General features: G+C 42.8%; 1 protein-coding gene across 1 annotated transcript; it reads right to left on the reverse strand.

The window, feature by feature from the left end:
• Positions 1-8,919: 8,919 nt before the first annotated feature.
• LOC147616361 (phosphatidylinositol-3-phosphatase myotubularin-1-like) lies at positions 8,920-98,364 on the reverse strand. Its single transcript, XM_086777417.1, has 19 exons — positions 97,912-98,364; positions 97,570-97,638; positions 73,734-73,808; positions 73,562-73,633; positions 73,373-73,442; positions 73,243-73,292; positions 72,102-72,397; positions 71,906-71,979; positions 71,761-71,824; positions 33,883-33,945; positions 32,881-32,980; positions 32,690-32,803; positions 32,425-32,594; positions 29,761-29,845; positions 10,754-10,984; positions 10,596-10,655; positions 10,429-10,493; positions 9,936-10,248; positions 8,920-9,745 (listed from the first exon to the last, which is right to left on the reverse strand). Exons 1-19 carry the CDS (start codon positions 97,960-97,962, stop codon positions 9,164-9,166), a joined length of 2,604 nt encoding a protein of 867 aa, XP_086633543.1. The 5' UTR covers positions 97,963-98,364; the 3' UTR covers positions 8,920-9,163.
• Positions 98,365-144,179: the final 45,815 nt, after the last annotated feature.

Genomic DNA, 144,179 nt, shown 5'->3' on the forward strand with positions numbered 1-144,179 from the left:
CCCTTGTGTTGATAAACAAGTGGTAAGACCTCTCCTAAATCAATGTTCACATTAGTGTATGTATTTATGCATCATGATGAAGTGGAAGGTGGAAACAAGAAGCATATTGAGAAGCACATAAATAAGCTATTGAAACATGGGTGGCAGCCTTGTGTTAGTCTATGTGGCAGAGCTGGACTAAGGAAGCTAGCATGATTGGAAGGAGACATGTACGCATGAAGCGTGTCTACCATGAGAAAGGATTGGAGAAGCATGAAGATGCAACCAATGAAGCCAATGTAATGAAGAATGGTACATCCAAATCCAACTTGAAGATTGTCTTTTGCAAGAAGATGGTTTCATCAAAGTGAAGGAGCAACAAGGGTGGTGTACGAAACCACTATGGAAGAGATGATACCAAAGATGTTACTAAGGTTGAGGGGAATTTTGGAAGTTCCTCACTTGATAAGCAACTCTTCTAGTTGAGGAGTGAAGAATGTTTACTAGAATTGGGAATGAACCACATTTCTCTATAGCTCATCACTTTTGTAAAAGCCTAATCTATAAAGGCTACCTACCTTGTCATCTATCATATGGTTGAGAGGGGGTCATTTTGTTCTTGTATGTCCAATGCTCACTTTGCTCCATGTTTGGCATTGTCCCATGGTGGCATTGAGAGGGGGTGTTGAAATATATGATGTACAAGTGATAAAGGGTGAGAGAAAGAGGTAATGTAGGTGTGAACACACCCCAAATAAAGTGGACATGTGGGTAGAAAAGGGATCGAGGGTTGGCCCAACCCTAGTCCTTTTGGTAAATCCTATATAAAGGGCAGGAGGCTTCACTTTTTGTAACACAATCAAGACATTCATAGTGTGAAGGTCAAGCCAACTTTGGAGTGGCTGAAATAGAAGGTAATATAGAAGCTTTCTATACATCTTGTGTTCTTGCTCTCTCTTATATATGTTGCTCTATCTTGCCATCAACTATTGCTTCCGTTGTGCATACTCTCTATTATTTTGACATAATCAAGTTGCCCTATCTAAGACACATGGGGGTACATCAATCCTATATGCTAAGAGACCTAGTACAATATTGTAAGTTTCATTTTCAAAAGTCAAACCATGCTCTAATACTCAATGTGTGAGACCCTACCCCTCAATAACTCTATAAATCTACAAGGGAAGACTACTATGAGGGTAGACTATCCTACTTGAGGCCTCCATGTATCAATATCCTAACGTTTGGCTATCTGGTAGCTTCTCACATAACTAAACAAGAATAGACATTATAGTGGGAAATGAACATTATTCCTCCAAGTAAGTGTCTTCTTCATAATTCCCACAAGTAGGACCCATCAATGGCTCCCCGAGGCTTAACATGATATCCTAACTCCTCGATTATGAAGGTGATCAATTCTACCAAGATCTCCTAATCCTCTAAATCTAAACTAATCCCCATTATTTCCAAATATCTAAGTTAAAAACAGATTGCGGCTTATGTTTGGAAAGCACCTATAATCTCGAGTCCACCTGACCCCACCCACTTTTTAGTGTTTGATCTATATGACTGATCAAATCCATAGACTCAACCTAGCCCCTCCTAATTAGATGGGTCGAGCCTATTGCCTTGCCACTAGGCCTATGGAGCCATAATTAAAATTCCCTTTTATGTTACGAACACAGCTGTATATAAAGTTCACTCAGCCACTCCATAGAAAGAATTTCTTTACTTTAATGAAATGTAAACAAAGCCTTAATTGTCTAATACTACTTAACTCCAAAATAAATGTCTTGAATGTATCATCATAAAAACATTGTAGATCACTGCAAAAACCATCAAAGTATCTCCTTGACTCCATGATCATGATCTTTAGACCAAGAAGGTATGCACTATTGAGCCCAAACACTCTTGGACTACTTTGCTGACTAGAGGAGCCCAACAAGTCTCACATCTGACTCTAACACGTATGAAAAACATCCAAAGGATCCACTTTTAATAGCCATGTCACTCCTAGAAGCATGAACACACTAAGCATTCATGTCACGAGCCACATATGACTAATGTGTATGTCTAAGCCACCAAACCTCCCCTACCCATTACACACGGGAGTCATTTCCTGTCCCTTACACCAATCATGTCAGGAGCGCACCCACATTCAATTAAGATGGGTCAAGGTCTGAGACAATCGTCTTCGTGATGCAACTCATCAATCAGATAACGTTCGTAGCACAAACCTATGTGGTACCTTCATACGCTTCCACAGAAAAGAAAATTCCAAAATGAATACAATGTTAAACAATATAAGACATGATTCAGGCAATTATGCATCACATGTGACCGAGGCTGCAACCCATCACAAGTTCGATGAGACATTCTCTGTAATTACGATTGAAAATCCCCTAGTCGCATAAGCCTGGCAAGGTCTTCTCAATTTCACGGGCTAGTTTAGCCTTTGGATTTGTCCAAGTTTTGTTAATCATAGATTTTTTAGTGTAAGATCTCCAAGAATCTTCATCTATTTAGGATCCCCAACCCCATCTACTTTTTAATCATTCTAGGATCTTTATAAGAATTATTTCCTCTAGTCAAACTACTCTTTTGCTTAATTTCAAGGACTAATCTTTAGTGTAAGGTATACATATATATTTTATGACTTCATTCCTCAATTTTTAAATCATTCTAGGATCTTTATAAGAAATTTTTCCTCTAATCAAACTACTCTTTAACCCTCTTGCTCAATTTTAAGGGCTAATCCTTAGTCTAAGGTATACACATATTTCTCATGACTTCATTTCTCAATTTCTAGAATAAAGATCTACGTAAAGTTCTAAGCTCATTATTTTATCCTAAGTTTGAGGATAGAGTTACATGCTCTAAAATCTACTACGAAGAAGTAGCTCAAAGGTAGGCAAACTCCTGTGTAATCCCATGACCCCAATTACATGTTTAGAGGGAGGGATGTGTACGACTCCACTGCGGTTCCATTCCTAGGGAGTGATGTGTTGATTTCTTGTTGGTCTGATTGTTATAAATTTCAAATTAGCAAGGGCCAATCCTCGAGACGCCGAGAGTACTAGGCCGTGATGAAAAGAGAGGTCTAAAGTACCTGAGCTGATGTGTGGACCTAAAGGAACTTGTCCTGAGCATTTTGTTGTGCATAAAATGATGGTAATGAGGATGATTATGTGGAAGATGAGCATGATGATGAATATGCTATTAAGTTTATGCTATAAATATTTCTTATTAAAATAAAAGTAATTAAAGAAAGGCATTGTTTTAAAGAGGAGTATGTGCATACTTGTTTTCGAAAGATATGGGTGTCTGAAGGAAAAAGAGAGGGTGGTGGGTGGGTGGGTGAGTATCTACAACCGGATCCATAGCTTGAGTGGCTAGGTGGACGGTTAGATGGGGCTAGGATCAACCGATGGATTTGGGAACATTAGGAAAGGAAAAATATGGGAAGCCCAGTGGGACTGAGTTTCGAGATTGAGCTACGTGTAAGTTAAAATCTTGAGAAACTTTAGAAGAATCCCCTGCATTTACCAATGGAAGGATTTTCTAGTTGAGCCTCCAAGAGCCGCTGAGATAGCCTTCCACTATACATTTAGATTGAAAGGATTGTTGAAATTTGAGCATAATGATGAGCTATGGTGGATCAAAAACTAGAATCAACATAATTAACAAAGTGATTAGCAAGTGATTAAGACGTAATTAGTGAATAATTAGCAAATAGATTAATGTAGGCATGGATACTCAAAAACCAGCAAATTCTCATTAGGGCTATGCCTCAATTTATAGAGTTTACATCAAGCATCAAATCCCATTGATTTCTCCATGATTCACTCCCTGAATATCTCCACCTTTTGCCTGATTCTCTCCACCTCTTCTCTTTTCCCTGAATATCTCCCAGAATATCTCCACACTCCTAAATTCCCTCATGCTACCCATCATTCTCTCCCAGTAGATTCTTCTAACCTTTTGACAGGTTCTTTCACAATTACATCTCCTCTTTTACAGCCTCTATCCAAGAGCTTGTTCCCACACACACCCTATTCACTTGTATATTTCAACACCTCCCCTCAAGTGAATAATCCTAGCACACCTAGACCCTGTATCAAGTTTCCCTCTTACTTGATAGCCCGCGACCAGTGCCTCAAGTCCCTAAACTCCATAGTCCTTGACACTCTCTCTCTCTATGTGTCCAAGGCTACTATAAGTGCCCACGACCTTGACTAAAGTGCTCACACATACATCTACCACGTAGCCTACATCATCGGTGGCTCAGAGGTGGTTTTCTTTATTGGGGCAGGTTACATTGGGTTCTGGGGTCTCTCTCTCTCTCTCTCTCTCAGAAATTTTCACATGGCTCCTCACTCTTTGGAGCCTCACATCTTCTCTTGTCTTCAGTCTTCTGTGGCAGCTTCTCTTCTCGTGTCCATGTCTTCCTTCAGATCTTCTTCTCGGTGTGGATCCTCTTCTTGGAAAGAGATATTCTTCTTCTTTCATGGCTGGGGCCATGAGCTCGTCCGTCAGGTCATTTTGCTCCATGTGAGCAACATGTTTCAATGTTTTGCTGACAGTTCCTTTGGGTTTTTGATGTTTATATTTTGTCATTATGCAATGCAAATCCAAAATTATGCGGGAGGTCTTACCTCTTGCCTTATTCTGGACAAGGGCAGTGTCTGTTCCCATTTTTACACTGATGCAATGTGCCAAATACATAATGCGTATAGCATTCATTCTCATGTACATTCCAAATGCAACTCTGGCTGTGAATAATCTTTAATTTGAGTGAGATTTACAGGCATTAACCAAGGGTTAAATACAAAATGATGATTTTCACAAATTTATCAGCACAATTTTTACATTAAATCAAGGGTAACCAATTTGTACGGGATGGTTGGAGTATCAAACCAACTCCAATTTGTAATCTGAAGTTATAGGGATCTGTATCAGATACCTAATGGTTAATTCGAACCCTCAATTGCACCAAAAGTACAGTGATTAGCACTGATTAATCACTGATTAGCAAATTAATGCTCTGTTTTGTGTGCAGAAAACAGAGTATGCGGGGAGTCCAGATCTGGTGCCTTCCACTTCAAATGAGCTCAAATGCTTTCAAAGGCATCAATAGCAATGAGTCTAGTAGAGGATTAAGCCAAGAAACACAAGATTTGACCAAATAATGAAAGCTTAATCTCTGTTTTACCAAAGTCACCTGCAGATTTGATAAAGAGCTTTGATCTCAATGTAGACTTAATGAAATTGAATTCTGTCTTCACCAGCTTGTAGAGCATGCTTAATTACCCCTTGGGCTAAGAGGAATTAGAAACATTTGAACTGAGCTTGAAGAAATCTCCATTCTGCTTCAGAAAAACGGCGCCCATTCATCTGCGAAAATCAGCGCTGATTCGTGGCGGTTTGCTGCGTTTTTTGCATAGGCTTGAAGCCAAGGATGTTAGCTAGCTAGTGGTAAAAGCTTTTTCCCTAATTTGATGTGTGCAAGATGCTAGAGCTCCTCCACTGGCTGGGGGTGAAGGGGAAGGTGAAAAACTCACTAAAAATTGATTTTTTTTGCTAATTACCTACTAATCCTAATTAATTAACTAATGGGCTCATAAACCTGGTTGATTCTAGGCATGGCTCTGATACCATGTTGAAATTTGAGCATAATGATGAGCTATGGTGGATCAAACACTAGAATCAACATAATTAACAAAGTGATTAGCAAGTGATTAAGACGTAATTAGTGAATAATTAGCAAATAGATTAATGTAGGCATGGATACTCAAAAACCAGCAAATTCTCATTAGGGCTATGCCTCAATTTATAGAGTTTACATCAACCATCAAATCCCATTGATTTCTCCATGATTCACTCCCTGAATATCTCCACTTTTTGCCTGATTCTCTCCACCTCTTCTCTTTTCCCTGAATATCTCCCAGAATATCTCCGCACTCCTAAATTCCCTCATGCTACCCATTATTCTCTCCTAGTAGATTCTTCTAACCTTTTCACAGGTTCTTTCACAATTACATCTCCTCTTTTACAGCCTCTATCCAAGAGCTTGTTCCCACACACACCCTATTCACTTGTATATTTCAACAAGGATGAGGCAGAGGTCTTACATCCACCACGAGATCAATGATAACTTGATTGTAGCCTACGAATCTATCTAAGAAGCTGAAAGCTTTCTTTCTTGTGACCCTCTCCAACACGTGTTTTTCGTATGATGACAACGAATAGTGGTCATTAGCACCATTAACGTCTTTGAAGTTGGCACACACTCTGAATTTCCTATATGTTCATAATTGGTGTTATCAATATACTCAATTTTGTAAGCAAATGTTGCATAAATGAGCTTTTGAATCTCATCTTTGACCATATGTTCATGGAGTATAATCTTTGTTTGTAAAACCTTCTATGATAGGGATAGTGTGTTTTACAACTCCAAGAGGGTTTCCTTTCCATGATAGAGGGATAGTGTGTTTTACCACTTCAAGAGCGATTCCGTTCATGTCTGTGTATTTCCACGCATATCTTGGAACTTTCTTAGCAATACTCAAAACCATCCTTCCTCAAATTATTGCATCAAAGCACATCCTATGACTGCATTCAAAGCATCCATGAACACATGGAAAGGCTTAGACCAATCCAACATATGAAGAATTGGGGCCACCATTAACATAAGCTTTAATTGTTCAAAGGCTTTTGTCACATTCCATTGTCCATACAAATACCATATTCTATTTCATAAGAGCATGAAGTGGATGCACCACATCAGCCAGGTACCAAAGAAACTGGCTATGATAACGGATTTATCCAAGGAACCGGCAAAGTTGTTTTGCATTGCTTGGGTTACTTAATGATCTAATGACCTCCACTTTCTATGGATCTAATGCGAGGCCATCTTTTGACACCAAATGTCTGAGAAGAATTTTGACACAATATGTTAGATAATAATTTTTTTCTAATAATAAATGGCCATGCCTTTTCAAAGTTACTTTTTTAAAATTGAAGTCTTGTCAACTCTCTTTGGCATATTCAACACCTTCAAATAGAAGAGATGATGGCATCTAGAATTATCAACCTTTGATAAATCTTTTTTTCATTCAAAATTTTATTTGATCACATAGACATTTGAACAGTGCTTTTGTAAAAAGAATTATAGACAATTGTTAGCATAGTTGAGGGGCGCCAATGGGCCATCAAGTCATCATCTCCTTTTATGTGGTGGATAGGTCTGATTATCCCAACATTAATATCATTAGGCAATGCACCATTCTGAGCTGAAAAGTTTTAGATCGTCATTACTCCTCTACTAACAAATTTGTAAAATTCCATAGGCAGCCCTTTGATACCATCCTCAAATATTTGAGAAAAATAGTGTTCCTTTGTGTTTAAGAGCATTGCTCACATTAGCTAGTTCAGTATGAGCAGAGGAATCCCCTTGGTTTTGGCTCTCTCTTCTAGAGCAAACAAGAACTTATATTTAGCTTCCCTTCTTTTGTTCCCCATTTCTTGAACCTGCTTTCTAGTAGATATGAGAATTTGTTTGGTATGTTCAACAACGCAGTTCTAGCTATAAACTAGGTAGGTGTCTATGCTGAAATACTTATCCCGAGTAGGGGTTATGGCTAGTTGCACAAAGAGGATTTGTAAAAATGTTGGATCTATGTGGAACTAGGAAGAACAGACCTTGTTGCTTGCTCTGTCCTAAGCTTTGGAACTAGTCCATATGACTTTCAACCATATTAAAGTCACCCGAATAGAAGTCCCAAAATCAAGGTGGGAATTGAGAGGCCCACAAGCGTAGACATATGTGGGAGACAAAAGACCCACACGAGGGAATCAAGAGAGCCAGAGATCCATCTATCTTCTGGATCTTCAAGGAGACTTCGATATGAGTCTTTTTACCTAGGATGGATTCCTAGAAATTCCACCTTTGTGTAATCGTTTCTAATAATGATGAGTCTTTGAGATAAGACATCTCCATCGATTTTGACTTTCTGAAGGACAACAACAAGAGCAACATTCTTTTGGAAAAGCGACTTGGTCTTGGTAAGGACCTCAGGTCTTAGAAAATAGGTGAGTTTTTGGGTGTTGTAAGACAACATGGTAATGGATTTAATAACTTGGGTTTATGAAGCTTCCTAGGTTTAGCCTTCCTTTAGCAACAGCCGGGGGAGGAGAGTTTCTCCCAACCTTCGAAAATCTTTTTTTAAGATGGGCTAGATCATCTAATCCATTATTTTGTTGTGGAAGATCATGTTCAAGCGTGTATCTTAGATTATTAAAGGAGAATATAAAAGTTCATACTACATATTAAAGGAGATTAAGAGTGTAACTTAGATTAAGGAAACTTATATTGCCTATAAATCTCTTCTTGTGCTGATATGACCATATAGATATGACATCACTATGGCATCTTGCTCTCGCCAACATCTGTTTGGTCAAGTCAAATGAATAAATTTATGCTATTGGTTATTACAACGTTTATCATTGTGCTAAAAATAAGATCTCAAAATTTAGTGGATTTTTTTTGAAACGATATAATTATATATATATATATATATTAACAAAAGTCTCTAAAAGCCACAAAACTGGCTTTTTTTCTACAAGACTAATGTTAATCGTATATAATTATTAACTTCATATGCTATTTCATGTCTTCATATTTCATGGGTATTTTCTTCAAGTGGTAGGACGAAGGCAAAATTGCATGGAGTGTTAGGCTCATTCACTATTCTCAGCAGCTTTGCATGGCTGGTGGCTTCAGGAAAGATTTGCTGATTCTCTGGCTTTCGTTGGGAGAGCAACCTTTTAAGCAAAGTAGTCTATTCTCAGCTTGGTTTCCTGCCCAGCATTCAAGTTGATGTTGAGCAGACTGAATTTTCAGCAAGCTTGGTATTTAGCTTGATTTTGGGAGGCCCAGACAATTTTCATCAAGTGATATAGTTTTCACATTGTGTGTATCCAAGCACAAAGCTTGAACATGTTTGATATGGAAATCATCGACGGAGCTGATTTGCATGAAAGAACAAATGCTTAGATATACTCTCCTGCTGGTCCATGTTTGCCATTACTGCTAGACAAGAAAATGGCCATTTGTAAGCCACCTTCTGTAAAGGTGCAGAGAGGGAAAAGACCGGTTGCTGTGGGGAGGACACATAAACAAAGATTACTTTATTTCAGGTAACCTAGGTGGGGAACAAGAGCCGTGCCTGACATCTTCTTCTATGTTGAAATAGCAATCAAGTATGGATAGATGCTCTAATGCATCAAAATTGGCTCTAAAGCCCAAAAATGCACTACCCATACGGGCACAACCATTCGAGGGCCATTTACACCCGTCCTCGCTCTCCAAATCACAGGTATCTCCACACGTTCTTCTGAATAAATCTGCAGACAAATCAGCATCGTTCGCAACAGAGACAGACACTGCAAGGTCTTCTAGGTTTGCCCTAGACAAGGCAGCATCCATGACACTAGACTTTTCCTCCTTTCTGCTGGAGACCATGTTTGGTCCACCAGGTTCATCATCATCAGAGGAGCTTACATGAAGGACCATATCAGGATCTGAAAAGCGGACTTTACATCCAATTGCTTGCAAGGCGCGCTTGATAGCAACATTCTCCTTTTGAAGACGTGTTGATGATGCAACCGCAGCCATGGATGCCTCTTTCTCTACACGCAATTCTTCACTCATCCGCTTCAGCCTTGAAGTCAATTCCCGGACCTTGCTTTCGGCTCTCTCCTTCGCCTTCACATCAACAAGCAGAAAAAAGAAGTTTTCCGTTACCCCCAAGTCACTGGCCACTGCCACCTCCTGAGCAGCAGAATTCCCACCGCCACATCATCCATAAAATTGGAATACAGCCAAATCCTTTGTTTATTAGACGATGGATTCATAATGCATGATGTTGCAAACCACAGAAGAGATGAAAAAGAACCTTTTTTATCCCAGAAAAGGACCGCACCAAAATGCGGCACTGATTTTCCTGCTCGCCACCCTGCACCCAACTGCTAGAGAAGCTTCCTTCTGCACTAGCCTCAGATGGACAGGCCCATCGCAAAAAAAAGTTGGGCCAAAGCATCGGAGCAAGAGCTGCAGCAGGAGGAAGCAAAGCTCCATCTTGATGTTCCCGGTCATAGAAAATGTTGAAGTGCTCATGCTCCCTTCCTTTTGAAGAACGCTGCTTTTCTAGATACACCCACATGCAGCCACAAGAATCTGCAATCCCAGCTTGAAACCTCTCCTTCTCACTGAAACACCATAAAGAGTTCATAGAATAAGCAGAAAAGGAGCTGACTGAAACTCACTAAAGCATATCAACCAGCAGTAGCATTTGATGCATGTGAGATTCTACACACTGGGAAAATACACACACATGCATGCACATGCATGCACATGCATACACATACACGTAACACTTGGTAAATTACCTGTTACACAGGAAATTGCCAAACCGGCATGACAGTACACAGTCCAACACCTCCACAAGAAACACCTGCAAACAGGCCATTGTGAGCATGTTCTCAAACTTACTATGTACTATCATTATGAAGAACACACTATTTTGGACACTCCAATAAACAGTGTGAAATATTACCGAAGAGAACTCAAATGCACGTGGATACAACCGCAATAATTGTGCCACACAGTCTACCCACTGTAATAGAAAATAAGTGCCATAAATCTCCCACATTTCAACATACAATGAATACACACTAATATGCTGCAGTTTACATGACAAACTTCAAATAACACCTGCAAAAATATCGGGGAGTAATTGTTTGAAGCTGCTGCTGGGGTGTGACTAGCCAAGGAAGAGGTAAATGAAGGGCCTTGCGTAACTCGCACTGGTGATGTCGCACCCAAGTTTCCAGAACTCTGTCGTAGACTTTCTGATGAGAGAAGATTGATGTTGTTGTATGTAGGCATGCCCAATCGATCCGCAAATGGATGCCCAAAGGCAAGCCAGTCTTTTTCAATCAGTGCCTACAAAACACTAAAACCATTAGATGTTACAGATACTACTGAAGCAAAGCCTTTGCAGCTAAGGAAGACATTATACAAGGAACTAAAAAACATACCCAAGCCATGTCCGACCATTCTTTCTTTTAAAAAATGTGGTCACATAAGATAGGGTACTACTGTCAAGCATGTCTCTATGCACAAGGAAAGCATGGTATGCAAGATTACCCACATATTATACATATGGTCCCCTATTGTATATTGCTGAGATTAAGTAGGCATAAACATGTGTGCACAAAACATTTGCCTTGCAAAGGTTTACTCTAAGGTCTTTGTCTTGGCATATGACATCTGAATGTTGTTGTGCAACCCTTTAAAAAAAGAAAGTTTGTCCCCACCAGTGTAGAGCCAATTCCTCCAAAAAAAAGAAGCAAAATTAGGCACTTCATTTACGTAGAGTCCAAAGAATGTAGAAAAGAGTGGGCATTCCTCTTATATATACCTAGCTTGACATCATTGCTTAGGTCATGGGAGAGCTCTTGGTGAGCCTATATAAACATGTACTTCTATTGATTGATAATAAGAACTTTGTGATTGCTTTTTGGAATACTTGTGTCAAGCTCATCCCTATGCTTGTCTCATGAGTCTTCACTTAAGCATGTGTAGAGTGATCAACATCTTGATGAAGTTCGTTCTTGGTGATTAGCAGTGTTCATAGTCACCAAAAAATGTGTTTTGGTCTGGCGAAACTTGCGAAACGTTTTGTGACAAAACGTTTCTACAAAACCTCAAAACCTTGCACAAAACGTTTTGTTCACTTTTAAAAAGTCAATTTTTTTTCGTTTATATATATATTTCCAAAACCTGCGGTTTTGTAGGCGAAGGACGAAACCTTTCGAAAAAAAACCTTCAAAACTCGAAACGTTTCAAAACTCAGAAACATTTCTGGTGACTATGATTGTGTTGCTTACTCATAGAGTGTGGTTCTTTCTTATGTTTGATTCAAGCTCCTTGAGAGCTTAGTGCATCTAAATTTTAAGTTAATGCTTCTTGCACAGCATTTCTCTTCTGCCTGTTTTTCATGCTTCAGCAGCTCCAGGTTAATTTTGTGCTCTTCATCGGCAACTCATCCACCGTTTCTGGCATTTTCTTTACCAAAGGACTCCATGGCAGCCACTCTTTCCACCCCAGACGAGGCCTCCCTCAACCCTCCTTTTTTGAAAGCAAACCTCGTGCTCCTTGCCAGCTTGGTGGCTTCACTACAAGCCACAACTTTGATCAGCATGTTCATCAGTACCATGCCTGCCAGAGGCCAGATTCGCGACCTCCACCTCGTTGGCAAGCAGGGGCGTATCATGGATATCCAGCTCCTCGGCAACAGGTACATCCGGATTTGAGTTCGACCCCTGAGTTTTTTGAGAAAAAGAAGATGCTTTTTATCATGCTATCTTGTGAAGTTGTGGTGTGCCTGAATGCTAGAGATTGGTTATGAAACCTAGTGTAGCCAGGTACACGAACACAGAAAGCACAGATTGTCGGCATGTGAGAAAGCCTGGTTGCTATTTTTGGAGCCAAAAAATGTGAGTATGGGGCACCGGTGGAAAGTTGCTTTATTGTTACAACTGGAGTATTTCTATAGCAGTCTTGGGCTATACTTCGGAGAGCTCATTGACGAAGTGTGTGTGTGTGAAATTGGCCCGCCAAAAAACTGAGGCGCGCCCATTTCTCCTTGCTAGTTTGTCAACCTATGCACGCTTTTATCTTAATACTGAGGGGTTGCAGCTAGCCTATCTCTCATCGCCAGTACTTGCTTTTGCTTCAGTAGTCTCTCCAAATTCTTACGGATTGGATACATACTTGCCAAGCACACACTTTAAGCTTTTGAGAGCTTGGTTTTGAGTCGATTCTAAGGCAGATCCACATGGATACTCTAGAAAATTAGCAATCTCAAGCACAAGAATAGGAGGTTCCTCGGGGATCTCAATAGCCCTACTCTATAGTTTATCAAATGCAAGGGGGTGAGCCATCTAGTGAGCCTTCGGTCAGAGTTTTGGTGTCTGACATCTCCTCCCTTCCTAAGGTCATTCAGCTACCTAGGATAGGGGGGGGATGGATTGATAAGAGAGTGGAGTTCTCGGGGCTCCCGAACCAGTGCTTCATTTGCAGGCAGGTCGGGCATCTGGCCAAAGCCTGCCCTCACAGGAGACCCCGACCCTCACCACAGCAGCAGGCTACTGGTGGCCCGCCCACGGATGCGGCTCGGCAGGCTACCTCCGGGACACCTGCTCAGGCCACAGAGACCTCGGAGTGGCAGCCTGGACGGGGGCGCCGCCGAGGGAGACAGCCACAGTAGCACGCCCAAAGACCGCTGTAGCAGCAGCCACAGTCTCAGCCTCACTGGGTTCCCATGAGGAACAGCTTTGCTCCCCTCCAGAAGGAGACCCCTACGGCGACTGAGGACCAGGAGATGCCAGCACCCCCTCCTTCACCCCTCCCACCGCCTCGCCTCCACCTTCGCCTCCTCCCGCCCCCGCTCCGGTTTCGGCAGCGGCTCCCTCTCCACCCCCCTCGCCCCCCCCCCCTCCTCCCCCCTCGCCCGCCTCACCTCCCCGGGAGGCCCTGGCAGTTCCCTGGCGTTCACCTGCAGTCCGGAGGGCGCTGAGCACCGACCTCGCTCGACCACCTCAAAGGAGACCTACCATGCCGATTCGGGCTTCACGGATATCATCTATCCGCAGTCGGCTGAGTCGCCTCGGCATTAGACAGCGCTCGGAGGCTTTTGATTACGCCTTCACACGGCTTTTTGGAGCAGAGGGCCCCCATGAGCCAGCACCCATCCGAGTTCATGTAGTGATACCTCCGGCCCGCGGGGAGGAGGCACTTGATTCAGCGGTGGCCTTCTCGTTCCCTCTATGTGGCCCTTGCAACCGGGAGTGGACTCTAGAGCTCGCTCTTAGCACTTTGAAGACTCAGGCAGTTGAGTTTTCTCATCATGTGAGCGATCAGGAGGTGACAGATGTGATAGGCCGACTATGGGAGTTGGCTCATTTTTTCTTGGATCCCGGGAGTGTGGATGCCTCAGGGATTCGTCATTTGGTCGTTCGCATAGTAGCAGACTTAGCACGCGACCCTGGATATGTATGTATACACGAGGTTGCTCTGTTAGAGCGGGAGGCAGTCGCCATGGGCCACAGCCACCACTGGCGCCTGATCCGTGATTCTTGCAGTACTCCGGGTGGGCAGATTCGCAGCCGCTCGGATGGGGACTACTCTCCATCCAAGCCGCTTGCGAAGGCCCGCCGCACGGCTGAGACAACATCCACCTCAGCAGGTCATCCATGAGGATCATCTCATGGAATGTACAGGGCCTTGGCGGAGCACATTTTATACGCTATCGTGGTTGCTTGAGGCAGGAGCTTCAGAGATGCCTGGTTGGTGGCAGCATTGATATTTTGATGATGCAGGAGCACCACTTGGGTGAGAGCAGGATCCGGAGATATGGTTCGGTGATGCCTAGTAGATGGGACACCTTTTGGTCTGCAGGGTTTGGTCCTTTGGGTGGACAAGGAGGAGTATGCATGGTCATTGCAGATGTATGGCGGCAGGCCATTGTGGATCGAGGGATCATTGTGCCTGGTAGAGCACAGTATGTCATTCTGAGGATGCATGATGAGCTATTGGGCGTGCTCAACGTCTATGCGCCCAATCATGCTAGTGCCAGAGCAGAGTTCTGGACCCAGGTTACGGATGCATTGCCAGAGGCCGCACATTGGTGCGTCGCGGGAGACTTCAACATGCTTGAGGACCCGGCCGATAGGGTGGGAGGCAGTCATGTTACAGTGCACGGCGCGGAGCTTGCAGCTTGGGACCGGTTTTGCATGTCACTGAGGATCACTGATGCATGGTAGCATGGGGCCTTCTCCCGCTCTCAGGACAGTCTTAGTTTCTCTCGGTCGGATCGCCGGGCAGGGAGGGACTAATCTATCACGGATTGATCGCTTTTATGTGGGCAACTGGTTAGGGGAGCGAGGGGGCTCCGTCGGCATTCTTGCTGGCACCTCATTTTCAGATCATGCGCCAGTTATCTTGACATTGGAGGAGAGGACACGGAGCCCAGCTTGCAGTTGAGGATCCCAGAGAGGGTACTTACAGATCCCAGTCTCGCTGAGGACATTGAGAGGATCTGGCATGATAGTCAGTGCTCTGACCAGGATGCAGCAGGCCAGTGTGCCCAGGGACTCATCGAGCTTAGCTCTTTTTTGCACGCTCAAGCTTTGACACGGCTGGGAGAGATTCGCGAGCGGGAGCATCGGCTGAGACGCAGCCTTGCTTCGCTACAGCGCCTTCAGGAGCAGCAGCCTGCATGTGAGTGGGTGGCGTCACAGCTGAGCCAGGCATGCCAGGAGGTTAGAGAGGCAAAGGAGCAGAGACATGAGTTTTACTATCGTCATCAGGCCTCTCAGTGGACGCAGCTTGCTGATAGAGTGACTGGGGAGTTTTTTGAGATCACTGGACCCCGCCATGCTAGAGCAGGAGTCCGTCAGCTTGGTAGACCGGATGGATCGGTAGCTACCGAGCCCAGGGAGATCAGAGCCATTGCCACTGCATTCTATAGAGACCTGCTTTCAGCCAAGCCAGCCACTGAGGATCGAGATGCTTGCAGACAGACTGTGTGGGCCCATGTGCAGAGGAGGGTCACAGATCGTATGCGTACAGTTCTTGGTGCGCCTCTTTCAGAGATTGAGCTTGCCGAGGCCTTGAGGGTCCTGCCGCGACATAGTTGCCCAGGGGAGGACGGACTGATGCCGGCCTTTTTTATGCGCTATTGGGACCTTTTGGGGCCAGGCCTCCGCAGGGGCTTTCAGTATGTTTTGGACACTGAGGTGATGCCTCAGAGCTTTTCAGAGGGCTTGATCTTTCTTATCCCCAAGGGGGAGGGAGTATCAGATGATATTCGGCATTGGAGGCCTATTACGATCCTCAATGCTGTCTACAAGGTCTTAGCAAAGGCCTTGAGTTTGAGGATCCAACCCTTCCTGGGGGAGTTGATTCATGCTACCCAGACAGGATTCGTCAAGGAGCACAATATCCTTGACAACATCTTTACTTTTTGGGAGGCGACGCCCCGAGCTAGATTTCTTGGCGAGAACTTGGTCGTGATGCTTCTCGATTTTGAGAAGGCATACGATAGAGTTGATTGGGGTTTCTTAGAGGGCACTATGCTTCGCCTGGGCTTTGAGCCAAGATGGATCAGAGGGGTGGCGGCTCTGTATTCCACAGCTCGTAGCCAGGTGTTGATTGCAGGAGGACAGGGGCCGAGTTTTGAGCTGACCAGATCAGTACGTCAGGGGTGTCCCCTCGCCCCTTTTCTTTTTCTCTTCTTTGCGGAGGCTATGAGCATGTATTTGACGGCAGAGGAGGTTGGTTTGAGAGGACTCCAGCTCCCAGTCCGGGGGAGGACCTGCTCGATGCTGAGTTTGCAGACGCCACGGGCTTATTTTTGCATGGCCAAGAGGCCAATCTTCTTCGGGCAGAGCAGTCGCTCCAGGTTTTTAGTGCAGCTTCGGGAGCATTGATCAATTGGTGCAAGACAGTGGCCTTTTGGATCAGTAGTGCTCCCACTCCGGCATGGAGCCCGGACCCCGGTTTTAGATGGATTCCTCCTGGCACAGCAGTGCGGTATTTGGGATGCCAGATTGTACTAGATTTGTCACCTGAGCAGCAGATTGCCCCGCTTCTTCTCGAGATTCGGAAGAAGCTTTTGTATTGGAGTACAGCTCGACTATCCTTGGCTGGGAGGGTGGTGGTGGCAAATCAGGTGCTGTTAGCGACCATGTGGTACATTATGTCTTGCTGGATCTTCTCGAGCTCTTGCATCAGCCAGGTACAGAGGCTGATCAGGAACTTTCTTTGGTCTGGGCGGGACGGTCAGCCAGCCCGGGCAAAGGTTGCATGGGCAGTTATTACACTTCCGCTGGCTCAGGGAGGCTTGGGCATTATAGATCCAGTCGATCAGAGTAGAGCCTTATTGGGGAAGCTTATTGTTCGGGGGCTGCTTCCAGGCGCTGAGCCTTGGAAAGAGCTTCTCTTGCAGCGGCTGCAGGCTCGGGCTCCCCCAGCAGGGGGCACTTGGGCACCAGAGATTCGCTGGATCTTCATTGGGATGAGGAGGACAGGCCTCAATAGAGGATGGGAGGACAGGTTTGCCTTGAGCATCCTGAGAGCTTGGGAGCTGCTGAGACCGGGGCTCTCTCAGCGACCTCCTTCTTGTGTTGAGGAGTGGGCCAGACAGCCGCTCATCTAGAGCCTAGCGGTTCGCACAGAGCAGGGTCATATGCTGGGTTCTCGGCCTCGTCTAGCTAAGGGACCTTTAGCGGCAGGCCCACAACGTAGTTTTGGAGACTGGCAGGCCTTCTGCAGTCTCCCAGAGGAGATCCAGGTGGAAAGGCTGAGTCACTTCAGAGGGGGGTTGATTATGAGGGATGATATTCAGGAGGCACTCACAGAGGAGTGGTTCACGCCTTTCGAGCTAGTGGCCCCACGGTGGATGGGAGCCTTTACACAGTTGGAGATCCTGATTGCTGTCAGAGCTTGCACTGAGGATGGCAGATGCCTCTACTATGAGATTCAGGATGAGGGCAGACTTCAGAGAGTGGAGGTGGAGTCGCCTTTGGTTGCAGAGTGCACCTTTCAGAGGATACGGGTAGTGGCCGCCGCTTCTCGGAAGTGGCATATTGACCCCGACCCTGCAGATGTGCTCCCAAATTGGCGCATATGGGCATATGCAGCGCGCCCCTTGGCCCGACTACAGTGGGACCCTAGGGAGTACGAGTGGCATGATCCTTATGCATCCTTGGAGGCCACCGAGATCACCTTTTTCCAGTATACTGTTCGGCTGGGGCGGCACATTTTGACGGCGAGGAGGACGGTCAGCTGCAACGGGGCATTGGCGGCTACAGGGACTCTCCCAGGAGTTCCTGGAGGATTTTTGGACTCGGCTCTAGGCTAGTCGACAGGCCCGCAGGATCTCGATTTTCCAGTGGTTGGCTGGTCGCCCACAGGGGCTCAGCAGTTGGCACCTGGCCTGTTTACAGCGGTCTTCCAGCGGCCTGAGTCCGATGCGGCCACCCTATGGAGACACAGAGACATTGCCTTTGGGATTTCCCTCAGGCGCAGCAGATTTGGCTACGGATGCTGCGTATTCTGGCCCCCCTCTCTCCAGAGGGTATGTTTACGTGGGGTGCCATTGCTTGGTCGACTTCGTCAGGGCCTGCTATGGGCTATGAGATGGAGCAGGACAGTCAGGCCATCAGATTCATTAGGGGCCAGCCTCGACTGGTTCCGGCACCAGATTTCTCGTCCGCCAGCTGGACACAGGAGAGGGATTTACGATGGGAGCTCCTCAGCAGCCTCACCATCTGGTTCACCTGGAGGGCCCGGTGTTTCACGGCCTTCGAGGGGAGACTGGAGCCACCAGCAGAGACTGTACGGGGGATTTGGCAGGAGTTGATCCACACCCTGCGAGGACAGTATGACCGCATCCGGGGCGACTCGGATGAGGCGATCTTGCGGCACCATGCCTTTCACACCACCTGGCGCAGCGGCCCCTTCTATACCTTACACACGGGATCCCCCCGTTGGCATTATAGGCCACCTGTTTGGCTTTCCCCCCCCCCCCCCCCCCCCCCCCCCCCCCATTGTATGATTTAGCCCCTCAGTCCTTTGTACTGATACTTGTATTTTGCAGCACCTAGGGAGAGTCTCCCGGGCTGCCTTGCTGTATTCACTGCTCTGTTTCTCTTATGAGTAGGAGAGATCTTTTGTAGCCCTACGGGCGTTTTTATATAACTAATGAAAGGATCTTTTCTCGGGAAAAAAAAAAGAAAAAAGCTTGCAGACTCCAATGGCTGCAAGCACAAGCCTTTTTACATTCCTGTTAAAGGGAGAAGACCTGCCTCTTCGCATGTGCTGCGTTGGCGCCCATTAACTGCCTCAGTTTGCTCCGCCTATCTTGCTGTGTGCGCTGGTGACTCTCCTCCTCACACCCTTGACTACTCCCTGTCGAGCATTTACATCTACACTTCTTCACTTCTGTCAGCTCATCTACACTTCTTCACTTCTCTCACTCCTCGCTAGTTGGACAGTTCTCTGGCAGCGGGTTCCCCACTTGACAGACAAAGATGCAGTTGCTTCTGATGCGGGAGGGGCTTTGGGAGGTCATCTCCAAGGAAGAAAAAGGCCCCGAAACTTTGGGCCCTAAACTAAAGTTGTGGCAACAACACAACCAAAGGGCCATCACAATCATAGGCCTCTGACTTGCAGACTCAGTTGCATGTTCTATTGCTGAGGACGCTTTTGCTTCATGGACTTCTTCTTATTCTTCTGCCACGAGGTTTGCATGCACCTTCTCTTGCTCTTTGGCCATCTTCTTGAGCCATCGGTCCTTTGTGTCCGAGCTTCTTGTAGAAGCTGCATCAGATAGTTCGTTTGCCTTTCCCCTTAGTACATGACTCGGTTGAAGGAAATCTCAGATTGCTCTTTGCCACAGTCTTCATCTATTGGGATTGCAATCCTCTCATCATGAGTCATGACTCATTTCCAAAGCTTGCCTTAGTACTGCCACATAGGGAAGAATTGTCTATATTAAGAACTATGCAAATTGCAAAGATGAAACGAGAGAAGAGAGAGGGATGTTGCTGTAAAAACAGTGTTTTCTTTACATGTATCAATGTGTACATAGATCCTAGCCAACATGGCCTCCAAAAGGAAACAGCTAAGCCTATGACCTATCCCAGGGATCAGATGATTAATGATTGTACTAGGCCTTGCTATTTATGGTCAATGCCTAAAAAGGTGCTAAACATGGCCAACATAGGGGATTAAGCATGTCCACATGTTATGCATGCGACATCCCTCCTAAACTTGAAGATGGGAATCCAACTGATCTTGGATGATTGACATCATCCCTTTACTGCGTGTGGACTCCATCCTTGGCAGGTTCCACTGGGATATTTGATGTGAAGAACCACTTGGCTGCTTTTTCCTATCTGCCAAATCAACCACCCTTGTACTGTACGTTTTACGAATCTGCACCGATTGAGCACCTCAAGGACTTCTTCCAGCCTCTGATACAAATGTAACATAAGGAACCTTACAAACAAGGATTATACTTTATACTTGATGTGAAGAACCACTTGGCTGCTTTTTCCTATCTGAACCAAATCAGCCACCCTTTGTAATCTGCACCGATTGAGCACCTCAAGGACTTCTTCCAGGCTCTGATACCAATGTAACATGAGGACCCTTACAAACAAGGATTATACTTATGGGCTAACTAAGGGTTTGCACCATCTGATATTCACAAAGTGCTGAAGATATTCAAGGGCCAGGACAGCCAAGGGAAGCCTAAGCAAACGGTGAACTTGAAGGTCAAGAGTCAGGTACTACAGGCTGCAGATTTGCAGCCAAGTTGGACCTACAGAAATCAGTCTTTTTTCTCATCATTCAATAAAGTAAATACACCAATCCTTGGTGGGGACCCTTCAGAGAGCATTTGGGACCCAATCGGGTGTGCCTTGTCTTTGTTGTTGTTCTTCTTCTTCTTCTTCTTCTTCTCTCTTCTCTCTTGCATTCTTATCTCCGCTACATTGTGCAATCGTCAGGAACCAAGGTGCTGAATATTCATTATCAAAGTATAATCCTATCTGTAACCTTACAAATGTTACAGTCGAAAAGAAGTGTCTGTTGTGCAGGCTCTAATGGACAGGGAGAGTGGGCAGGCGACCTGGTCTAGTGCAAATCGGCGAGGTACTTTAGGTGATGGCATGGCAGCTGAGACGGCGATGGCGATGGATGAACTAGGCATGGCGGCGACGGCGACAGAGAGCTGGGCACGGCATCAAACAGTGATGGCAAAGCTGAGACGGCAAAACGGAGACGTGACAAAGGAGCTGATGTTGGGGTAAAGGCGTTATGCCCACCCTTATAGTGTGTACAAGCCCATAAGTTATAGTACATAGTACACTTAGTACTTTTAATGTACTAAGTGCACTATGTGTACTAGTGCAATATACATGTGTGATAGGGGAGTCACACACTCATATCATGAGTTGACTTATCCCCACAACTCTCTCTCTCTCCCTGTTCTCTCTGTGTATGTCTCCCACACATGAACTCTAACTCTAACCCTAATTCTTATCTCTCCCATTCAACTGGTATCAGAGCCATTCTGCTGGTCGTACCCTATGCTAGTCGTACCCTGTGACTGCTATCAGCTGGCTTAAGCAGTGCTGCTCTCCCAGGCGCAGGTGAAGAAGAAGGCGAATGCAGGGGTGTCAGCGCTGGGCAGCATACGTCCATACAACAGCAGGCGGATAAGCGCATCTGGAGTCGGCTGCAACATGAGTCCAGTGGGCGGCAACAAGAAGCTGGGCAGCAATACGTGAGCTGTAGCGCTGACAGTAGGTGGCGTTGGGCGTTCAACTCGCTACTAGGCGGAGGTTGGGCGAAGGCGGCGAAAACACAGCAACGAGCACTGGCGACGTGTCGGCTGGCTACCGGTCGGAGGCTGTGACGTTTGGATGCTGCGTCAACAAACGTCACGTGCGCTAGCGAGAAGGCCAGCGGAGCGTCTCAAGGAGTACCTGCGACTACTGCGAGCGCTGCTGTCTCGTAGACTTTGCCACCTTCACATCGGCGTCGAAGGTGCCAAGCATGGAGTCATAAGCGCCCAGCTCAACAGCAGTAGCGGCCTCGTGTGAACGCCATGGTTAAGCTTCCCTCGCAAGTAATTCTTGTGTCGGATCACCTCCTCCCATCCAACATTTCAGGCGCAGAAGCCACTCTCCGCAGAGAAGGAAGACCTCCTTTTGTTTGAAGAGCTTCAAGAAGATTGATCCTCGTATTCCCTCGTTTCTGCAGCACACTTTGGCACAGAAAAGGGTCTCATCAGAGAACTGTAGAGATTCGCACGGGCTGCTGCAAAGGAGTCCTTCATCTGCACTAATTCTGCAGCAGCATCAGCAAACCCCCCTTTTCCTGCAACAAAAACAAAAAAATCAGAAAATTACAAGGTATTTTGCTTCAATTCTTTTTGGGACTTGCAATTGAGCAGGTACAATTATCAATTGAGCAGGTACAGGTGCCGAATTGCTCAATTTTGAGCGAAATTGGCAAAATTGGGTGACATTGGTTACAATGAGGATCAATTTGCAGGAAATTGGATGTCGAAATTTGGGGCTTTTGATGTAATTGTGCAATTAAGCACTCATACATGCTGTATGATGTGAAAAATCGCACATTTGGGCAAAATTGCAGCAAATTGCAGTGCAAATCAAGGGGCTTTTGTGCCGATTGGATTGATTTGCATGTAGGCAATCACATTTGATGCTGTGGATAATGTGCTGATGCCTTACAAGCACTCAATGTGCCTATAAATCAAAGGGCTTTCATTATTTGGATGTATATGTGGCCAGGGGGAAGCACCGTGAAGACTTTGGATGCCTTCATGTGCGTCAATGTACCATGTATGATCAGAAATTGATCTTAAATCAAGGGGCTTTTCAAGTTCGTATGTTTGTTGAGCTTGGCAAAGCAGCAGGCAAGACATTTATGCTTTGAATCCTCAAAAATCAGCTTGCAATCAAGGGGCTTTTGCCCAATTTCTGTTCGGGACTGTTGTATGCAGTGTTCGGGACTGTAAAAGTCTGATTTTCACTCATTTGGACAGCCAGGAGAGCATTTATTGCTATTGTACCTGCTGGTACAGATTTGGCACAGCTTTGTGCAAGTTTTGGCATGGCTGTACACTGATTTGAGTGAGGAAAAGGCTCGATTTCAGCTGCTGTACTTGCCAGTACAGGTTTGGTACATCATTGGTGAGCACTTAGTACTGCTGTACAGAACTTTGGAAGTGCAACAGAGCACATTTAAGGTGCTGTCCAAAATCTGCAGCAACCAAATTTTAGTGATTTCATCACATAAAGTGGAAGAAAAGTTGCATTTGTGCTTCCGCAGTGGGAGATAAAGCTTGGGAGAATAACTGTGAGCACTTTGTGTGCTTTTGGTGCAGTGTTTGCACATTTTGCAGGGAGTCAGGCATTGACAGGTTGCATTTTGCTATGGCAACCACAGGTGAGAGCTCTTCATTGCTTCACATCAAGAAGCTTGAAGGCTCGCATAATTATGATATTTGGCAAACCCAATGCTACAATGTGTTGCTCCAGAAAAAGCAGCACAAGCCTATCAAAGAAAGGGGTGTAATGCCCGCTTCTCTTACTGCTGAAGAGTGGGAAGATATGGATGAGCTGGCAAGATCTACTATCATGTTGTCTGTGTCAGACTCATTACTTTTCAGCATTCGTGAAGAGAAGACAGCTTGGAGAATGTGGCAGAGATTGCAGGACTTGTATGCCCAACAAAGTGCCTCAAGCAAAGTGTATTGGTTGAAGAAACTCATAGGTCTTCAGATGAAGGAAGGGGCGTCTATGACAGCCCATCTAAATCAGTTTAATGGTATTGTCAGCCAGGTCATTAATCAAAAGTTGGCAATGGACGATGAGTTCAAAGCCACTTTTCTGTTATGCACTTTGCCAGAGAGTTGGGACACATTCAGGACAGCCACTAGCAATTCGCATGCTATGCTGTCATATGCAGATGTTGAGGGTGCTCTTCTTCAAGAAGAGATGAACAGGAAAAACAACTCTATTGGAAAGTCCAATGCAATGAATGCACGTGGGAGATCCCAGCAAAGGGAAAAAAGCCAAGAAAGGGGAAGGAGCAAGTCTCGCTCCAAAAAGGATTTGGAATGCCATTATTGTGGCAAGAAGGGACACATTAAAAAGCAATGCTACAAATGGAAAAATGATCAAAAGGAAAAGGGAAAAGGCAAAGACAAAGAGAAAGATGAAGCCAAAGATGTAAAGCCAAAGGGCAAAAGTGGAGTCAAGATTGAAGAAATCAATGTGTCACATGCAGGTGACAGGGAGGATGAGGTCCTATTCACGTCTTCACTTGATGCCCATTCACTTCTTCCAGGTGGTCATGGTATGCACTCATGGATCATTGATTCAGGTGCCTCCTTTCATGTCACAGGTTGCAGAGACTTGTTTGTCAGGTATACTGCTGGCAATGGAGGAGTGGTTTATTTGGGTGATAACCATGCATGCAAGATTCTTGGCAGAGGTGATGTGAGGCTTGTGTTTTCAGATGGCTCACAACTTATCCTCCATGATGTCAGGCATGTGCCTGAGATCAAGAAGAATCTGCTTTCTACTGGACAGCTTGATGATGCTGATTATGTTACCACATTTGGTCGTGGAAAGTGGAAGATTAGTAAGGGCTCACTAGTTGTTGCCAGAGGCTCTAAGGTGGACACTCTTTATTTCATGCATGCAGGTGTTTGTCACCATGCTAATGTAAATGGTGATAGGGGAGTCACACACTCATATCATGAGTTGACTTATCCCCACAAGTCTCTCTCTCTCCCTGTTCTCTCTGTGTATGTCTCCCACACATGAACTCTAACTCTAACCCTAATTCTTATCTCTCCCATTCAGCTGAAACCGCACTAAAAATGACCCCTTACCACATAAGCCCAAGAGAGGGCTGAGCGCCGCCTGTTGAGAATGCAGCACCGCCCACTGGCTAGGCGGCAGTAGTTCTCCCTGCAGTAGTGCCACCCGTCAGGTGTGGTTCACTCCACACCAGCCACCAAGGGAGGATGAGCGGAGAGTGGGTGGGAAGCAGGGCTGGAAATCTGCACACAGTCGAGTCTGGAAATCTGCAGCGCACAGTCGGAAGGCAGCAACTTGCGAGCACTTCAACGGGTACCTCCAGAAGAAACAAGCTCTGATACCAAATGTTAGAAAGCCACAGCCACACAGAGGGTTAGGGTTTCATCTGGCACCCACACGGAGATGAAGATAGACACAGTACATAGATGTTGAGAGTGAGAATCAGTGGAGGTGATGGAGTCAACCTTGCACATATGTCATATATCGATATGATAGAGAGACTAAAAAGGAGAATGTAGAAACCAGGCTATTGATGCAAGAACTGTAAAATAATTTCAATGCCAGGAAGGATGCAGAAGAGGAATGAGCAGCCATAGTGAACGACACAATGAGACTGCCCAATATTGGCGAGACAGGTTCGATTCCCTACAATTGACCTACAATGTAGCTGCCAATGAGCTTTCCTCTTCTCTTTAGAGTTTTGAGAAGCAGCCTTGGACCTTGATTGAAACCCAACATAGAAATGATGTCTTGGAACGGGCCTACGCAGACACTGCTAAAGAATTTGAGGAGATTTGATAGCAGCTGGTAGAATCGGATAGAGTGTCCTTTCACACTAGATATCCAGGGGGAAAACCACAAGATGTTGGGGACCCACCTCACCCGAGAGGAGTTACCTTGGACCAGGCATGCACACTCCAACGTGCCAAGCGCCCCAGGCCCCGGACGGCAGCCACATTGCACTCATCAGCTCCAGATCTATCAAATGCGCCAATGCCATCGAGCTACCTTTCCATGAGACGTAGCTAAGGAAGACCTCTTGGCCATACTCAGTAGCCCCATGCTTGATATATCGGAGAGTGGTATACCATCTATTGGGGGGCTGTTGCTCCTCTAATGTTTCATATTCCTTGTATTCCATGATGAGATTTCCATGGACATTTTTGTATCACTGCAGTGAGATTGTTCTATTTTATGTTATTTTCTGTTCCATGATGAGATATGCCATGGACATTATTGTATCACTTTGGTCTCATAGGCCCATTGGGTCTTTAGTAGACACTAAAGATGCTTAATCTCTCTCTTTTTTTTTCGTGAAATGGTGTTTTATATTATACGTAAAAATGTACATCAACCACATGGCTCACAGAGAACCTATGGCCCCCAAAAAAACCCCCACAAAAGATCCTCTAAAGGATCATGACCATGCAAACCTGTACACTAATAAGAAAGCCTCCTAGCCAAATAAGCATCCCAGATAAAAGCATCAAAGATGAGCCAGCCGAGCCGCCGTAGACCATAACGAAATAACATCTGCATCCAGTAGCTGAGCTGAGAGATTAATCTCTCTCTCTCTCTCTCTCTCTCTCTCTCTCTCTCTCTCTCTCGGGAGAGCAAAAGATCATGAAGATCTACACGCGGACACCTATTGTCTCCCATTCTTGCCAATCTTTTTATCAGAGCACTCTGTGAAGGCTTCCCATCCTCTTGGACTACCAACACCAGTGTCCCCATCCACAAAGCAGGAGACCCTACGGACCCAGGTAACTACAGGACTATCATGATTGGTCATGAAATGGCCAAAATCTATGGGGCAGTACTAGAGGACATGATAAGCTCGATGGCAAAGAGGATGGGAAACAGAGTATCAAGCGAGGCAAGCTTCACGAGAAACTTCTCCACGCTGTACCATATCTTTACTTTACAGGCTATCATAGAGGAGGCAAGGTCCTCAAAGAGACATGTGTATTGCTGCTTTGTGGATTTCAGAAAAGCGTTCGACTCCGTCCCTCGATCCCGTCTGATAGGACGCTCGCAAGAGCTCCAATTCTCATATGAAATGATATGGGGTGTGATGGCACTATATGAGGCAATACTTGGCCGAGTACATGCACCCGGTGGACCTCGGGAGATATATGTAGCACTATTGGGGTTAAGCAGGGCTGCCCACTCTCACCTACACTCTTTGGCCTATACATTGATGAGATCGCAGTATTTGTGGATAGTTTCAAAGGCAGAGGTTCATCATTGGCTCAGACAGTAGTGCCCATATTAGTATATGGTGACGACATTGTCTTGATCTCAGATTCAGCCGAGGGATATAGAAACAGTTAAATGCATTGGACAGATTTTGCAGGGAGAGAGACCTTACGGTCAATTTGGGCAAAACCAAGGTTATGGTCTTCAACACATCTTATGTAGTCGCCTCACGATTTTCTTTCATATACAGTGATGCCCAAGTGGAGATTGTGCAAAAGTATGTGTATCTAGGTATATGCCCCAGCGATTGAGATGGGCTGGACTGCCCTCCTCCTCAGCGACACGGCCACCACCATTACCGACACATGCATGGTACTTTGAGGTAGTCGAGTGGTTTCATGCACATAACATACAGATGGATTGTCTCCCCCCGTTCAGTATAGCTTGGATTTCCCCTACCTTGATATCTCGCGACAGGAGATCAACCGGATCATCCGGTTAGATCTACTCGGGTACACATACATCAGTCTCCGTCAGAGATTGGTAAGAAGTGTGAGTTCTACACAGATCACTTCTTGAGACTCTTCGAGGATGGATTCTTTGAGATCCTGGGATACATACAGATACACACATCACATGCTATGCGTATCACAATCGGCCAGCTCAGGGTATCCTCCCACCGCCTCAAAGTAGAGACTGGTAGAGTTGAGGATATCCCACATGAGGAGAGGACATGCACAATACGCACCACAGGAGCAGTACCCATTATATGTTTAGTTTCTCGACTTACTACGAGATACTGGGGAGATTCACTGCTTCTTCCGAGAGGGATTCGGACCACTCACACGGGTGATACAGTTTGAGGATCAGAGGTGCTTGCGCATGTACTTGATGGAGCCCAGACAACACAAGGATGTAGTGTTGAGGCAGCATGCTGAGAGACAGCCCCGACTCTGACAAGATACCTCACAGAGAGCAATCACATATTTCTTTGTGGTACACACATCCACATTGGAATCCACTGCCTACAACAGTTCCTCTACTACAACATTCTCCACGCCCCAAAGCAGTTCTTAGCAAGAGAGCTCGATCCATTTTGTAAGCCAGACGTCCCCGACCCACAGCATCAGGTCCCTCTACCACATAGAGACAGATTCGTGAGGTTCTCTGCCCGACATGACACGCTCCCACACAGAGGCATGACATTCACTCCACCATCAGATCGGTTCTGGCTGAGGCAGGTATCGTCATTAGCTGATCACAGCATATCTCACTCTACACAAGATCATCTGTTGATCACATGTCCTGTCAGATGTTTTCATTTTACTTTTTCTTTCAGTTTTCCATGGCTCAGTATATCCATGGTACCATTGTATTACTTCTGGTCTCATAGGCCCTTGGCAGGTGGAGGTGGTGACATCATACGTGTACCTAGGGGTTACCTTCTCTGCAGCAGCCACACGCTTCACCATGGGTTCAGCAGCCAGAGCTAGATTGACACGGGGATATGCAGCATTGGCTATGCTAGAGAGACAGTGCCACCAGGCGCATTTTCAGGAGTCTCGGACGAAGGGGTGGCCATTTGACACATTAGTCACACAAGCATTGATGTATGGAGCAGCGGTATGGGCGCCAGGCCTTGCTACCCATTGGTGGACACAAATAGAGAGACCACAGGCCCTCATGATGGCACGCATGATACGCAGCAAACCGTCAGTACCTCATGACATTATCCGAACAGAGTTTGCTGCGCCCCCTATGATGGTAGAGGCCATATTCCATACTATATGCCTGCTAGACAGACTCAGAGAGATGCCACAGGACAGATTGTCATACAGAGCTTTTGAGGCATCTAGACAGCTGGCTGAGGCAGGAGACAGAGGATCATGGTATGCACAGGTCACACATTGGTTCTCACAGCATGGCCTAGACATGGATCATCTACCACCATTCCAGTATGACAGGGATGCACCACATATCCGTCTCTCTCATAGTGAGAGGAACAGAGTATTGAGACAGGATCTGTGGGGCAGCTCTATACACGAGAGACATGGATATCGCCTACACAGCCTCTTCCACCGAAGATGCTATACTACAGAGATCACTTCATGAGTATCACCGATGATGGATTTATAGAGAGACCTAGATACATGGAGGGCTTTTTACCACACGGCTCCCGAGTGGCTATTGGTCAGCTTAGAGTTTCATCACACCGATTGGAGATTGAGACTGGCAGAGCAGCACGGATCCCCCGAGAGGAGAGGGTATGCAGATTGTGCAGAGAGGAGGTGGAGAGTGAGGAGCATTATGTATGCAGATGCAGAGCATATACAGCCATCAGAGAGGATATCCCATTTTATTCAGAGAGCCACATTCCCTACGCCAGATCTTTGAGGCAGCAGACCAGCGCATATTGGGGAGATTCATTCTAGACATACAGCGCCACAGAGAGACATCATTACAAGCTCAGACAGCTCCAGAGGGGGGACGACAGACACAGATTACTACATTTTTTCAGAGATCCATCCCACTCCCAGCCCCTACACGGCAAGGAATTACTCTCCAAAGAGCAGAGACACTCAGAGCCCGCAAGAGACAGAGGACACCTGGCTTTCGGACACCACGCCTATACCAGAGACAGATGACAGAGATCAGAGCTCAGTTTCACAGAGAGGGTGCGGAGCGACTGGCTCGCTTCAGAGCACACCCAGGCATGTTCTTCAGGGAGCTTTGGACACCCCCTTCATTGATGTATACCATTTTATACCCCCAGTATGGTACAGGATGGAGCTAGCTAGGTTGCATATCATGATTGTATACTCCATGCATATAGCTTTGCATTCTCCTAGTAGTAGAGCTCCATCCCCTTCACTCATTGTACTTATTGCACACCCAGATTCAGCTTTTTAGTTCAGTACTTTTTCATTTTGTTGGGATGACAGAGGATACCCCATACAGGTACACCGATTTGTCTCATAGGCCGAGTTCGGTCTTTTGGAAGACGTTAATAAAATCTTTCTTTCTTTCTTTCTTTCTTTCTTTCTCTCTCTCTCTCTCACACACACGCACACGCACACGCACACAAACCTGAAAGCCACGAAAGGTACGGTAGTAAGGATCAAGCATAAGCTCTGACAAAGCAACAATCTGAGTCGTTCTGTCCCAGCCATCACTGAAACCAATGAGATCACAGTAAGACCACTTCTAGATTTCAATACAATATTGAACACCACCCCACAAGAAAGGGCATGGAAATCATAAATACAACCAAAGATTCTTTCGATTAATTTCAAATACAGTCACTATTTAATTGACATGTTTTTCAGAGCAGGAATTATAGCACACAGTGTAACTGGCTGTTCCAAATGCAAAAGTTTGATAAATGCCTAACCTAGATATCAGCCATGACAAACATTATCAAGATTGCTAATCCAATAAACAGCATAGCTGCATATTCAGGAAGTTGAATTGGGAACAGAAACTCCAAATCTCAAATTGCATGCTCCAAGAACATGGTTTTTGTATAAAAAGAACAAAGCACGCTAATGTCAGTATTTGTTTAAAACCAAGACTATCACCCTCTTTAGGCCACCATTCAATGAATAGACGCCCCAATTTTCATTTATGAACTTCTTTGGCCATCTCTAAATGACTCCTCCAATTTCGTTATTGAAGAGGTCCTCGCTACTTTTTTAAGCCTCTGAAATGCTACTACCTGCTGTGATATTCTGTAAATGTTAAGGTGAAAAATAGCCCTACACATCTCTGGTCCTTGTAGTGAGCGTCAAAGTGGCAATAGCAACATACAATAGATAAGACATCTTAGATGGCATAATCTACACAAACCTGCCTCTAATCTTGAATAAAGCAAGGGCATCAAGGACGTAGACAAGCCAACATGCTTCATGTCAACTGCAGATTTGAGCAGAAGATTCAAACAAATTTTTTTTTGAAGAATGATACTTCAAATTGTGTGTCACAGAAAAGATATGTTTGATGACAGTAAAGCATGTTTGTGCACTTCTCATCGCAAGCTCTGTTTTTCGTTATCTTAGAGAGCTTTCATATGCATGTTGTGCTGCCATGCTCTTGCAGCAAGTTGGTATTGAACCCAAGACCTCTGGCTTGAGGCTCCAATCATCATCTACCATTCCAGACTGCCCCATGCTCTTCGTTTCTACACCTCCCTACTATTCAAGCTGCTCTGCACAGAAATTGAGCTGTTCACCTACTTCTGAGGCGTCTTTGTTTTTACACCTCCCTGCTGCTGTGCACAGAGTTTGAGCTGTTCCCCTGCTTCTGAGGCATCTTTGTGCACCTCTCATTTCAAGCTCTGGCTTTATCTTAGAAAGGTCTCGTATGCATGCTGTGCCTGCCCCATGCTCTTCACTTCTCCACCTCCCTGCTATTCCTACTTCCTATCGTGCTACTTTGCACGGAGTTTGTGCCAAGCTCTGGCTTTCCTTACCATACAAAGCTCTTGTATGCATGCTGTGCCTTCCCCATGCTCTTTGCTTCTCCACCTCCCTGTTCTTCCTACTAATTCCTTCTGCTCTGCACGGAATTTCAGCTGTTCCCCAGTTCTACCTCTGTTTCTTTTTGCTCGCATTTCCTCCCCACCCTTTGAAGGAATTATGATAAATCTGATGGGTAGGGAGGGTGACCTGTGTAATCCTGGGCCACACCTGAAACATGTACGTTTCCATCTATATTGGCCCAAGTGATGACCCAACCATCAACCTTTGCAGAAGGGAGATGGTCTTTTCAGTTACCTGAAGAAGGTATCAGTTTTGGCAAGCCATACATTGTTGGTTGACACAAAGCTCCAGTTAACTCCTCCTTGTCTAGTTGAATGCTTCGCATGCATCTCTATACGTTTAAAAATGCCTTGAGAACCAATCTACCTGTTGAAAATACTTAGACAAGACATGTATTTATACTGCTCATTGAATATATTGGTTAATGTGTGTATGTGGGCCCCACAAGATAAAAAAAGTGTAGCCATGGTAAAAAAAAGTGGGTTGTTGGAGAAATATTAGCAAGGGCAAGGTTTATGCTTCAAGCCTGAAAGTTTGAAGCAGCTCCTGTAGGCTATCCCTATACTACTGTGATGAAGACTTCGATAAAATCTCTCTACCATTGCCGCCTTAAGCGCATAATACACTATACGAGCAGGACACTAGGCAGTTCTGAAGAGCTGCTGCTAGGGTTTATACATTAAAGCAAGGTATGTGTAGGTTAAACAAAACACAAACAAAGAACTGCAACTGTAAAATGGGGGCTGTACAAAATGGAAAGCCTGCACCTACAATTGGATGCATAGTTGCATGTTTCAGTATATGTAAGGCCTACCTATCTGAAGTGCAAGAGGCTAACAAAGGGAAAACAAAGATTAGCGAGGGAAGCTAAGGGAAAACAGAGATTAGCAAGGGAAGCTTTTAGAAAAGTTTCCTGCCTTTTCACATGTGCTGCCCCACCTGCCTTCCCCTGGGTGTGCCCTTCCCTGCCTACTGCTCATTCACCTCCATCTGTAGCTTGTACAGTACCCCAGCCAAAAGGTTTCCACCTGTCTGATACACTTGCATACGAAATGTGCTCTCTTCTTGTATAGTGTTAGAATTGTTGAAGTTCAAATGTTCTCCGTGCACATAAGATGTGTATAGTCTTTAGAGAAAGCCAACTGAAAAATAATAAAGTCCATGAAGATGCTCTTTTAGTAAGTCAAGCTTTACAAGTGTTTGAAGCAAAAACCTGCAGTGAACCAGCACAGAAGCTCCTTCAAGAGCAATGCGAGCAGCAACCCAGGCCGCACCAGCAAGCACATTATGAACATGCACTAACCAGCCACTGTCACCAAGAGCTGCAACAGCTGCAGACATGTTGCTAAGGTTACCACCTCCCCATGCAAGTCCCCCACTTCTCTGCCAAGAGCACTGCATGTCGTCAGCTCAAACGCAACATAATACCCATTGCTCTTCATCACAAGGTAACCATATAAGTCAGTCAAGAGCTTTACCAACAAAGAGGACGACCCATCTGATGAAGCAGCACCATGTGTGTCCAAGTAATCTCTCAGCCGTGAGAGACTATCACGCATAGCATGAATATTCTCAATTCCTAAAAAAACCACCTGCAAATAATTTCCAATTTAGTCACTTTTGGTAGCATATGGCCTTCTCTGTAGGACCTCTGCACAGAAAAATTAACCTCAGACTGAAAGTAGTTGGAGGATGACTCTGATCCACCACCCATTGCTCCATTAGCTAGTGCATTTTTTCTTGGTCTTGCATCAGCTATGTATAACTTTCTGCATCAACACCATACAATATTACATAGTCTGTAAGCAAGACAATGACTGCTAAAAACTCAAAAGCTTTCCATGGTCGTTTACACACTGCCTTAAAGAATAAACAGCAGCACGAGAAATATGACAATCTGGGATATATCAGTCCAAAGAATGGTTATTCCTACTGCACAACTTACAAGCAGGGCTGGCCTCAAAAAAGGATAGCTCTGCTGGAGAGCCGAGGACAGAGGGACCTACATCGGAAACCCTAACCCTAGTTAACCTTATTAATTCACAAGCATCTTGATTGGCAACGCTTGTCATCATAGTTAGTATTACCCTTGTAGGGGTGTTCGTATTAAATGCACAAGACGTGAGACGCGGTTGTGCAGCCCCCGTTACGAAGGGAAGCCATATCGGCCCGTATCTGAAACACCACCACCTTGTCCACAGGAAATCACACACACGTGACATATTTAACTGCATGATGGCTGCCTGTAGAAAAAATGTTGCCCTTTAAATGCTTGCTAGGGCAGCCAAAAGAGGTGCGCGCACACTTCAAGAAGGGCTGCCAAGAATGGGCGCCCAAATTGGAGCAACATCAGGTGCAACCCACGTGTACACTCTGCGAAGGCTGCCAAGAAAGGGCACTGAAATTGGAGCAAAATTGGGTGCAAAATGCAGGCCTTTTAGATGGACATCCAAGCAACAACCAGACCATCGAAATCCATGAATATAAATTTCCCCTCAACTCTTCCAGACACTCCAATTTTCCCCTTTTGCTATGCAACTTCTTCTGTGATTCATGAGTTCTTATTAAGCAATTTCTTCTGCATTCTTGAATTTCTTATCTTTCAAAATAACACTGAAAGACATCACTTTAAATGTTTTATGGAACACTCATCGTAAGTAAAAGTGCGTACCTGCGTTCTTCACAGTTTGTTAAGGGAACACAAAGAGCCTCCACAAGTCTTTCATCTGCATTGCTACAAACCACCAAAAAAATTTACATTTGTAAAGCATTGCAAGAAAGTCCTCACTGCATTTCTTGATTTTCAACTTCCCAAAAATACAATTCACAACTTTCTTATTGAAGCTCTTTAAACCTTCAAATCATCACACGAGTATCAAAGATATGTGGCACTGTGAGATGCACTGAAAAAGAGAAACTCAAGAGACATATCAGGAGATGAGAGGAGTCAGGATCAAGGTAAAGCACTCATCACGTCCTTTTTCAGAGTGCAAATTAACATGGAGGCAAGGAGATGGATAATAACAATATACCATAGAGTCTACCACAGGGCACCCCTTACCGTGACATCCAACACCTAGCTACCTCCACATGACTGCATTACAATGCTATACAAGCCACATAAGACTTGGCAAGAGAAGCCTTTCTGGCACACATTATGACTCATGTACAAAGCCAACACCCTTGGGTTATCACATGAGATGCCCAGATGACTAAATGAAAATAACCCTTATTATGGGGGAGATAAGATATAGATGCCTTTTAGTAGGAATTTACAAGATAATGTCTGATTTTGCTCCTGTACAACAGTGAACTGAGGATAAAAATTGCATACTGCAATTGTCGAAAACAAAGAATGCAGAAAGGTTCTCAAAAAGTAGAAACTCTCATCATCAAGTTCAAAACAGCAATAACATGCCTTGAAATTTTTAGGAAGACGATTGATTTGGAAAAACTAAAAAAAACATGTAATATGAGCCTCAAACGCACCAGCAAGAATTTGATGTCTCAAAGCATAAATATTAAAAGTGCCAAATGATAAGGTACATGGTTTGCTGAGGAACCCAATGGCGGCATATAAAATATCACCCATTGATTTGTCTCATCTAGTGCTTGCTTAGTGATTTTCTACAAATTTTGCTCACTATTTATTTGAAATTATGATGTACTCAAACTTTTCCTAGGTTATTAATTTTCTTAGTATTTTTATATCATGTATCATCATACATCCACCGTTTCCTAGCCGTTTCCGTTTCCTAGTTTTGAGCCGTTGCCCGTTTCTAGAGGCCGACCGCTGCCGTTGAAATTTCCGTTTCATGCAACTATGCTTACCGTCCACACACCATACTCACGCGGCCCTTGTGTCCCTGGTGGTACTCCTGTGTTTCACATCATTGGGTATTTGGCCTACAATCCTCACTCACAAACGTTACCCATTTACACTATCTCAGAAGTGGTGATGTATCATCAATCGGAGATTAGGAAACCGTGAAATGGAAATGGAAATGGCAACTCTAAGGAAACGAGTTTTTGCCTTTCCGAGCTAGCACAAAGACATTTCCTGTTACTATGCCAGTAAGGTACCCATTGGACGCCTAGGGTCACCAGAATATATAATGGTTGGGTGGTTAAACTAAGTATGCCATGCTAGGGTTTTGCTTCGATCTTGGGATCTTCACGTTTTTGCATGTAGGCTGTTTAGTGAGGATTAGGGTTTCTTGTGAAGGGGGCCCAACATCTGCCTTTCCACAGGACGTCATGCATGAAGGTCACTATTACCCACTGACGAGGGTCATCTAGCACAGCAAGACGAACGTCCGCTAGTTAGAACAGATCCGGCAATGCTTGAACCCCCAATAGGATCGCGAGTCGGACAGTGCAATCCCACACACACACACGTAGAGAAGTACATAGACACACTGCTGAAAGAAACTATGCACATGCAGTAAAAGATGGTCACACAGTTAAAGAAGATACAGCAGGACTATATTCTTATCTATAAAACAAGACTACAAAAGGCTGTTGTCCACAGAGCTTTATCAAGGGCTAACACGAACTGGTGTGTGTTGCATTATAAGCGAATACAACTAAGGTGTGAGTGTGTGAGGATCTGCTTCTCTAACAGCCAGGGCCCAAGTCCGCGCACGTCGTTTATAAAGCCGTGCATGTCGGTTACATCTAATATCCTAACGGCTTAATGACTAGTCACTACAAGGTAGTGAGCACATGGGCGGAGGAAGAAAAAGCAAAGGCGATTCCCCCGCGAGTGAAATGGGAATAGCCTAAACCGTGAAAATGGGGTTGTGGGAGAGTGATGAGGGCTTTATTATGGGCAAAGCAGTTGAGTGCTGCACCCCAAATGGTGAGAGTCCAGTAGCCGAAAGTACAACTGGCTTATGCTCCAACCCGAGTAGCATGGGACATGCGAAATCCCATGTGAATCAGCAAGGACTGTGCTGACCAGGCCGAAGGCCTGTTATCGTGGTAGCAAGAGAGGCCAAGGTGACAATGATTGAGAGGTTGTCACTGTGCGGCATTCCTAGTCGTACGAGAAGACGGGTCAATTGGCCAGGCCATATGCTCGTGGAGCTTATCACGGAGTATAGCTCACATCCAAACATCTGATTGAGGAACAGGGCCCGCTCAGTTCGGAATGCGGTCCCGTCCACAATTTGTACCCGATGGTACCCACTTTTGAGGTCAATCTTTGAAAACACCTTAGCTCCATTCAAACTCTCTAATATGTAGTCAATCTGAGGCATAGGGAACTTGCTCTTGTTCATCAGCTTAGTGAGCACCTAATGATCTACACAAAGTTGGGAGGATCCGTTCTTCTTTTTCACAAAAAGGATCCGTTCTTCTTTTTCACAAAAAGGATCGGAGCTGCAAATGGAGACACTAGAGCATATTAAATCAGATTGTAACAACTCGTGGAGTGAATGGTCCAACTCTGTCACCATGGCCTTGCTAAGGCGATATGGAAACTTGCTCGAGGGTTCAGAACCTGGAAGGAGTTCAATTTTGTGGTCCTCCGGTCTAGATGGAGGAAGCTTAGAAGCATATTGTCCCAAAGAAAAATCTTCCCGAACCGGTCATGCAGGGCCTTAAGCACTGGTAACCGTCTTGGTGGTCTGAACATAGATCACCGCACACTGTGCACCTTTCCAAATCTATCGTTTAGCCTGGATATGGCTAATGACCGAAAAGTTAGCTATCCCTGGTTCACACTCAATGACCAAGGGAGCCTTTGACACATTTCGGGTAATCCGGAACGTGTGCTACTCCCAGTCAACTCTGGGGTAAATTTGTGAAACCATTGGATCCTGAGATGATGTTTGCACCTTCAAATTTAGCACGACCAGCTTCAAACTTTATACTCATTGTCATACCTGTGCTAAATCCCTCCACTTTCTTATCTATCGAGGTCAACGAGAACTCGGCATGCCGAGCGTGACCACATCCTTTGTACTGCCCGCTGTCAAACAGGACAACGACTCACTAGCCACTTATGTAGCCGAATGTTTTGAGCAATTCAATTCGCTCATACTCTTGGTCATGGTTGCCCTTTTGCTTACCTTCGAGCTCCTAGCCGACAATGGCGCTAATTGTAGGAGTGGGAGCTAGAGGACTATAGCGACAACCTTGGGGAGTCGATGTGGGAGGCTGGATCACCATGGAAGTTGTCAAGGCTGGGGAGGTGGTCTATGCAAGGGTCTTCTCAAGACATGCATGTTGGTCATGTCTACTCCTGGCTAGTTCAAGTGTGAACCCAGCTTACTCACGGGCACTTTTTCCCTGTGACTCGACACAAGCTTTTTCCCCATGTGAACACACTTATGTGTGTTGGGCACTTTGCCCTAGGCCTTTTAGTACTCACTTGTACTTTCATTTCATATCATTATTGAGTACATCTTTTCCAACACACTCACGTTTCTCTGTGCTTGAGGTTGTGTGTGTGTGTGTGTGTGTGTGTGTGTGTGTGTGTGTGTAGGCTAGCTTCCCTCCTACCCAACATTGGTATCAGAGCTTGGTTAGGGTTAGGGTTAGGGTTACACATCAGAGCTAGGGTTTGCCCTCATTGCTCAGCTTTGGCCTATTGCACACAGACGAGAAAGACTCCTCTTGAAGTTGCTGACCTGCATCAACTCTCTAGCGCAAGTATACTTGCTGTGCAACTGCTGACTTGTTCTGCACATCGCCTACCTTTGAAGCCTGTTGATTGAACCTGAGTCGACTGTACCTGCTATGCGCCGCCTCTTTGAAGCCCGTCGACTATACCTGCTGCCCGTTGACTGTACCTATTGCCTATCGACTGTACCAATGCCGCCGCCCAACTGTACCTAGTGAGTCTGTGTCGACCTGCTGTCTTGTGCTGTTGCTGCCACATGCGTTATTGTTGCCACGTGTCACTCACGACGGCAGTCACATTCTCGACCTTGCGGGCTGCCGACTGTACTTTTTGCTGACGCCACCCGTCGAGCATACCTTCGAAGCTTCGATTGTACCTTCGAAGCTACGCCTTCCTTGGGATTTGTACTGCGCCACCCTGCCCTCGCTTGCTATGCACTACCTGCTGTGCGCCCCCCTTCGAGCAGTGGGGTTTTTTTGCACAACACCGCCCGCCATACTACCTTGTGCCATGCCCTAAGTACAAATCTGCAAAATTTGGGACATTTGACATCTTTTGAAAATTTCAGCCCTTATAGATTTCAGGTTTGTGGGATTTGCAAATTTTGACCTAAAATTGCTAAAAATTAGCAAATTAGTTGCATTAATTTTGGGGCTTTTCACCATTGAGCGTGCAATTGCAACATTGGCACTATTTTGCAGAAATTGGCACTATTTGGGCATTGCAGGCACATTTGGTTGGCATTGGAGCATTTCCCCCAAATTTTTGGGTATTACAGGCACATTTGGTTGGCATTGGAGCATTTCTCCCAAATTTTGGGTATTACAGGCACATTTGGTTGGCATTGGAGCATTTCCCCCAAATTTTTGGGTATTACAGGCACATTTGGTTGGCATTGGGGCATTCCCCCCAATTTTTGGGCATTGCAGCACTTGGTACAAGTGACAATCGCATTAGCAGATTTACAGGTGCAGATCCGGTTCAGATGTGGTCTAATTGGTTGCCTAAAAATTAGGGCTTTTCTACATTGAGCCCATTTTTGGAGCATTCGACCAATTTACATTTGATCTGCTGCCAGGATTTGAGCACTTGCAGTTCTTACAGGTGTCAGGTGATTGTGTTTTTCACGACACATGTATACATTTGCAGTTTGCTGCAATATATGTATGCCATTGTGGACACTTTGACAGATTTGCATCATCGTGCAGTACACTTGCAGATTTGGGACATGCATATGTATTTCTCCTAGTGAAGGAGTTCCCTTTAAGTCCATTGGTTATCCTGCTATTTATCTCCCGCATTCTTACGGTTTTGCTGGACATTGCATACTCCTGGTGACTTGTGACAGATTTGCTGTCCTATCATGGCCAACAGTAATAATGACCTCTTTGGAATGCTATCTCAAGAGGACAAGCTCAATGGGGACAACTACCCTATGTGGGCTTATATGATGCGTCATGTTTTGGTTGCCAAAAATGTATGGTTGTATGTGGATGGCACTGAGGAGCGTCCTCTTGCACCTGCTCCAGCGGAAGGTGAAGTGATTCCCGCTCATCCTCCTTCAGGTCCACCTCGTCTTCCTCCTACTCAGGAGGAGCGTACTTGGATGCTAGGGATGCTCATGCCCATGCATTGATTGCTCTCTCGTGCCGTAGGCATATCATTCCACACATTCGATCTTGCACTACTTCAAAGGGTGCTTGGGATACCTTGGCGGCATTGTATTCAGGTCGCAATGAGGCTCGTGTAGCTTACCTTCGGGACAAGCTTGAGACTGACCGCATGCTTGAAGGTGACTCTATCGATCAGTACCTTACGCATGTGAAGGACCTACGAGAGCAGCTCATTAACATTGATGAGGTTTTGACAGATAGCTATCTTGTTCAGACAGTTTTGCGCAACTTGCCTAACTCTTATCAGACATTTGGCACCACTTTGCGGTTGTTGGCTGGCAATGCACCTAATGCGGTCACTTTTGACAACCTTGTGACTCTCTTGCTCAGTGAAGAGCAATCTCGTTCCAATAGGAACAACATGATGTCTGTTGAGTCAGCAATGGCTGCTCCTTTTTGTTGGAATATATCTGGGCCTAAACCTAGCCCATCGAATCCTTCCAAGACAGAGGACAAGCTTGAAAAGAAAAAGCGTTGTAACTATTGCAAGAAAACAGGGCACACCATAGAGGAATGCAGGAAGCGTATTGAGAGTGAAAAAAAGAAGAAGCTGGCATCTTCTTCCACAAGTGCAGATCAGGCCAATTACACATGTGTCAGCCTTGACACTTACATCTTCACTGCCTGCAGAGATGTCTTCTAATGCCATTGCTTTTGATGACTATGCTTTATAGTCTGTACTCCATGGTATGCATTGTCTAGCAGATGCATTTCAAGGGGGGATTCTACTTGCCCACATGCAGTTGGTGATGCCTCATGGTCACTTATGCTTGTTGACCCTTATGCTGGTCTATGCTAGACACTTTCTCTTATGTGATGTCTACAGGAGATGCCTTTTATGCTGTTTTCCCTTGCAACGGGATTGTTTCTACAATGTTGACATTGTCACTTTCTCACATGCGATGTTTACTGGGAGTGCCTTTTACACACTTGACCAGTGTTGGCTTGCTCTCATGATTTTGACATGTCACATGTATATTATTCATTGTGGGATTATGTATATTATTCATTGTGGGATTATGCATCTTCACATTTGCCATACATGCCACTGATCATGGCATCACTGAGAGTTTACCTATCCTCTCATAGCATTGGCTGATGCCCGCCTCGAGCCCCCACTTTTTCTCCCCATTTTCAGCTTTTCCCATTGCTGATTTTTCCTCATCGGATCCTCCATTGATGAGTTTCACTTTTGCAGCTTACATTGCATGTCTCACAGGCATGACTTCTGGATCCCGTTGCCTTTACACATGCGTATATCTGCTACCTCTTCTTATGCTTATCACTGGTGCAGTTACAGAGCATTGATGTGGATTACATGCAGTTCAGCTTGGCATTTGGTACTTGCCTTCAGGGGGATATTATGCGATGCCTCTTGATTTGATGCAGTTGATGTCCACATGATCTTTGCCATGCATTTCTGGTGATGCATTTATGTACTACTGTGCTCTAGCATTAGCACTATGACATTGGGGATTCTCCTTTTTCCCGTCATATAGTGCTTGCTTTTTCCATTGGCACTGCAGTTCACTCTTACTGTGGAGCATAGTGCAGGGCAGCATTCACAGCTTTATCACCCTGCTGCTACCCGTTCACACCATTCACTTGAGGGGGGTTTGTTGGTCATGTCCACTCCCAGCTAGTTTAAGTGTGAACCCAACTTACTCAGGAGCACTTTTTCCCTGTGACTGGACACACAGGTTTTTTCCCCGTGTGAACACACTTATATGTGTTGGGCACTTTGCCCTAGGCCTTTAAGTACTCACTTGTACTTTCATTTCATATCATTATTGAGTACATCTTTTCCAACACTCACGTTTCTCTGTGCTTGAGGTTGTGTGTGTGTGTGTGCATGTGTGTGTGTGCAGGCTAGCTTCCCTCCTACCCAACAATGCCTTCGAAGTTTGTCCTTTTGTATCGCAAAAGAAACATTGCCCTGTTCACGACCCTGTGTTTTTCTCTTGACAGTATGCAAGTGTGCACGGGGACATGGTGGACAGTGTGAATGGCATCAGTTTGGGAGTTAAAAAGGACTCAAGGTTTCAACAAGGTTCTTTTTATATAACCCCATGTGGAAAAGGGGACAAAGGTTTAAGGGGTTTAAAACCTTCAAAAATAAAATAACTCCCCTTTTATGGAGGGATTGTGGTCCATATGCTATTTTTGGGACGCATGCTTTTTGCAGAGAGTTGGACCTCTCATACACGCCGGCTTCCTCCTTTGCACAGAGGCGGCTGTTGGACAGAGGAGCACATATGGGCTGGTTCTCCTTTGCAAGGACAACAGGCTCTGCAGGCTTTTGACGGGTTGCAGAAGGGAAGGTGTTAGGTGGCTGTTGGACTAGTTGCAGGCGGACTGAACAGCCGCTACAGGTACAAGTGTTAGCATGCCATGCTCTTTGTTTTAGCTTTTCTTATACAGACATTGTATCAAATCCACCAATTGTTGTAACCTTTTTGGTCTCATAGGTCATTTTGGCCTTTTGAGGACGTTAATATATTATTTCATTTCTCTCTCTTTCTCTTGGCAAACGAGTGGCTGCAGGCAGCGTTGGACACAGTAGTGCACGCTTTTCTCCACGCACAAGGGGAACTGTAGGCGGCTACTGGATAGAACAGTACATGCTTTTCTCCATGCGCAAAGGGGATTGCAGGAGAACTGAATGGGCATACCCCCCGACATGATGTGGGGGATTTACAGATTATATGAGCAAGTGTTTGGACGAGTTAGATGCCCAGGGGGACTATCAGATATGATTGCCAGCACCATTGGTGTGAAGCAGGGCTGCCCTCTCTCCCCGACACTCTTTGGCTTATACATCGACGAGGTACCAGACTACATCATACACGGAGGAGGCTCTGGGATGAATGGGAGAGAGAAGAATTAGGGTTAGAGTTCATTCATGTGGGAGACATACACAGAGAGAATGAAACCGGCCTCTGATAAAGAACCAGAGTGCGGTAAGAGCTAACACCCGTCCACTTGTAGTCTAGATGAAAAACCAAACACAGATTGGAGCTAGAGTGCCCAAATCTGAATACACAACGACACCTGTTGGCCCCAAAGCTTGGCGCCCCTTGCGGTATTTCTTTATTCCATTAAAATAATATGTATGGCTGAGTACAACATAAAAACCAGCCAAGAGTTTACACCTGTAGTCCAATCTGACTGCCCACAAATCCTTCTCAGCACAGAGGATCTATGCACACAGATCTGTGTCTTCAAACAACACACTGTGCCTCCCTCTGATCAGCCAAGTTCACAAAGCAGGCCAGCCATGGGCATACATCTGGCATAACTCATAAGCATGATACATATTCTCAGCTCAACATACATGTGCTGTTCAATCTCTGTCTTAATCCCTTGTCAATCTGCTATTCTCCTCCTCTCACAAGGAGCCAGATAATACATACCTGTAGCAGACATCAAGCAATAGAAAGAGAGATGGATGAACAGAGTCAAGGCTTACCAAGTTCAGCTCGTGAAACAACTCTGGAGGAAGCAACAGCACCAATCTGTGCCTGCAGGCACTTGAACCCACAATCCTGCTTCACACATGTGCTTGCACTTGCCTGTATCTTCCTCCTGATGCTCACTCTTATGCTGTCCTTGAAAATACAGATCTGAAAATCAGCACTGTACTTGATTGTACCGCCTCGGGATGCGTGCCAGGCGTTGTACTTGCAAAAACAGCCTGCTGTCCACTTCTGTACCAGCCTGAATCAGCCTGCACAAGTCTGTCCAGCACCTGTGAACTCTTCTGCAGCAACTGTACCTTCTGTACCTGGCTGCCCGTACACTGTACGGCAGCCGTACAGTGTGTACTTGCTGGAAAACACAATACACAGCCTGAACAGAGCTTCTGCGCAGCCACCAGCAGCAGCTCTGTGCGCCGCCAGCAACAGAGGAGAGAGAGAGAGAGAGAGAGAGTGTCCTGCTCTGGCCGTACAGTGCTGTACGGCTGGATCCACTCTGAAAAACAGCAGCCAAACTGTTGTACAGCAGTCGCCTCCTCCTCCTTCAGCTTTTCCACGCTAGGAATCACAAGCGCATGAGAGAAGCTCCACTTTTGCTACACGACTCCCCAAAAAGGGAGGAGAGAGAGTGAAGAGAGAGAAAACTCCTTTTCCAAGTTAATCCCTAGGGCCCCAACTTAATAAGTTCCCTAGGGCCACTAAGGCCTAGGGGCAACTTTCAATAAACATTCAAACTTAATGTTTTAATGTTCCCCCTTCACACCTAGGGTTGTCCACACATCTTAAACACTGTCCGGGCACCCCCCATGTGAATCATAGAATATTCTGACTCTGCAACCACCATGCCCACACTTGTCCTGCTCCATTTTCACAGGGCCATGACATACCCCCCTCTTGAAAGATGGCAAGCGTCCTCGATTGCATTCTGGTGATGCATCAAAATATCCAAAGTGAAATATACAATATGGCAAGATCAGCGTCCCAATCTCTCTGAGCCATACGCATGTATCATCATTCACTGCAAACCAATGGCATAGTAATAGTCCAAGTTGTATACCACTGTGAACCATACATATCCACAAAAATTTCCATGTGACTAGTACACATATATCATAGAAGTCCCATAAACAGATGTACTGTCAGCCTCAGTACCTTCGGATGAGATAAAATCTGCACCAAGCGACCTCTAGATGTCATCTGAGCCTGTCTGTATCAAGGGAGTGGAGGTGCTACCCCCCTCTTGAGCATCAGGTAATGCTCCAGACCCATGCTCTGCTGAACCTGAATGAGCCACAATAAGAGTCGGCTCTAACTCAAAGGCATCGAGATAAAGCTGCAAAACCTGAGGTGAATCTGTTAAGTCACCTTCCTCCATCCACTTCGCATCCATCGGTGAATAGTTCTTGAACTTCACAAGATAGCGACGGGAAACTTTACCTCGTACCTTCCTTTCTTTATGTGCCAGTATCTGCTCTGGAATCAGAACCTCATGAAGTTCCTCAACTTCCGGCTGAGCCTCATCTGATACATCCTCAGGCACATCCCCACGGAAAGGTCTAAGAAGACTCACGTGAAAAGCATTGTGAATCCTCCAGTGATCTGGTAACTTCAAACGATAGGTTACCTCACCAATCTTTTCCAAAACCTGAAAAGGCCCATAATATCGCATACTCAACTTAGGGAATAAGCGCTCTTTACCCTTCATCTTCTTGAGTCTAGCCTTTTCAAAACGCAAAAGAACCCAATCACCCAATGCAAACTGTAAATCACGTCTGTGACGGTCTGCGGCTTTCTTTTGCTTCTGCTGAGTTTTCTGGAGGGCCAACTTAACTCTCCGATAAGCTTCATCCAAGCTCTCCACATACTGATCAGCCTCAAAGATCTTATCCTTTGTATGCAAAATGGGTGGAACCTTCTTCCCTCCTTCTACAATCTCAAAAGGCGCCTTGCCTGTCGAGCTATGTACAGTGTTGTTATATGCAAACTCCACCAAAGGAAGATACTTTTCCCATTGTTGCTTGTGCTCTGACACATAACACTTAAGAAGATCCAACACTGTAGAGTTAGCCTCTTCTGACTGACCATCTGTCTGTGGATGAAATGACGATGAAAACTTGAGAGTTGTACCCATGTTGTCAAACAACCCTCTCCAAAACAAACTCGTCATCCGTGGATCACGGTCACTAATGATAGACGTAGGCAAGCCATGATACTTGAAGATGTTCGCCATGAACAACTTCACCATATGATCCACTTTAATTGTCTTCCTCACGGGAATGAAATGAGCCTGCTTACTGAACCTGCATATGATTGTCCAGATACCATCATTTCCCGTTTGTGTCCGTGGAAGATCAAATACAAAATCCATGGCAATGCTCTCCCAAGGTCTATCCGGAATAGGTAAAGGCTGTAATAACCCTGGTGTCTTCTGACGGTCAAACTTTACCTTCTGACATACGATGCATTGCCTCACAAAGGCATCAACATCTCTTCTCAAGGTTGGCCAATAAAAGAAAGTCTCCACTGCTTTGACCGTGGCGTCAATACCTCTATGACCTGCATACGGTGGAGCATGACTTTCAATCATAACCTTGAGTCGCAATGGCCTGGTAACACACAGTCTGCCATGCATCAATAAAAACCCATCTCTGAGAGTGTAATGCTCATGCCGGTGACCCTCAGACATCTGATCATACAACCTTTCAAAGTCCTCATCATGGGCATACTGCTCTTTCATTTCATCAAGCTCATGATGATAAGCAAGTGAAACTGCAGAGACCTGTGGCTTGCGTGACAAAGCATCTGCCACTACATTCTTTTTGCCTTCCACGTGCACAATCTGGAAGTGAAACATGGACAAAAAGTTTGCCCAACGCATATGCTTCTCTGAAAGCTTAGTCTGCGTGAGGAAATAACGCAAGGTCTGATGATCTGTCTGTACAGTGAAATCAGCCCCAAGCAAGTAGTGTTTCCATGTAGAAAGAGCGTGAATTACAGCCAACATCTCTTTCTCATACACCTGTAAATGCTTCTCGGCATCTTGCAAAACTCTACTCTCATAGGCTATCACATGTCCCTCTTGCATGAGAACTGCACCAATGCTACTTCCACATGCATCACACTGGACAACAAAAGCCTTTCGGAGGTCCGGTAACACCAATACTGGGTCCGAAGTAAGCTTTTCTTTGAGCTTTTTGAATGCTGTAATTTCCCGATCAGCCCATCTAAACGGAGTTGCTTTCTTCGTCAAAGCATGAAGAGGTGAAGCAATTTCAGCAAAGTGCCGTATGTAACGCCTGTAATAGGAACACAATCCTAGAAAGCTGCGTACATCATGCACGGTCCTCAAAGCTGGCCAATTAAGTATTGCTTCCACCTTGGCTGGATCCATACGGACTCCATGACCGGACACAATATGCCCCAAGAAATGTATGTCCTGCAAGAAAAACTCACTCTTCTTGCCATTAACCACCAACCTATGGTTTCTGAGTTCTGCAAACACAATGGCCAAATGCCTTCTATGCTCTTCCTCAGTTTGTGAATGCACAATCATATCATCAAAGAATGTGCCCACAAACTCTCTATGAGGTCGGAAAATCCTGTCCATCATTCGGTTAAATGTGGCAGGCGCATTCGTCAAACCAAAGGGCATAACCAAGAACTCATACAACCCAAATGTGGTTCGGAATGCTGTTTTATGCACATCCTCGGGTCTAATGCGTATCTGATGATACCCGCTTTTCAAGTCAATACGACTAAAAACTGTGGAGCCCTGTAAGCGGTCCAAGATGTCATCGATCCTCGGTATGGGGAATCGATTCTTGATGGTATTCTTATTCAGCGCCCTGTAATCTATACACATGCGCCATGAACCATCCTTCTTCTGCACTAAGAGTACAGGTGAGCAAAAGGGTGATGAGCTAGGCTGAATCAACCCCTTATTCAATAGCTCCTGCACCTGACTCATAATCTCTTCCTGTTGGGCTGCACTAACACGATACGGCGGTCTATTCGGTGGAGTACTACCAGGAATCAGATCTATGGCATGATCTTCTGGCCTCTCAGGAGGTAATTCTCCTGGCAATGACTCGGAAAAACAGTCTTGAAACTCACTTAAGAAATCAGCCCTGTCTTTATCTAACATTGACAAATTAGACTTAGACTCATCATCCTGTGCATCCTTTACATAAATCAAGTACGCGGAAAGATGCTTTTTCATTACTGATGAGATCGCCGAAGCGGATACAATAGGAACAGATTCCCCTTTGAGTTTTACATCCAATACATGCTCTTTCCCTCTATGAGTCAGAGTAATTTTCCTATTGTAAGTATCCACCACCGCATGTACCCTGTGGCACCATGGCATCCCCAACAAAACATCACAGCCATCCAAAGGCATGATGAAGAACTCCTCGCTGTCCACATAACCCTGCAAATGAAGCCGAAGCTTCCCAATGATAGGAGTAACGGGTTCTGCATACCCTGGACAAGCCATATTTGCCTCATGTAACGGCCCCATCTCCTCTGCGCGAATCCCCAATCGGCCAGCCAAATCTGGTGAAATGAAGTTGGCTCTAGCACCTGTGTCAAAGAAGATCAAAGCATTCTGATCTCTCACTTTGCCCCATGCCCTGCACAACTCTGTAGCTTCACCACTTAGCTGCTCACCCACAAGATCAGGAACTAAGCCTGCAGAAGGCTTTTGTTTCTTTGGCTTGGGCTCTCCTTTATTGTCAGGGTCCTTCTTGGACGTTCTTTTGGGACAATTGAATGACATATGCCCCTCTTCAGTACAGTAAAAACACTTTTGAGCATCTCTCAAAGCCTGTCTTTCCTCAGAAGTCCTTTTGGGCATTGGCAACTTCTTATACTTTGTCTCTGTAGACCCTTTAGCATCACGAGAAGCATGCCCAAATTTTTCAGCTTTCTTGCCCAATTTCTTACTGCCTTTAAATCCAGATGAACCACCTGTGAGTAACGCATTGGCTGTCATAGCATTTTCAATCATCTGTGACATGTTCGTTACTCTTGTCTTTATACAGTAATCGCGTACCTCCTTGGGCAGCCCACAACAATACTTCTCTACCTGCTCAGATAATGGCACGGCACGATAAGAAGTCACTGGGAGTAGAGCTTCCCAAAACTTCTTGTTATAGTCTTCCAAACTATCACACTTTGAAGCATCCAGCTTGTGCCATGCTGTCATAACATCCACCTCAAATGTAGATGTGAGCCATACGGAAGAGAAAACCTGTTTGAATTGGACCCATGTGGTGGGTGCTATGCCCTGCAAAAGAAGAGTAGACCACCACTGCAAAGCATTGCCCTTGAGAAAAGTGGCAGCTTTCCTCACCTTTGAGGACTCTGTGTAATTCCCACCAGAAAAAGCAGCATCAAACTGCTGTAAAAAGGTAAGTGCCTTCAATTTATCCTTGGCCCCACTGAAAGTGTCAAACTTCACTGCAGCTCCCCCTTCCTTGTAATCCTTCGCCTTTCCCATAGGCGTTAGATTATCATATGGAAGTGGTTTCGTAAGATTGCTGCCCCCAACATTCATACCCATCATTGGGTCAACATTTCCCATTCCAACACCAGGCATACCATGCCTCCCAGCCATGTTGCCATACATTCCACTATGCATACCTGGCTGCATGCCACCAAACATATTGCCTTGCATCCCAGGTTGCATGCTTCCAAACACATTTCCTTGCATACCGGACTGCATACCACCATACATATTCCCTTGCATGCCAGGCTGAAAATTGGCTCCAAAAGGCCCATACATACCCATGCCTCCCTGAGGATAACCCCCAGTCATGGATTGGAACACCGAGCCACCACCAAAGTACCCTGGATGCATGTTCTGCTGAGGAATAGGTGGCTGTCCATAGAAGGAACTCTGTGGGTTAGCACCAAAAGCATGCTGCATGTTCGGAAACTGTGCAGGAGATGGATCCTGTGGAGTGGTACCACTATGACCATGAGAAAGATTCTTCGAACGAACCTTCTTCTTCTTTTTCTGGGGCTCTGTGCGGGGCTCTGAGCGAGACCTCAAAAATTCAGCAAATCTCTCACTCTGTGTGAGCTGCATAAAAGTATCCATAACACTAGCCAAGCGATCTTTGAACTTAGCATCATCATCCTCTTTACCATGCACATCTTCTGGCTGTGTTACATCCTCATAAGGCTCTACATCTGCAGCCTGTTCTCCTGCAAAAATATCCTCAGATACATCTCTTTCAGGAGAAGTCTCTTGCTCTTCTTCTTCTTGATAGAAGTACTCTTCCTCTGTATCAGACATGGTTGCTGAATTTTCAGCGATGGCTTTTTCCAAAGCAACCACGAGCTCACCCCCTTCAGAAAGTTGATGATTGGTCCCGGCAACGGAACCTTGAAACCGGCCTCTGATAAAGAACCAGAGTGCGGTAAGAGCTAACACCCGTCCACTTGTAGTCTAGATGAAAAACCAAACACAGATTGGAGCTAGAGTGCCCAAATCTGAATACACAACGACACCTGTTGGCCCCAAAGCTTGGCGCCCCTTGCGGTATTTCTTTATTCCATTAAAATAATATGTATGGCTGAGTACAACATAAAAACCAGCCAAGAGTTTACACCTGTAGTCCAATCTGACTGCCCACAAATCCTTCTCAGCACAGAGGATCTATGCACACAGATCTGTGTCTTCAAACAACACACTGTGCCTCCCTCTGATCAGCCAAGTTCACAAAGCAGGCCAGCCATGGGCATACATCTGGCATAACTCATAAGCATGATACATATTCTCAGCTCAACATACATGTGCTGTTCAATCTCTGTCTTAATCCCTTGTCAATCTGCTATTCTCCTCCTCTCACAAGGAGCCAGATAATACATACCTGTAGCAGACATCAAGCAATAGAAAGAGAGATGGATGAACAGAGTCAAGGCTTACCAAGTTCAGCTCGTGAAACAACTCTGGAGGAAGCAACAGCACCAATCTGTGCCTGCAGGCACTTGAACCCACAATCCTGCTTCACACATGTGCTTGCACTTGCCTGTATCTTCCTCCTGATGCTCACTCTTATGCTGTCCTTGAAAATACAGATCTGAAAATCAGCACTGTACTTGATTGTACCGCCTCGGGATGCGTGCCAGGCGTTGTACTTGCAAAAACAGCCTGCTGTCCACTTCTGTACCAGCCTGAATCAGCCTGCACAAGTCTGTCCAGCACCTGTGAACTCTTCTGCAGCAACTGTACCTTCTGTACCTGGCTGCCCGTACACTGTACGGCAGCCGTACAGTGTGTACTTGCTGGAAAACACAATACACAGCCTGAACAGAGCTTCTGCGCAGCCACCAGCAGCAGCTCTGTGCGCCGCCAGCAACAGAGGAGAGAGAGAGAGAGAGAGAGAGTGTCCTGCTCTGGCCGTACAGTGCTGTACGGCTGGATCCACTCTGAAAAACAGCAGCCAAACTGTTGTACAGCAGTCGCCTCCTCCTCCTTCAGCTTTTCCACGCTAGGAATCACAAGCGCATGAGAGAAGCTCCACTTTTGCTACACGACTCCCCAAAAAGGGAGGAGAGAGAGTGAAGAGAGAGAAAACTCCTTTTCCAAGTTAATCCCTAGGGCCCCAACTTAATAAGTTCCCTAGGGCCACTAAGGCCTAGGGGCAACTTTCAATAAACATTCAAACTTAATGTTTTAATGTTCCCCCTTCACACCTAGGGTTGTCCACACATCTTAAACACTGTCCGGGCACCCCCCATGTGAATCATAGAATATTCTGACTCTGCAACCACCATGCCCACACTTGTCCTGCTCCATTTTCACAGGGCCATGACAGAGAACAAGGGAGAGAGAGTGAGAGTTGTGGGGATAAGTCAACTCAAGCATTGAGTGTGTGACTCCCCTATCACACATGTATATTGCACTAGTACACATAGTGCACTTAGTACATTAAAAGTACTAAGTGTACTATGTACTATAACTTATGGGCTTGTACACACTATAAGGGTGGGCATTATGCCTTTACCCCAACAACCTCCCACTTAAAGGCAAAGTACCCTTAAATGAAGGAAAAGAAAAAATCAGCATGTACATGATAATATACAAGGCCATATCAAGGCTGAAACTGGCCTCATCCAATGCCCATCAAGTGTCTGCAATGAGCAAACCGCTCCGGAGGCAAACTCTTTGTCAACAGATCAGCCGGGTTGTCATCCGTATGAATCTTAACAAGCTGAATTTGCTTGTTCTCTATCACCTCTCTGATGAAGTGATACTTCACATCCACATGCTTCGTCTTTGCATAAAAGACAGGGTTCTTTGCCAACTGGATGGCACTCTGACTGTCACAATGCAACAATGGAATATCCCCTGTATAACCCAAATCAACCACTAACCGAGATAGCCATAATGCCTCCTTGCAAGCCTCTGTGGCTGCAATATACTCGGCCTCTGTAGTAGATAAGGCAGTGCACTTCTGCATCCTGGATATCCATGACACAGCACCTCCTGTGAATGTAAATACATAACCGGTAGTAGACTTCCGGTTATCTGGATGACCGGCATAATCTGAATCCGTGTAACCATGCACTAATGCATCCTGTTTGCCAAAACATATGCACATATCCTGTGTGCCCTTCAGGTATCTCATGACACCTTTCACTGCTTCCCAATGCTTCTTGCCAGGGTTGGCCATGTATCTAGAAACCACTCCCACTGCAAATGCAATGTCCGGCCTAGTAGCAACCATGGCATACATGAGACTGCCACAAGCTGAAGCATACGGAATCTTGGCCATATCAACCCTGCCACTATCTGACTGTGGGCTGTCCATAGCACTGAGTTTCACATATGGAGGCAAAGGAGTACTAGTCTTCTTCCCCCCCGTCCATATTGAACCTCTGCAAAACTTTGCCAATGTATTCCTTCTGAGACAAATACAACACATGCTGATTTCTGTCCCGAAGTATCCGCATACCCAAAATGTGATTTGCATCACCTAAATCCTTCATATCAAAGGTTTGATGCAGCCTCTGCTTCAAGACATCCATCTGCTTACGAGATTTCCCGCTAATCAACATATCATCAACATACAAGATGAGGATCAATAGACTGCTATCCAAAGCTTTCTTGGTGTATAAGCAGTGATCTATGTCACTTCTCCTGAATTTCTGGGATTTCATGAATGTATCATATTTATGATACCATTCCCTTGGTGCCTGTTTGAGCCCATAAAGACTCTTTTTCAGCTTGCATACAAGCTTCTCCTTTCCACTTACTGCATAACCCTCTGGCTGTTGCATATATATCTCCTCATGGAGATCACCGTGAAGAAAAGCAGTCTTCACATCCATCTGAATCAAGTCCAGATCATCATGTGCAACCAAAGCTAACACAGCTCTAAGTGTGGTCATTTTGACCACTGGAGAGAAGATCTCATCAAAGTCCACACCATATTCCTGCTTGAAGCCCTTAGCTACTAACCTGGCTTTGTATCTTGGCTTTGCATCTGGTGCAACTTTGAGCCTGTAAACCCACTTGCAAGGCAAAACCTTCTTGCCTGCAGGCAAATGCACCAACCTCCATGTTCCATTTTTGTGCAGAGAATCCATCTCTGACTTCATGGCACGCTCCCATAGAGCTTTGTCTGCCCTCTGTAAAGCCTCCTTATAACATGAGGGCTCCCCACAGTCAGTGAGCATCAAGTAGTCAACCCCTGGAACAAACCTGTCAGGGGCTCTGGAGGGTCTTGTGGACCTCCGTACCCAATGACCATCATTTGCAGGTTGCTGTCCAGCCTGCATATCACCCATTGGTGGCTCCTGTTCCATGCCATAAGGCTGAAATATCATGCCCGGTAATTCCTCTAACTGTGGTATATCCATAGGGATATCTTCTGCCAATTCTGGCTGTCCATTTGGACCATTTTCAGCACCATTTAAGGGCTGGTTTTCCTGCTGTAATGGCTGATTTACAGCCCTTGGTTGTTGTCCATGATGTCCATCATCATCAAAGATGACTCTGCTAGGCTCCTGTTGCCTTGCAGGCTCCTTATACATGCATGTTTCATCAAAAATGACATCATTGCTGCGTATAATCTTTCTATTCACGGGATCCCAAAGTCTATACCCCATTTCACCTCTGTCACCATATCCTAGGAATATGCATTTGTGAGACTTAGGATCAAGTTTGGTGCGCATTTCCCTACGTATGTGCACGTACGCAACGCAACCAAACACTCTCAAGTGCTTGTATGACGGAGGCTTCCCTGTCCATACTTCCTCTGGCACTTTCCCACCAAGCCTCGTGTTAGGTGACCTGTTTATAAGATGAACGGCTGTCATAACAGCTTCAGCCCAAAAACCATGAGGTAATGCAGCATGTGACAACATAGAACGGACCTTCTCCTGAATGGTCCTGTTCATCCTCTCTGCTGGCCCGTTTTGTGGAGGATCATATGGAGTAGAGAGCTCCCTCTTGATGCCTTTAGCATCACAAAAGTCCTGAAACTGTTTGGACATATACTCTCCACCATTGTCAGAACGCAAAGCCTTCAGTGTTTTGCCAGTTTGATTCTCAACATGAGCAACAAACTTCTGAAACACTGAGAATGTATCACTCTTCAAACGAAGAGGATAAACCCACACCTTGCGTGTGGCATCATCAATAAAAGACAAAATATTTTGCCCCTCCCAAAGAAAGCTGAGGCATCTCACATACATCTGTATGCACAAGCTCTAACTGAGCATCTTTCTGTCCAAGAGCTTTCTTGTGGGGGCACTGTAGTTGCCTACCATATATACAATGCTCACAAAACTGAAAACTTGAAAACTTTAGAGAAGGCAAGTAACCCAAGCGAGACAATTGCTCCATTCCCTTGACACTCATGTGTCCCAACCGGCTATGCCACATAGAAATTTCCGGCAGCTCGGTTGCATTTACATTAGCATGGTGACAAACACCTGCATGCATGAAATAAAGAGTGTCCACCTTAGAGCATCTGGCAACAACCAGTGAGCCCTTACTAATCTTCCACTTTCCACGACCAAATGTGGTAACATAATCAGCATCATCAAGCTGTCCAGTAGAAAGCAGATTCTTCTTGATCTCAGGCACATGCCTGACATCATGGAGCATAAGCTGTGAGCCATCTGAAAACACAAGCCTCACATCACCTCTGCCAAGAATCTTGCATGCATGGTTATCACCCAAATAAACCACTCCTTCATTGCCAGCAGTATACCTGACAAACAAGTCTCTGCAACCTGTGACATGAAAGGAGGCACCTGAATCAATGATCCATGAGTGCATACCATGACCACGTGTAAGAAGTTAATGGGCATCAAGTGAAGACGTGAATAGGACCTCATCCTCACTGTCACCTGCATGTGACACATTGATTTCTTCAATCTTGACTCCACTTTTGCCCTTTGGCTTCATCTTTATCTTTATCATTGCCTTTTCCCTTTTCCTTTTGATCATTTTTCCATTTGTAGCATTGCTTTTTGATGTGTCTCTTCTTGCCACAATAATGGCATTCCAAATCCTTTTTGGAGCGAGACTTGCTCCTTCCCCGTTCTTGGCTTTTACTCCTTTGCTGGGATCTCCCACGTGCATTCATTGCATTGGACTTTCCAACAGAGTTGTTTTTCCTGTTCATCTCTTCTTGAAGAAGAGCACCCTCAACATCTGCATATGACAGCATAGCATTCGAATTGCTAGTGGCTGTCCTGAATGTGTCCCAACTCTCTGGCAAAGTGCATAAGAGAAAAGTGGCTTTGAACTCATCGTCCATTGCCAACTTTTGATTTATAACTTGGCTGACAATACCATTAAACTCATTTAGATGGGCTGTCATAGACGCCCCTTCCTTCATCTGAAGACCTATGAGTTTCTTCAACCAATACACTTTGCTTGAGGCACTTTGCTAGGCATACAAGTCCTGCAATCTTTGCCACATTCCCCAAGCTGTCTTCTCTTCACAAATGCTGAAAAGTAAAGAGTCTGACACAGACAACATGATAGTAGATCTTGCCAGCTCATCCATATCTTCCCACTCTTCAGCAGGAAGAGAAGCGGGCTTTACACCCCTTTCTTTGATAGGCTTGTGCTGCTTCTTCTGGAGCAACACATTATAGCACTGGGTTTGCCAAATATCATAGTTATGTGAGCCTTCAAGCTTCTTGATGTGAAGCAATGAAGAGCTCTCATCTGTGGTTGCCATAGCAATATGCAACCTGTCAATGCCTGACTCCCTGCAAAATGTGCAAACACTGCACCAAAAGCACACAAAGTGCTCACAGTTGTTCTCCCAAGCTTTATCTCCCACTGCGGAAACACAAATGCAACTTTTCTCCCACTTTATGTGATGAAATCACCAAAATCTGATTGCTGCAGATTTAGGACAGCACCTTAAATGTGCTCTGTTGCCCTTCCAAAGTACTGTACAGCAGTACTAAGTGCTCACCAATGATGTACCAAACCTGTACTACCCGCAAGTACAGCAGCTGAAATTGAGCCTTTTGGTCACTCAAAACAGTGTACAGCCATGCCAAAACTTGCACAAAGCTGTGCCAAATCTGTACCAGCAGGTACAGTAGCAATAAATGCTCTCCTGGCTGTCCAAATGAGTGAAAATCAAACTTTTACAGTTCCGAACACTGCATACAAAAGTCCCGAACAGAAATTGGGCAAAAGCCCCTTGACTGCAAGCTGATTTCTGAGGATTCAAGGCATAAAAGTCTTGCCTGCTGCTTTGCCAAGCTCAACAAGCATAAAATCTTGAAAAGCCCCTTGAATTAAGATCAATTGCTGATCATACATGGTACATTGACGCACATGAAGGCATCCAGAGTCTTCACAGTGCTTCCCCCTGGCCACATATACATCCAGTACATGAAAGCCCCTTGATTTATAGGCACATTGATGAGTGCTTGTAAGGCATCAACACATTATCCACAGCATCAACTGCGATTGCCTGCATGCAATCCAATCGGCACAAAAGCCCCTTGATTTGCACTGCAATTTGCTGCAATTTTGCCCAAATGTGCGATTTCTCACATCATACAGCATGTATGAATGCTTAATTGCACAAATACATCAAAAGCCCCAAATTTCGACATCCAATTTTCTGCAAATTAATCCTGATTGTGACCAATGTCACCCAATTTTGCCAATTTTGCTCAAAAATTGAGCAATTCGGCACCTGTATCTGCTCAATTGATGATTGTACCTGCTCAATTGCAAATCCCAAAAAAAAATTGAAGCAAGATACCTTGTAATTTTCTGATTTTTTTGAGACTTGCAGGAAAAGGGGTTGATGATGGCTTCAGGGCTGAAAATTTCTTGTTTTGTGCCACCACCAAAGGAGATCCTTCAAGCGTGCACGAAAGAAGTCGGATGCAACAGCCATCAGGGTGCTCATCAACCCTGACAAGTAGGACTGGGCAGACCTCGAAATCAAAAAACTTCAGGCGATACACATAGCAACGAAAAGTATTCTCGTCTATGCGTTCTATTCATTCTGCATCCAACACCGAATATTGGCTCGCAGACAATCTCATGTACTCAGCCAAAGTAAGAGTGTTGCAGTACCGAGAGGACGCTCGGCCTCTTCAATCAGGAGTCTCTTCTTTGCGCCGCCCGTTTGTTGACGCCTTGTGGCTGCATCAGAGGCCAGTTACGTGTCCACGCTCGACACCAGTGGAGCGAAGCGACATAGGCCGCCTGGTGATGATGAGGCGGGCCTTGGCGGACTGCACCTTCGGTGAGCCGTGTAGCGCTGGCGCCGCCCAGCGTGTGATTCAACGCAGAAATACACCGCTGCACTCCTTCTTCGCTCGCCTGCCTGCGACCTTCTACGCCATCGCTCCCAGCTGCCTTCACCGCCTTCCTAGTAGCTTTACGCTTTATGTGGCCAGGCGCCTTGCTGCAAGCCTACGACTGGCTGTTGTCTGTCTACACACTGTGCGCTGCTACTCTTGCACTGCCTGCCACACTTGTTGCATAGCTCAGCAGCCAGGAGAGAAATCAACGCCTGTATGGTTTTGCAGCGACTCTACCCAACCAATGCGACTGAAATTCAGTCCGCAATTGCTCTTGCCTTTGCCTGTGCTCTGATACCAGTTGAATGGGAGAGAGAAGAATTAGGGTTAGAGTTCATTCATGTGGGAGACATACACAGAGAGAACAAGGGAGAGAGAGTGAGAGTTGTGGGGATAAGTCAACTCAAGCATTGAGTGTGTGACTCCCCTATCACACATGTATATTGCACTAGTACACATAGTGCACTTAGTACATTAAAAGTACTAAGTGTACTATGTACTATAACTTATGGGCTTGTACACACTATAAGGGTGGGCATTATGCCTTTACCCCAACATGGGATTGACATCTCAGGTACGACTGTACACATTCTATTATATGCTGATGATATCATTCTTGTGTCGGATACTCGGACAGGGCTACAAAGGCATCTACAGGCTCTGGATACTTTCTGTGCACAGCGAGGACTCACAGTGAACCTTGGGAAAACCAAGGTTATGGTCTTTCATACATCAGTAGCAGTCAGATGCCAGACTATCCTTACACTAGCCCGGGGACAGGTAGAGGTGGTGGGCTCATATGTATACCTTGGGGTCCCATTTACCAGCTCATCACGGAGATTCTCTATGGCACAGGCAGCCAGAGACAAAGTGACACGAGGGTACGCAGCACTAGCAATTTTGGAACGCCAGTGTCACCCGGCACACTTCCAGGAGCCCCGTACTAAGGGGTGGCTATTTGATACACTAGTTACTCCAACATTGATGTATGCAGCAACAGTATGGGCACCAGGTTTGGCTACATCCTCATGGACACAGATAGAGTGCCCTCAGATTTTGATGCTCTCACGGATGATCTGCAGCAAACCTTAAGTACCACATGATATCCTTCGAGCGGAGTTTGCTGTACCACCTATGTTAGTAGAGGCCATGTTCCAGGTTATATCTTTTATACACAGGATGCGGGAGCTCCCACTAAATCGGGTATCTCGGGCTGCTTTTGAGGCATCCAGACAGCTTGCTAAGGAGGGACATACCTGGTCATGGTACTCCCAGGTGGTATAGTGGATATCATCACACAGGATTGATATTGACAGATTACCACCCTTACGATATGACCTAGCTGCACCACACAGACGCCTCTCTCAGATGGAGAGGAACAGAGTTATGAGACATGACATTTGGCAGGGCCACATACAAGAGACTTGGCTATCTCCCAGTCAGCCACTCCCGACGAAGATGCTCTACTACACAGAGACCACTTCTTGAGCACCTCCACAGACGGCTTCATCCAGCGACCACGATACTTGGAGGTCCACTTATCACATGGAGCCAAAGTAGCCATTGGGCGACTACGAGTCTCATCACACCAACTAGAGATCAAGACTGGGAGAGCACCACGCATCCCTCAAGCAGAGCGCATTTGCAGATTATGCCAGACGGGGGTAGAGACAGAGGAGCATTTTGTTTGCCAGTGTGGTGCTTTGCAGGAGATCAGGGCATGCTATCCTAAGGTTTTTAGAGGGACCACATCACTTAGACAGATCTGGGAGAGATCGGACCAGAGATAGCTAGGCAGACTACTACTAGCACTACAAAGACACAGGGAGATCTTACTTCAGACACCCGCACATCATAGCGGAGGAAGACAGTCCCAGTTGACTGACTTCTTCCAAAGATTGGCACCAATAGCCCAGCCACATACATTGGGAGTGACATCTCAGCGAGCGGAGGAGATTCGAGCTAGGCGACGACCCAGACTAGCCGGCTACCAGACACCACGGCTACACCACAGAGAGATCGCGGCCATCCGGTCTCGACACCAGCAAGAGGTCGAGGAGCAGCTGGCACATTTTCGCTCTGATCCAGGACGCATGTTCCAGACATTTACAACATCCTCAGATCGGATGTATGACATATTGTACCCAGACTATGGGACTGGATGGAGTTAGGAGTAGATAACATACCATTGAGTCCCCTACGGTCGTGTTGTCATACTTGTACATTTTATTCTCACTCCACATTTTCCTCTTGATGACTGGAGGAACATCATTGTACTACTTGTTTGCGGATTCAAATGATCCCCCCGGGTTTATAGGCTTTCAAGGACCTTAAGGTTGCATGATCTGAGGCTCCTTGTTTAGAATTAGCCTCCTGGGATGACCCATTCCAGGTGATCACCAATGTGAGTAACATCGCTATCAGAGCGATCTTGCAACAGAATAGGCATCCACTTGCTTACATGTCTCGTAAGTTGATCCGTGCAAAAAAGAACTACTCTATGACTAAGAACTCCTCGCGGTGATGTAGACTCTAAAGCATTGGAAGAATTTTCTTTATGGACGCGACTTTAACGTTCGCACATATCACCAAGCTTTGCCTTGACTTTAGACGATGCCAAACACAAATTGGAGTAACCGTCAATACCGCTGGAGCTAGATTTTCCAGCAGTTTAGTGGAATGATCGAGTATCTTCCAAGCAAGGCCAACCTAGTGGCCGACGCCTTGAGTAAGAAAGAAAATTCAATAATCAATGGGAAGAAGTATTGGACGCCACAAGACCATGCCACTTTTGATACACAATGATTGGCTTTTCTACAAAGGTGACCTTTGTGTATTGAAACAATACCAAGCAACTCTTCTCCACAACGCCCATGATGCTATTACTAGCGGTCATAGGGGCATAAACTCGACTTTGGAGAAGTTAGAGTAGCAACTTTATTGGCCTAGAATGACGCGAGACGTGTTCACTCATGTGCAGCACTATCTGGTTTTTCAAAAAGTGGAAGCTCCTCGCGGAAAGAAGATAGTGTTGTTACAACCATTACCTATTCTCGAAGGACCTTTTCAAGATATCTCTATGGATTTTGTGACCAACTTGCCTCCCAATCCGGATAAGCATAATACGCAATGTTTGACGATTGTTGATTGTTTTAGTAAGTTTGTTATACTTATTTCTTGCAGGGCTAACATAACTGCTGAAGATGTTGCTAGATTGTTCATCAAGCATTGGTACCGCATAGGTAGCATACCTAGGACTATTGTGTCATATCAAAATGCCAAGTTTGGAAGTCATTTTTGGAGGGCATTATTTGATAACTTTGGAACTAAGTTGAACTTTTACAGTGCATTCACACCACTTCATGTGTCCCTTGGTCTTGAACCTTCATGAGAAACTGTCTTTCTTTTCAGTTGGAGCCATGCTTGTAACAATGCAAGAGGATTTGTTCTCGAACCATAACTTCAACTTTGTCCACTATGTTTGGTTCTTGTTCATCATGGACAACAAAGAGAGGAGGTCCAATATAAGGCTTCAACCAACTAACATGGAACACATCGTGCATGCTCCACTTGGGAGGTAGCTTTAGCGTCATTGACAACCTCGTTGATCTTCTTTAGAATGGTAAAGGGTCCCAAGCTCTGAAACAATAACTTTGGACATCCCTTGGCCACCTGTTCAACCTTTGCTTCATGATTGTGAGATATATCCAATCTCCTTCCGAGAAGATCACATCTCTTCTGTCCTTGTTGGCCTATCGAGTATAGGTCTCCTACGCTTTAGCCAACCTGTCTTTCACAAACTCAAAAATCTCCTGGTAAGACTCCGTCAACCTGTTAGCTTCAGGCACTGAGGACGACGTCATTGGTCAAAATAGACTCGAACGGTCGTCCAGCTCGACAAGAATTTCTTCGAAGATTATCCGGCATTATTGACGGACTACTTGGAGGCCTTGCAGCTTCCGTCAAGCTAAGCAAAAGGGGATGTCACGTGCATCCCGCACTTGGATGCCATGTGGACATATATGTACAGCAAGTGCACAACTGTCACCATTTGGCCACCCAAATGGTTCACTCTTGCTTTCACACTATGTACATATTGGATTGGTGTCCTGCTTATGGAATATGCCTATGCAGGTGATTGACACGTGTCATGCTGTATAGTTGGATATGATATTCCGCTGGGACTTGATGTTATCATGCCCGGAATATCTGGAGGACTTGGCTTTCCGCTGGGACTTGTGCCTTTGTGTACATGCCCGGAAACGCCTGGAGGACTTGGCTTTCCGCTGGGACTTGTGCCTTTGTGTACATGCCCGGAAACGCCTGGAGGATTGGCTTTCCACTGGGTCTGGTATTGCGTATACTTGCCTGGAAACGCCTGGTCTTATATGGTTTCATGAACGGAAATTGCTCATGCCAATGCTGCATTGCATAGCATCTTTATGTGCTTGCCTGCAAATGAAATTGCATGCTGTTTTCATGCCTGCATGACCTATGTGTAGTTCCGGGCTAGGGGACGCCCGCCCGTGAACCGTGCGTGTGAAACTGTCTGCTGACATGGTTGTGTGGCATGTGAACAGGTGGTAAGTATTACCCAATCTAGGCTCAAATAGCCCTTAGGACTTAGCCAATATTTATAAGTGAGTGCGTTCCCACTTCATTAAAGTTTGGGCGCCCAAAAGTCACTTATAAATTATGACCGCTTCCAAGTTCACACTCACTGAAGTCCCGAGGCGGACAAGACTCAATGTCCAGGACCTGATCCTCCCTTTTTACTCATAAATGGGCATCTCCCCATGTCCCTTCACCTGATTGGACCCCAATTCACTTACTTATTAAGAGAAATTCGTGTTTTCTCTTCATGAGGATTTTTGGAGGCTGAAAACTCTGTTTTTCCACCATTTCTCTCCATTTCCAAGCTCTCCATAGCCATACCCAACTTGCTAGGGTGTTTTCCAAGCTTCCAAGAGTGTTTCCAAGTGCTAATCACTCTCCTACTCACTCCCAATGACTGAAATTCAGCAAAACAGCTCTCATTTTTGCTGTAATTTCTGGTCTTTTTGCTGAAAACCCTAATTTCAGCCTTCCTTTCTCAAGTTGAACCATAGGGGAAGCTTTCCCAAGGTTCCCTTCATCCTCTTGAAGACTTTTGTCGCGAAGGATTGCGGCAAATCGAAGATATCAACACTTCTAAAGCTTCCAACGCGAAGGCTTCCGCTTGCAACAACTTCTATGAAGACTGGTAAGCTAATTGGACAATGTGTTGTCATTACTTACTCAGTAGAAGGGCAGGACTCCTTGTTTAGCCGCCCTGTGTAGTATTTCTCTTGTCCTATGTGCTCTTGAAGATGTTGCTACCTTGCTTGGTAGAACATAGAGCCAATGGTAGAGAATATGGGCACTGAAGTCGGGCCGGGCATCAAGGCAGCTCCTTGGTGATCTACATCGACATACCATTGTTTTCTAAATGCTGAATTTCATATGCATTGGCATGGAGGATTTGGCAATGGATGCCCGTGAAGCTATGTATTGAATTTCTCCAATAGTAATACAATTTACTCAAGGGAGGGGTCGGCCGTTCCGGCTCATTGTGTGCCTCTTGTCAATTCAGCAATTTACTTCTTGTATTTGAGCAAGTGTCCTTCAAATCTTAGTGTATTTAAGTGTATTGATTAGCATTGTGTTCAACCAAGTTACATTGGTATCAGAGCATACGGTTCTCTTTCACTTCTATCGTGAGAGACGATCACCGTGAACACTAGCTATCTCTACACTTAGAACATTATGGACAGCCATACAATGAATGTTGGAGATGCTAATACAAGTGGCAGGGACAATGAAATGCATGCCTCCAATGCTTTACAGGATGAGCAAACTCATGTGGTGCACAATAGGGAACATGAATATGTGGGACAGCCGTCTCGTGGCAAAGAGAAGATGCAAGAAGAAGAGTCCATAGTCTTGAGAGCTGAACTTACTCGTATGCAGGCTCTTCTCCATGCACAACAAGAAGAATTGAATCTCTATCGCCGCGAGGATCCATTGGTACATGATCGTTTGAAGGCCAAGAAAGCTGAATCTTATATGGATCATGCAATGGCAATGATTGCTCAAGAGTTGCACATGCAACCGAGGGATGCAGCACGTGCATACTTGGCTCGTACCGAGGATGCCTATGCAGAAAAGGCAACCATCCCACATGTCTTGGAATCCCCACAAGTGCCCGAACAAGAAGTTATGTCTAAGAGGATGAACCTCCATGCGATGGGAGAGGAACAATCAGTGACTTCACGCCATGCAGGAATATCTCATGTAGCCCGTGAAGGATACAATGTTTATGGCAGTGGTCAAAATGTATGTCAAATGCCATTGCCGGCTGAAAATGTACATGCACAACACATGCAACATGGGCTGCAATTTTCTGTTGGTGCAGGTATTCCGCGTATCTCTCATGCCACTCATGCCTTCGAGTGTGCTCGTGAGGGAGAAGCTATGGCTGAAAATGTATCAATGCATGTTGAGGGGCCAGCCATGCCTCATGCGTACAGGGCACATGTATCTATGCCTTATGCATCACCTTTTGGTCCAAAAATGATGCCAGTCACAGGAGTTGTCCCAATGGACAAACATGGGGGAAAACATGTTGAGATGCACACACATGCATCAAAGTCTCGTGACTTCAAAGCCGGAGACAAATCTGTGAAGTTTGACACATATCATGGAGAGTATGATGCATCAAAGGCACTTGCTTTTATTGCCCAGTTTGATATTGCTTTCAGTGATGAGGATTTCACTCAGAAATCCATGATCCGGCATGTAAGCATGTTCATGAAAGGCACTGCTGCCCATTGGTGGCTCACGGAGAAGCTCTCACCGAATCCTGTTAGATCATGGGAAGAGTTCAAGGAGAGGTTCTATGCTCAATTCTTGCCTCCCAATGCATTGAATGAGATAACAATGAAGTGGGATTGGGTAAAGCAAAATGAGGGGGAATCGGTAAATGCATATGTACAAAAGTTTTGGAAAGTGCTCTTGGAGGTGTCTCCATTTATGCATGTCACCGAGGCCGAAAGGAAGAGAAGGTTTCAATCGGGATTGCAACCCGTGTACAAAGCGGGATTACAAATGTTTCCTGGTCATAACTTACACCAATTAATCGCAGCCGCCACCGCCACCGAGCAATTGGAACTCAAATTGAGTCGATCCAATAAGGCTAAACCCTCGTTTCAAGGCAAAGAGAGGGTTGTCCAAAACCTGCAAAATGATGGACAGCCACCTAAAAGGGACCAAAACCAAGCCAAATCAGGTCCAAAAGCTGAAAATAAGTTTGCTAACAAGCGCCCTTATAAGCCGGCAAACTTTGGTCTTAGTGCTGAGAAGAAGGAGCAATATATGCGTGAAGGCAAATGCTTTACTTGTGGCAGCACTGAGCACATGGCAAGAGCATGCCCAAATAAGAAGAACAAAGCTGAAAATGCTAATGTACCGAAGCCTAATGTGCATATGGTTCCGGATGTGCAGGGCAACACTTCACATGATAGCAAAGATAGGGTTGTATGTAAAGCTTGGGGACAGCTCAAAGATCAACCTGCTTTGTTCATGTTTGATGATTGTGCATCGGAGAATTTCATATCCACTCAGATGGCAGCTGCTTTGGGTATTGAAGTGGAGGACATGGGTCCTCAAATTGAAGCAGGGGCTGCCTTTGTTGGTAGAGAAGTGCAGGTCATGCCTATTTTTGGCAAGTTGCGCATACACATTCAAGGCTATGTGGATCATGAGGATTTTCTTGTGGCGCCTTTGAATGGCTGTGATGTATTGCTTGGAAAGCCTTGGCATACACGTATTGATCCGTGCAAGGCTTACAAGACTAACAGGATCACCTTCATGCATAAAGGCCGAGAACATGTAATTGATGCTGGTGAAGAGGGTGATACCATTCCCCTTGTATCTCATGTACAAATTAAGAAAGTAATGAAAAAGAGTGTTTTTGCGTACTTGATTTTTGTACGAGATCCTATTGAGAAAACTAATGTACATGTAAACACTCTTAGTAATGATAGGCTGAAATTTTTGCAAGAGCACAATGATTGTTTTGCTGATGAGTTACCAAATGAGTTACCACCTGTACGACCGGAAGATCATCGCATTGATCTTGTGCCGGGTAGCTCACCACCTAATAGGCCAGCCTATCGTGTAAGTGCATCCCAAAAAGAGGAGATCATGAAGCAAGTGAATGAGCTTCTTGAGAAGGGTTTGGTTCAGCCAAGCTCTTCTCCATATTGTTCACCCGTCCTCTTGGTTCAAAAGAAGGATGGATCCTTTCGTATGTGTGTGGATTATAGAGCTTTGAATAAGCTTACCATCAAGAATCGGTTTCCGATTCCACGCATAGACGACATCCTTGACAAGTTGGATAGATCGGCATGCTTTAGCCGAATTGATCTCAAGAGTGGATATCATCAAGTGCGTGTAGTGCCTCAGGATGTACACAAAACTGCTTTCAGGACAGCATTTGGGCTTTATGAGTATCTTGTTATGCCTTTTGGTCTTACAAATGCCCCGGCTACATTCAATAGAATGATGGATCGCATATTCCGTGGGTACAGGAAATTTACAGGTGTCTTCTTTGATGACATCCTAGTCTTCTCGAAGACCGAAGAAGAGCATAAAGCTCATTTGGCTATTGTTTTTGAAGAGCTCCATAAGCATAAACTCTTCATAAATGCAAAGAAGAGTGAGTTTTTCTTGTCAGAGATACATTATCTTGGGCATATTGTGTCCAAAGATGGAGTGCGGATGGATCCTGCAAAGATTGATGCAATTCGGAATTGGCCCGAATTGAGTTCAGTGCATGAGATCCGCAGTTTTCTTGGATTATGCTCTTACTACCGCAGGTTCATTCGGCACTTTGCATGGATTGCTTCTCCTTTGCATGATTTGACAAAGAAGAACGCCGTGTTCAAATGGACTAATGTAGAGAGAGATGCATTCCTCGCATTGAAAGATGCAACTACTCATGGTCCAGTGTTGATCGTTCCGGATTTGCAAAAGCCTTTTTGTGTGGAATGTGATGCATCTGGAAATTGCATAGGGGCTGTCCTTAATCAAGAGGGACATGCCGTGGCTTATGAGAGTCGTAGATTGCATGATGCAGAGCTATCTCTTGGCATTTATGAGAAAGAGCTCTTGGCTGTAATTCATGCACTTACTATATGGAAACATTACCTTCTTGGGGCTGATTTCACTGTGAAGACAGATCACCAGAGTTTGAGATATTTTCTTACTCAAACTAAATTGTCAGAGAAGCATATGAGGATGGCCAATTTCCTCTCTATGTTTCATTTTCAGATCTTGCACACCCCGGGAAAGAAGAATGTAGTGGCCGATGCATTGTCATGAAAGCCGTATGTAGCAGCTATCTCGGTTGCCTCTCATGGGGACTTGTCTACCATGCGTGATTTGTATCATACGGATGCTGATTTTGCCACTATTTGGGCTGATTTGATGGCTGGTCATGCACATGCCTCATATGTGATCAAAGAGGGTTATCTCATGAAAGATAATTGCCTATGTGTGGTGTCTGACATGAGGCAAAAGGTTTTGGATGAGTGCCATGCTCCTCCATATGCTGGTCATAGAGGCATAATGCCTACTACGCACATGATTGAGCGGTATTTCTTTTGGCCAGGTATGCGGAAGGACATAGAGGCACATGTACGTGCATGTATCACCTGTCAAAAGGTCAAATTTGACAGGCAAAAGGCACCAGGTTTGCTTCAGCCATTGCCTATTCCCACGCAGCCATGGGAAAGTATTACAATGGATTTCATTATGGACTTGCCACGTACCCAACAGGGTAATGATGCAATTTGGACAATTGTGGACAGGTTTAGCAAGCAAGCTCATTTCTTGCCGGTCAAAAAGACCATCAAAGCTGAGCATATGGTCAAAATATATCTTGCACAAGTGTTCAAACATCATGGAATGCCGAAGTCCATTGTGGGGGATAGAGATCCCAGGACTACAAGTCTCTTTTGGCGGGCCTTATTTGATAATATGGGCACCAAATTGGACTTCTCATCAGCTTATCACCCTCAAACGGATGGGCAAAGTGAGGCTGCAAATTCAGCCGTGTTGGATCTCTTGAAATGTTATGTGGCGGATCAGAAGTCTTCTTGGGAGAAGTACTTACCGCTTGTGGAATTTGCATACAACAACACGGTGCATGCATCTACGGGAAAGGCCCCGTTTGAGATTGTTTATGGTAAGGTGGTTTTGCCACCCATCCTTCGCACAAAGGATGAGATATTTGCAGCTAATGAGTATGTAAGAGACTTGGATATTGCTTTTGCTCAAGTGCGGACAGCCATTGCAAGGTCACAAGACAAGCATAAAAAGGCTGCCGACAAGCATAGAAGGCAATTGGATGTTAAAGAGAATGATTGGGTATTGCTGAAATTTGAGAAAGCAAGACTTGCAAAGAGGCCTGGCAAAGAGGGTGCATATCCTAAGCTTGCAACCAGGTACTATGGACCTTTTCGAGTGATCGAGAAGATCAATGAAGTGGCTTTCAGATTGGCATTACCTAGTCATTGGCACATACACAATGCTTTTCATGTGAGTCTCCTTCGCAAGTATGTAGGGCCGGAGCCCAGTGAAATGGTCATTGAGGATCCACCAGAAGTGGATGAGCTTGAAGAGATCTTGCAGCCAGAGCAGATTGTGTATCACAAGGAACGCAAGCTTGCTGCAGGCAAAGTTGTGAGGCGTTACCTTGTGAAGTTTAAGAACTATCTTCCCATTGATGCTAAATGGGTAGATGAAGAGTTCTTCAAAGATTGCCCGCATGTGCTTCAGACATATTTGGATGCATTTCAGTTGCGGACAACTGTTTAGAAGCGGGGGGGAATGTCACCATTTGGCCACCCAAATGGTTCACTCTTGCTTTCACACTATGTACATATTGGATTGGTGTCCTGCTTATGGAATATGCCTATGCACGTGATTGACACGTGTCATGCTGTATAGTTGGATATGATATTCCGCTGGGACTTGATGTTATCATGCCCGGAATATCTGGAGGACTTGGCTTTCCGCTGGGACTTGTGCCTTTGTGTACATGCCCGGAAACGCCTGGAGGACTTGGCTTTCCGCTGGGACTTGTGCCTTTGTGTACATGCCCGGAAACGCCTGGAGGATTGGCTTTCCACTGGGTCTGGTATTGCGTATACTTGCCTGGAAACGCCTGGTCTTATATGGTTTCATGAACGGAAATTGCTCATGCCAATGCTGCATTGCATAGCATCTTTATGTGCTTGCCTGCAAATGAAATTGCATGCTGTTTTCATGCCTGCATGACCTATGTGTAGTTCCGGGCTAGGGGACGCCCGCCCGTGAACCGTGCGTGTGAAACTGTCTGCTGACATGGTTGTGTGGCATGTGAACAGGTGGTAAGTATTACCCAATCTAGGCTCAAATAGCCCTTAGGACTTAGCCAATATTTATAAGTGAGTGCGTTCCCACTTCATTAAAGTTTGGGCGCCCAAAAGTCACTTATAAATTATGACCGCTTCCAAGTTCACACTCACTGAAGTCCCGAGGCGGACAAGACTCAATGTCCAGGACCTGATCCTCCCTTTTTACTCATAAATGGGCATCTCCCCATGTCCCTTCACCTGATTAGACTCCAATTCACTTACTTATTAAGAGAAATTCGTGTTTTCTCTTCATGAGGATTTTTGGAGGCTGAAAACTCTGTTTTTCCACCATTTCTCTCCATTTCCAAGCTCTCCATAGCCATACCCAACTTGCTAGGGTGTTTTCCAAGCTTCCAAGAGTGTTTCCAAGTGCTAATCACTCTCCTACTCACTCCCAATGACTGAAATTCAGCAAAACAGCTCTCATTTTTGCTGTAATTTCTGGTCTTTTTGCTGAAAACCCTAATTTCAGCCTTCCTTTCTCAAGTTGAACCATAGGGGAAGCTTTCCCAAGGTTCCCTTCATCCTCTTGAAGACTTTTGTCGCGAAGGATTGCGGCAAATCGAAGATATCAACACTTCTAAAGCTTCCAACGCGAAGGCTTCCGCTTGCAACAACTTCTATGAAGACGGGTAAGCTAATTGGACAATGTGTTGTCATTACTTACTCAGTAGAAGGGCAGGACTCCTTGTTTAGCCGCCCTGTGTAGTATTTCTCTTGTCCTATGTGCTCTTGAAGATGTTGCTACCTTGCTTGGTAGAACATAGAGCCAATGGTAGAGAATATGGGCACTGAAGTCGGGCCGGGCATCAAGGCAGCTCCTTGGTGATCTACATCGACATACCATTGTTTTCTAAATGCTGAATTTCATATGCATTGGCATGGAGGATTTGGCAATGGATGCCCGTGAAGCTATGTATTGAATTTCTCCAATAGTAATACAATTTACTCAAGGGAGGGGTCGGCCGTTCCGGCTCATTGTGTGCCTCTTGTCAATTCAGCAATTTACTTCTTGTATTTGAGCAAGTGTCCTTCAAATCTTAGTGTATTTAAGTGTATTGATTAGCATTGTGTTCAACCAAGTTACAACAACCTAGAGTGCTAACTGGTCCCTTGTGAGCCCAAGTCCGGGACGAGTCAGCCACGGTTCCACTCTAAGCATCCAGGGTCAGGTATACAAGTCCCGTACATGATCTTGGTCAAGTGTGCGAGTCCCACACATGGAGCACTGCAAGTCCATACTATGGGTCACCCTCTAGAATGATGTAGTGGTGTATTGGACTCTACCTAGGACACCGGTCGTAGGATTAGATGTCTTGTGGCATACCTTTTTCGGTATGTGGGCCGGTAGGTAAAAGGGGCAGCCCTGTAAGCCAACCCAAAAGGGCTCAATGTCCTTGCCTACTTGAAGGGTAGTCTTGAGGGTCACCCTAGGGGCCAAAGAGGCCCCATGGCCAAGCCCAAACAGCCCATGAAGGGCTAGGCAGCCAGTTGGCCAGCCCATGAAGGGCTGGGCATGATGTCGGCCACGCTTGGAAGGCCTGGGCAACAAGGCGGCCAGACCCTAGAGGCTGTTGCCTCAGTCGGCCAGCTTGCATCAGGCCCTCAGCAGTCGGCCCGCACATGGGCAGCCATACCACAGGCGGCCAGCCACTTTGGTGGCCACATATGAAAAGGCGCCAGTTTTTGCTGTATAAGCAGGTCGTGGGAATATTTCTACAGGCCGACCCCCTCAGTAGTCCACCGACCAGCAAATAGGGGAACTATAAAAGCATAAGCTTGGCAAAAGTCTTACCATCTCATTATTCATAACTGCTGAAATGATCTAAGGACCAGTCTTGCACTCTTATCTCCACTACATTGTGCAATTGTCAAGAACCAAGGTGCTGAATATTCATTATCAAAGTATAATCCTGTCTGTAAGCTTCCGCATGTGACACGAGGGGTTCTAGCGGCTCAAGAAAGCACGCTGGGCAGATGTGTTGGCCAACCATCCTTCCGTTCGTGGTGTGGTACCACGACACATAATGGGCAGTGTGGCAACTCTTGGTTTCCAAGCGTTGGACCAAGACGGAAATCACAGATCATGGTACTCCTAGACTTCCCAGCGGTTCACCCGACACGGGCTTCAATAAGGCATCTCCCTCCCTTTCAGTACAGCCTCACCTCCTTATCTTCCACACTTTCCTAGCAGGAGATAAACCACCTCATCCAAGCGGATCTGATAGCTCTCCACACTAGAAAGACATGGTTGTCCCCAACGGAGCTCCCCACGAAATTACAGTTTTATATAGAACATTTCTTGCATGTTTTTGAGGATGGATTCATTAAAGGAGCCACATGCTTGTACGGGCATGTTCTCAATCCATACGGATTACCCTTAATCAAGCTGAGAGTTTCATCACACCCTACGTATTGAGGCTGGCAGGGCAGACGGCATTCCACGATTTGCATGACCGGAGAGATGGAGACAGAGGAGCACAATTTGTTTCAAAGCCCGTCATACTATGAGATTTCATTGCCTGTTCCAAGATGGTTTCAGGCCTCTTTCTCAAGTCATGCAGTATGAGGATCAGAGATGTTTGGCCATGTATTTACTGGAGCTCCAGAGACATTGTGGGCCTTTGGGGCATACTGAGACACCACCCCCAGGACCGAGGTCACAGGGATGCCACCTCCCAGACCTCCATCACCGCTTCTTCTCCCATCTTTCAACAGTGAAGACTATAGACCAGGCCCAGCTCATTTTCATCAGAGCCCAACCTTTTACCCGCCAGCTGTAAGTCCGTGACATACTCAGACAACATAGAGAAGTTTGACCCCAGGCCGCTGACATTGCTGCGGCTCTATGGGATATTCTAGAGGATGGTATCATTGTGTGACCACACGTCGGCATCATGTAGCACCACATGGCTATCCAATGCTTATGTAGCTATTTTTTTGCACAATTTTTTATTTTCTATGGTTCATTATCATCATGGAAACTTTATATACTACATTTGCTTTGATAGACCCTACATGCCCACGCACCTCTGACAACACAGGGATGTAGTGTTGAGGCAGCATGCTGAGAGACAGCCCCGGCTCCGACAAGACACCTCACAGAGAGCCATTACAGATTTCTTTGTGGTACACGCATCCACATTGGATTCCACTGCCCACAACAGTTCCTCTACTACGACATCAAAGCCCACCACCCGTACCCACGCTACAGCTCCCACAGCATATCTCACTCTACATAGGATCATATGTTGATCACATGTATTGTCAGATGTTTTCATTTTACTTTTTCTTTCAGTTTTCCATGGCTCAGTATATCCATGGTACCATTGTATTACTTTTGGTCTCATAGACCCTTGGGGTCTTCCGTAGACGTTAATATAACTTTCTTTCTTTCTTTCTTCACACACACAGTACACACAACACTCATATAGACCAAAGTACTTTTAATGTGGATCAACAGTCTGGGTCCAAAAGCACCTTCGATTGTTCAACATGAGTCCAACCAAAGGTTGAGAAGACCTTGCAAGCACTGCCCCATTTTCTGGAATAAAAAGACATTAGACATCACCTGTAACGAGCTGCTTGAATCAGATGGCAGATGAATTTTGCAAGACAATCATACCAGGATGCCGCCAGCTCATGACTGGAAGCCTTGCACGTGCTCGAAATGCTGCAGCCTGTTGCACCTCTTCATCACTGCAATACCCAAGGTCTACATCAGATACCCACAAGCTAAAATTCATTAGAAGTGTTAGATTTAATGAGCCCCATTAATTAATGATTTGAGAAAAATATCCACGACCAAGCTCACAGTTTACCTTATAGAAGAGGGTACTATGAATAGAGGGGGATACGTGGGAGACAAGGTGAAGCTTGAATTGGCTTCACATATACGCCAACATTGACTTGAATCTGCCAGTCTCAATCCATCACTAATGAAGCTTCCATAGCCTTTTTTGCTGGAAGAAAGATGAAGCAGCCGCAAATATTCTGCGTGCAATCGCACCCTTGGAACTGTGTTTCTGAATATAGCTGAGTTATTTGTAAAAGCATAGAGATCCCATAAATGTGCTGGATTTGTCACTCTCATTAGACCTTCACATACTGCCCTTCTCTGACATTCAAACAGAAAACAATTATTAAGAATTAGCGGCCACTTCATCCTTTTAGAAACCTTTCAAAAAAAAACTACACAAGCAAAAACAATTGCATCAGAAGCGGGCTTAAAAGGTGCCAGATGTGAGTTGCAGAATTTCCCACCCTTTAGGGGCTCATTAATGCCTGTTAACCACTATCATTGTTTTGGCCATGAGTCCTGGTCGGCCCGGAGGGCCCACATCTTTAAAAGGGGTCTTCTCGATCTCTCTACTCCAGTTGTCCCCCTTCAGATGCACTTTTTTCCATCTTCAGAAAGAATCTCAACACCTAAGCCTTACCGCCTCAAGAGTGAGTTATGGGGGTTGTAACAGCCATATTTTCGATCATGCAGTTGTAATTTGTTCTAACTCTGTTTATTATGCAAAGTCATGAGTGCCATAGAAGTCATAGTTTCAGCATGTGTACTATGTAGTCTGAATAATTCCTACTGCTCACCTTCTTCTTATACAAATAGGCCTCAAGTTAAAACAAGGGTGGACCTAATACTGCTTGTGAGATGAGCATAGACATGAAAGTAGATCTACTAAAAGCAAACTGGCACTGAGGTCTGATATTCTTCACTTTGCATTGGCAAACTAAGAGTATGGACATGTGATTATTAAGATGAAACCTGAATGCATGAAAGGCTAAGAAAGCATACTTTGCACAAAGTGCATAGTCTTGCTTCATCAAACTACTTAGGCTTTAGATCATCAACTCAATCCACTCCATCTCAAAGGTAACAGAAAATCACCGCCTTTAAGTTTTTACAAGCTAAAAATACACCAATGTCATTAAAGAGATACAGATGAGAAAGGAGACCTGTTTAGTTCGAGGTCGAAATCCAAATGAGATGATTCGCATGTCTTTTCCTGAATTTTCAAACCCAGTAAAAACCTAAATGCACAGAAATTGAGGAGAGATTCTCAGAAACACTCAAAGGAAACTATACCAACAACTTGAAGCAGTCGCTGTGAAGCCGTTTTATCACGTGCGCGAGGAACTTGGGAAGCACGCGCAGGCTGCAGCAACATCAAGAGAATAAACCAAGCAATTAGTTTCTTCCTGAAAGGTTTGTGCACATTTGCAAAACAAATACAGACAGTACATAACTGATGCTGAAGTGTGCATACATACATACCTGTTTATTGAACTTCTCAATAGTAGCCAGAGGAATTGTACCAAGAGGAACCACCTTTCTCTGCCCTTCACTCTGTCAAAATAATTTGTTCATAATTCACTAAATCTTTACAAAATATACCCAACAAGTGGAATCTGAAAACATTATAGGTTGACAACACAACAAGACCAACCACAAATATGAGCCGATAATTTGTCACCAGAAGAGTCCCAGCTATGTCCATGTTAACCAGAACAACCCCTCTTCCCTGAAAATACATAAAATGCAGAATTAATTGAAAGATCATGCATTCACAAAGACAAAAACATGTAGCCACATCCACCTCCTTTTTTCCAGTCATCCTCAAAGCCTCTTTAATAAAAAACACGTGAATAAGATGCAGATGCATGGTGACACTCTCAAGATTCAAATTACAAAAGACACCACCAAAGAAGAAGCACCATCAAGCAAACACAAAACCACACAGCAACTAGAAAGACAGTACGATAGACCTGAAGAATAACAAGAACAAGAAGGAGCTTGTCTTGCCCAAAAAGAGGGCCTCCGAATAGTATCCATAAGCGTCAAAACATGAAAAACCATCAAATATATATGCTTTCCTTTGAAGCCCTCTTTTAACATATCATCTTGTGCACATCACATTGAACCTAGTCGATGCATTGACTGATTCAACAAGGGTCAATAGGTCAAAGGTCAACAAAGCAAGTAGTAGATTAAGCATAGAGGTAGCCTCTAACTCAGGGTTGGACAAATAAAGAGGCACATCCCCGATGAAAGGGTGTGACTCTTGAATGAATAGTTATGTCCTTTGGACGTAGAGATGTATCATTTGATCAATAGACGTGTCTTTTTGAATAGACTTGTCCTTTGGTGATGACCCATGTGACAAGGTGTGACCCTTCAATGGTGTCCTTTCAATGATTAAGAATAATTAAGTGTAATTAAAGAGATTGAGTCACAATCGTCACAAGAACTCTTGAAGTAATTTTGGGTACTATTGTAGATCTTCATCACTTTGCCAAGTAGAATCTGAGTCATCCAAATCTTTCCATTGTACCAAGAACTCTATAATAATCTTCTGTCAAGTTTCTTTCTATCGAACATCAAGAACCTTCTATGGAATCAAAGTCATGTGTTCATCTTCAATCAATCTTCTGTCGAGTTTCTTTCTGTCGAACATCAAGAATCTTCTCTGGAATCAAAATCATGTGTTCATCTTCAATCTCTAGAACATAATCTGAAACGTCTGGAACAGTAGAATCTCCTTGTACAAACTTCTTGATCCATAATGTGTGAAAAGTCAGATTAATTTTTCCCATGAAGGTAGTATCCAACTTATAACTCAAAGGAGAATTCTTCTTAATACTTTGAAAAGGACCATAGTAACGTGGTCTTAACTCCGGAAAAATTAATTTCACTATTTTATATCGATGAGGAGCGACGAACAAAAGAAACATATCACTTTTTGAAATTCATCGTATCGGCAATGTAAATGGAAGGGAAACTGTAACACAGAAATCTTATCAATCATGAAAACTGAAAATACACATAAGCATGCTAGATAAAGGAAGATGACAACTCTGCACTATCACCAGACTAGGGGCCAGAAGATGGGCTGACCCCCCCTCCCCCTCTCTTTATGGTTAGATTACCAAAAAGGAGTCTACTTCCAAATACAACTTCACGGGTGCCCAAGGATTCTCCTTTGGCTAGCACCTTTCTCTTCCAGTACAGTATGAAAGCAAAACAAACACATATGCAGAATTTGTGCATGTATCTTCAGCACAAGAGGGCACTTCCGGCATCAAGCACATGCAGGACAACTATGGACAACCCATAGCACTCCCACATCAGCCCGGAACAACCCTGTATCTTCACCTTCCTCCTATATGGCTCACAAGACAAGTCGACCAGCTGTGAGAGGCTATTTTCAGCAATCGACCAGCCCTCAGTGGCCACAAAAGGAAGCGACCAGCAACAGTACATGAGCAGGTAAGTCTCCGACCAGCAGAGAACCCGTCCAGCCAGAATTGACCAACTCTTTCCCTCTTTTTATGACCTGTACAGCTGCTTTTCAGTGCTGTAAAACAGTCGGCCAGCAGTGAGAGACATGCAGGAGGAGTCGGCCAACATCTCTCATACATCTAGTGAGCATCTGTCGCGGTAGATAGTTGTAGTTGGCTGCCAGCACGCTGAAAACCAGTCAACCAGCTCTCCTCCACACCAAAAAAGCATGTGCCTACCTCCAATCTGGAGTTCCCCTCAATAATAGAGCTTTTCTGCCAATAATAGCTCAATCGTGTGCTTTTCTGGTCCAGAAGGAGGCGCCTACAAGGGTTTGGTACAAATCAGGTCCGGTGCCCACTTTATGGCTGCCACCTATATTAAATAAGTCCCGTCTAGTGTGTACAACTTATAAGTTGTCCGCTCACTTGTAAGTGTGTGTGAACCTACACCCATAATTATTAGTTTGTGAAATCATAAAGCTGTAAATTGGGCTTTTGGGGACACTTACCACCTGCAAAACACATGTAGACCACCTGTCAGTCCCAAACAGGTGTGCACATACACGTCCATAGGGTGCCCAGGCGTCCCTGTTCCCATGGACAACGCACGCAAAAATCTCAGACATTGTCCAAGCAAACAAGACAAGTCATCCAAAGGTAAAATCAAAGTCATGCACACACATGAGTGCAACTAAACTGAAGAAACACCCATCTGCTCAATTGTATCAGTTAAAATGTCCAGGGCTCATGATCCTTCCAGAACCTTCCCAGAACATAAATACAGAAAATCTCCAGGATAGCTAATCCCAGGGAATCACATCATGTCAGGCTCCATGAGCCATACATGTACACCATGTCAAGCCCCACAAGCCACACATGTACCATCATGTCAAGCTCCATGAGCCACACATGTACCATCATGTCAGGCTCCATAGGCCACACAGACACACCATGTTAAGCTCCACCAGCCATACATGTATGTCATGTCAGGCTCCACATGCCACACATGAGCAATAGAAAAACACAAGCTGTGGGAAATTTTGTGACTAGTCTCCACACGCCACACATGAGCAGAAGAAAAATAGAAGCTGTAGGGAATTGTATGACATTCCCCTCGGCTTCTAAGCAGTTGACCGCAACTAAAAAGCTTTCAAATAGGCCTTCAGAAGCTTTGGATAATCCGCAAAATAATCTTGGTCCATCCATTTTGCATCCATAGCTAAATAGTTTTTAAACTTCACAAGATACCTGCGTACTAGCTTGCCACCTGCATGCTTACGCTCCTTATAAAAAACTATCTACTCGGGTTGCAATACCTCCTCAAGTTCATCCACCTCTGGTGGATCTTCCAAAACTAGTTCCATAGGAGGTGGTCCCACATAGGGCCTCCGCAAACTGACATGAAATGCATTATGTATTTTCCAGAGATCGGGCAATACCAATCTATAAGCCACTTTATTTATCTTTTGCAAGCTCATAATACCTGTTTGACAGCTTAGAAAATCGGCCTTCTTTGCCTGGCCGCTTCCGAAGACGTGCTTTCTCAAGCTTAAGTAATACCCAAACACCTTCCTTGAAAATAATCTCTCACCTGTGCTTGTCAGCGGCCTTTTTTTTTTTTGCTTAGCTTGAGATCTTTCTATGATTGTCCGAACCTATGCAAACGCAGCATCCAAATCTCGGAAATACTCATCTCCTGCAAAGATTTCATCTTTTGTTCGTAAGATAGGTGGAAGCACCACCTTGCCATAGAATATCTCAAACAGAGCCTTATTTATTGAAGAATGCACAATGTTATTGTACGCAAAACTCAACCAATAGCAAGTACTTTTTCCAATCTGACTTCTGCTCAAATACATAACATTTGAGCAAATCAAACAATGCCCGCCAAAATAAATTGGTTGTCCGAGGATCTCTATCCCCCACAATAGACTTGGGTATGGCATGATGTTTGAAAATCTGAGCCAAGAACAACTTTGCCATGTGCTCTAGCTTGATTGTTTTCCTCACAGGAATAAAGTGTGCCTATTTGCTAAAGCGATCTATGATAGTCCATATAGCATCATTACCATGTGCCAATCTCGGAAAATACATAATGAAATCCATGGCAATGCTTTCCCATGGTTCCTAAGAATGGGTAAGGACTGCAGCAAACCAGGTGTCTTGTGCCTGTCAAACTTGACTTTCTGACACACTAGGCACTCTCGCACATAAACTTCAATATCCCTGCATAAAGCTAGCCAAAAGAAATATCTTTCCAAAGCCTATGTAGTACCCAGAATACCACGATGAGCTGCATATGGAGGAGCATGACACTCTTTCATAACCTTTTGGCGCAAACACAAATACTGTTTTGCATCATCAGAAACCCATCTCGAATCGAATAAGATAGGACAACAGTACCATCATTCAAATTAGCCCAGATAAGCTGAAAATCGATATCCAAAGCATACATATCCCGCATCGCTGACAAGTCCTGATGATAAGCGGTCACTGCATGCACTTGAGGCCTGCGTGACAAAGCATCCACTACCAAATTCTTCTTGCCCTTGCCCACCTTAGATGCTTTTATGAGAGTTTAGGCTGTCTGAGAAAGTGCCGTAAACTCTGATGATCTGTTTTAACCATAAATTCAACCCCCAAAAGATAATGCTTCCATGTTTGAAGGGCATGAATAACGGCTAACAACTCTTTCTCATAGACCTGTAAATACAATTCTGCACATTGCAGGCAACGGCTTTCAAAAGCCACTACATGTTCCTCTTGATTCAAGACAACCCCCAAACAATCTCCACATGCATCACACTCGACCACAAAAGCTCTATGTAAATCTAGAATAATAAGAACATGCCCTGAGATGATGGCATCCTTCAACTTTTGGAAAGCTATCTTTTCTAGATCAGACCAACGGAATGCCACTTTCTTCTTCGTTGAATGATGCAACGGAGAAGCCAAGAAAGCAAAGTATCGAATAAATTAACGATAGTAAGAGCATAAACCAATAAAGCTCCTAACTTGATGAACATTCTAAAGTTCTAGCCAATCCTTGATAGCTTAAATCTTTGAGGGATCCATGCGTACACCATCTTTTGAGACAATATGCCCCAAATAGTGAATCTCTGACACGAAGAATTCACTCTTCTTTCCATTGATGAAAAGCTTGTGTTTCTTTAGCTCTTCAAAAACAATGGCGAGATGCTCTTTATGCTCAGCCTCACTCTTTGAAAAGATAATAATATCATCAAAGAAAGTTTCTGTGAACTTACAGTGAGGTCTAAAAATTATATCCATCATTCTACTGAAAGTGACGGAAGTATTTGTAAGACCAAATGGCATCACCAAATACTCATATAGCCCAAATGATGTTCTGAAAGCCGTTTTGTGAACATCTTGGGATACCACTCTAATCTGATGATAGCCACTCTTAAGATCAATGCAACTGAAGCAAGCAGCTCCCTCAAGTTTATCAAAAATATCATCAATGTAAAGCTTTTATAGCTTAATTAACATGATTAAGACTTGATTAATGAACATAAGACAAATGCTGCAGGAAAAGATTGAGTGATTGCATTGAGACGAGGGCCTTTCTTAAATAGAGGCCAAAAAGGTACAATTGAAGAGGCACATCCTTATGAAGGAGTGTGGCTCTTGAATCAATGGTTATGTTCTTAGGACTTAGAGGTGTGTCTTTAATGAATAGGCATGTTCTTTGATAGTGACCCATATGCAAGGGTGTGACCCTTCATAGGATTCTTTACAGTTAATGAGAGATTAAGGAGTAATTAAAAAGAGATTAAGAGAGTTAGTCACAATCGTGACATTCCCTCCCACTTAAAATAAGACTCCGGCTAAGAAGAGATATATACCTAGATGAATCCAAGAACATGCCCAAATTCACCTTTTAGGAACGTGCATGTTATATACTCATGCTACGACATCCCCACTAACGTCATCAGTGCCCAATAGTGGGTATAGAACTCTGTATCAAGATATGCTCCGGCTAAGAAGAGATGGTTGTCTTTGAAAGAATTCCCGAAGAAGTTCTATATTCCTGTAAGTCTTCATCACTTTGCCAAGTAGAGTCAGAATCATCAAGATCTCTCCATTTAACCAAAAATTTTGTAGTGAGCTTACGTCGTGTTTCTTTCTATCTGACATCAAGAATTGTCTCTGGAATTAAGAGTATGTGTTCATCTTCGATTTCTGGAACATAATCCAAAATATCTAAAACTGAAAAATCATCGTCCACAAACTTCTTGAGCCAAGAAAGATGAATTCTACCTCAAGAAGGCGGTTATTTCAACTTATAACTAAGAGATGAGTTCTTCTTAATAATACGAAAGGGTCCATAATATCTTGGGCGAAGTTTTGGAAAGACTGATTTCAGTGTCTTGTATCGATAAGGGACAATATATAATAATACCAAGTCTCCTTCTTGAAATTCAAAATGACGACAATGTTGATTAGTTGTACGCTATCTTAATCTGTAACAGAATATCTTGCATCTCTTGAATATGTTGGTTTGCTAAAGTCACTTTATGTTGAAGAACAAAGTTGGCAAGAACTAGGGGAGTATGGCCATAAGCTGCTTGAAAAGGTGTCATTCCAATAGCTAAATGAGAATTATTATAAGCAAATTCCACCAAAGGTAAATATCCTTCCCATGAAGCTAATCGAGATTGAACATAATGACGCAATATTTCTTCCAGAATCTGATTAACTCGTTCTGTTTGTCCATCTGTCTGTGGATGATAAGCAGAGCTAAAGAGTAAATTCGTACCAAGAGACTTGAATATCGAAGTCCAAAAATGTCCTGTAAATTTTGGATCTCGATCAGAAACTATAGATTTCAGCAACCCATGAAGTTTGAAAACATACTGTATGAACAGTATTGCAATATCCGAAGCCTGGGCTGCTTTCTTGCACGGAATGAAATGTGCCATCTTAGAAAATCTGTCAACCACCACAAGAATCTATGTATTGCCTTTAGAAGAACGTAGCAACGAAGTGATAAAAACCAAACTATTACTTTTCCAGCGTTCATTGGGAACTGGAAGTGGTTAAAGAAGACCAGTTGGAACTTGTCTGCTAGCTTTCATACGTTGGCACGAAAGACATGCTGTGACAAACTTAATAACATCTTGCTTCATTTCAAGCCAATAGTATGTAGCCGTCAAAAGACGATATGTCTTTTGATGCCTGGGTGTGCACCATAAGTGACCTCGTGATGTTCTTTCACCAAGACTCTTCGAACATGGGTATCATGAGGTACACAAATACGGTCCTGATAATATAGTAAGCCATCCACTAATGTATGTGTGAAGGGGACCAAGAGAATTAAAGATTAAAAGGTTCTACAACCTTTCAAAAGGTTTTATAACCTTGAGTGGCCCCTAGGCTATTTATGGGAACTACTCTACTTTTGGAGGACACGCCTTTCTCTCTCATGCTTTTTGGAAAAGTGTGCCGGTGGCCAACGTTGAGTTCTGGTTTTCTGGGAAAAACAGCTACAAGCGGGCTGCGCTTCAGGCTTACTCTTGTTTTTTGGAGAAAACAGGTGCAGGCGGGTCTGCGCAACTGGATAACCTGGGCTCTTTAAAAGGACTGCAGGCAGGCATAGCTGAATAGCTCCTTAGGCATGCTTTTTGGAGATTAAAGGGCTGGCTGCTGTACTGTGCTACAGAACACAGACACAGGCCCCCTTTCTCTCTCTCTCTTTAGCTCTTGGAAGACAAGTTGGCTGCTGTGTGGCTGAATATTCAGGCACCTACAGGATCATCTTCTTCTCTCTCCTTTGCTTTTGGCAAGAAGCTGAACTGTTGTTCATGCAAACAGTGCTGGACATAGAAGCGTGGACTGTGGGAGGGAGTACAAGGCTGGGCAGCAAATTCAGCTATGTGTTTGGGTTTTCGGCTGCAAGTACAAGTCACTTGAATGTGTTCCTTGGCATGGGAGTGATGCAAGCTTGCATGGCTGCATGCTCATGGAGCTGATTGTTTTCTTCCTGTTGGAAAGGAATAGAGGGACCTACAGTTATGGGCATCTCTATGTTTCCAGATGTTTCATGAGGGAACAGGTAACTAGATGTATGTCGTTGGCACTATTGTTGAATGGTGCTGTGAATGGTTCTGTATGGAAACAGGACAAAGGTTTCAAAGGGAAACAGGCCTAAGGGTTTCATGTGGAAACAGGTCGTAGGTTTCTCAAGGAAACAAGTTTTTGGGTTTCTCTTGGAGATAGGTCACATGCAAGCAACGGTCACAGGAGTGGAGACATGTTTGGCATAGCCTTGCTATTGATTGGACAGGGGTTCGAGAATCCATGACAGAGATGGTTAGTACCCTTGGAAGGTAGAGAGAGTGTCCAGGTGTGTCTATTGTATGGCATGTTGTGCTGTGATGCGAGATCTCTTTTGGGAGACAGTTTGGGAGTCTATGTTGTGATGCAGAAGCACTCGATGTGTCAGGGTGTGATGCTGTCCATGGGGTGGGAGACTATGGATGGTTGTGGCAGCCTTGACCGAGGGAGAAAGAGCTTCTGTATGCAGGACTCATGTGAAAGAGTTTTTTGATGTGAACAATGACTGGAATTGTATGTGGATGCCGAGTGGACAAGAAGCCATGATGCAGGGTCTTTGTAGGTTCAAGAGTTCTATTGTGATGGTTGAGTTTCCACCCTTATTGTAATCAAAGCTCTCTCATAATCAATTAAAGAAATACCGCAAGGGGCGCCACTGCGTTTTTGGGGCCAATCGGTGTCCGTGTACTGTTTGCAGGAGCACTCTAGCTCCCCCTGTTTGTTTTCCTTTTCCAGGTCTTCAAAGATGTTGAAGTGTTTTGGTTTTGTCTGAAGACCGAGGCCGGTTCACATTGAGTCAATAACTCTGATAATAACCAGACACATGCACAAGAGCCAACTGTGTCCCAAATATCCATAAATCCATAAGCCGCTTTTCTGAATGTTCAAGGATGCTAAATCCTTCCCAAAACATAAGTACGAAGTGAGCACCAAGTTTGCTAGTCATGTACTGTAAGAAGAGCACATCATGTCAGGCTGTATCTGCCATACATGTACTGTCATGTCAGGCTCTATAAGCCACACATGTTCTGTCATGTCAAGCTTCATAAGCCATATATATTATGTCATGTCAAGCCTCACAAGCCATACATGTTATCATGTCAAGCCTCAGAAGCCACACATACCCTGTCATGTCAAGCCTCAGAAATCATACATGTTCTGTCATGTCAAGTTTCACAAGCCACACATGCCCTATCATGTCAGTGGGCTCACACCAGAGCCCTTCTTGGGGATCCATCCACTGCAAAAGAGATAAACTCTTGTTGACATGTCAGTGGGCTCACACCGAAGACCTTTCGGGGATCCATCCACATACATGCAAAATGAATGTGCCATGGCATGATCGATGTGAGAAATCCTTCTTTGCAAAGTCGCCAAAATAAGCACATGTTCACACAAACCAAGGAAGCTCAACTGGCACTCTATTGTCCAAGACAGCCCTGCATATCTTTGACCAACCATAGGAGCGCAGAATACCTGCCATGTTGGTTTCAAAACAGCTCATAGACTAGAATCAGCCAATTCATGATATTGATAAATAATTCATAGTTTCGTAACCGCATATATGACATATTCTAGCATCCCACACCACTAGAATACTCACCATATGAGATCCTTGTGTAGGCGAGAATTCTAGCATCCCATACTACTAGGAGCCTCCAATACACAAGACCAAAACCATAAACTATTCATCAAAACCATATAGAAGCCTTTTCCGGAATCAGAATGTTTTCCAACGAAAACACCTTTCAGAAAAGAGGAGTATGTCATGTGCACAAAGTGTATCTACCATGTGCAACACACACACAAGACTAGTTTCGAGGCTTGTGGAAGCTTGGAGCTAGGCAAGCTGATTGACGAGCTACGCTAGGGATAGACTGACGGGCAAGCACCCAAGTGTGGACGCCCGGTGACCGGCCAAGAGCCTATAAAAGGGTGGCCAAGGTCAGTCAGTTAGTCATAGAGTTTTGCAAGTCTTTGCGAGAGCTCTACAGTCAGGAGCCTGGATCTAGTACAGATGTGCACCTGCTTCATGCAGCCGAGACCGGCAGCAGTCTTGAGGCCCGTGAGGGTAGCTCCATGGCGGTATGGGACGTCACAGGGTAGAGATTGGTCGGTGCGTCTTGCTAGTTTAGCTCACTTCGTGGCTCGGTGGGGACAACCAAGTCTTGTGGGTTTTGCCCATGGCTGTCATGGTTGGGTGGTGAGTTAGGCCTGCACCCCCTTCACATTTTATGGTTTTGTTTTGTAGGTTTCGAGTCGTGTTTCAGTAGTGCTCTACGAGGAGATCCTTGGGGATTCGACAAAGAGAACTATAGGAGTTTTGATGCAATGCAAGCAAGAAACCATGCATTGTCGATGCCTAATAGTGGAGGAGAAATTGTTAGATATCATCCCCTACTTGCTGGCTTCCTATTTGGTGTCCTATTTTAGCCTCTAGGACTGACCATGTTAGTCTGAGGGGCTGGTCACCCCTCACATGTATTTTACCCATATTTATTCCCCATTTATGGTCCTGGGTAATTTTCCCAGTCGTGGAGATATTTATCACCAATCGGCTGCCTTCATGTAGAGGTATATATAGCCGACATGCCTCCCTCATATTTCATTGCTTGCCTAGCTTGTCTAGCTGCAATCCCTCACTTACAAGGTTCTCCCCTCTTGCTCGGGACATGTATTCCTTTTGGTGATGATATTGTGGTGATGATATTGAGAGCAGGTTCTCACCTGTGTTTCCTCTCCATCTCTCTCTCTCTCTCACTCTCTCTCCTGTGTTTCCACTTTCGCACATTCTATCATGGTATCAGAGCGCCGGTGATTTTCAATGTTGGATGCTCCCTCCTCTTACCTCTTCATATCTGCGTTTTTCCGCCCATGGACAGATCTGCGTTTTTGTGTTCATGCGTTGAAGCTTGCGTTTCTTCAAGGGCTGATTGATAACCATTTAGTGGGCTGCAATTTCCTCTCTTCAAGGCGCCAGTTTGCAGCTTCTTGGCAGCCAGACAAGGGTGTTTTTTCTGGACAGCATACCTGTCCTTCTTGGTGGCACCTTCCAAGGGTTCTCAGGTGTTTTTTTTTCAGGACTGGACAGCAACATAGCTGTCCCAAACAGGCTGCGTTTCTTGCCTGTTTGGGCTTGATTTCCCAGCCCTGATCTTGGAGCTCTCTAGGCTCCCTTTTGTCTGTCCCTTCTGGTTATCTTGTGCCATCCCTCCCACCCCCTGATTGTTCTCTACCGCAATTCTTGATTTGAGGCTTCAGCGTTTCCATATTCAGCCCTTTATACCTCTGCGTTTTTAGATTTCCAGCCATGGTTGCTGCGTTTTTCTGAACCAATTTTGCTGGTAGCTCTACCTTCACTTGGGCTTCATCTGTTGGACCCGAAGGTATCTTCTCTTCAGAGTTTTTCCTCATAGGAGGTGTGGACACTGGTTGGCCTGAATTTTCAGGTTTGTAGCCCTTGTTTGGCTGTGTTTTCTTCTCCAGTGGAAACAGATCACTTGCAGAGGGGGTTTCTTGTTTGGATTGTGGCTTTGGAGGCAGTTTGGTACTTGAGGAGGATTCTGAATTTCAGATTTCAGTCAGCGTTTTACTGATTTTGGAGCATCTCTACCTGTGTTTTGTTCTTCGCCTCCCAGTTTCTACATGTTCCTTGCCTTCTCTTGGCGGTGGAGTTTTTTTTTTTGTTGGATAGCAGTGTTTTGGCTGCGTTTTGCTTCCCACAGGAGTTTTCTACACTCAGAGGGGGCCTTTCTCTAGCTACTTCACTTGAGGATCAATTTCGGGAGCTGTGTTGTATCTATGGAGACTTTCTTCTTTGCCAGGAGTTTACAGTTATTTGGAGGAGAGCAGTGATCTTTTCAGAGATCCTGAGCAGAGTTTATTTTGTCCGAGCTTGTGTTCTTTGCAGTATTTGCAGAACAAGGAGGGTGTTCTGCCCTTTTGCGGTGTGATCCTTTCACATGGATCTTTTATCTGTTGCTGATTCTTGGGATCTGGTTCTACTTCTAGAATAGTCTTCTGCTATCTGCGATGCTTTTGAGGACTTTGTTGCCACAGCAGTTTATATTCCTGCTTCCCTTCCTCATTGTGAGGAGTCTACCTCTGCCTCTCTTTGTGATGCTTCTGAGGATGCCCCTCCCCCTGCAAGTTCTGCTGGCTTGTTGTTTTGGAGGATGTTTTTTTTGGACCCGGTGGGATGCTTTGGATCTGTGGTTGCTAACCGTGCCTGGGACACAGTGGTACTTCCAGAGTTTTTTGGATTTGGATCAGAATCAGGTTGGACTTATATCAACCCGACAATATCTTTTGTCAGAGGGGGATGTGGAGTCCTTTCATCTTGCGATGCCCACCTCAGTGGCGTGTACTTATGTATAGCATTGGACAACTCATGTGATGGAGTTCGAGCAGATGGACCCCATCTTTTCTACAGAGTCTTTCCATCTTGCGATGCCGACCTTTTCAGAGGATGCTTTTATACAACATTTGGCTACTCTTGGTACAAAGTTGAAGCAAATTGACTCTATTTCTTTTGAGGGTTCCAGTGAGGAGCAGTTTGCTTCTCCCAGGATTTATTATCTACAGGATCTGATCTTGGTTGGTTATGAGGTTTTTCATACCTTCTCCAGGCTGGATACATGACATTCGACTTCGGGGAGTGTTCTTACACTTGGGTTTGGAACCATTATTTGGAGCAGCACGTCGCAACCTACATGTTTGTTTTCTTCTAGAGGAGCGGTGTACCTGGCAGCTTGTTCTGTTGCTTTTGTAGCTGAGTTGTTGAGGAGATTGCTTGTGGAGCTTTCTTGGTACCTGTTTCTGCAGTCTTTCATCTTTGATCGGGGATGGCGTCTCTGGCTTCTTGGAGTTTGCTCAGCATCCGATGCTGAGAGGGGGTGTTAGATGTCATCCCCTACTTGCTGGCTTCATATTTGGTGTCCTATTTTAGCCTCTAGGACTGACCATGTTAGTCTCAGGGACTGGTCACCCCTCACATGTATTTTACCCATATTTATTCCCCATTTATGAACCTGGGTATTTTTCCCAGTCGTGGAGATATTTATCACCAGTCGGCTGCCTTCATGTAGAGGTATATATAGCCAACATGCCTCCCTCATATTTCATTGCTTGCCTAGCTTGTCTAGCTGCAGTCCCTCACTTACGAGGTTCTCCCCTCTTGCTCGGGACATGTATTCCTTTTGGTGATGATATTGAGAGCAGGTTCTCACCTGTGTTTCCTCTCTCTCTCTCTCTCTCTCTCTCTCTCTCTCTCTCTCTCATGTGTTTCCACTTTCCCTTCTTCCGCTGCACATTCTATCAGAATTGACCACTTGGATATCCTCTAGGCAAGACTTCTTTGATAGAAGGAGACAAAGGTCTCAAGCTATGATAATCAAACCGCAAGCTTATGGATCTCTTATTAATACTTCATATGCAAATGAAATACATAGCCTTCAAGCTAATTTGCAACAAGATGATCTAAGTTGTGGTTCTCTTCTTAAGAAGAAGAATTCGCTTCCACCATTGATGCATCAAGAGGGGACAAGTGCATTGAGGATGCCTATGCAACAAGGTGGGACAAATGAGTTTGATATGCCTATGTATCAAATTGGTACAAATGTGTCAAGTACACCAATCCAAGGTTTATCTTTAATGTAAGTAAGAGGCAATGGGTTTGACGTAATACAAGCAAAAGGCGATGGTGCTCTTGCAACAAGTCAAAACACTTATGGTGAATCATTTAGTAGTCTAATGAGGTCCTTTAATGCCACTCAAGTGGAGTTGTGCAAAAAATGGAAGGATTAACACTATACTTCAACCTTGCCTAGCAATGAGACACATAGTCAAACGCTTTTTTCTTCAAAGGGAGTAATTGGAGGGAGGCAATGCACAATGATTGATGCTAAAATCTCTACAAGTGAAGCCAAGATAAAGAGGGGTAATGTATGTGAATTGTTGGTGCCAACACTTGGCTTCCCTCTTGCTTTGAGTGGATTCACTATCACATTTGGTCATTGCATAGAGTATGACTATGTGGGTCTTTATGCACACATTGTGGGTGTTAAAGTCGATGAGACACTTGCTATAATTTGTGGACAACAAGTAAATAAGGATACCTTGATGCTGGTTCTTTCTCGACAAGTCATCACCAATGTGTCCGTGGCCAATGGGAATACACAAGTTGAAAATGGAAATGCTTGGATCACTTGATTGATACATTTTCAACTTATGATATGATACCACAAGATCATCAAGACATGATCATTGAGAATGTTTTAAATGTGCATGCAATTGTTGTTGACACAAGGGATAATGACTCATGTATTGGTGATACATGTGATGACTATGCTCTGATCCATTCTCGAGTCCCGATTGGACAACATATGATGGTTTATTATTTGACTATGGGAACTTGAAGGATGTGGATCTTGATGCATATGAGAGAGGACTTTCTCATGACAAGATTGTCTATGCATGTGTTGATCATCATGCATATATGGGTGGTACACATGTTGTTCATGGAGATGATGTTAGTATTGAGGTGACATTATCTACTCCTATTGATCATGGCTATCACATGGATTTTACACATGCTATACATGTTGACGATGAAGTATGCATTGGTAGCAAACATGTCGATCTTGAGGATGACACCTATGTTCATGGAGATGCTACTTATGAGGCATGTGCCTTCACATTTTGTGGAGGCCGATATGATTCTACGATCTATGGGAATGGGGCATTCACTTTCACATGCATCTTATGTCACTTAAGATGCATGATATATGATTATGTGGCACGCCATGGTACACCATGGCATGGTGTGGCTATTAGTCAGGATTTCTATGAGATAGGAGGATTCGGTGCAATGACCGTGGATGATGGAGTTCCTCTTACCAATGTGGTGTTGGATTTATGTTCTGGATTGTCGGATGCACCGTCATGTTTTCCTTTTGATCCGGGTATTTGTAGTAACCATAGTGTATGGGATGAGTATCGTTGTGGCTTTCCTTTTGATCCAAGAGGTCACATATTTGTTTCATGGTTGGATGATCTACATTGTGGCTATCCCTTCGTCCCACAAGAATTGGCTAGTCGCGTCACCAACATGGGCTTTCTACATTTTCTATTCGATCCAGGTAATTTGAGAGCCATTGCTTTGGAGTCTACATGACTTGCATTTACATTTCGTCCATGCGGTCATGGATGTATGGACTACCTCATCTTCGGGAATCGGGGCGATACTCGTATCTTGTCCATTTGATCCTAGAGGATAGATACTCAACTAGCCTCATCATCCATACGAGTCCTTGATCTTTTCCATTTGACCCGGGGGTCATGAGATTCATGTATTGCTATTGGCTCTCTGCGATGATGACACTAGTTCATGTATTGGGCTTCTTGTCCAGCACCTCCTATTTACAGTTGAGGTGAGCTAGCCGACTGGAGCTGCAAAACTGGCCGACTGGAGCTACTGGATTGGCCGAGTGAGAAAATGCCAAAAAGACTGGGAAAAATACCAGAAAAATACATAAAAAAGGGATGGCCAACCCACAAGCAAGGGCCATGCAAAAGGGACCAAAAGGACACTAGAAATGGGCAAAAACTGGGAATGAATGTGCTAACACCCCCTCTCAGCACCAGATGCTGAACATACTCCGAGAAGCTGAAGAAGTCGTCCTCTGTCAAAGACAAAAGAAAGCAGCAATAACAAGTACAAGGAAAGCTCCACAAGCAATCTCCACAGCAACTCAGCTACAATAGCAACAGAACAAGCTGCAAGGTACACTGCTCTTCTAGAAGAAAACAACCATGAAGGTTGCGTCGTGCTGCTTCAAATATCGGTGCCAAACCCAAATGTAAACACAATGTCACAGGAATCCCTAGAAGCCTGTAGCTCCAAGAAGATAATACCCTCAAAAGAAAGAGTCCATCTGCTCCAACTCTGTACCAAGAGTAGCCAAATGATGTACAATAGCATCCTCCTCGAAGGTCGGCATCACCAAATGTAAGAACTCAACTGCCCCCTCTGAAAACTGATGTTGGGACTACACACGCCCAACCAAATCCAAATTCCAATCCTTCAATCCCTGGAAGTACCACTGTGCCCAAGGCACCGTCACGGTCATGGACACACCTGACCACAATCCAGAACCTCACACAGAGTAAGAGAAAGAGGAACATCCATTGTAGTGGTAACTAAAGTAGTAGTAGCCTCCTCAATAGCATCACACAGCGTAGAAGCAAGCTCCTCCATAGAAGGCAAAGGGACCAGCAACACATCCTGGTCACTGGTTGACGAAGAAAGAATCGGAGGCGAAGCAATAGGAGAAAAACCCCCCTCAGAAGCTGTGAGCAAAGACAGCCCACTATCTTCCTCAAAAACATTACCAAATATATCATCCTGGCAAGGAGAAGTATGCATAGAAACCGAAGGCACGGCAACAGGAGAAACAAACTCCTTAGATGCAATGAGCAAAACTGTCCCACTATCCTTCACTGCAGGAACATCTCCAAAAGAAGTATCCATAAGATAACTGGCTGCAGAGCACCCAGAAGCAGAAAGCATCTACTAATCATTGGCATCACCATACAAGTCACAAAGCAACTGCCACACACAGAAAGTAGAAGCATCATCAGGAGCATAGATGAAGTGTCAAAGAACCGAATCCTGACAATTCAAGAGGAGAAAGCCATAGATCTGTCCGTCAGTCTTCCTCCACCGACACATGAGCGCCAAAACCTGTAAACCAGCCCATATGGTTCATCCATGAGCGCATAAACCAGCATAACAGCTTGTGTGTCGCATCCATGAGTGCCAAAACCTGAAAAACAGCCTGTATATTGCATAAAACCAAAAATTTCAACAAGCTTTAGGACTGTTTTTCTGAAAAACAGTCATCCGGGGTGTGCAAGATGGTGTAGAGTAGTGAAAAATCATCTTCCCCAAGCTGGATATGGCTATGGTGGGCTTAGATATGAAGAGAAATGATAAAAAATCAAAGTTTTCAGCCTCCAAAAACTTTCTTGAAGCTGAAACTCACCCAAGAGATAACTCTCTCATATTCAAATAAGCAAGAAAATGCTACAATGCCATGTGTAGAGCTGAATTGACAAGTGTGAGGACACTTGTCTCACTTTTATCCTCTTATCTGCCACATGTCCCAAATTTAAATGCCAAAAATTCCACAATGTTCAGCTCTAAAAATATCCCAGATAATAGCTTATTTCACAATGGTGCTTTGGCAATACTCAATCTCTGTCGAATTCCAGAGGTAATGACGCGAACGGAAATTCCATCAGAGATTGCTAAAAATAGCAACTTTCCCTAAAATTTAGGAGATGATCTGTGTGTTCCACCACATGAGAAATACATGCAAGCACCATGTAGAAACCTGTTTCATTGCTTGATCTCTCGCAAATCCTAAGAGTTCACCATATACATACTTGACACTTGTGCTCCAAAGCCCATTTCTATGTCCAAGAAACCATCTGGGGTGCCTAGATCATATTACGAACACTTGGTTCTTTATACTGGATAATTCCCCATTCCCAAAGCTTGTACATTCTTGATCTTTTGGGCATCCAAAGCTCTTCCACAAACATGAATTCTGGAATGCCCAAAATGGTGACAATAAGGCTAAGTAATACAGCGGAGCTTCTTCAACTAAACTATGCTCTGATGTCTCGTATTATGCGGGACAAGGAGCCCACTTCCGTCAAGGAAGCCCTCTCACGGGATACTTGGAGGAAAGCCACTATGCTCTGATGTCTCATATTATGCGGGACAAGGAGCCCACTTCCATCAAGGAAGCCCTCTCACAGGATACTTGGAGGAAAGCCATGCAGGTGAAACTTGATGCCATCAAGAAGAACAACACATGGGAGTTGGTACCGAGGCGTCAGATGGGTCGGTGGACAAACACAAAGCCAGACTTGTGGCTAAAGGTTATGCTCAGCGGCCAGGCATCGACTACGAGGATACCTTTGCACTGACAGCATGGATGTCCACGATTTGGACCGTTCTTGCCCTTGCTTCTTCTCAAAGGTGGCCCGTGTATCAAATGGATGTAAAATCTACATTCCTTAATGGTGACCTGTAGGAGGAGGTGTATGTTGAGCAGTCTCCAAGCTTTGTTGTTCCAGGATCAGAAGGGATGGTTTACAGGTTACGTAAGGCCTTGTATGGTCTTAAGCAAGCTCCCAGGGCTTGGAATCAGAAGATTGATTCCTTCTTTGTTCGGACTGGATTTTAGAGATCGGTTGCAGATCCTAACCTATATCTCTTTCGGGACCCTAGCGTTGTCACGATCCCACATCTGTGCCTGTGCCTCGCGGTCCTTCTTCATTGACAATAACTCCCCTTCCTCTGCTTCCGGCCTAGGAACCCCGATAAACGATGAAATCAACAAGGTCATATGACTCCAGCACAGACTCCATCATAACCTTCCAGATGCCGTAATTGTTCCCGTCCAACTAACGGTCCACTGGGAACGTGGGAAGAGTCACTCTGCACGCAGTGCAGAGTGATAAACTGGCTCATCATCAGCAGTGCAACAGTTGTACATTATTAGAACCTAGTAGGATGATATTTGTCGTACGCCGTGACCCCATTGTATATCCTCACAGTCCAGGACAAGTCAGGCACGAGCTACGTAGATCATTCCTCGGCCTTAGCGGGTCAGTCAGTCAGTCAAGTCCCTTAACCCACTTGGAGAGAATCATTCATGCATGCAGAGTCAGTAGAAGCCTTAGGGCTTGCATCAAAAAGCACTCTGCATCCTGCATAATATGCATTCATATGCCTGTGCATCATTTAGAATAGCCTAGAAGCCTTAGGGAATTTACTAGGATTTATCTGGTATTTTTTCCATTTATGGTATTTATTTAGCATTTATTGTCATTTATAAATATAAACTTTATTAAATAAATGACCAGCCAACTTGACCAACCCCTATCTAGTATAAATAGACTTGCATAGGGCTTAGTTCATCATTCAGTCTTCAGAAGCTAGGCATCCTCATATCCTCAGCTCCAGGAGCATCCCCACCTGCAGCCATAGTCTCATCCAGCCCTTGGAGCTTCTGCGTTTGCTTCTCCAGCCTTGAGAACCTGCGTTTTGCTTCAATCAGCCGTACAGCAGAACTTGTACATCAACGCAGCAGTCCATTAGATTTTCAGTAGCTCAGCGGTCCTTGCAGATGACAGGCGCACATGTGACATTCCCTCTTGCTTAGCTTGGCGGCAAGTTCATGGCTTCCAAGTAGTCCGCCAACAACTCGGGGTACTCCTAGAAGAACTCCTCATCTAGCCATACGGCTTCGTGGGTACCTCGATCTCGGAATTTCGTATAGAACTGACATATCTGTCGACCGGAATCATGCTTCCAACGATGAAGAAGGATATACTTGGGCTCAATAACTTCTGCTTCGTCTACCACTCTGGCTGCTGTTCATCTGAAACATCAAACACTTCTGGACCAACATGTGGTTTTAGCCAAGAAACATGAAAAACATCATGCATTGTCCAACTGGTAGGCAACTTTAACTTCATGGAGACATCACTTAACTTCTTAACTATTGGAAAACGGCCAAAACTACGGAATGAAAGCTTGGGACAATGTTTGCCCACTTGTTTCAATCTATGTTTCATGATACACTGATAGACCCTATCCCCTTTCTTGAAGTGGATATCTCGCCTAAACTTACTGGCATGTCTGTGAACTGAATAATGGCCAGGCTCAATATTGAGGGCCAAACTGGGTTGAGTACCAAACTTTGCGGAATCGACATACTGATCTTCTATGCTTTTTAAGTCTTTTCCAGAGATGTTGAGAATGGTAGACTCTTGACTGGTCTGGATGCTGGTCTCTCTACTAAGAACATCTGCTGCTGGGTTATGCTGACCAGGGATGTACTTGATCATTCCTCCAACCTGTTAGAAGCGCTAACCCTGTCTAGTGTGCTGAGCATTCCACTGGGCACTTGGCATCATCGGGAGCCACTTAAGTGCTTGGTGGTCGTGGTGACTGTGAAAATGTGTCCATAAGGAACATGTTTCAAATGTTTGAGAACTGACTGCTGTTCTAGCTTGCCCTTGAAAGTCTTGGAAAGCCGAGGGAAACTTGCTAGGAGGTTTTGCTAACTGTGGGATACTGGGTAGGAGATCATCCTTAAAATTGTCTGAATGAGAAAGGAGATCTGCCAACTGAGGGACTGAAGATGATGAGACAGTGGTTATCAATGAGATAGAAGCTGTCTGAGCATAAATCAATGCTCCTTCTGCTCCCTTGCGGATAGCTTGATTGGCCTAGAGATGAGAAATCATAGGGATGCCAAGAATGCTCCTATCGCCCCGAATCATGGTAGGCTCAGAAAATCCTTTAGAGATAATAAAGGTGTCCTGCCCCCAATTGGGAATAGGTTCATACTGACGAAACCACTGGATTCCTAAGATCATGTCACATCCCAAAAGAGGAGCGACAATGAAATCTCAATGAAATGAGGCCTTTTGAACTTCAAAGGCAAATTGCTATGCCTTCTAGGAAATGTGGGTGCAGAGACCACCTCCAAATGATAGGGCACTAAGGTATAGCTCATGTTGGTAGCCAACTGGGGAGAGATGGCGTCCTCAGAACTGCCCATGTTAAAAAGGATTATGAACTGTCGGCCCTTGGCAAAGCCATAAGCTCGGATCAAGCTTTTGTGTGTGGTTGTTACCACTATACCACGTACTAAACTCGTGCCGTTTCATACGTTTGAAACTACCTTGCACCCTTGTCACCAGAGTTTGCATCATCATCACTTCACCTTCCGCTGCCCACTACCACCTCGGAGTGCCTATGCATAAACCAACCTGAGCCTTGGATACCGATCACCTCACGGAGAGCCTTTGCCTCACATCAACGTGAGCCTTCGTCTCCGACATCATCTTTGCTTCTGCATTGGTCTTCTACTCGGAGTCACCCCACAGCTGAGGGCATATTTTCACTCACCATTATATATACACACTCACCCATTTCATGCTGTGTTGTTTTGCTCTGATCTCTCGTATATTTGGTCCTTTCATCCTTTTGCCCTCACATGGTATCAAAGGTATCGTGAGCAAAGGGATTGAAGACCTCGAGAACACAGCATGGTTCGTCTACCCGCACTCCCGGAGGACCTAATTTTCTCACCAGAAGTTGATTCTCGTATCTTTGATCTGGACCACAAAGGGAATGGGACTTCTTACTCAGAGGAGAGCCCCATTCAAGATCTCACATTGTGAGATGATCATCCCATCTACATTGACTCACCTCCACCACTTTTGCCTTCACGATCACCCTCTCTGACTTTATCAGACTTTGTTTTTAGAGGGGGATACATTCCTTCTGCCAGTGTGTTTGTTTGGGACCCTGGCATCCTTTTTTTGCTCATCTACTCTCATGGTCCCCTTTTTGGCCTAAGACGGGGTGTGTGAAAACGGTTCTTGTCCAGCCCTAAAAAGGGGATTATTCTGGATTTTATTTGTTTTATTTTGGATTTTGTGGGTCTTGCTGCTGGCCGACAGCCCCTAGTCTGGCCGACCAGCAGCCCCACTCACTATATATTGGCTGCTATTTTTGCTACGATTTAAAGCCTAGAAGCAAGCTTATGCTTGCTTAAGCTTTGCCTAGCCTCATCATTGAGCACTTCATAGACATATCTAGTACTACACCTGCTGGTTGTTGCTGCTGCCAGGGCCTGCACTACTTCTTCTTCATCATCGGCTCTCTGCTCCAAGTTCCAACACACCAGCGTTTTACCTCAGCTTATGGGACAGCAGCCCTCTCTGCTATATAGAGCTCACCAGCTTTTTATCTCAGCTCATTGGACAGCAGCCCTCTCTACTACAAACAGCACCTCAGCATTTTTATCTTCAGCTCATGGGACAGCAGCCCTCTCTGCTACATACAGCACCTCAGCGTTTTTATCTTTAGTTCATGGGACAGCAGCCCTCTTTGCTGCACGGTACAGCACCTCAGCATTTTATCATCAGTACACCACTTGGGACAGCAACCCACTCTCTACTACAGTTTATCATTGTTTTTCTTCTACAGTTTACCTTGGGACAGCAGCCCACTCTCTGCTCGCCATCTCACCCCACTCACGACGGCAGCCCTCTCTGCTCCTCTCCATCACTCAGGTATTGCAGCACCCTTGTTACCAGAGCTTGCACCACCACCACTCGGGACAGCAGCCCTCTCTGCTCCTCACCACCCCTCGGGTATTGCAACACCCTTGTCACCAGAGATTGCACCACCCTCTCTGCTCTTCATCACCATTTAGGTACTGCAGCATCCTTGTCACCAAAATTTGCATCATCATCACTTCACCTTCCGCTGCCCACTACCACCTCGGAGTGTCTCTCCATACACCGACACGAGCCTTCGACACCGATCACCTCAGAGTGCCTTTGCCTCACATCGATGTGAGCCTTCGTCATCAACCGTGCTTCAACTCCAACATCGTCTTTGCTTCTACATTGGTCTTCTACTCGGAGTCACCTCACATCTGAGGGCCTCTTGTACATATTTTCACTCACCATTATATATACACTCACTCACCCATTTCATGCTATGTTGTTTTGCTCTAATCTCTCATACATCTGGTCCTTTTATCCTTTTGCCCTCACACAAAGAACCCACACACACTTAGCGGTTGTTCACACACTAGAACCGCTTTATTTAAGGCCTAGTTCACACTTATACAAACTCTCCTTTTGACACTGATCACCCCACAAAGTGCCTTTGCCTTACATCGATGCGAACCTTCGTCATAGTTCGATATCGTCTTTGCTTCTGCACTGGTCATCTACTCGGAGCCACCTCGCATCAGAGGGCCTCTTACACATATTTTCACTCACCATTATATATACACTCACTCACCCATTTCATGCTATGTTGTTTTGCTCTGATCTCTCGTACATCTGGTCCTTTCGTCCTTTTGCCCACACAAAGAACCCGCACACAATTAGTAGTTGTTCACACACTAGAACCGCTTTATTTAAGGCCTAGTTCACACACTTATACAAATACTCCTTTTGGCATTGAATTTCCCCAACAATCTTGGGTCAGCACATGCCCATAACCTCGGGTTACCCTAACCCTAGGTTGTTTAGGACGTAACACTCTCTCTTATTCATTCTCTCATGTGTAAATTCTGATTTGTCGAATGCTAAATTAACTCTTCTAACCAAGTACCCAAATCCTACTGCAAGCTAGACTGTTCAGGACGCAACACTCTCTCTTATTCATTCTCTCATGTGTAAATTCTGATTTTTGGAATGCTAAATTAACTCTTCTAACCAAGTACCCAAATTGTACTCCAAGCTTCCGCATTTACCATTAGCAAGTCTAACTTACCTGGGCACTCAGATAAGGCATCTTACAGGGAGGTCTAGTGGTTAATGAAGAATTAGCTTAATTATGGCTCTTGATTACTATATAAGCGCATAATTGGCACACTTCAAGAGAATTTTCATGGGGTTTGATCATTCAAGTCTTGGACTCGTGACCTGAAGAGGCGACTCCATGCAATGACATTTGAGGGGTGTGTCCTAGTGGTATGGGACTTGTTGTGGATGTCTCTAGACTAGGTGGGCTTGAAGGGCTCTATGATTGGGCAATGAGCTAGGTGCCAAATCCTAGTGTTCCTTAGAACACTAAAAGGACGATCCTTTTTCTAATGTTCTCATTTTCCGCTCCCATATAGCTGATACTTGACAAGCTTTAGACTAGTAAACACACCCAATGTAACCACCCATTAAACAACATATAACTTCATTGGTAGGTGCTTACAACTTGAGGTTAGAAGTTTGAGAGCTAAAGGGACAACTAATTTGTTTGCAATCAAAACATAGAATATATATGTGGCTTGTGTTACAATCAATAGCTTAGAATACCTCGGCAATGACGCCTTCCTCCGGTAGAAGGAGATCTTCCATGCCATGCGAGAAAGACCCGGTCATTGGCTGCAAGGCACGGTTCACAAAGTCATTGGATAAGCAAAAGACAGAAACTAACAAATAAATTGTGCACTACAACAGGCCCTCACAACATAAACAAAAAGATTTTCAATATCTCATTGTGACAATGCAAAAATAGGTGATATTCACCTGCCAGTTCTTGCAAAAAAAGGCTTCATCGACAAAGGATTAAAGAGTGCTGGACTTGCCCTGAATGTCTAGATTAACCTTAATTGGAAAGCACTTGCAATGGTTGGAGAAGAGGAGTTAAGCACATACCTCAACAGAAGTCCAGTCTAAGCCACCGAGCCAAGTCTCTGATCCGTCCATCGCTAAAATTAGAGGTTTTCCCTGCCTTATTAATAACTGAATGACGAACTGAATCCGAACATTGCAACCAGCAGAAAGAGAGAGAAAAAAGCTTTCTATTGCACGGCGATGGGAAAAAGTGTATAGAAGCGTTTCTTCGGCAGAAATGAACCCTTAACCCTGATCTGAAAGGCGAAACCCTAACTGGCAGACTCCGAAGCGAAGGCTTCACTGCTCTGCGGCTCCAATCGCGGGCGCAGGTTCGAATCTGTCCCGCTATTGATTTTCCTGCGCTCCTAAACCCTCCTTCCCCCTGCCACGACAGATGTTTCGTTTGAGATTAAGGTTCCTATGTTTTTTTTTGGGGGGGGGGGGGGGGGGGGGGGGGGCATAAAACTTATCCGGGCATTGATTTCAGGAGGTATTTTTTTCAGACAAATTATTTGATATTACACAAATTATTAGTGGCATTTAATTAATACAACCTTAGAAGATGAGTTTCTCACACTCCTCTCTCCCCCCACCCCTCCCTCCTTTTTCTCTATCCTTCCCTCTACTAGTGGAGTGAGCCCTTTGAGGCTTTTTATAGAGAATTGTGGACCTTAAATAGAAAGGATATGGGTGAATGCATGCAAATAGAAAGGATATGAGCGATCATCATTTTATTTCCTTAAATAGATAGGATTGTAAATAGAAAACATATGGGTGAATGTATGCAAATAGAAACGATATAGGGGTCATCGTTTTATTGCCTTGAATAGAGAGGATATGGGGGTCATCATTTCATTGACTTTTTCAAGCATTAATCATTACATAGTAAAATAAAACCTTTAAAAAACACTTTTATTCTTGAAAATCTTACATAATATATTTAATGGAAATGCAAAAAAACATTTTGGTTCCATATATATATTGAGCAGGTACATTTTTTATTTTTTATTTCTTTGTGAAGTTTACTTTTTAGCATAACAATCTTTAGTTTTTTAAGTGAGAAAGTTGGTGAGAAATGCATATTATCGATGCACATTGCTTTGAACAAACCTAACTGTTGTGAAAAGAGAAAGTCCATCACTAAACATAGTTGTGGTGATGATAAGCCATAGATAACAAGCATCCTTTGATGACACATCAGGTGGTGACAATGGCACATAATCTTTCGCCATCCAAAATGGCTTCCTTGAAGTCTGCGGTCCTTTTCTACACATAAATGTATCTCCCAGAATAATAGTCATGCTGAGGAAGATCTTCATCATCATCCACAATGATAAGATTGCTCCTACTTCCAAGCTCTCCAACCAAAATGGCCTCCTTGAAGTCCACAGTCCTCTCCCACACAGAAATGTATCTCTCATCTCTCCAACCAAAAATGGCTTCCTTCTTGGAGGCTACAATCCTCTCCCACACAGAAATGTATCTTCGTGCTAAGGAAGATCTTCACCGTTATCCACAATGATAGGATATAATAGAGTCTATGTATACACCAAACGAGCAAGGCTGAAAACGTATTTAAAAAAAACAAGCATCCTTTGACACAGCAAGTGGTGACGATAGCACATTTTGCCATCCAAAATGGCTTCCTTGAAGTCTACAATCCTCTCCCCTTCATACATATCAAGAGGGGCAGTATATGTCAAATGCATTTCATGTATATATAGTTGAAAGAGGCATAAAACATCAATGCATAATACCTTATACGCCTCAGTAAAATGGTGTGGCTGAGGGAAAGAACAAATGTCTCATGGAGATGACACGTTGCATGGTTAAAGGCTAGGATTTGCCTTATGTTTTTTGGTTAAAGGTAGTTATGTGTGTCACTTATGTGCTAACCCACCAAGGCCTTGCAAACACTTTACCTCTTTATGAAGCTTGGAACGAAAGGAAGCCCTTTGTGGCTCATTTGCGTGTTTTTGGTTGCCTTGCTTATACTCTTGTGCGCCTGAGCAACAACGCAATAAGTTGGATGCTAAGGCGTAAAATGTATTTTTGTAGAATATAAGCAAAGTGTATAGACTTTACCATCCAACCACAAAGCGGATTTTGGTGAGTAAAGATATTGTATTTATTGAGAACTTAGTTGAGCCCATGCTTTTATGTAAAAAGTATGCTCACATGACATGTTTGGTACACTCCTATCTTCGTACAATATCAGGCAACCATATATGGAACAATTGAATGCTCACAAAGGTATTGTAAATCAGTCCATACAGACTGAAAATCAGCTCAAATTTCAACCCACAAAAGCCTATTGATGAGGCAGCTATGGAAAGGACAGCAATATAGGCATCCAAGAGTATGCCAAAATGGCTTGTATAAACATCGCGAGACAATGTTAACCCTTGCCAGAGACCTCTATGGTGTCGATACCGGCCACCATATCATTTTCACCTCCTTTGGGCCATAGGCACCGGAATGGCCAAAATTCACTTGAAATCCATATATTGTATATTTTACGTGTGTGCTCGCCGCTTGTCTATTAAAGGCGCACCACGAGATCTTAGGTAGAGAGTAATATTTGTGGAATTGGTATTTGCATAAGCTAAAGTGGCCGAATGAGTCCTAAGACCTAATTTTTAACTTTGGTCGCCCAAGAGTGTAAACCCTAGTAGCCACACATAAGAGGCAAAATGTAACTCTCACCATTGATTCTTTAATGCATAAGCTAATACAGTGCTCTTCTTCTCTGCTCCCCTATATTATTGTTTGCTTGCCTTGTGCTTGTTTGAGCTCTTCTATGTGCTTGCTTGTATTGTATGTGTGTAAGAGAGTGAGTGTGTAAGATTGAGTGGTGAGGAGGGTCGAGCTTCCATTGGAGTGTGACGGTAGTGAAGTGGATCTTTCGAGTATGGCAACATCGTCTCCTACAAGAATCCCAGGCAACCACCTTTCACAAGGTGAGTGACCCAACGATGCATTTATGTGCTACGCCACGGTAAACTGGTTTCTCGATTAAGATGTTTATTCTCCCATGTGTGGTTGGGCAAAGCCCCATGACATTGGGTTGTTTCTTGCATTCTTTCTATGGCACAAGGGCTTTCCATAAGTGGCGCCGCTGCCGGGAAATAGCCTCACCGTATAGTAACAATGCATTTTGAGAGCTAGTGAATGGTTAAATTGATCAAATTTATGGTTTTTGGAAGAAAATAGTAGATAGGAAATCTCAAAATAACTTTGATTTTGCTGCATATGCTTGTTTTCATTGCATTATTTTGTTATCATAGGAATTCTATGTTCAAATTTTCATGTTGCCCTAAAATTGTCTCTCCTTTGATTTCTGTAATGCAAGTTTTTTGTTCTATTTCTTCATTTTTATTTTTTGATATTTTTTAATTTTGCACCTAAAAACAATAAATTGGGCTTTAAATTTTATGAATTAGCTGAAACAAACCTTAAAATTGGTTTTGGGATATAGGGTTTACCCCAATTTGGACTCTTTACGTGGAGAAATTGGATTAGAAACAATGATTCAGGGTAGGATTTGCAAACAAAATTAATTTTTGTGTTTATTGCAAGTTTTAATTACATTTTGCATTAGTGTTAATTATGCACGTTAACCTAGCTTAATCCACTTGTAATTTGGGCCATAAGTTGTAAGTCTTCTGGTTGCCGCATTTAATACGTGCAAACTTTAGGGCCCAAGTCAAAAAGAGAATATTGGAAAAATCCAAAAACCTTAACCACCCCTTTTCGGGTAGTTGTGGTGAAACCAAAAACTAGAAAAAACCATAAACCGCAAAAATACAAAAGTAAAAAAGTAAAAGTAAAGAAAATGTGTATAGTTTTTTTTTTTAAAGTGCATGTATAAGTTTGCTTATATTAAATTTTAGGCCATTGTGGTCACTTCGACACACTTGATACAAGACAAAAAAAATTACAATTTTCCATAGTTAACCTTAATTATAGAAAACCTCTGGTCGGCCTGAAAAAAGTACATGCATAACCCTTACAAAAAGGTTTAGAACTATCTAAAACCCATTTCGGACAAGTTTCTCTAACACCCAAAAAAAAAACATCCCTCAGCCTAAAACACCTTGCAATGATATGCAATTACGATCTAGGCATGTTTTAGAGATGGATTTTAAGGAAACCACGTCGACCCAAGTAGGCTCTTATCAACCCACCTTTATCTTGGGACCCTACGTTACAATGTGGTACAGGGCTTGAGACTCAATAAACATCAACACTTACTCCGATATGGAATTGATGGAAGGAATAGTGAACCATGGGGAAGAAATCCCCACTCAACCAATAACCGCTAGACCCACCACTAGCTTGATAGACCGCATGACTAATTACTTCAAGGGTTTGGCTCTTCAACTACAACCTCTACACCTAACCAAGCACCATATCAATTTGGGGATGATGGAATTAAGGTTAGCTCCAAGGCCACACCTAGTGCCACCTTACACACGAGCCTTATACATGTAGAAATTCATGTCCACATGGGACCAATCTTGACCGGCAACTCCATGCCTATAGACATGGAGTTAGCTCCAAGGCCACACCTAGTGCCACCTTACACACGAACCTTATACATGTAGAAATTCATGTCCACATGGGACCAATCTTGACCGGCAACTCCATGCCTTTAGACCAAAACCTTGCCCAACCCTTACTACTAGATGGCAAGATTGAAGAGGAGGTGCAAGAACTAGAAGCTCTAATCAAGGCTACTAGGGGGCGAAAGAGGTAAAGATCTTACGCCGAGCCCAACAGCGATTAGTGGCCCAAAGTCACCCACCAAGCTTCACCAATTGCCTAGGTGACTGATAGCCTAGAGAGCATAAGACCACATGAATTTATATCCAAGGTGAATCTAGGTGTAAGATTCCTAAGACACATTATTGTAAACCGAGAGCTGGGAATTCAATGCCACCCAAGAAACCTTGTCATACCTCACACTACGAGCCTTATTTATCCTATTAGGAAATCAAGCAATCCATTTCTAATTCCATAGACGAGGAAGAGCGACTTCAAAAGGTTGTGGAATCTATTCATGCTATTATAGATTAGTAGAGGCTTAGATAGGGAATCAGCACGCCCATGCGACTTCCTGTGACACAGGTTGGGACAAGCAATGCACAAGGCGGGACCTTGAGTGAGATGGAGACACCATCAATAAGCCCTACTAATCCCACATATGAGGTGACACCTGGCTACACAATGGACCAAGCCGTGACTGCTTCTATTATTCCTTAAGGTTACACAGGACTCCAAGAGTCTACTAGCACGGGCTTCACATTCCAAGACCATAGTAGGGAGGTACCCACTCAAGATGTTGTTAGCATAATCCCAGACTATGTGGTATTGGGTGCTACATCTTTCATAACGGCACCACTTTTTTGACCAACCACGCAACATTGCCCATTAGTTTCATGCCCTTAGTCACAACTATGGCAACCATGGTTGTAGCAACAACAATGGCTCCAGGCCTAGTTAACACATCCATATCATCTATTAAGGCCACAGAAGGAAGAACCTTCATCCAACATCCTCAATTCTAGAGGACATCCTCACAAATGATTGGACCAGTGGCACCCTTGGCTCATATGTCATCAATACTTATGGAAATTTTTGTACGACCCCTCACCTATCGGACTCATGTTATTCCTCCAGGATTCATGCCATTATGCCCGCACGCAGTACCCTTCGTACCACATGTTACCCCTAATGTACCAATACTTCCAGAGCAAACAACAATAACAACAACCCTCCCAACTTCTGATCTAATAGCCTTTGCACAAGCATTGGGGAGAGTAGTGGCCGGCCGAAAGTATAGGACTAGTAATGAGAGATAACAAACGGAGTAGCTCTGGAAAGGCTACACAAATCGTGAAGCTTACACACAATTCAGTGGAGAGGGTGATCCTAGAAGATAACTCAAGGTCTTCAATTAAGTTTTTGAGGCCTTAGGTGAGAGGTATGAGCTTGCGACCAATGCCTTTAGCCTTACACTAAATGACAAGGCTTGTAATTGGTATTAGACCTTGAGAGTTGAAGAACGTCTAAACTTTACCAGGCCTTGACAATTATTCCTAAAGCAGTTTGTGCACGAGGGAGCTTTGTAGAGTGTGGCTTCACAGTTACACAAAACTAGGAGAGAAGAAGATGACTCAATGAGAGATTTTATTAGTCATCTCAAGCATTTGAACTCTTGCTATGCTCTACATGAGCACTTCTCCAACAATCAACTGCTTGATTGATTCATCCACAGGCTTAAACATGAAGATATCCATAATGGTTTGGTCATTAGAGGTATCACCACATGGGAGGATGTCACAATGCCATCCAACTTGAGGATAACCTAAAGATAAAGGGATTCAGAGCTTCAAATTCTAAGTCTATTGCATCAGTAGAGCAGGCAGCCACAAGGATCGTAGCACCACCACTGCAAAACCTTTAGTTAAAGGTAATACCTTACTGGAAATGACTTGGATTGACTTCTCAAAAGCTCTCCAAGAGGAAATGAAGGCTAGCAAACTTCGGACAACGAGCACTTCATTGGTGTTCCATTTTTCGTTTAAGGACATACCACCAACGAATGTCCAATTTTAAGAGCTCATTACAATAGTAACAGTAGCTTTTGTAGGTGTTATGGTCATGAAGCCCGAGATTGCTGAACATGCCTATAAGCTATTGCCAACACAACGAGACCACAACTAGTCTTGCTTGCACCACAATAATGATAAATCAAGAAATGGTTGAGCATCCTACACAACAACTCCTATTAAAGGGCATGAAAAGTGCACCTAATGTGCCATTACCTCCACCACTCTTAGGACCGCACAACCATCTCCACCAAGGGTGGCACCTCTTAATCAAGTAAGCTTTGAGGAGCCTATTGATTACCAAGAATATGAGGTGGATGACAAACCCACCCCACATCTCTTTGAGGACCCCACGGAACTTCATCCCGACTATTATGTAGTGGATGGGAGAGGGGGAGTCAAGCCAGTTTACCAACTTGCTATGATGGGATGGAGCCAGGACATTAATGCAATGTGAAGGAAAATTCCTCTTCAATGTTACCACTATCAAGTTCCCCATCGAGTTTCGGAATACTTATAAAGTTTTCTCAACTTACCCAATCTATGCCCTCAAACATGCCACCGGCTACTTGACTGTTATGGCATAAACCATTGGATTAAGGAGTACCCCAATAAGATTGTGGTGACAAGTCCACAGACAGGACCCATCATCACACCCTTGAACATGATTGGGGTAAAAAATTAAACCCAAATCTTGAAGAATCTAGATCCCATGAATTTGAATGCTATCACCCGCCGATACAAGCCTAGAACCAACATGTTCTCGAGCAACTATCTGTGGCCTTGGTAGCAGAGTCTAAGAAGAAGAAGGGCCACAGGAGAAAAAAGTCGATCCAGAATGGGAAAATGAAGGAGACCAAGAAGACAAATCTGGGAATGCCTCGAGATCAAGTCTTCATCAGGGACCTGGATGAGGACTCAGACTCCTTGGACATAAGGGCCGATTCTGAGTTTAGCAGGGAAATACCACCCAAAACCCAGAACATGGCAAAGGAGATCCCATGGGAACTTGTAATTCTTGAAACTAAATTATACATGACAAAACTTAGCTCTTCTCTTGACCCTCGAACTAAAACCCAAGCAAGTGAGAGTCTCAGATATTGTACACCCCAGTACCTTGCTACTACGAAGATTCACAAACCACTAAATATGCTTAGTGTCATCATGGAAGAGATTGAAGTCTCCATCACTACTAGTTTAATCCCTAACTGGTTCAAGGGACAATTATTGTATAAAAACCCTGAGCCCATCTCAAAGATGGATTTTCCAGTCTCACCACCGACACTTTTTATGGAAAGGAGGTCATTAGTTTGCCACTAAACATCCCCAAATTTTTAGATTTTATGGCCTTATAAACAAGTACAACGATAACCACCCAATTGACTGAAGATCTTAAAGTGTTTGAAGTGATGAGAGCTCTGCTTAATAGAGAACTCAATGTAGGATTACCACCATTTGTTGACATGCATAAGGAATGTAGGATTACCACCATTTGTTGACATGCATAAGGAATGCCCGACTATACAATGGAGACACCTCGAGTTGTGCCCGAATCAATAGTCCCAATGGAAGAAGAAAATGCCAAATACGTGGTTAAAATCTCACTTAATAAACTAGGGCAATACTTTGAAGGTGACGAGTCTAACACATTACTACCAATCACTGCCAAGGACATCACAATAATGGGAGTCTTAGATGGTGGTGTAGGAGTAAGCATAATCACCAAGAAATGCTGGGAGAAGATGGCTAAGCTGCATCTAGAAATATCATTATCAAGATGACTGGCGGAACTATTGCCAAACTTATTGGGATGCTACGAGATTTTAAGATACTCGTAATTTTCCATTCTTTTTAGGCACAACCACAATGGGTGACACCCAAACCATATGTTTAATCTCATAGATAAATCCACATTCAATGACCTTGTCTATCTCTTCTTTAACAATGTTAGCATACTTTGGATTCATTGAATAAGGTCGTTGATGGAGAGGTTTAGCATTTGGTTCTAAGGGGATTTTGTGCTATAAAGCCTCAGTAATACTCCCTTCATATCATGGTAAGTCCATGTAAAGCAATCCTTATATTCCTTAAGGAGATCTATAAGTTTAGCTTTCTAATTCAGAGTGAGGTCTTTTGCTATAATGACTAGCTTACGGTCTTCCCAAGTTCATCCAAGTTGACTTCGTTTACTTCAACCGGACCATCACTCCTTCTGTCTCACTTGTTGGTTTTCATGTGGCATTATCAAAAACTAACTTGCGGTTCCCAATCGTATAAGATTTATAGCGCTCTGGGGTAGGGCGCAAGTTAGGTGCTGGCTCTTGATTTTCTTCAGCTGCCTTAGCTACAGCTTCCGCTTCCCTCTCTTTCTGAGCCAACTCTTTGTTCTTCTTCTGCCTCGCGGAACGATTAAGCTTTGGTTCATCGACAACATCAATTTTGGCTCTCGACTCAATGAGAGGAGGGTTGCAATGCATAACTCAATTTTGGCTCTCGACTCAACGAGAGGAGGGTTGCAATGCATAACTCAACTCAACAACGGGAGGAGGGTTGCAATGCATAATGTTTTGTAATTTCTCTCCCCAGTTGTCAATAAACTTGTGATGTGCGTCGAATGCACCAGCATATTGTAGCCAATTGGGCAGTATTTGTTCTCTCTTATAGCCTTCTATGATGATTGGCCGCATAGCATTTACGGATCCACAATTTTTTGAGATACTCCTTGGTGTTTTGAAGAACTTTATCCCTTTCTTTAGATTGGGACTCAGTCTCAAATTCAGAGCTACTTTTTGCAATGTCCGTTTCACTTTCCAATGTTTCTCTTGATATTGTCAACTCTATTTTTCTCGTAGTAGTAACCGAGGAGTTGGTGTCGTTTTTAGTGTCTGTTTCAAACTCACCACCATTGGTTCTTGTGCTTGAGTCATGCCATGTGGACTCAAGTTCACTATAACCAATCCCCTCAGTATTAGAAGATAGAGCACGAATCATTCGTAATGGCATAACCTTGGGGAGCTCCTTACCACCATCAAGTGTAACCCATGTAGATCCTTTGGTTTCCCAACATATGATTGTAGCCATCATATGTATAACCAATCCCCTCAGTATTAGAAGGTAGAGCACGAATCATTCGTAATGGCATAACCTTGGGGAGCTCCTTACCACCATCAGGTGTAACCCATGTAGATTCTTTGGTTTCCCAACATATGATTGTAGCCATCATATGTATCCACTTTAAATCATCTTTAGGCTCAATAACTTGTTTTTTTTGCATCCTCGTAGGGTGGGTCCTTCCCTACATCGGTCTCCTTTGCAAGTATAGCAGTATTGCAATGGGGCTGAATGAGTGGTGGTGTTCGAACGATTTTTTAAAAGTCCTACACTACCCATAGGATGTATGCGGCCAGTCATCACAAGATCAACCCTAATGAGGGAATCATCAAATTAGAGGTAGACATGGTTCTTAGACCAATCATGTACCATCTTTACCTCTCTTATGAGAAGGTCGTCCTAAGATCATTTCATACAATTTGGGTTGTTTGGAAAACTCCATAACAATGAAGGTATGTTTAACCCAATTTTTAAGATGGTATACGGGGTTGAGGCGGTAATGCCCTTAGAATTCATGATACCTAGCTTAAGGGTAGCAGTGGGGCTGAGATACTTGAGGGTAACATGTTGGCCAACCATTCTTGAACAACTAGAGGAAGAAAGACAAATTTCTATACAGAACATGTTACAAAAAAGGATCGATGAAAAAACTGGTTTGATAATAAACTAAAGGCTAAGGAAATCAATGGGGGAGACCTTGTACTTATGTACAAAGTCCGCATCAGAAAAAAGAAGAAGAAGAAAAAACTAAAGTATACAGGAAAAGGTTTATTTGGAGTCTACAAAATAACACCTCAAGGTACCATGCGGGTTGAAACCCTTGATGGGGTTGAAACCATAGGCTTCTTTCAAGGTACCAAATTCAAAAAGTATTATGGTCCTCTTACTGAGGAAGCCTTGCATGTTGCACATGATAAAAAGGTAGCCAAGGAAAAAGCGAAATTAAAGAAATCTCAATCTCGACAAGAGACTGAAGAAAGGCAAATCCAATAGAAGCAAATGACAAGAAGCTATCCTTGGATCCGCACAAGCCTTTGTGGGAGAAGTTGAAGGAGACACAAAGGAGCACATAGCATCTCTACAAACGTCCGTTGAATTACTAACCCTTATGGTAAAGTGCTCTATAATGCATTGCATTTAATTTCCTTTAATGTATGGAACCAATTGGGAAAACCTCAACTCGTAGACACCTCTTTAAAGGTTAAAGATATCCATGGTAGGAATACCAAACTTCTTGGGCTACTACAAATAAAAATATATTATGATAGCAAGCATTTGGTGGGAGACTTCTTGGTTATGCCTATAAGAACATTACTTGAACTTAAAATACTTGGTCGCACATGGATGAAGGCTGCTAGATGTATGATTGATTGGTCAACGGGGTGTGACTCTATTGGTGAGGCCACGGCTGAACATTCTACTCATAAACCCCTACCACCTCTCATTCTTGCTAAGAATCGCATAAGGAGGAACCTTCAACATCAACCAAAGCTAAGGAAACCCCCTTCATGTGATCATCCACTTTTCAAGGAACTCTCAAATTTTTTATCTCCACATGACAAACATCTCCATGTGAGAAGGACGAACAAATACAACGAGCTAAAAAGTGGTAACCCAAATCTACCTTGAAATGGGTTCCCAAGATTCTCCATCTATACCACCTCAACCAATAAAGCAAAGAAGACCTCAACATAATAATTGGTGCAAGAAGTCCAAATTACAGGTTATTCTAAAATGGATACCCAAATTCTTGTTGAAAGCGCAAGGCTACTATGAGAGTAATGATTGTGTTTGGATACCAAAACATAAATGTATACCATTAACCTCATTGCTACTGCTTATAAATTCACAAGTCTCCTCAATGATATACAAAGGCTTCAATGGCTCAAGTTCAAACAAAGGGAAGAATATTGTAGGAGAATCTTTACCACCAACACCACCCAAACAAGTTTGGATCCCAAAGAGAAACCCTATCACAAGAGGAAGAGTGAGTGATGGGGAATCTTCTATATCATAGAATGTTACAAAAACATTGTTGGCTATCCAAGTGTTAAAACCCTAAGATCTCTCTAGATAATTGTTATGCATAAACATGCATAAATCAGGCATAAACTCATCCACCCGACCAGACCCGAGCCCAAGGGATGCACACATGAATTATAATGAAGTACATCATACCTTTACCTTAATGTCCCATACCATCAAGAGGTATAACTCTAATCCAGTAGCATGTAGCTATAGTGTGAAATGGCAGGTGAGTAGTTATGATCCTCTACATAAGAGAACATAACATAACCTAGCCTCAAGATAACATAAAGAGACCATAGCCTAAGGTGTGCCCCATGTCTCTATTATATAGGAGGGCCCTCAAGTGACTTCTAACTCTCCATTTTCCATGTGTGACCCTTGGATGCCTGACCCTAACCTTAACCCTTAAGGTTAGTCCTAACCCATGCTCCACTAGAGCTTGTTTCCATGCTCCCATGCTCACAAGTCTAATGTGGGTTAGCCTTCTAATATATGCACACATAATGTGCATATAACATACTTCCCCTCTCTCAAAACATTGCACTTTTGCAATGAAAAGAAGGAGAACTATGCTGAACAATCTCAACCGACTCTCAAGTCGAATCCTCTATTTCCCTATCTTTCCACCTAATTTTAACCTCAAGGATTAGTCAGCTACTACAAAGTTTCCTTTCCCTGAATTCAAGTACCTTATCAGGTTCATGTGGAACATAGGATAATTCTTCGACTTCAATATGTGAGGGATCACTAGTGTCCCATACCACCATGATACCACCAATACATACCTTACCAATTTGAAACTCCCTAGTATCCCGTCTAGGAAATATGAATAAAATCCTATATAAAAGGAATAAGATGGCCTTATCCTAGACTTTCACATACTAAAACCTGTCTCTATATTCCTAAGACCACATCAAGGAATAACTCTTTTTGAGTACATCACTAGAAAAGAATTTTGAATTATTGGTGCCTTTCTAATGATAACTATCCAATAAACACACTAAAGCTAGGGTAGAAAAATAACTGACCTAGATACATAAGCAACCAGGTATCCAAGTTGGAATATGTACAGTACAAGCAATATACTCCAAAATTAAGTGCAAAAAATGAAGGCAAATGCTACCTTTAAAGCACATGATATTATCCAAAAGATTAAAAGATCCTTATAAAACCATGGATAAAAGCATAGAAGCTCCTCGAATCCATAAAAACCATAGTTGATCATAATAATCAATGCATGCCATCTAATGGTATTAATCATGCCAAAAGAAGCATTAAAATTGGTGGCCAACTCATCAATCCGGAGTATATGAACGTGGTGTCGTTCAAGCAAACCTCCAAAGTAAGCAAGTGCAACACGTGTGTAACACTCATTAAAAAACCCCTAGATACAAGTGATTTAGGTAGAACCTGATGAGTCCATATAAAACTTGGAAAACATCCAATAAAATCCACCAAAAGAAATATCTACTAATACGAGATATAATCGTATTACTAATATGTGAATAACCCGCATCTATCTAATCTTAGCACGAGAAAACGTACTATTAAATTCTCGAGAAAAAGAATTATCATGATTTTTTCTTAATTTTTTCTAATTTAATAGGGCCTCAAAATACGATAATTTTGAATTCCACCAAACCTATCTTATGGCATTCCTAACCTATATTTTTCTAGAAAATTCTTAGCAGATAGATTTGCTAAAATACCATTGATATTTTTAAAAATGCCAATTTCTAGGATTTTTAAAAATAATTTCTAGAAATCATGATTAAATTTTAATTATGATTAAGTTTTTTTAATTATTGCTTAATCCTCCTCTCTGTTAACAGAAAAGGAGGGGGTGGAGAAGAAAGTAGAAGGAGATGATTGGGGAAAGAAGAGAGGAGAGAGGAGCCCTCTTCCTCCTCTCTCACACAAAAAAGCACAAGGCGGGAGTTCGCCACTACAGGCTTGCGGGCGAAAAAAAGCCCTCTCCCATTACTTCGTTTTTTTTATAACCTTTGAAGGTTATTTTTATAAAATCTTTAATTAAAGATTAATAATTATAAAAAAGATTTATTTTTATTTAAAAACTTTTCAAAAAAGCTAAAAAAGGAGAAAATTTGAGATCTAAGAAAAAAAAATTTCTCTGAAATTCTCTGAATTTTTTATTCTTGGAGCCTTTTGGCTTTCCATCTCCCGAGAAACCTATTAGCTTTCCAAATTCCGGAAAATCTTTTGACCTTTCGGATTCCATAAACTTTTGACCTTTCACATTCCGATTTTTTTTGTCTTTTCATTTTCCCGAAACTGTTGGCTTTCCGTATTCCGAGAAGACCGTTGGGATTCTAAAATTTTTTGACCGTTCGTATTCTAAATGCATTCAGGGTAAATTAAATTTTTTAAAAAATTCTTGAAAATTAGTAAAAAAAATAGACAAAGGTTATTTTAAATTTTTGGAAAATGTGGAGTTGGTGATTGGCATGTGGTGTGTCCATTTGGGCACCCGTGACCATTCAAATTCCTTTAAAATATATTTTTTGATCCATAAAATTAAAAAATCCATTTAAATTATAAATTTTCATTGGATTTGAGAATTATCGGGCGGAATTGGAAATTTCATGAACGATGGGATTCTCAGGAAAAATTAGCAATATAGCAAGAGGCATTCACACACGGGAGAGAAAAATAGAAGAGAAATTCAGATTTGAGAGGCAAAGAGGGTCCCACGCACACGGGAGAGCATTCCATGCATCAACATGCTACCCCCTATTGCATTTTAGCAAAAAATCGGCACAAATTTGATAGCATACCCGAAAAAACCCGTAAAAATGTATAAAAAATACATTTTAACCATAAAAATGCCTAATTTTTTTTAAAAAATTAGATTTTTTTTTAAATTGTAGAAATTCAAGGAATCCATTCTACCAAAAATATCCATAATAAAATATGTGGTATTTTGGTAAAAAATTCCATTAATGCTTATTTTAAACCATAAAAAATAGAAAAAAATAGCATTAAACTCACGAAATTCTCTCGCAACGTCGATTTGTCCATTGAATAGAAGAAACATGCATTCGAACCATCATATCGATGATCCACGTACAAATCATCAACACAAATCAATAAAATAATATTTTTATTTAGTAAATATTAAAATTTACTTCAAATAATTACCAAAAATTATAATAAGAAAGAAAAAATAACAACAATTAACTAGTGATTGCTCTGATACCACTATTAAAACCCTAAGATCTCTCTAGATAATTGTAATGCATAAACATGTATAAATCAGGCATAAACTCATCCACCCGACCACCCTCGAGCCCAAGGAATGCACACATGAATTATAATGAAGTACATCATACCTTTACCTTGATGTCCCGTACCATCAAGAGGTATAACTCTAATCCAATAGCATGTAGCTATAGTGTGAAATAGTAGGTGAGTAGTTATGATCCTCTACATAAGAGAACATAACATAACCTAGCCTCAAAATAACATCAAGAGACCATAGCCTAAGCCCCCCTTGAGTGTGCTCCATGCCCCTATTATATAGGAGGGTCCTCAAGCGACTCTTGACTCTCCATTTCCCATGTGTGACCCTTGGATGCCTGACCCTAGCCTTAACCCTTAAGATTAGTCCTAACCCATGCTCCATTAGAGCTTGTTTCCATGCTCCCATGCTCATAAGCTAAATGTGGGTTAGCCTCCTAGTATATGCACACATAATGTGCATATAACACCAAGCCCCAACCCCATTGGTTTACCTAGAGCGACCCACTATTCAAGTAAAAATTGCCTTGCAAGTGTCAATTCCATTGCTCATCGATAAGAGAGAAGCCATAAGCTCCATCCTGTCTTCGAAAATCTCCTTACCACTCTTAAAGTTAGAGATTGATATGCTCATCAAGTAATAAAAGGTGCCCCTAGCCAACAAACACTGATGGAGCAAAGCTGGAAAGGATGGTTACATAGAATCTACAATACCTTCTGCGAAGTCAAGGCATAACAAGAAGTAGGAAGGGGGGATTTATGCTAACATCATTACTTTTATCCCTATGTTTTGCCACCCGACATATTTTATGCCCATATCAAGGAGGGAGCCTATTGGAAAAACCTAACCATGAGAATAAAGCCTACACCAACATAAACAGTAATATAGCACCTATACATATACTAAAAATATAACTAACAATAAAAATTAAACATGATGATGAGAAAGAGTACATACTAATATAAGAGAATGAAAGTATGACTTTGTTGTTACTACAAGCCTTGAAAATGGACTTTTAGTGGATTGATATGAGTAACGCTATCCTAGACCTGGATTGTCTGGATTGGTCCTATCAAGGGTAGATAAGTATTCCTCCTTTCCAAACCCACTCATAATATTTTTATGTACCATTAAGGAAGCGATGTTGTGGAGCCACCTTTGTGGACCTGTTCTACATATAGTTTCATCCCCTTGCACCATGTCTTAGCTATGAGAGTTGCTCATAACACACAGGGGAATGTAGAAAGTAAAAAGTCAAACAACATTTTGTAAATAACATCCAACCACCTCGATTAGTCCAAACATTTGGCACCAAGGGGAGTGTTGAGAAATGTGGTGCACCAAAGAGCACAAGGAAAAGGTAGGAAGTGCGTTTAGTAAGCTAAGAAAGTGCAAAGCTTAGCATGAGGCCACATAAGAAAAGGAATTTATCCCACATTGATGATGTACAAGCCCAAAGGTGTATCTCCTTATATAAAATAGGGACATTTCAAGCTATGAATCATATCACTTACACACATCTCAAGCCTCTTTATGAGTACAAGTCTTAATCTTGTAACCTAATTGTGCTTGAGTTTATTGTTACACATACTCATCATCATGAGTAAACTTAGATTATGTCTACCTTAGATTAATCATATTTATCATGTTTAATTAGTATAGGATTAGGCTTGATTAAGTAGATGTTTTACTAGTAGGAGATCTTGATCTGTCCTTTCGTGAGCGTTGTCACACCGCTGCGTTGCACTGTGGGTACTCGTCTCTCCTCTCACCTCACTTCACTCACACACACTCACTAGCATACATTAGGGAGAGAGATTAGCAAGAGCAATACTCAATTGTACAATAGGAGAGTATGTTGTATTATGAGAGAAATTCACTTATATACATGGCCATAAGTGTTCACAGTCACTTAAATTATGGCCGACCAGGCATTGTAGGCTCATAAGAGGCCTAATGTTATTACAATGACTACTCTCATAATATATCCATGAAGTACATCACTTGCGGGAATCGCCTTAAGGATTCTGTCACACCATTATGGGCGACTGTCCAAATTGTAGATTTGGACACCATTGCTTCATATCTTGAATGTATGATCCTTTGGTGTATCTACCTTGACTCCTTGATGTAAGATAATGGTGGTAGTTCTTGTTTACCCTAGGAATGGGTCAACACATTTCCAACACTAACATGCATCCAACATACAACCTTGATGCATCTTCATCAACATATCCCAAGGACAAAATATGCATCAAGAAGGGGGCTATGTTAATCTTTGCTTGAGACCTCTATGGTGTCGATATCGGCCATCATATCATTTTCACCTCGTTTGGGCCACAGGCACCGGAATGGTTGAAATTCACTTGAAAGCCATGTATTGTGTGTGCTTGTTGCTTGTCTATTAAAGGCACACCACGAGATCTTAGGTAGAGAGTACTATTTGTGGAATAAGTATTTGCATATTCTAGAGTGGCTGAATGAGCCGTAGGACCTAATTTTTTTACTTTGGCTGCCCAAGAGTGTAAGCCCTAGTAGCCACACATAAGAGGAAAAGTGTAACTCTCACCATTGATTCTTTGATACATAAAGTAATAGAGTACTCTTCTTCTCTACTCTCCTGTATTGTTACTTGCTTGCCTTGTGCTTGTTTGAGCTCTTATGTGTGCTTGCTTGCATGTGTGTGAGAGAGTGAGGGTGTAAGATTGAGTGATGAGAAGGGTCGAGCTTCCATTGGAGTGCGTTGGGGTGGTGGCAGTGGGCGGGCACTGTGGAGCTTTCAGGTGTGGCTGTATGGCAACTTCATCTCTTACGAAAAGCCTAGGCAACCAACTTTCATAAGGTGAGTGACACACCCTGATTGTGCATTTGTGTGCTAGGCCATGGTAAATTGGTTTCTTGGTTGAGCTGTTTATGCTCTCGAGTGTGGTTGGGCAAAGTCCCATGACATTAGGTTGTTCCTTGTATTCTTTCTATGATGCTTAGGGCTTCCCAGACAACAAATTAGCAACTCCTTTACCTAGCAGGACACATGTAGGTTCTCATCATGCATCTAATTCTTTTGTGGATCATGTTGTCATTTCTAGTATTATGCAATGAAGAAGAACATGTTTCCTTTGAGGAAGCACAAGAAAATGATCATTGGGGATGCATGCCATGCAGGATGAGTATGACTCAATTCTCAAAAATGTAACTTGGTATTTAGCAGATTTGCCTTATAGTAAACCATTAATATAAAGTGAGTTTATAAGTTTAAGCATAAATCCAGTGTTGAAACCGTTACAAGGCAAGGCTTGTTACAAAGAGTTATGCTTGGGAGAAGGGCATAGATTATGTCGAGACCTTTGTATCCACATCTCGTATGACTACAATGAGGTGTATTGTTGCATTGGCAGCATATCATAGTTGGAATGTAAATCAGTTGGGTATCAAGATTGCCTTCTTAAATGGTGACTTACATGAGGAGGTATATGTATCTAAGCCCCATGGTTTTATTAAGAAGAGGCAAGAGTCTAAAGTATGTAGGTTAAGAAAAGCTTGGTATGACCTTAAGCAGGCTCCCAGAGCATGGCATAAGAAGATAAACACATACCTGGCAACATTCCCAGCTGAGTGTACCCTTTATGTAAAGAGGAGTAAAGATTATTTTTTGGTCATCATTTTAATGTTGATGATGTGCTTCTCACATGACCTAATGAGGTGAAGATTTTAGCCTTCAAGGCTTAATTACATATGTTATTCAGAATGACATATTTGGGCTTATTATATTATTGTTTGGGCATATACAGATCATGTAGCGTGATGATAGTATTGTATCGTTTTGCAACTTACAGGGTTTGGTCTTGAAGACTATAAGCATGTTGCTACACCAGTAAAGACAAGTGCTAGGCTTAGTCTCTAGGATGCAAGTGAACCATTCGATGCATCATTTTATTAGCAGGATATTGGATGCCTCGTCTATCTATGTGAGACAAGGCCAGACATTTAATTCAAGGTCTCTATTTCTTATTCTAATCCATAACCTCAAGAGTAATCCTAAGTAAATTAAAAGCATAATATTAAATCTGCTTATATATTTCTTATTCTAATCCATAACCTCAAGAGTAATTATAAGTAAATTAAAAGCATATCCATATACCTCTTTGGAAAATCAAAACAAATTAATTAATCTAAAATAATTCAATATTATTCTCTAAACAATCACTTTTATGTTAACTTTACTAATCTCCTTATATAGAACTTGGTCTTAAATTCATGGTCTCTTGAACCTCATGATCAAACTCTAAAATAGTATTCTAACTAGCCTATGAAGAGTAAAATCTATCACCTCGAATATCTGCCAATCCGAGCATGGAATCTTTTCCATGAGGAGTAGGCCAAGAACCCAAAACTTCTCTGCTACAATTTCCCATGGTTTGATCCTCCCCGATGCCACAAAATCCATGCATCAAAGCCAACATGCTCAAGAGCCTACATGAGTTCATCGCTAGATACGATCAGGTGCCAGATCCTGCTGTGGTTGCCACAATCAGATTCTTCAATCTGATCATCACACGGTTGGAGACCTTCCCAGATTGGAGCCATTACCACCACCACGAAGGCACTTAAGGCTTAGGCTTTGACATCATAGGGGTCAACACTAAAGCAACTAGTTGGCTACTACGAGCGCATCAATAGGTGCCTATCTAGCACCTCTAAACCTTCGAGGATATGATGGAGACAACCTTTTGGACAAGCTACCACATCTTCCATTGAGCCCCCCCACATCCTACCTCATGACGTGACTTTTTCCAAGTCTACTTGATCTACTACCGTTAGATCCTTTGCTAGCTCTGAGGACGGACCTGAATTAGGGAGGGGGTATGTCAACCACTCCGGTTAGCATCATTCTTCAAGCATGGTCACGCTTCTTGTAACATATCCTTTTGTAACCGTGCAAAAAGCTTATTGATAAAAGAGATATGGGATGACCGAGCTTACACAAGCATCGAGAGCTTACAGCTTGTGTAATACTGATTGTAGGAATGAGCTAGATGTACATAGAGTTATAAAGTTAGTTTTGGGCCCCCAATTGTAAATGGGTGGCTAGCCATTGTAAAAAGTGAGCTCATGTATATGACATTTTATAGAATATAAAAAGGGACAATACCATTTGTCTCAATTGAGTCTCTCTCTCTCCCTGCCTCCCTCCCTCCCTCTCTCTCTCTCTCTCTCTCTCTCTCTCTCTCTCTCTCTCTCTCTCGCTCGCTTGTGGTTGCTTGCTTGTGTCGTATATGCTTGCTTGCTTGATTGTTGTGTATGCATGGTAGGGATGGTGTTAATCTAGCTTCTCTTCTCCTCTCCCTTCTGTTGTCTTTCCATCAAGATCCCTCTTGCATGCATTTTGGCATGGAGTGAAGGTAGAGCTTTCCATAGCTCCCTTCTTCTTTGCTCTTTACTTAGCTTGTGAATCTCCACTTGGGTGACACAAGAGGTGGTGGAGTGAGCCCCTAATAGCCTCACATAGGGGAGTTAGCCCTCATTAGGGTTGACTAAGTGCTATTCTCCGAATTGACCCTTGCATGGTTCCCTTCTCCTTTCTCTCCCTCTCTTGTGTGCAAGGTAGTATGTTTAGGTCAACAGGATGGCTGGCAGTGCAAAGGCAAAGAGAAGGAAAAGAAGGGATTGCCAAAAAACCATCGCTCGTGATTCAAACCATATTTTTTTTGAAAAAGCGATGGAGAAGAGTGCACCCGTGAGACGTTGATTTACCAAATTTCCAAACTCTAAAGCTTTTGCTAATTTGACAAAAGGAATGCGATGTTCAACTCTTGTTGAATACATCCATGTTTTTTGATCTTAGAGAGGTTAAGGGAATAGGAAGGTGGTTTTGGAGCTTAAGGGTGGTTTTGGAAAATGGTTTTGAGGAAGGTGGTGAAGATGAAGCTTTGTTCAATGGTCAAAGACTCTTGCTATTGTCCAAAGATGCCCAAAACCAATGTTCCACCAGCCACAATTAACAAATAATTCATCACTCAATCATTACCTAAATTTAAAATAATATTAATTAATGCACAAAGTCAATTAAACACATTAATCTTGACTATATCATACTAGCACACATAGCTGATCAAACATATTAATCTTGGAAGATGATATAAATAAAAGGCGCATCTCAAATAAAATGTCCCCGAAATATCCTCGATAAAATAAATAAAGATTACTTTAATTCATTCTAAATGAGAAAAGGATTATCCTAGTAAATTGGAAAAAGATGAATGTCTAAATTAACTTAATCTAGTGGAATAATCATAATTATGTTTATAGTTATGTTAAAATTATGATTTGAATACATAGTTTTATTTTAAGCATAAAATAAGAACTACTATCATATTTTCATTACAAGCTTTTATTCTTTTAGAAAAAATTGAGAATTATCAGTAATAGCAGTAAAGCTATGGTAAAATTTTTAGAAAATAATAGTCACCAAATTTTAATTTAAACCTTTCTCTACTTAAAATATCATAAAAAAATATCATAAAAATTCTTCTTTTAAATTAAATACAAATATCCATTTTTTGAATATGCTTAAAATCCCTCTTTTTGCATTTAAGTGATTGAATTCCAAATGTCATGGGAATTCCTCTTTTATCATTTAAAAATTTCTTATGTATAAAATAAATTTATCTAAAATTTCTCCTTTTTAATAAAAAATATCCATTATTTCAAATATGCCAAAAATTCCATTTACCAAAAATTTCTCTTTTCTTTTAATTAAATAAGTCCTAGGAAGGTCCTTGTTTTGTGGGAGGGAATCAGCGGGGCTGTGCCTCGCTAAAGGAGGAAAAAAGCGGTGATTCTATGAACCAAGTGCAAGTCTCTTCCTTGATCTGATCATGTGACTTTCGGGTTCGATCGGATCAGTTTGGTTAGTTAAGACTTTGACTCGTTAAATGAGGCTTCACATAAGTATTAAGCTTAAAGCTCTATTATTATGACTAAGATATCTTACATATATAAGGGTAAACATCCATTTATACATCCTCATGATAAATTTGAGTTTATCCCATGAATATTTATGCCTCCGTTAATCAATGGTAAGTAGCCTAGACATTGAAGATGCCACCTACGAGGAAGACTAGCTACCTGAACCCACCAAACTAGGCACTAAAGATAACCTAAATCCTTCCTTAATCAATGGTAAGCAGCCTAGACATAGAAGATGCCACCTACTAGGAAGATTGGCTACCTAAACCACCAAACTAGGCACTAAAGATAACCTAAGTCCTCCCTTAATCAATGGTAAGCAGCCTAGACATAGAAGATGCCACCTACTAGTAGGAAGACTGGCTACCTAAACCCACCAAACTAGGCACTAAAGATAACCTAAGTCCTTCCTACCAGAGTAATAAACAAGAAGAAAAGCTTCTCCATATCTATGTGGGTGGAACAAGAAGAAAAGCTTCTCCATATCTATGTGAAATCTCTATCTCTAGTTCATTTTTAGGAAACCTAATGATTAAAACTTTGCTAGTTGTTTGAACACTATAGAAGAGATCTCAAATTGAATCCCTTACAATTTTAAATGTATCCATTCACATATATATATATATATATATATATATATATATATATATATATATATATATATATATATATATATATATATATATATAGTCCCTCTTATCACTTAGAGGTCTCCCATTAGGTGTATATAGGAAAATACTCTACGTTATTTAGTTGTAGAAGTGGGTGGAACAAGAAGAAAAACTTCTCCATATCTATGTGAAATCTGAATCTCTATCTTTAGTTAATTTCTAGGAAACCTAATGATTAAAACTTTGCTAGTTGTTTTGAACACTATAGAAGAGATCTCAAATTGAATCCCTTATAGTTTCAAACATATCCATTCATGTATATATATATATATATATATATATATATATATATATATATATATATATATATATATGTATGTATGTATAAGTTTAAGGTTTACCATTATAGTTTACATACATTAAGCTATAATACACTTGCATTTAAAATATGAAAAGTAGCTAAAGTTTTCCATGAAGGGATAAAGCGATTTTTAGTAAAATTATATCTTTTGATGAGACTAGGTTTCATTTTGATGCTAGGGTAATGATGAATAGAGGATGATGTGAGAAAGGACTTGTCATTTGTGATACTTGGTTGGAAAATTGATGTCAAAGAAGCTAATAAGATATATATGATGTAAAGGGAAGAGTGGTCAAAGTATTACTTGTACTCTTGTGATGTGAAAGAACAAGGACTTGTACAATGGATCTCTCACACTAATGTTTCACAAAGATCAACACAAAGTAGTGGTTAAAACATTCACAAAGGTGCTCACAAAGAGTTAGAAGTGTTTTCCCAAGGATTTGAAACACTTCTCAAAGATTAAAAAACACAAAAATTAATTTCCCTCTTTCTCAAAAAATACTTGTCCACTAGCTATAAAAGGATTCATGACATATATTTTCACATAGTACCACAAAGTTAGGAGTAGCTTTCAAAATTTCTTTTCTTCACAAAGGTTTTCTTCATGTTTGTTGCCGTAATTATCTTTATATTTAGTGGAGCCATCCTTCTTCCTCTTACACTAATCCTTTATAACATGCACTCTCTTCTTACAATAATTGTAAGCCATAGGGAGCTTGTTTCCTTCCTTCTTCATAGCTTGTTTCCTTCCTTCTTCATAGCTTGTTACCTTCCTTCTTCATAGCCACAAATGCCTTCTCACCCATGTAGAACAATGATGGGGAAGCCTTGCTTTCTTCCATCATAGTCTCCTCACAAGAATGAGAGACAAGGTCACTATTATTGTGAGAGTAAGTTTTCGTTCGTTAGTTAGCAATTAGTGAAACACATTGCTCATAACATGGAAGCATATGAGAAAGGAATACAAAAATTGCTTCCTTTTGATCAATGTAAACACTTAGACCATTTTGCTTAACTCTTCATCTTACACCACTTTGCTTAGCTCTTCATTTTACAGCAATTTGTTGGTCATCTTCTAAGCAAAGTAGTCACTAATAGGATTTTTTGTGAAGGATCTTGGTAGAGCTATGGATGATGAGTACAAGGCTACAAATAATTGATTTGTTTCTAAGAAGGTCCAAAATTAGTGTAGGTAAATGAAGTGCAATCTAGCTTAGGGACTAAATAGTGTCTATATACAAAGTGCGATCTAGTTCAGGGACCAAATGTGAAGAATTTGACATACCAATAGGCCAACAACAACAAGTGTCAACACGTGAAGTGCCACCACCCCATAGGTTCAAAGGAATGAGTATGGAGTTATGATAGCTCCATAGATCAAGGTGTAGTTCACCAAAAGATTGGTGGCCTATACCAATAGGCCAACAACAACAAGTGTCAACACGTGAAGTGCCACCACCCCATAGGTTCAAAGGAATGAGTATGGAGTTATGATAGCTCCATAGATCAAGGTGTAGTTCACCAAAAGATTGTCACTATATATGGACATGCATTTACTACTTTAGGTAAGCTATTTTTATAGGCCACCAATCTTTTGGTGGCAATCTTTTGGTGTAGTTCACCAAAAGATTATCATTATTTATGGACACGCATTTCCTACTTTAGGTAAGATATTTTTATAGGCCACCATAGGTTCAAAGGAATGAGTGTGGAGTTATGATAGCTCCACAGATCAAGGTCTAATTCACTAGAAGATGGTCACTATATATGGGCAACGATGACAATGGTCACATATGCCTAGATGGATGATTGGTCTAGATGTATAGCATAGTAGAACATAGCATGGGACTCACATTACTATAGATATGGCATATCCAAGAGTTGTGCCTAGATGATTGGTTTAGACATATAGTGTAGTAGAACATAGACATATAGTGTAGTAAAACATAGCATGGGACTCACATAATACATTACTATAGATTTGGCATATCCAAGAGTTGTGCCTAGATGATTGGTTTAGACATATAGTGTAGTAGAACATAGACATATAGTGTAGTAGAATATAGCAAAGGATTCACATTGCTATGTGTGTGGCATATCCACGAGTTGTGGTGTACATCATATTTATTCCCTCTTATGGCATAGAGGTCTCCCATTAGGTGTATATAGGACAATACTCTACATTATTTAGTTATAGAAGTGGGTGGAATAAGAAGAAGAACTTCTCTATATGTATGTGAAATCTCTACCTTTAATTTATTTCTAGGAAGTAATTGATGATAAAAACTTTGGTAGTTGTTTTGAGCACTATAGAAGAGATCTCAAATTGAATCCCTTACAATTTCAAAAGTATCCATTCACACACACACACACACACACACACACACACACACACACATATATATAATTAAGGTTTGCCATTATAGTTTCAATGCATTAAGCTATAATACACTTGAGACTAGGTTTCATTTTTATGTTGGGGTAATGAATATAGGATGGTGTGAGAAAGGACTTCTTGTTGTGATATTTGGTTACAAAATTGATGTGCCAAAGAAGCTATGATATATATTGATTGTGTTTTCTTGTTTCTCTTGCCCCCACTCATAAATATGCCCTCTCTCAATAAATGATCAAGAGAACTCCCATGGAAGGAAGAATTGATACCAAATTAAAATATCACTCAATAAAGAGAGCTACTTACTAGTGGGGTGGATGAGAGCTCTTTTAACACAAAGGAGAGATCTTACTTATTGTATTACTAATCAACAACATAAAGTAAATGGGTTAATTCTAATCATGCATAAAAAAAAGTGAAACAAGCTTAAATGAGGCTTCACACAAGTATTAAGCTTAAAGTTCTATTATTATCACCAACATCTCTTACATATAGAAGGGTTGAACATCCCTTTATAGATCCTCATGATAAATTTAAGTTTATCCTATGAATATCTCCACCTCCCTCAATCAAGGGTACCTAGACATAGAAGAATCCACCTACTAGGAAGTTTGGCTAGCTAAGCCCACCAAACTAGGCACTAAAAGAAAACCTAAGTCCTTCCTACCAAGAGTAATACCCTAAGGTATTAATACCACCTAGATAATGTGCCCTAACACATGGACACAAGGCTATGTATGGATGCTAGATCACATAGAATTCCCAACATCTTCTCTTCATTTAAGCAAACATACCTCAAGGGGTGTGCTTGATCAAGGCTCAAAAAATACGTGTCCACCACCACTGGCTATAAAAGGTTACATGACATATATTTTCACATAGTACCACAAAGTTAGGAGTAGCTTTCAAGAAATCTTTTCTTCACAAAGGTTTTCTTGATGTTTGTTGCCGCCTTTGTCTTTAGATTTAGTGGAGCCATCCTTCTTCCTCTTACACCAATCCTTTATAACATGCCCTCTCTTCTTCCTCTTACACCAATCCTTTATAACATGCCCTCTCTTCTTATAATAATAGTAAGTCCCTAGGATCTTGTTGCCTTCCTTCTTCATCGCCAACAAAGGCCTTCTCACCCACCTAGGACAATGATGGGGAAGCCTTGCTTTCTTCCATCCTAGTCTCCTCACAAGAATGAGAGACAAGGCCACTCTTGTTTAAGAGTGAGATTTGGTTAGTTAGCAATCACTGAAACACATTGCTCATAACATTTAAACATACTGGAAAGGAATACAGAAACTACTTTCTTTTCATCAATGTTAACACTTACACTAGTTTGCCTAACTCTTCAACATACACCACTTTGCTTAAATCTTCATCTTACACCACTTTGCTTAACTCTTCGTCTTACACCACTTTGTTGGTCTATTAAGCAACTCATTTTGCAAAGTAGTCACTTATAGGAATTGGTAGAGCTATGGATGATGAGTACAAGGCTATTAAGAATTGATCTAGTTCCAATAAGGTCCAAAAATATTATACATAAATAAAGTGTAATCTAGCTCAGGTACTAAATAGTGTCTATATATGAAGTGTGATCTAGCTCAAGGTACTAAATAGTGTCTATATATGAAGTGTGATCTAGCTCAAGGACTAAATGTGAAGAATTTGACACCCCAGTAGACCATCAACAAGTGTCAACTCTTGAAGTGCCACCACACGTTCAAAGGAATGAGTATGAAGTTATGATAGCTCTACAGATCAAGGTGTAATTCACCAAAAGATGGTCACTATATATGTACATGCATTGCCTACTTTAGGTAAGATATTTTTATAGGCAATGATGACCATGAACACACATGCCTAGATGATTGGTCTAGACGTATAGCATAGTAAAACATAGCATGGGTTTCACATTGCTATGTGTGTGGCATATCCAAGAGGTGTGGAAAAAATCATATTTAGTCCCAAAATCAACAATACATGTGGAAACACTATCTGCACTCCCAAAATGTACTAATGCACTATAATAACTAGATTTCAACTAGATACAGTTCTCTACCATAACTTCTCAAAACTGCCAAAAAATGCCTTGTAGTGATCAAATGGAGCGTGAATCTGGCCGTAAAACTATAGTACAAAGTACTGCGCACCACACAAGCACCTCCAAGCCTACAAAGATAGCTCCTCAATCAGAGATGTGTAGCTCCTAGAGCTACTGAGGGGGTGTTGTACCTAAACAAGAATGGGAAGAGATGATGATGATGCTCTTACCCGTGTACTTCTTCCTTCCTTACTTGTTCTTACCTCTTGCTTGCCTCCTTAGATCTCACACAAAATGGAGCTTTGACACCATAAAGAGAATGTGGGGAGAGAGAGAGCTTGAGTTCCTTGCACGTAACATACACACATAAGAGAGAGCAAGACACAAGAGAGAGATGGATAGCTGAATTTTCTTCTATCTTCTTATCTTCTCTACAACCATATAACTAAATGTAAGCAAACACACACACACACACAAGAGAGAGCAAGACACAAGAGAGAGATGGTGGATGGATAAATTTTCTTCTATCTTCTTCTCTTCTCTATAACTAAAAGATAAAAGTACATACATAAAGGGAAAGTATTCTCCTATAGCAACATATAATGGTCGGTCTATAGTGAGATGGCGCTATAACTATGTCATAACTCTAGTACTCCAAAGTAGTTATCACATAGCCTATCATCCACTGACTACACTATAATCTCACCAACCATGCTAGTGGCATAAGTGTGGAAGCTATCACCCATGTGGGTCATCAATGTGGGTCATCAATGTCCATCGTAGCACTAGTTGAGCTTGATATCTCAACATCTCTTGACCTTTGCAACCATAAGTGTGGAAGCTATCACCCATGTGGGTCATCAATGTCCATCGTAGCACTAGTTGAGCTTGATATCTCAACATCTCTTGACCTTTGCAACCAAATGATATTTTTTCTTGAAGTCCTCTACATAGCAGCCATCGGGGTTGAAGCATGCTTGCAAACCCTGCTCAATCATCTACCCAAGAGAAACTAGGTTCTTTATGGGCACATGAAGTACATCAAACAAGTACTGCATAGCCAATGGCACATTCCCAATATGAGCAATAGGATGACCTGTGTCATTCTCCATCTCTACATAACCTAGTGTTTCCAAGTTCTTCACATCTCTAAACCACTCAACATGATAGGTCATGTGGTTAGAGGCTCCCAAGTCCATATATCATACATCACCAGCATTTGTGGGTACATTTACAGTCACTGTATTTACCATGTGCTGCTTGCATAACAAATAAATGCTCATATCTATCTTCAACCTACTTGCTTGAAGATGCATAATTGTTTTGCTGCAATTCCTATTCTTCATGTCACTTTGCTTCTTTTGTGACATTCTATAAAAATATGACCTAGTTTGCCACAATAATAGCAATCTCTAAAACATGCTCCTGCTTGTTTTCTTTTCCAATTGCCATGGCCTCTTTGGCTCCTCGTGCCTTGAGGCTGGCCTATTCCACATGTGTATGATTGCTGCTATTGTTGCTGTTGTGAATCATTGGACTGTTAGTGTCCAGAATTCTGGTTTTCATGTCGGCCACCACCTTGGCCTTGACCACAACCTCTACCTCTGCCTCTACCTGAAATGGAGTAGAAGGCCATTTCTGATGTGTTCTTGTTTTGTGAAGAAGAGTCCTCACCCAGGGACTTTTCTTTTGATCAGCATAGACACTAAGTCCCAAAAGTTGGGAACATTCTCCCTGACTACGATGAAGAGGTCTTGAATGGCTTGTACTCTTTCAAGCCCATTCAGACAAACGCTCACTAAGTCATTATCTTCCACCGATACATTGATAGAACTAAGGGATTCAATAATGCCTTTGATCTTTAAAGCATACTCATTGATAGGACACACTTTTCTTCTCCACAATATGTAGCTCTTATTTTAGTTGCACTTTTCTTCCCTTTATGTTGGAATATTTGCACTAGGTTCTACCATGCAACTGCTAGAATGTTTGCACCGTGTATTGAAACAAAAAACAATGATCCTTGAGAAGCATACAAAACAAAAAATATAGGCGCGAGAGAGAAACACCAAATTGGGTACAAAATTGCCCCCCAAGCATGTGCCAAAAACATCCTCACTTGAGTATTTATAGATTTTATTACTTTACAAAAATAGGTTACAAGGCTATTTTTGCCCTTGTTTGCTCTACAAGCTTTCTTTTACAAAAAATGGATAAAATATCTAAAAAATTTCACTCCCATGATAGTCCACCCGGTTGAGAAGACAACCACCCTCGGTTGTAAATATTGTTGAAATATACAAGTGAATAGGGTGTGTGCGGGAACAAGCCCTTGGCTAGAGGCTGTAAAAGAGAATCTGTAAATGTGAGAGAACTTGTGAAAAGGTGAGAAGAATCTACTGGGAGAGAATAAAGGGTAGCATGAGAAGATTTAGGATGTGTGGAGATATTATGGAAAGAGGTGGAGAGAATCAAGCAAAAGAGGTGGAGTGAATCAAGGAGAAATCAGTGGGATTAGATGCTTGGATGTAAACTCTATAAATTGAGGCATTGGCCTAATGAGAACTTGCTGGTTTTTGATTATCCATGCCTACATTAAGCTATCAGTTAATTGCTCACTAATCATGTCTTAATTATCATCTAATCTCTTTTTGTTAATGATGTTGATTCTAGTATTTGATCCACCATAGCTCATCACATTGCTGTAATTTTAACATGGTATCAGAGCCTAGCCTAGAATCCATCAATTTGTGAACCAATTATCTTGCTAATCACCTGGCTAATTAGGATTAGTAGCTAATTAATATTTTTACCTCTTTTTTCAACTAACCTCTGCACCCCCAGCTAGTGGAGGGGCTTGATCTCCCTCTAGGAGTAACATTAGCTCAAGCCACTTTAGCCAATCATAGCTAACACCCTTGTGCTCCAGCCCATTCAAACAATGCGCTAAACCGCCACTCGTATATAGCTGTCGATTTTCACTGATTTACAGGCGCTATTTTTTTAGGAGAAATTGAAATCTCTATTACTCTAGATCAAATGGGTCTAATTCCTCTTGGCTTTAGGGGTTTTCAAGGGTGCTCTACAAGCCGGTGAAGTCAGAATTTGATTTGATCAAGTCTATAGTGAGATCCAAGCTCTTCATCAAATCTGCAGGCAGTAGGTGACTTTGGTAAAACAGAGATTAAACATTTAATGTTTGGTCAAATCTTGTGTTTCTTGGCTTAATCCTCTACTAGACTAATTGCTATTGATGGCCTTGAAAGAATTTGAGCTCATTTGAACTCTAAGGCCTCAGATCTGGGCTCCCCGCATACTCTGTTTTTTGCACACAAAAGTGAGGATTAATTTGCTAATCAATGATTAATCAGTATTAATCATCGTATTTTGGTGCAATTGAGGGTTCATATTAACCATTAGTATCTGATACAAATCCCTATAACTTCAGATTGCAATTCGGAGATGGTTTGGTACTCCAATCATTCCGTAGAAATTGGTTACCCTTGATTTAATGTAATTTCTGGTGATTTTATGCTGATAAATCTGTTTTTGTAATCATCTCCTAAACACCAGATTGAGTTGTAAAAGGGTAGACACTACCCTTGAATCTTGAAATTTGATCAAGAGGTAAGACCCCCTTCACATTATCATGAGTACGGCATAAGAAATGGCCAAATTTAATGGGGAGCAGTTTTACACATGGCAGACAAAAACCATGTATCTGCTGATGATGAGGAAAAATCTGTGGGGGCTAGTTGAGGGAAGAGATGAATGCCCAGAGGTGAGGGGGGAAAATGAGTGGAAGAGTAGGAATGAAAAAGCAGATCGGATTCACTCACGATCAAACTCACACAACCTTTACACATGTCACATGTGTCTTAGAGTGATTAGATTCAGTTATAATCAAACTCACACAATCTTTACACGTGTCACACATGTCTTAGAGTTGATTGGGATTCACTCACAATCAAGCTCACACAATCTTTACACGTGTTAGGTGTCTTAGAGTTGATCAGATTCACTCACAATCAAACTCACACAATCTTTACATGCATCACACGTGTCTTAGGGTCGATTGGATTCACTCAAAATCAATTTAGACAACTATTACAACTGGCTGGATTCACTCACAACCAACTTGGGTCCTAAAGAATTAATCAGATTTGCTCTTGATTCTTATACCACACTTGGGTCACCCAAGATAAATAGTCAATTTTATTATTCGTAATGTAGAGATTTCAACATGGCTCACAGGTTGATCAAGCAAGGCTCAAAGGTTCTCATGGACATGGAATATCTTAGACAGACTCAGAATTCAATGAGTAATCTCCCAAATCCAATGGTATAAATCTGAAATTCACTTTGTTTCTACAATTTTGTTTCTACGAAATAAATTGTAACACTAAGATCAAGATGTTAATAAGTTAGTTGAAATCCATCATGAATTACGAATTTGGAATGTAAATTTTGTTTTCCCGAGATTCTCGCAAAATAAATTAAGACTAGAAAAACATGCAAAAATCTATATAATATTTGTTAGCTTAATGTAAAACCAGGTGATGAAAAATAGATAACATGCGCATTTAAAACTTTTTAAAAGTTGCTACAAAAATAAACAAATATTAAATAAAACTTAACAACGTAAAATAGAATCCAAAAGTAAGAAAGTCTTACCTCGATGTATTGTTGGCTATACAAAATGAAAAAGTTAAGAAAATATAGAATTTAAAACATTTTGTAAATAACTGAATATGTAATCAGTCGGCAAAGATGAGGAGTTATCGTGTGTAAGTCGAGCTGGTAATTGTCGAAAGCTCAACGTGGCTCCATGGTAGAGCGATCATCAGTATAACCTGCACATTATGCTTACACCACACATAACAACATTTGTTAGCTTAATGTAAAACTAGGTGATGAAAAATAGATAATATACGCATTTGAATCTTTTTAAAAGTTGCTACAAAAATAAACAAATATTAAATAAAACTTGACGACGTAAAATAGAATCCAAAAGTAAGAAATTCTTACCTTGATGTATTGTTGGCACAAAATGAAAAAGTTAAGAAAATATAGAATTTAAAACATTTTGTAAATAACTAAAAATGTAATCAGTCGTCGTCGACAAAGATGAGGAGTTATTGTGTGTAAGTTGAGTTGATAATTGTCGAAAGCTCAACGTGGCTCCATGGTAGCGATCATCGGTATAACTTGCACATTATGCTTACACCACACATAACAACATGCCTACCCTCATGCACGAACTCAAGTCTATAAACTTGCACATTATGCTTACACACACATAACAACATGCCTACCCTCATGCACGAACTCAAGTCTATAAACTAGTTAAGTAAAATAACTATACGGCGTGGAATAATGTCTTCCTGAGTGAAGTGCATAACTAAAAAATTTACCCAAGTCGCAAGTCCCCCGCAGAGCTGAGAATACATTTAAAACCATTTAATCAAAACGATTTGGTCATGGTTGTATAACAATAATCGCTTTTTTTTAAATTGTTTTTCTTCTTCCTTCTCCTTCTTTTCCTCTTCTTCTTCTTCTTCTCCTTCTCCTTCTGCTTCCTCTTCTTCCTTCTTCTTCTTTTCCTCTTCTTCTTCTCCTTCTTTTCCTCTTCTTCTTCTTCTTCTCTTCTTCCTTCTCCTTCTTTTCCTCCCCTTCTTCTTCCTTCTCCTTCTTTTCCTCTTCTTCTTCTTCTTCTTCTTCTTCTTCTTCTTCTTCTTCTTCTTCTTCTTCTTCTTCTTCTTCTTCTTTTCCTCCCCTTCTTCTTCTTCTTCTTCTCCTCCTCCTTCTCTCTCCTCCTCCTCCTCTTCTTCTTTTCCTTCTCTCTTGTTCTTCTTCTTCTTCTTCTTTTCCTTCTCTCTTCCTCTTCTTCTTTTCCTTCTCTCTTCTTCTTCTTCTTCTTCTGCGGCTCACCACACGCTACCATGCAACGGGGTAGTTTTATCCCATATGGCATTTAGATAGCTAAGCAAAGAGGGTATAAGGAGAAGAACAAGTTGCATTTTGCCTTTATCTGTTAAAGAGACACAAAAACAAAGGACTCCTATCGTTTGTTATTGGCCGTGTAGTGCTGTCGTTCATCGGCTATTACCATATTATGCTAGCATTTGTTGCTAGTCGACCGATGCACCTGGTGTGCATTGTCACTGAGACACATCAGTTTCACCGACCGTTGGGCTTGACAATTCGCACACTATGCAGTTGTTAACCACATATTGGTTAACACGTGTTTAGAGTAGGATTATTATTTGTTTGGGCAAAAAACCTTGTGACTTGGGTGATTATAGAGCCTATTCAAGATGGTTTTTGCTTAAACCTATACTCTTTTTGTTAATTTTTAGCTTAATCTATTTTTTAGCTTAATTCCTTTACATAGGTAGGTTAGCATTACTAGATAGAACACTAATCAAACAAAAAAAACCATTAACTATATCTTAATTTTTACTAATTATCACTAACCTATTGGTTAGTGTGATTAGTGGACTTAAAGAGAGTAAAAAACTAAAACATTGAGCCTAATTTCTTGCAATTAGACTAATTAGAGTGGCATTAGTATTCTAAACACTTGCCTTGACTCAAATCTATGCTTAGTTCACTCGAGTTAGGCCTTAACTTGCAAGAATTAGCACTAATTTGGTATCTTTTATCTAATTTTTTCTCTTTTGAGTGGATTAATTAGTGACCTAATTAGGGAGTAATCACATCTTTGGATTAGCATAAACATTACTAATCCATGAGGATCTTTTCAATGGCCGAGCTCGTAACCCTTGTGGTCTCCAAAGCTCTACAACTCCTTGAGAAGTAAGTCCATCGCGCCTCCCCCGCGAGTGTTCACACCACCACATTGCACTACGGGTACTCGTCCCTCCTCTCACCTCACTTCACTTCACTCACACACACACACTAGCATGCATTAGGGAGAGAGATTAGCAAGAGGGTTAGCAAGAGTAAGACTCAATTGCACAATGTGAGAGTATCTTGTATTATGAGAGATATTCACTTATATACATGGCCATAAGTGTTCACACTCACTTAAACTATGGCCGACCGAGCACTTTAGGCTCATAAGAGGTCTTATACTATTACAATGACTACTCTCATATTATATCCATGAATTAAATCACTTAGGACTTCATTCTAACTTGCTACCACAAGCTCTTGAAGCGGGAATTGCCATAAATACTCCTTTACACCATTACGAGCGTCCGTCCAAGCTGTAGCTTTGGACACCATTGCTTCATATCTTGAATGTATGACCCGTTGGTGACTCCTTGATGTAAAATAATGGCGGTAGCTCTTATTAACCCTAGGAATGGGTTAACAACACTACATAAAGCTTCATCATTAGCCATCTAGTTACATCTCTGGATGGAGGAACCATGGTGGTGGGCACAAGCTTGGTCCATGGTATGACCTATTGCCTAGATCTTCTTAATCACCCCTACTGCACCCAAATAACTATGCTTCATGTCTAATCAATCCTATCCAAAACTTATTCTTTGGCTCAACACCTATGGATCCTCGACGTCGACTACCACTCCTATCACAAAGAATCCTCAACACCTATGGATCCTCGACGTCGACTACCACTCCTATCACAAAGAATCCTACCATGATAGAAGAAGATAAAGCATAAAAAGAAAAAGAGAAAATACCACAACCTGATGATTCAACATCCACGAGAGCCAAGATACCCATTATGGTGTCTTGACATAGATGCCACTTCATGAACATCACCATCGACCTACAACATCTCGAAGGACAAGCAATCTTCATGTGTGTTGCCTTCTTGTCCCTCTGGAATTCCCCCCTTCCCATTGCTTAACCCATTGTTTTACTAACTCCTCTTTAATCATACCACCTACCACCCACTAGAATACTAGTCATTAAATATTCCATGCTAGTCTACTCATTCAAGTACTTTGATACTACTAGGCACATACAAAAGGCAAACTCTAAGAGCCCGTACGACTAGCTGGATACTTAATCACTACTCCACTAACTTTTTTCCATCATACTAACTCCCCACCCCTCTCATTTCTGGAGAGACAAGAGAACCAACTAAGTGCGACCTTCCTCGCGTGCCTCACCAACCTCTCATCGATCACCAAGACGCGATCGACTTCAGGAAGGGGAGTATGTTAACCACATATTGGTTAACACATTCCTATAACAACTTTGAGATTCAAAGGATAGACAAAAGGATCTTGGTCAGTTGGCCAAACCATAGAGTTCTTGTAACTATGTTTTGGGTGCCCCGGGTCACTTACTCCCGGGCGGCGGCCTAGGGGGAAAAGGCTTGGAACTATAAAAGCCAATTTCTCTTGTTTATAACTCATTCTCCCATTTGTGCAATATAAGTGGAGTGTTCTCTCCCTCCCTCTCTCTTGCAACTCTAATCTAGCATGTATGGTGTGCTTAGGGTTAGGGTTTGGGAGAGTGATGTGTTAATCACTTGTTCCCTCTCTCTCTCTCTCTCTCTCTCTCTCTCTCTCTCTCTCTCTCTCTCTCTCTCTCTCTCTCTTGTAATGATTAGACTAACCAACGCGATCCTCTTCTGCAGAGATCCACATAATCTTCGCGAGAGAGCTTGCATTACTCACACTGGATTAGAGCAACCGCCTTGGTGTGACAATGAGTGCAGGAGGAGAATGGCGGTGATAAGCGACTACGATGGATCTCTTGAGCCATCCTCGAGCTCAATGGATAGGCAACTTCCCATGATGTAGTTAGGGTAGGGTTTCCTTAACATTTTTTGTGCCGCTATCAGGGAGCGCCATCCGTAGAGCCGCTCCCCGGGAAGCATGTAGAATAGAAAATACAGGCGCGAGAGAGAAACATCAGCTTGGGTACAAACTGCCCCCCAAGCGTGTGCCAAAAGCATCCCTACTTGAGTATTTGTAGATTTTATTACTTTACGAAAATAGGTTATAAGGCTATATTTTCCCTTGCTTGCTCTACAAGCTTTCTTTGATGTAGGAATGAGATTTTTGAGCTCTCTTTTAAGTTTGTAGCAAGTAGCTCACCATCTTAGCCCTACTCTCACCAAGAGGTTGTTTCTCACATAAATTCAATAAGTGACAAGGGTTTGGTGTCACACCATTTAGAGATGGCCTCTAGATCTCTCTAGCTTGCCTTTTCTCACTACCATTCAACACCCCACGTGTGTCTATCCACTAGAGCTATCTACATTTTGACGGACCAAGTGTGATGCTTAGTGCCATCAAACTTCTCTGATTTATCAAAGGAGGAGCTTATGGTGGCTACCACACACACACACACACACACACACATACATAAAGTCTCATAAGTTGATGCTTCGCAAAGTAAAGTAAGAGGGAAAGTCCTTTATAAATGAGGACTTGTACAATCGAGCTCTCACACTCATGTTTCACAAAGATCAACACAAAGTTGATGTTTCACAAAGTAAATTAAGAGGGAAAGTCCTTTATAGATGAGGACTTGTACAATGGATCTCTCACACTAAAGTTTCACAAAGACCACCACAAAGTATGGTGAAAACATTCACAAAGGTGCTCACAAACAGTTAGAAGTTTTTTCCCAAGGATTTGAAACACTTCTCAATGATAATTCACTAAGTTTTGAAAGATATTAACTTCCCTCTTTCCAAGGAGGAAAAGGGAGAAGACCTTCTCAAAATCAGCACTTAGCCCCTTCACCTTTCAAAGCATACCAAAATGAAGAGAAAAAAGAAAAGTAAGCATTGACTATTGTGCTGTAAAACATCATATAGAAGCCCACCTCCTTTTTGTTGTTCAAAGGATCTCTTTTTGACCTAATCTCATAGCTCACACAAAGAGTTCAAGTACACAAATGTAGCTAGCAGAGGAACCTCTCATGAGATCCACCTCCTTTGCTACTTTTGAAGAAGTTTTTTTGAGCTAGTCTTAGAGCTCCCCCATAGAGTTGAAATACACAAGTGTAATACAAAAATGCAGGTCCAGAGGAACTTTTCTTTGCTATAAGGAGATGTGATATGAGTGGAAACTTGAAGGCACATGCAAATTAGTGTATAACCTATAGAAGATTTCTGCTGAGGATGCAAAGTCTTTCCACCACAAAGAACTCACATACACAATCTCTAATGAGCTTTTAATCACACAAAAAGGGTGCAAAATCCAATAGCTCATAGCTGCTTAATATGCTCCAAATCACATAGATTTGATGCTAGAATAAGTATCTTCTTCACTCATGGAAAGAGTGTTATGGCTCACCACCCTAACCCTCCTTGAAACACATCTAAAAAAAGATTACTTGGTGAACCGCAACTATCGTGAGGATCTTTCCACTGGCCAAACTCGTAACCCTTGAGGTCTCCAAGCTCTACAACTCCTTGAGAATCAATTCCACCATGCCTCCCGCAAACGTTGTCACACCACCGCGTTGCACTACAGGTACTCGTCCCTCCTCTCACCTCACTTTACTCACACACACTCACTAGCATACATTGGGGAGAGAGAGTAGCAAAAGGATTAGTAAGATCAAGACTCAATTGCACAATGGGAGAGTATGTTGTATTATGAGAGATATTCACTTATATACATGGCCATAAGTGTTCACGCTCACTTAAACTGTGGCCGACCAGGCACTTTAAGTTTATAAGAGGCCTAATGCTATTACAATGACTACTCTCATAATATATCCATGAAGTATATCACTTAGGACATCATCCTAACTTGCTACCACATGAAGTATATCACTTAGGACATCATCCTAACTTGCTACCACATGCTCTTGAAGCGAGAATCTCCATAAATACTCCGTCACACTATACGGGTGCCCGTCCAAGTTGTAACTTTGGATACTATTGCTTCGTATCTTGAATGTATGACCCTTTGGTGTATCTACTATGACTCCTTGATGTAAGATAATGGTGGTAGATCTTGTTAACCCTAGGAATGGGTTAACTATTAAGGGACTAAGGTTATGTAGAAGGGGAAGAGAAGGGTTTGAGTGTGAATGGACTTAAGGTCCACTAGCTCATCTATTTAAAGGTGGAGCTATGAGGCATTTTGTATTGAGCAAGGCCTAGTTGTATTCATAAACAACTTAATAAGCAAGATATTGTTCTTGTATTTTGTGAGCTCTTTTCCTCTACACACTTGATCTAGCATGAGCACCACGTTTTCTCAACATGGTATCTAGAGCCTAGGTTGATTAGGCCCCTTGTGGTGTAGATTAGGTCATTTTTTGCTTCATTTTCTTATCTCTTCTTGCATGGAGCTCAACCCTCTACTGGTGGAGGCCTTCCACAACAACTTGTGGAGGCAAGATCTCATGGAGACTTCAACATGGAAAATGTAGAGAAGGCATAGGCGCATCTGGTCGTACCATTAATCATTTGATTGGTCGCCTCCTCGCCACGACATTGCACGATTTGCAGCTCGGCGTAGTTTTGGGCAGTGTAGCAATCCGTACACAGCCATACGTGGGATGTAGTACACCATTAGCCATGGGACTTGAGGGCTTTTGAAGCCCACTCCATCCCCTATTCACAGCTCAGGTTTGAGCTCCAATGGAGGTCTAACGCGTCGGCTATGGCAGGAAAACCAGGCGGTGCTTCATCTTCTCCATGAAGCTTTCCATTAAAGCTTCATAATTGTGTTTTTCTTGCTCTAATCTCCTCCTCCCTTGCTCTAATCACCCAAGTGAGTTTGTGAATGAGTGTTGCTGATTCTTCTCTTGAGTTTGAAGTGGTACCAACCACATGAGGTATCCATAAACCTCATTCTCATCAAGCTCCATCATCAACATCAACTTTCAAGCTTTCGAAGCTTTATGAGCACCAATAGTGTTGTTTAACACTAATTAATCTGTTAATCCAGCAAAGGAAAGTTATTATAAAGTGTTCTTAAACACTAATAGTGTTATTAAATACTAATGGTAAAATAATCACCAAAATAAGTGTCATTAGACACTAAAAATGTGCTTTTAAGCACGAATTGTGTTTTCTACACGCTAATGGTGATCTTAATCACCAACCAAAGTGTTCTTTAACACTAATGTAACTAATCCCCATCAAAATTAGTAATTAAGCACAAACCCTAAGTGTTAAACCATAAAAATTACTATTTTAATCTCCTATTTATGCAACATTCTTAACTTGATTAGGGTTGTTGCACTCTCATAAGCCGCTCTCTTTCTAATTAAGCCTAAATATCATAAATTTTTGGTTTTTTCTTCTTCATAATCAGCCCGTTACTCTCTCATAATCTCTTTCAATACCCAATGTCAAAGGACAACACTCAAATCAAGAAGTTCTCGAGAGAGGTCATCAGAACGAGATGGTGATTCTCAGTTTCTCATTTGATTCATTAAAGCAACATTTATCATTTGAAGGAATTGGCCTTCGATGATGTCCCTTTATGTGGAAGGATTGTTGTCAAATGTTGTTGTTGAGTAGGACCTATTCTTGCATGCTTCTTCCTATGTGCTTTTTATGTTTTTATGTATATTTAAGTGCTCTTATGAAGTAGATATACATGAAGTATAAGAAGTGAGTCATATAGACTCTTACTGAACTGCTCTATGTTGAAATAGCCACTTGTTGGCGAGGATTGAAAGAATTATGTCAACTTGCGGGCTAATATAGATATCTTCACTAAGCATTTTAGATCGTTGATTTGTAAAGATGGTAGCGTCATTTGGAGAGGTTTATAATTTGAAAGAAAATTTTAGGCGATGGGTTGTACCATTGACCAGGCTTTCGCCCACCATGGCCCCCCATCTAGAGATGTACCTAGAAGTTGTCGATGGTGAGGCTTTGGTACAAATGTTCTCCAGTGCATGAGTATGGATATGTACTCATGGAGCAACTGCCACATTAATATAGCCTAAAGAATAGTAAGCTGTAAGGTTAACAAATATATATATAATGGCCATTGAAGATCGTTGGGAAGGTGTTAATGTGTGAGATGACCTAATCTGTGAATTGGATTAAATCGTGAAAGTGCTGGTTCTTAAGCCGTGAGACTGTTAATTTGTGAGAGACCTAAACTCATGAGATTGCAAGTTTTGACCCCGTGAAGTTGCAAGGTTTGACCCCGATGGTTTTTTATTTGAAATTATTCTATATGGGTTAGCTAGGGCATGATGTGCAAGCAACAGGTTCTTGGGCACTTAAGCTTCACATCCATAGGGGTGACAAGAGCATTGTTATTTTGTCTTTGATGCATTTATAATCTTCATTTTATAGACGTGGGTATTGATTCTTGAATTTGTTGCTCAAATGTTATTGAGGCGGTAGGTAAGACTGTTGGTTGGTTACCATTGGGGTTGCTTAAACACACAAGCTCTTGTGTAGTTGCTAAATGCATGAAAGTGGTTGAGTGACTTGCTTGGTGTTGCTTGGGCCTCCGTTCTTGTCGAACTTTAGGTGAAGTTATTGGGGTTGAAGTCGATGGTGAGGTTTTCTTCATGTTATTCGATTTTGGCAACCATATGATGGGATTACCATCATAGTATCCTTGTTGAAGCACATGCACAGGCACCCATCTTTGATGAACATTATAAATTGGTGGCGATGTGCTTGGTACTGAGGCTTCCTTTTTTGTGCAAGCTTATGGGGATTCTTGATGCACTTGGAAATCCAAGCGTTGGTATTTCCTTGGTAGTACCCTTGTGCTTGCAGTAATCTTTTTGGTGCCCTGACTTGATGACTTGGTGGAGTTCTTCGAGGAACTTACATAGGCTTTTGTCAACGGTGTTGTGGAGTCCTTTTCTTTTTCCTTAGCCTCTCAGTGCTGCATTGAGGAAGAGGCTTTGACTGTCGAGGCACCCAAATTTGAATGGCACCTTTGTAGTAGCCTTGGTGGACATTAGCAGTAAGGTTGGAAACCTTAGACGGAGAGCCAATGACTAACTTCATCAATGGTAGCCGCTTGAAGCGCTATGAAGAACCTCTAATAGATGATATGCTGATACGCATACATGCTACTCAGACACGTAAAAAAGCTCAAGCTTTGTTACAAAGTCAAGCAAAAGAAGAAGCTAAGGCTAGAGTAGCACTAGCACGAGAGCGCCGCAAGGCAGCTATCATGGCCATCCACTTGAATGATGATGAATACTTTGTAGATCCCTTTCATATTAAAGTAAGGATCCCTACTCAAAGAGCAATATTTGCAGCGTCTGCACTTATAGATTCGGGAGCTGACTGCAATGTTTTGTCTTATGAAGCGTGGACATCATTAGGCCAACCTTTGCTCATCACCAATGCATCATTGAACTTCCAGAGTTTCTCTGGTGATGAAACCCCAGCCCTAGGCAAGTGCTGTATTAATATGTCCATTCAGGATCACCAGCACTTTAAAAGAAACAGGTGAACTCATGCCAATATCTAGTGTTTTCTGTATTTTTCTTGTTGCTTGATTGTTTATAAATTTCACTTTACTAAGCATGGCAATATGCATCTCCTTTGGTCTAGAGTAGGGATAGCATTCTAGTGGCTTTAGACTTAATAGTGTAAGTTTGACCGTAATTGTTTTTACCTGTTTAGCAATACAAAGTAATTAGTGTTTTGTGCTAAAGGTAGAGCTCCAGACCTAGGACAAAGAGACTAAATTAATCATAGGACCGTCAGTGGATATCTTGCCCTTACTAGGACATTGGTTAGGGACAATCTAATAAACCTTCCATAACAAAAATTGGCATGACAAAAATAAAAGAAAAGTGTATATGTTTGTGGCCTATTGCCTTGTTATTCATGGTAGGCGAGGGAAGTCTATACCTTTCCCAGACCAATGCCTTGTGTAGCAAGGAATAGCCATACCGCGGGTGCGCAAACATACTCTTGAAGAAAGCCCTGTCCAAAAAGAAAGAAAGAAAAAAAGAAAAAGAAAAAAAAAGGGACAAAAAGGCACCAAGAGAAATGCTTGTCTAATCCAGGATAGTCGCCGTTGTGCTTAAAATATTAAACCTTAACACTAAGCAATATCAAGAGTCTGCCAATACATAATTGTGTTAGATTTATTAGTGTTGAACCGACATCTTTGACTTAGCATAGGCTAGGTATACTACTTGATAGTCCCTCGATTAACTGTTGTTTTTTGCCTTCTAGGAAAAGAACACTACATTTGGCATAAAACATTCTTTACTTTAGTTAGCTACAGGTAGTAATTATTAAGGCTTGAACAAACCTATTCAATCTCTACATTGCTTCAATGTTTCCTTCCTCTAGCCAATTGGACATTTATTGCCATGTCTTATTCAGTAAAATTGCTTGTTTTGTTATTGTCTGTCAGTACTTTTGCTTTCAAAAAAATAAAATAAATAAAGAACACACAAACCACCTATCGTTTTGCTTGCAGGTACACTGGAGATGCTACTCTTCCTTGGCATCTACGCGCTCGAGGACGTGTGCAAAATAGGAAGGGGGGAATGTTGCGTGACGAGTGGTGATCAATGCAAGGATGCAACACAACGATATAAGCAGGAAAACAAGAGACTTGACATTCTTATTTAGGGCTCTTGTAAAAAGTTCCAAGTTGTAGGTGAGTGTGGGAGTGGGCTTGAGAATAATCCCACATGGGAAGTTTCGCAAGTTTTAGGAGTTTTAGTATAAAAAGTGGCTCATTTGAGAGCTTATTGACACATTGGGCTAAACTCATGCTTGAGCTCTCTTGAGACTAGCTCTCCCTCTTGTTCATAGAGGTGCAAGCTCTTCTCTCTCCCCATCTACACTATTGTATGAGCAATTGGCGTTCTCTTCGTTAGGTCAAACGAGTGTCCGTTCACCCTAATTAGCTTAGGCGCTACACGTGAATGACAGATATTTTTTTCGAAAAAAGTGCATGCTAGTAACTTCCTAGATGGAAGAGTAGGTCCTAAAACCTATGTTCCATCATAGTCTCAAGGCGAAAAAATTTTATGGGAATATTTTTCCTATTTCGCAGCACGTTTTTGAGGGTGTTCCAAAAGGAATTTTGAAAAACTCTGTATGAGAGAGTTGTAGTCTTTTTGGAGTACTACAACTTTGTTTCCCTGAGTCGTTCGTGATTTTGTTATTTAGACCCTCAAAAAGTAGCCCGAATATGGTCTGATGTTGTTTTCGCACTCTTTTTGCAATGTTTCGTGCTTTTCGGGTAGTTTTTTGCCTCGATTTCTAGCTCAAATTTTGAGGTTGCTGGTCGGAGGCCAAAACGACCGATTTTGACTTCAGACGGCTAAGACCAAAGTTGAAGAGCTTGATGTCAGCTTTCCGATGAGCCTTAGAGAGCCTTCATCAAATATACGGTTTAGGAGATACGAACTTCCAAATAGGAGTGTTTTCTAGAGGTAATGCATGACAATCCGTGAAAGGCTTAGCTGGTGAAACTCGGCCGTGAAACGCTTGGCCGTGAAAGGTTAGTTCGTAAACCCATGAAAGGTAATTCCGTGAAATGGTTTGGAACCGTGAAGGATAATCTCGTGAAATGGCTTGAAATCGTGAAAGGTAATCCCGTGAAATGGCTTGGAACCATGAAGGGTAATCCCATGAAATGGCTTGGAACTGTGAAAGGGAATCCCGTGAAATGGCTCAGAACCGTGAAAGGGTAATCCCATGAAATGGCTTGGAACCGTAAAAGGTAATCCCGTGAAGGGTAATCCCATGAAATGACTTGGAACCGTAAAGGGTAATCCTGTGAAATGACTTGGAACCATAAAGGGTAATCCCATGAAGGGTAATCCTGTGAAATGACTTGGAACCGTGAAGGGTAATCCCGTGAAATGGCTTGGAACTATGAAGGGTAATTCCGTGAAGGATAATTCCGTGAAATGTCTTGGAACTATGAAGGATAATTCCGTGAAATGGCTTGGAACTGTTAAGGGTAATCCTGTGAAATGGCTTGGAACCATGAAAGGTAATCCCTTAAGGATAATTCCGTGAAATGGCTTGGAACTATGAAGGATAATTCCGTGAAATAGCTTGGAACTGTGAAGGATAATCCCGTGAAATGGCTTGGAACCATGAAAGGTAATCCCGTGAAATGGCTTGGAACCGAAGGTAATCCCGTGAAAGGGTAATCCCGTGAAATGGCTTAGAACCGTGAAACTCTTGGTCGTGAAAGGCTTGCCTCACGTGTGTTTTTTTTTCGATTTTTTTATTTTTTTTAAAGAATCTTGTGGGAAATACGAATTCCTTGTTTGGGGGAGGATTTTTTTGAATTTAAATTTAAGAAGATATTAGCATTTTCCCAAAAAGGTAAGTGGGAATCAAAAAAGTCAACCTTTTTATTATGACACCCCTTACACCCTTCATAAATGACCCCCACCAAAATGGACAATTTGATAACTCATGAGCATCTATTCACTCATTGAATGCTCATTAGCCTTAATGAGCTATGTAAAAAGGTGATTAAAAATTAATCTTTTCATTAATCTTTGCCTCTTTTACACTAATCAAGACCTCTAATTAACCACTTATCCTTAATTAATTCACACAATTGAGCACATCATTAGATAGAGAAAGAAAATGCTAAGCTAGGTGCATCAACAAATGTGTAAATTAATCCAAAATAAGAGATTAATTAGATTCTTAATTTTATTCTCTTCTTTTAAGGCAAAATTAAGCAAAGAGAGTCAAATTCCTCCAATTTGATTGAGAAATTGATGTAATTAGGTGTTTTGATGCATCTAGATGCTTTGAAAACACTCAAAGACACTAATTTCAACTACTCGCATGATCAATTTAGACTCCAAATAATATATTTTCTTAATTTTTTTTCTCTTGAACAAGATTAATCACCCTTAATGACAAAAACCATTCTATTAAGAGAAATTAGTCGAATTCAAGGGTCTTTTGATGGTTTTAAGAATTTTTTTGAAGGATTAAGCTACTCCTAATGCTTGCTAACACTCTAATGCAAACAATTTCAACAACAAACACACAACTAAGCTAAAATTAATGATTTTAGTTCTATGTTTAACACTAAAGAGAGCTAACAATCACTAAAAATTGAATTCTATTGCATTGTTTGATGCAATGGATGCAAACTAAGCCTAATACAACTATGTGCAAGCCCTAAGAACATGAAAAACCACAATAACAACAAAAAAATAACATAATAAGCTCGAAATTAAGCAAAAAGCATTCTTTACAAAAACAAAACAGAGAGCTTTTCTACACCAAATCACCATCAAATCCACATCTTTTTCATGGGAAACCATTTATGAAGATAATGGGCAATGGGTAATACGTAGATTAGAGGAAAAACGATGAAAAAAGTGGCTCCTTGGCAACGGCACCAAAATAATTATGGCTCACCCTAACCATTTTAGCATTATTCTCACCAAGAGGTTATTTCTCACATAAATTCATTGAGTATATGTTTGTTTTAGCTCCATAGATGATCTGGAACTTACTCCACTTACCCTTCACACTTCCTTAGTCACACAAAAATTAAGAGATTTCTATCCTCTAGATGAATGTAATAAGAAGAGATTGATTATGTTTTGTTGTTTCTCTCACCACCCACTCAAGCCACACACTAGTGGGGTGGATGAGGGCTCTCTTAACACAAAGGAGATATCCTAGTTAAGTAATACTAATCAACAGCATAAAGTAAATGGATTAATGCTAATCATGCATAAACATAAGTGAAACAAGCATAAATGAGGCTTCACACAAGCATTAAGCTTAAAGCTCTATTATTATCACCAAGATCTCTTCCATATAGAAGGGTTAAATATCTCTTTATAGATCCTTATGATAAATTTGAGTTTATACCATGAATATCTATGTCTCCCTTAATCAAGGGTAAGCGGCCCAGACATAGAAGATGCCACCCACCTACTAGGAAGATTGGCCCAGACATAGAAGATGCCACCTACTAGGAAGAGTGGCTAGCTAAACCCACCAAACTAGGCACTAAAGATAACCTAAGTCCTTCCTACCAAGAGTAATAC

The sequence above is a fragment of the Cibotium barometz genome, chromosome 38 (genome assembly GCF_041138505.1).
Source record: "Cibotium barometz isolate CiBa-2024 chromosome 38, ASM4113850v1, whole genome shotgun sequence".
Taxonomy (NCBI): Eukaryota; Viridiplantae; Streptophyta; class Polypodiopsida; order Cyatheales; family Cibotiaceae; genus Cibotium; species Cibotium barometz.

Coding starts and splice junctions, on each gene's coding strand:
- LOC147616361 (XM_086777417.1), bottom strand. CDS start 97,962: ATGGACGGATCAGAGACTTGGCTCGGTGGCTTAGACTGGACTTCTGTT. Junction 73,293..73,372: donor GCGACTGCTTCAAGTTGTTG/GTATAGTTTCCT, acceptor TTGAAAATTCAG/GAAAAGACATGCGAATCATC. Junction 10,494..10,595: donor GTGCATTTGAGTTCTCTTCG/GTAATATTTCAC, acceptor GCCTGTTTGCAG/GTGTTTCTTGTGGAGGTGTT.